The sequence below is a fragment of the Cibotium barometz genome, chromosome 61 (genome assembly GCF_041138505.1).
Source record: "Cibotium barometz isolate CiBa-2024 chromosome 61, ASM4113850v1, whole genome shotgun sequence".
In the NCBI taxonomy this organism is placed as follows: Eukaryota; Viridiplantae; Streptophyta; class Polypodiopsida; order Cyatheales; family Cibotiaceae; genus Cibotium; species Cibotium barometz.
The window spans coordinates 28,545,230-28,689,408 of NC_141106.1; the positions used below are offsets into that span (position 1 = coordinate 28,545,230).

Consider the following 144,179-nt stretch of genomic DNA (forward strand, 5'->3'; position numbering starts at 1 on the left):
TGTGGACTTGATACTTAATTTTGCACACATAATATGTTTGCAGAGCGACCATATTGCCAGATCTCCAGAAGCTTCTTCCCAAGCACTTCAAGGAGAGCTCCTTCACAGTTAAAATCCCTTATTTAATAAGTATGCAAAACATTCTATCTGGCATTTTTATTGCAACAAAATCTCTGAGATTTTGTCAAGCTTTTTTGCATCTCTCTCACATCAATCATGCTTGCATTTTGTCACTTCAAATGGACCTAAAAGGGTGTTTTTTATTTGGATTTCTAAGCGACTTGATGTCTATATGCTTTCTATGGACAGCTTTACAGTTGACAATATCTGAGCTGATAGCGGGAGTACCGGCAACAGGTTTTTGTGTGTGGCATGTGCTGAAAAAGCATTGGCTGGCGAACAACATTCTGGGGCTTGCCTTTTCTATAGAGGTATGTGCGTTGTGGATTGGATGCTTGTGCATATTTATGTGTCTATTCATGTACATATGTATGTGGGATACGTTAGTATGTACCTACATGCATAGATACATGCATGTACATATGTATGTGGGATACGTTAGTATGTACCTACATGCATAGATACATATATAATGTATGTATGTATGCAGGCACTTGTGCTCGCATGCCGAATTTCAAGAATCAGTAGGTCGATAATGTACCTAAGAAGTTGTTACTTCATGGGATTGTCTCATGTTGTCTGATGCGTATTATCCACTCTTTTTATGGTTCAGGGGATAGAGATGCTTTCATTGGGTTCCTTCAAAATTGGTGCTATACTTTTGGTAAGCTTTCAGCTCTAATTTTGATCTTTGGTATGTCTCTGTTTCTTTAAGTCTTGATGGTTAGCTCATATGATTGAGGCTATGGCTTTGAGATTAAGGGGCCTCTCAACACGAGGACGACAGCTCTCCTCTTACATACTCTGACAGAATTGTGAGGATGATCAGCCATCCGACACTAGGGCAGGGAGTTGAGGCTGTGATGGAACTTAGTAGGCTGCCCTTTTGTGAAGTGGTCCTAAAACTCTGTTTTAGAGATAGCGTCTTTAGTTATTCCTAGGGATTATTATGCTCTAATTCTAACCAGCATTTATGAGCTTTGCTAGGTATTGCACAACATATATTCTGCAAACGTATATAAATGATTTAATTCTATGTGAATCGTTATGTGTGTCCAGGTTGGGCTATTTTTCTATGACATTTTTTGGGTGTTTTTCACACCTGTTATGGTTAGTGTTGCAAAGTCCTTTGATGCGCCCATCAAGGTACGTTCTGTGAAGCATTTAATGTTTACCATTTTACATGTTCACCTTGTTTGCGAAAATGAATCTTGAGTAAGGCCAGCGACAGATATCCCTGTGCCTATCAGCGGAGGGGATCATGGATGGGCAATTTTACTTGTCCAACTCCTTGCTCATTGGGATGGGGGTGGGGGGGGGGGGGGGTGTTTGTAAGTTGCCTAAATGGACTTGATATCAAAGTGAAATGAATATACACAATTTTTTGAAAATGGAAAATGCTTATATTTACTTACAAGGATTACAAATGCTTTTGTTGCAGCTACTCTTTCCAACAGGAAATGCATCACACCCCTACTCCATGTTGGGACTCGGTGACATTGTCATACCAGGTCTTGTATTTTATGGTGTCCTTTTCAATCAATTTTAATGTGTTTTTTGGAATTGAATGTTGGATATTAATGCTTCACTCTCATATTGTTTTGTCTAGGCATCGGCTAGCTCATGTTTGTACGCCCCCAAGTATGAGGAGTAGCCATGGTCGGGCAGTCCGGGCCTCCCGACATCTTCGTATTCCCATGGGAAATGTTAGCTGTCCCAATGATTTGAGGAGGCTCCTAAGACACAAAAAGTTGGGTCCAACTCCTAGATGTAGGCGGGCCTAACACCTTTGCAAGGTGTCTTGGGAAGCCAAGCCACATTCGTGTAGTATGATGACTGGTTCTTTGCTATTTTGAGGACAGTAGGGGTCTACGAGTTGGCAGTTGACTTTACATGTTCCTAAGGGAGCTATAGGTATTGGCATTGTTGTGCCCTTCTCTTTTTAGAGGAGCAATATTACTTTGCCCATGGAGAGCTCTAGAGTCGCCCAATTGTCAGTTGAGTTAATCGTGTATTCAACTTTGCCAGATGGTTTAGAGACGGCTTGGATTAGATTTGGCATATTACCAAATGGACTACATGTTACACTAGACCGCTATTCCATACGGTCCACACATGTACACGATACTCTTAGATACCTTGTCTTGACATTGCGGGGCTCGAACCAGATGGCCGTGGGAGGCGTGAACCAAGTATATCTTTATGGGCCTAGTCTACATCGTCGGGCAGTGGCACAAAGTATGACCGTGGACCTATGCTTATGTCATGGCTGCCCCGCATATCGAGGCTTTATGGCTAGTCCCTTCTCTACATGGTGAGTTTACTCTAGCTTCTACTAGCAGACAACCTGACAACCTTTTGTAAGATGTAAGCATAACTTTCTTTCTTTCTTTTTTTCTCTAGCTTCTACTAGCATACAACCTTAGTCTTAGTAGTTCTGTATCAGCCCATCGAAGCTCCCTTCGCAAGAGCACATGGGGATGGGGCTTTGCCATCTATTGTATTACTTCAGTAATACAATATTTGTCACTATTTAGGCATTCTCTATGCTTTTGGACCTATGGATGGGTTCTATAGTGTGGACATGACACCTCATGGCAGGGGATTTATGTCTACGCCAAGGGCCATGTGGTCTGGTACCTCATGGTAGAGGACTTATGTCTACACCAAGGACAAGTAGGCTGGATATGAGAGGCTGGGTGGGGATTTTGATTTGCGTCCATGTCTAGGTTATGGTATTCAAGTTGGCTTGGAAACGTAATGTCTATGCTTGAAATGACCACCTGCAAGCTAAATGAAAGGGAGATTATTCAACACATTCTTATGCATTGCATACTTGCATGCCTGGAACTATTTTCGCGTGAAATGTTTTAGTGCATGTAAGGTATGTTTGTCTAGTTTACAGACAGGGGACACAATCTTGGGGGCGTGTGCGTGAACCTATATTACAACCTTGCTTGTGGGCTATAAATAGATGGTAGGTGTGACTCTAAACACTTTGTTTATATTTGTTAAGAGTATTTGCCCACTTTTTTGTTTTGCAAGTCCACACTTCATAAAGTATAGATGGATGACTTATAAGTGAGTTTGGGTATCGGACATCCACACTTCATTAAAGTGTGGGCGGACAAATTATAAGTGAGTTTGGATACTTATTCAATGGCCCACAAAACATGCACCCTTCTTATTAAGAGGGTGTGAATAGCTTAGTGGGCTCTCTCTCCACCTATGGGAGAGGTGTGGCTTCTGTTGAGGTGGCCCAATGGCCACCTTCTCTTAGTATTGAAAGGCTCTCTCTCTCTCTCTCAAAATTGGCGCATTTTTCATGAGGAGGTAGAAGGAGGCAATTTTCAGCATAACCAATCCACACACATAATTTTTGGTATGGTTTCTTGCTTCTGTTGGCAAGCGTTCATGGTGCCAAGAGTGGAGCATGTTTAAAGAGAGATGGAGGTTCAGGCCATGACGAGTTGGTGCGCTTAGGAGAGAGTAAGAGGGAGAGAGAGATTGCGGAACTGAAATGAAGCTCATTGTTAATAGAACTACTTAAGTGCATGCTTTTATAGGCATCAAGCCGTACTTTTGACCAAAACCAAATAAGGGCGGTTTACACCTAGAGGATGCTCACACCAACTAACTCTGAAATACCCAATAAACTCCCCTTCGGAGTGATGGAGGTGATGCTCGACAAACCTTCATTAGTCATAGTGATATGCAATCATTGATACTAAAGAACAAGTGATGCCAACACCCAAACTCTTATATTGAACTTTGATATAAAAGATTGGATGACAGCCTTCATCAGTCTATCAAGACAACCTCCCCTTGCTGTAAGCAGGGGTAAAAAGGGGATGATGGTGTGTTAGCAGTCATCTCCTGTTTGTACCATATTACTCAGTAGGAAGTGAGGGCCTTTGTTGTGGGTGTGCCCGCTCGAGTTAGGAGTAGTCTCCATTTTTTCCTCATTTTCCATGTTTTTTCCCAAGTTTTGTTAGTCATGGGGAATCCGGGCTGGCCGACTCGTTTTTTCTCTTGGCCGACTTTCTGTATTGCTGGCCAACCTGATATGGTCCTAGCCGACTTGTTTTGTGCTAGCCGACTTGAGGTTTTCCGAGTCGTGGACCTCTTTGCTGTTGTCGGCTGTTTTTGGGCTGGCTGGCTAGTAGCCCAGGATGGTATAAATACCACCCTTGCCCCCACACTTCATTTTTTACCGGATCTTGTGTATATAGTAGAGTTTATACAGCTTCTCTCTCTCTACACTTCTGCGTTTTCTTTCTCACAGCAGTTGTCTCATTTTCTGTTGTGCATTTTGACATGGTATCAGAGTCCCAGGTGGTTTGAAGCTTGTAGATAGTGGGAGCTTGAGGGTTTGCTGATTTTTGGTGCTTATTGGAGAATTCTTGGGCTATTCGGGACTTGGAGAACGGGTAGAAGGCGGCCATCAATGTTGGACAGACACCTTGCATAGTGTTTGCAACATCTTCATTTTTTTCCCACCCACCCTCCCTTCACAAGACCTTGTGAACCCTTGAGATGGCAGATTTGCTTGAGATGGCTGAGAAGCATGTGAAGATCCCCACCCTCCCCACATTCCCGGTGGATCGACAGTTGGACGGGACCAACTATGTCCTCGAGAAGGTAATGGAGTCTGTCTTGGAGTCTTATGACTTGGTTGATTTCATTGTGGTTGGTGTTCCAAGGCCAGAGTTGGAGGACGGGGAGCTTTTACCCTCTACTAGGAAAGAAAGAGAGGTTCAGGCATAGTTATGGGATCGTGTCAATGCCCATGTGTGTTCTTTCATCTTCCTTAATTGCACACCATAGGTGATTAATCATATCAAACACATGATGTTGGCCAGAGGGATTTGGCAGCACTTGGCTTCTCTGTATAACAGGGTATCACCCATGAAGCAGATTTCCTTGGAAGTACATATGCGAGTGATGAATCCTGTAAAGTCTTCGACGATGCGGGAGCACATCAACAAACTCTAGGCTCTTCAGAGCAGGAGGTTCTTCAGAGGAGGAGGTTCTTCAAGGTGGGAAGGAGATATCTTCAGAGGACATGGCCATCACTTTCTTGTCTCATCTGACCTCTTAGTATTGAGCTTTCTATTCCTCTTTGATTACTAGTGGGAGGCTCAGCACCATCACATGGGAGGAGCTTGTGCCTATGGTCTTGGACCAGGAAGGGCATTTTACGAACCCTCCATAGGGCGGAGGTTCTAAGGCCTTGACCAGCCAGCGGTTGAAAGGCCGCAACAAGGACAAAGGGAAGTCTCCGCAACAAGGACAAAGGGAAGTCTTCACAGGCGAAGTCTCAAGAGCAGGAGCCCGACTCGGATCGTGACGCCTTGAAGGCAGAGCGGACCTGTAACCATTGTGGTGAGAAAGGCCACTATTGGAGAAAATGTCCTTAGCGGAGCACCGAGAAAGGTGCAGATTCCTCAGTTGGAATCGTGAAGACTCGAGCTTTTATGCACTTCGAGATTATGGACACAGAGCTTTTGTGCACTTTTCCGCTGTGCATTCCGACAGATGGAGCATTATGAAAATTGAAACACACTAAAAATATTTAATTCAGATTTTGGGGGACTTTGGCTCACAAAAAATAGAAAAATCTTAATTTTGGAAGTTGAAAGATCCCCTCTTGAACGCATGTCAGTGAAGAGTAGTCTCTTTTGATTACGTTTCCATGCTAGTGCCGATGAGGATTTTGTTGCGAAAGGCAATGATGCCCTAATGCAGATGCTTGGACCTTCCATGGCACTTCAGAACCTCCAATTTGATGTAGGAGGCTTGATTGAAAAAAGCCTCAAATTTCTACGGATGCAGAGGCTTCAATTTGATGATTTACTCCATATTTCAGAAAACCCCGAAATTTTTGAAATGGAGTCTTCCCATAGAGATTTCCCCTTCCCTATTGTTGCAAATGAATGTAGGGAGTGACTTTAGGTGCTGCAAACCTGATCGTATACTGACCAAGATGCATAAAGAAGATAGTGTGGAGGGCTGATTTGTAGGCCAACCGGGTGTCTTTCTCCTGGTTGCTCTTGAGCTTTGGGTTTTTCTCCTACAGGCTAGGTTGATGTGCGTTTTTGCATAAACGCTACTGCGGGCTATTTCTTGACCTCCTAGGTGCTTGCATTTCGTAGATAGGAGCTGGTGCTAACCTGGAAGAGGATGACGCTATTGAGGCTCTCCGGATAAGCAGTAGTTGCAGTGGCACCGGATGCACGAGTTGCAACAAGTAGGTCCGGTCCAGTTATGGCTGCAGATCAATTAGGTACAGGTCCGGTGTAGTTATGGCAGCAGACCAATTAGGCATAGGTCGAGCTAAAAGGGGTAGAATGTGGTAAAAAAAGCATGGGCTAGCTTTTTCTTATGCCAAAAGTGGGAGGCTTTATATCAAGCCTTAACTTTTTTGGGAAAACACACAAAACTAAAGAGAGCTAGCTTTCTCACTCACTTCCCCTTATAAATTCAGCCTAGTATTTGTTATTGGCTCGTACCTGCAGGTTAAGCATGCTCGTTGTGTGCTATCTTCTCGCTCTTCGTGTCCAAAAGCTGCATAACCCTCTCATCCGTCCTAAAATCCTTTCTCTAATCTTTCACTTCTTTCCGGTCCATAACCCATTATCTTTTTGTCACTGCTTTCTCCAAGTGAGCACGCACGATTTCGTATGCATCAGAGCTGTATGAAGTCAATGGGCAATAATTTCGTGAAGTTATTCAACAGTAACAACGTGGCGGTGATGATGACTTTTAGCAAGTAAAGCCACTAGGATGGCTAGGATTTTACCTGCCGCCACTAGTAAGGCTGGAAGATAAATAGGAGCGCTTTATCCAGGATCCCTTGAGGGAGGATAGCGTCGGGACCAAGCTTGATGGGTGCTCCATGCCTTCGCCAACTGGAAGCTTTTCAGATGTGGTCAATTGTTTGAAGAGCGGGGGGATGCCACTATTTGGGCATTCTCTACGCTTTCGGACCTATGGACAGACTCCGTAGTGTGGACATGACACCTCATGGCAAGGGGATTTATGTCTATCTCAAGGGTCATTTGAGCCTGGACTAGCACATCATGGTAGGAGACTTATGTCTACACCAAGGGCTAGTAGGTTGGATATGAGAGGTTGGGGACCTTAGTCCGCGCCCATTACAATATTCCGGTTGGCCTGGGAATGTAATGTCTAGGTCCGAAATGACAGCATGCTATAAGCTGAATGAAAGGGAGATTTTCCAACGCATTCTAATGCATGGCATACTTGAGCCTTGCATGCCTTGAATGTTTTTGTTTCACACCTTGTAAAACCTGCTTGTCTAGTTTACTGGCAGGGCATGCTCTCTCGTGAACTGTGCATGTGAAAGTATATTCTGACCTTGCTTGCTGTGGATAGATGGTAGGTGTGACTCTAAACTCTTTGTTTATATTTGTTAAGAGTATTTGTCCACTTTTTTGTTTTGGATATTCTGCCTGATGTATGCCAAGGTCCCAAATGAATGAAGATAAATGGGGTGCCCTAGCCAATGCCAATTTACTGCTCCCAAGTGAAATAGATGTGGGCAATGAATGGACTATGGAGTAGAGGGACACTTTGGCAAAAGATGTGGCCACCATCAGGGAAAAGGTGTCCTTATCAAAAGGATCTGCAAAGGTGGGTACATAGGTCGATGATGAGGATAAGATCATTGAAGCCCATGGAGTGTCGATGGAGCCTAACCCTGGTTTCCAAATGAAGGTGCTCCAAATTGTAGCTGTCCACACTTCATTAAGTACGACCAAACAACTTATAAGTGACTTTGGGCATCCACACTTCATTAAAGTGTGGGTGTACATGTTATATAAGTGAGTTTGGGCACACATTGGATGGCATGTCAAGGCTCTCACAAAATAGGCACCCTTTTTATTAAAAGAGTGTGGATAGCTTAATGGGCACCATCTTTGCTTAGTGGCCTTTGTTGAGGTGGCACAGTGGCCACCTTCTGTTAGTATGAAAAGGTTGGCTCTCTCTTTGTCTTTGCGAATTGGCGCATTTTTCATGAAGAGGTAGAAGAAGGCAATTTTCAGCATAATCAGACCATACATATACTTTTTGGCATGGTTTCTTGCTTCTCCAACACTTGGATCAGCCGGCAAATGAGTACTTCACTACTGTGCAGCTCTTGGGAGTCCTTTTCAGTTGCTATCTCTTGGATATGCACTCGCTGAAAATGTTTTTGAGCATTTCTATCATCGATAATTTGACTTAAAGCTGATTCTACTTGCAATTTTCAGCAAATTCATAGGTAAGAGCTTCTCCAAGTTCTTTTAACCTACTCTATCTGCATGCTTGTCCATTAAGGTCTCCTATGACTCTGCTTGGTACACACATACTTGTATGGATGCCAGTGGAGCATAGCTGCTTCTTGTGGCAAGTTAGTGTGGATTGGGGAGTAAGGTTCTTTGTGACAAAAGCTGTAGAATCGACTCTGACTTCGACAAATCATGTTTTCAGAGCGTTTTCATTGCATGATTGTCACTGGAAATCTGGCATGTGATGTCCATGAAGCTTGTATCTTTAGGAATCCTTTGTAATACAATCATATTACAAGGGGAGTCCGCCCTTTCCACTCCTATTGCAGTGTCATTTAAATTTCAGCATTGCTATCTTGTTTGGTTTTGTGTTATTTCATCTTGTTTAATAGTATTAATAGTTGAAGTGTGTGTCAAGATTGGGATCTTAGGCCTAGAGAGAGAAAGTAAATATTAGGATTGTAGAGAGAAAATAGCATTAAGATGGGAAAAAAATATCTTAGCTTAATGAGGGTTTGTTAGGATTAAGGCAATTACAATATTCTTCTCTATCTCTGTTATTGTGCGATTCGAGTTTTAAAATTTTATGATCTTACTCTTTTTGTCAATCTTTTTGAGTCGTGAGTGTTCTCTTATCCTTGTACATGGTATTAGGACATTGGATCGGTAATTGTTGTCTACTTGCTGTCACTTAGGAGAAATGGCATCTTCCACAAGACCTCGCCCACCACCATTCAGTGCTGATGGAAAGCTTAACGGCATATCTTCTCTGGAAGTTCAAGCTCAAGGCTATTCTATCCTTCTAATAGTTATGGGACACCGTCATAAGTTTTGATGTTCACTTAGGGATGGAGATGACAACCCTTTACCATCTACTGCCGATCTTGTCCAAGTTTGGAGACAAAGGGATGGAGATGCTCATGATCCGGAATTGCTAAGATAGAAGCTAGGGAGTAAACTTGCATTGATGACTAGAGAATTGTGTACAGAAGGGGCTGGCCATGTATCCACGGTCATAATCGGTGCCACTGTCCGCAATGTAGACTCGGCCCATAAAGATGTACTTGATTTTCCACCCCCCACGGCCATCTAATAGGCTCATCTTGGGTCCCGTTTGGGCCTCAGAATGTCAAGACAGGGTGTCTAAGAGTAATGTCTACCTACTCCATGTGTGGACCATTATGGGATTACAATCCAGTGTGGCATGTAGCCTATTTGGCAGTGTGTCAAATCTAATCCAAGTCATCTGTCTTAAAAAACTGTGCTGTGAAAGATTCTACTTATGAGTATTCTCTTGTATATAGCACATGTTGTATCTTCTTAAAGTGAATGTTATTTGAGCATCAAAATAAGCGTAAGTTTTACCTTTTTTTTTAATGATTTGTTGAGTGCATGTGGACTGCCAATCTGTGAGTGCTGTTTGCGTCTGCACTCAAATGTGGAGTGTAATTTGCAGGAATTTTTGTGGCTTTGGCCCTTCGTTTTGATGCATCGCGAGGGAAAGGTCCACGCTACTTCAAAAGCGCCTTTGCAGGCTATGTAACCGGTTTGGGGGTGACCATTATTGTCATGAATTGGTTCCAAGCAGCTCAAGTCAGTGATGTCCTAATGTGAACATATTGCTATGAGTAGTTCTGAGTCTCTGTTTCTAATGCAATTTTCTGCCGTGTACCCAGCCTGCACTACTCTACATTGTTCCTGGCGTCATTGGGTTTTTGGGAGTCCATTGTGCTGCGAACGGGGAGATTAAGGAGGTGTCTCTCCCTGAAACTCTTTCCCCCTCCCTCTCCTCTCCTCTCCTCCTCCCCCCCCAAATCACCACCACCACCAAAAGAAAGAGCATAGCATCATTTCTTGCTGATTTTTGCATTGGAATCATTTATAAGTTAAGTCTTCTTGTCATTTTAGCTATATCTAATCACAGGTTTGTGTGGTTCAGCTCTTGGCGTATGATGAGTCGGCTTCTTCTGTAGAAAAAAAAGTAGAGGGTTCACAGGGGAACAAGCCAGCCACAGACGATGCAAAGATAGACAGCAAAATCGATTAAATCGAGTGTGTCAATGCGGCCTTTAAGGTAATACCCATTGGTGTTTTCTGCTTCGGGTTCTTTAATGGGCTTACCACTCATCTTTTGCTCTTTCGCCAGTGAGTGATCACCAGCATCTATCTGCAGATGCATGCCGTCCATCCATAATACATATATCTTAGTTAAATTCAGCTCTGCTCATAGCCTCACTTTGTTTCAAATTAATGCACCGTCAGATTTTGCTTTGTTTTCAAGCAATTTATGTGGTTTCAATGATTATTATTGACAGTTTGACAGCCATATGGTCACAGAGATGTTTATATGGGGTCCGTGTTTTTAAAATTTTGTGGTTACCTCTCGAGAACAGAATTATACCCCCCAAGCAGGGGTGCTACCTGTTCGCGGGATTAGAAGAGATTGATAAAGCGGCCATTTTTTGTCAATATATGGGAACGCTTAAAGTCAAATTGTATTTCTGCTAGTTTAAGACGTTTTATATCTTCTTTTTATTTTCAAAAAATTGGATTAATGGCTTGTCTTTATTAGATCAAAGAACCCTAGTATTTTAGGTCCAGTAAGATGCTTTTTTTGGCTTTAACAACCAGAAATGAAACTTTGAAGCCTCCTTTCTGCCTTTTAAAAAAGTAAATTCATGTATGTTGCGATTGTGCCAATAATCAGGGGACCCTTCCCGTTAAAGCCGTTCTCCCTTTTTACCGGCCTCCTTAGGACCATTTCTGAATGTGACTGACTGACAGCCATGATTCCCAGGTTGATGGTGACAGGCAATGAATGTCTTGTATGCCATGGACGGACTGGAACAGCAGGTCTGTTGTATTTGGCAGGTGATGATACGATCAATGATATCTCAAAGCTTTTGACTAGTTTTTTCAGTGGAGAATCTTGCATTTGGACCAGACATCTCCAGCATAAAGATTGTGCACTTCATGTATGTATGCGTCCGTTTGGTCAAAAAATTGTCATGATACTGCTTACCAAAAAGGGATGAAAAAATCAAAAAATTGTCATGATACTGCTTACCAAAAAGGGATGAAAAAAGATAATTTTATTACGATATGTAGGCTATGTAATATGAAGGAAATGATAGCCATATTTTAATCCACGTTGCTCTCAAAGATTTTGGTTATTAAGTGAAATCTCACTTGGATGGAAAATCTCACTGTAAATGACGGTGATAATTATAGATCTGATCTCTCTTTTTGAACATGTAGACCGACTCATGATTTGACATAACCAATACTTTAGGCACATGTATGGACCAAGGATTTGACATAATTATACTTTAGGCAAATGTATGGATCAGTGATTATTGTTATTAAACCTTCCCAAACCTGCCATGTAAGTTATCTTCAACTTTTATCAACTTATGTATTAGGTTTTTGATCTTTAGGAGGTTCTTCTATTTCTGATTCATAGGTTTGCACGGTTCATAGCTTTTAGTGGTGAAAATACTTAAGGAGCAGTTTTAACAAAATACAAACGTTTCTTGGGCAACTACTAGAACATTATGAGCATTAGTTCTCTCCCAAACTTGCCTAAAAAAAGCTTTATGCTTGCAATGAGCAATCTCTCAAGCTGTTTTGAATTGGAACAACTTGGTTGACCATGACGGAGCAATTGTGAGGTGCTGCAATGTCTAGAGAGTAGTCAATGTATTGGCATTTGTGGTTACGAATCAAAGACTTGAGGCACATCTTTCTTCTAGCATTTGAAGAAGAGAACAGTCATTTAGTGCAACCTTGCATAATCAAATAAACTGGGTAAGGCAAAGTTTGACTTGGCCTCTATGATATATGTTCGTGAGAGCTTAGGATGTCTAAATTATTCGAGATTTGTGGCTGTAAGTCTCATCTTGCTTTATCGGTCTTTAAAAATTTTAGAATACATTTCTTTGGGTGTTTTCTCCTTCATGGGGATTCAAATGCTTGTTGTTCTTCTCTCATTCTCTGCTAATCCAAGAAAGCTTCTTGTATCCTATACACAAAAGGATCGACCATTCTGTGGATTGCATTGACGTTGTTCGGACCATGTGAATTTCATCTTGAGTTATCATCCATCCAAAAATTATTTGCAAAGAAGCATTTGGTTCTTTGCATAAATCTTATTGTCCCTAGGCGTTTAAAGAGCTTTCCTTAGATGGATTTCATGATCTTGTTCCCTCTTAAGAATATACAAATATGTTATCTAAGAATACCACAATGAAATCACTCACATATTGGTATATATTATTCATAAGGCACAAATATGTTGTCTAAGAATACAATAATGAAATCATCTTGATACTTGTGGTTCGTAGTATTTATAAGATGTGTGTGAGTTTTCCAGGTGTTTGTCAAACCAAAAGGTACCACAAAAGGTAAGTCTAAATTCATAGTACTTAAATCTAGTTCAAAAAGCTATTCTTCATCCTTTAGCCAAAGCTAGGTAACAAGTTTGTTCTCCACAAAACATGTTTTGCTCAGGAAAGTGCAAGTACCCTTGTAGTGAAGTCATCTCCTCCGTAATCTTTGTCCCTTTCATAATCTTTGTTGCACTTCTCTTATTTGGATCAAAGATTAGTTTTAGAACACACTTTGGCATTGGACAACTAAACCCACAAGTCATCTATGTGTGGTAGGGGATAGTTGTTCTTGATGGTTTTCTTGTTTAACCCTTGGTAGTTTGCACATAGGTTCTCTTTTCTTTTGGACGAGGATGGGAGCAACACATGGTGAAAGGCTTGGTCTAGTGAACCCTTTTTCATATCTAGTTGTTAATTCAATTCAGAGTATTCTTGCACATTGGGGTTGGGTCCTTCCGTAGAATCTACCTTTATTTCCTCGAGACTTAGGTGGTTGATTGTTTCTTCTGAAATTCCCAGGTTGATTTCCTTGTCTTCCCCAACTCTTGTTCTTGTTGAATCTCTTAACTAACCCTTTGTCCTATTTTTGTTGTTGAGTTACATGCATTTTCTCAAAATTTATGCCTTCCTAACATCATCTATGATAGTACTCCTTGTCATAAAACAAAATGTTATCATTCAAATTCTCAACGAACTTGCTTTTTAGGACTCTATCATCAAGTTTCGAGATATTCCTCTACAATATTGCCCTCTTGTTTAAGATTTAGGAACTCTATTCTCTTTTGCATCTTGTACTATGAACAAAAGTAATTTCTTAAACTCATGCCATGTGACTAGACGTCTTAAATTCATACTAGTTAACATTCTTTTCCACAAAAGTTTAGGAGGTCCCGTAAATTGTAAGACTTTTAACTCTTCAATCTAAGCTTTATTCTCTTACCGAGTTTTCCTACTCTAAAAATCTTATCCTCTTGAATACTTTTTGGGCTGCATCATTGGGTCTTCTTTCTCATGAAATGTTCATACCCTTGAGGTTATTGGACAACTCTTCCAAAGCCGTGTCTAGCTTGATTTTACATCATGGTTTCATTAAGATCTATGCCTTACGTTCTACTTCCTTCACTCTCAAAGTTGAGATTTTTCCCTTCTTATTTGGAATTGGGATCTATCACTTGAATCTCCTCTCTCAAGGTTGGCTTGACAACCTCTTCTTGAATGTTCTCTAACCTTGGATTACCTCCTTGCTTGATAAAAGTTTTAGAAATGGTTCTCATAACTAGGTTTAGATTAAGTCGGCATCTCTCATTTTTATTTATTAAGATCCTAATTATAGAGTTTTGTTCATCTAGATGGCTAATAAGATCCTTAACATAGATTGCTTTCATCTTGCATAGAACTTAAAGTGAGTTTACTGTCACTCCTCCCTAAGTCTTAAGTCTTAACCCCACTTCCTAGATGGAAACATTGCTTTGATACCACTTGTGAGGCTTTGTTTCACTCAATTAAAGACATTGTGCATAACATCACAATAGAAAGATACTACTAGAACAATGGAAAATATAAATTTTTTACTTGAATTTTGTTAACCACTCCGTTAGGTTAACATGGTTTCGCCCGTCCGATCTACTATAAGAAACTTTGCCATCTTACCTGTGTGAATGGGCACTTAATTTTTGTAAGACAGCGGTGGAACATATAAAGCAACCTTAACATATGCTTAATGTCAAATAGGGAAAGTCTATGAATAGTGTACATAGTCGCTTAAGACTATATTGATAGAGTTCATATTATTTTTAAGTTTGGCCGGCCTAGTGTGAAAACTAGTCACATGTATATAAGTCATTTTTTAACAATAAGCAATACACAATCATTCCCTTGTGATAGTTTACTTGTGAGCTCTTTCTCTTCCCTCTTCTTGCTTACTTCTATGCTTTTGATGGCTTGCTTGATGGATGCATGCTAGATAGGTTTGATTGTAGGCTTTCTTCTTGCAATAGCTTCTTCTTCTTCCCTCGCCTTTGTGAGAGAGAACCATGTGTGTGAAGGACCATCTCTTCTTGCCTCCATCTAGGCATTGAGAGCATCCCTTCACCTCTTTGGAAAGAAGCATTCTCATGTGACAAACAGAGTGAGGGCGTGACGAATGAGCTAGTGCACCCACATTGGGAAGCTGCATTTGCAGAGCTCAAAGGCAAAACCCAATGACACATGCTTCGGCAAGGCTAAGATAAGCTCTCAACTTGAATATAAAAGTCATTTGAGATGGTATTTATTCAAGGATAAATGTCAGTACTTGAATTCAAAAATTATACTTTCCCTTTGAGTATTTATAATTCTTGAATTACTAATACCTTGGCATACTAGCAAGAATAAAAGTCTAAATGTTATAGTTTTACACGTGATCTTAAAAAAACTTTCATTACTTGTAGTATTTATTTGATATCTTTGGTACTATCAAAATAAAAAAGGAGTTAATATTGTTCTCTTCTATAAATATGTTACCTTTTGTTAGGATTATAACTTGGAAATACTAATTTGTCAACTAGAAACAATAGACTATACTCTTGATTATAATAAATTACTATTACTTCATTTATAATAACTCTAAGTAAACCTTGGACAATATATAGATGGTCGTAAGATGGTCTTAAATTTCTAGCAGTTCTTACAAACTTAAGACATTGTGACTAAATCTTGAACATGGAATACTTTACTAGGGTTAACTAGTTTTTATCGTGGCCTCACAATTCAACAATTTAATAATTTTTCTTGGACTACAATTTGATCTTGTCTTGGTAACTTACATGTAAACTTTGTTCTTGATGTGATGATATTGATTTTAACTTAACTTGATAGTTAACTAATTCTTTCCTATTGGGAATTAGTTCATGGCGGTGGTAGATAATGCTTTAATCTTCTTTTATCTCAGGCTGACTAAAGTTACTATTGAAAGACTCTTGTTCACTATGGCTTTCTATCTAAATCCTATAGGAATTAGAAAAGACTATACAATACAATACGACCAAAATACAATAGCAAATATGAAACTATTTACAAATGTGAATTTATACATACCTCCACCTTTAAATAGTGTGTTGGTTGCGTTATCCTCTTACTTGAGATGTTGTAAATAAAAAAGCAGTTTCATTGAAATAGAAACTTTGTTTTCAGAAATCCTGGTAAAATAGATTAATACTCCAAGAGCATAATTCACAAGCATGAATCTATTTACTATGTATAAAAATGGTATAGAAGCTTTATGTTAGAATCATTTTTTACTCTGATGTATATGTATTTATATAAAATTTGAGCTTACTATAATGCTCATTTAAACTTAGTAACTCTCCCTCCCTCCATTTTTATATGTGGGCAGCACTCTCTCTCTATTGTTATCTTAGTGTAGAGTTCTTTAACAGAAAATTTAAGGTAAGAACATATAGTTGAGCCTGAAGACCTAAGGCTATTAAGTTTAGAAAGGGTGATGTGACCCCTTTATAAAAAAAACTTATGGTTAAACATAAGTTGTTATATTACTAATATGTTATGATCCATGTTATTTGACGGATGATAGTCATGGTAATTTATTATTTGACGGGGAGCCCGAGTATTTTTACTAGTCAGTAATGGATGGATTTCCATGTGTGGGTGGACTCCCACGCGTATTTGGTGACATTTTGGTATTTGATTTATATTTTTTAATGATGCTTATTTCTCATGAACGCGTTAGGATTGATTGATACGATGTTAATTGATTGTTATTGATGTGGTTTATGTTTATGAGTTTAGGTGATGAGGTGTACAAGGGTTCCGACTTAGGTGTTGCATAGTGCGAGGGTACCGATTTAGGTGTCACACAGATGGTGGATTGAGCCGTGGCGTGTAGACACGTCTCATTATTATATTCACAATATTGTGTGGCCGTATGATGGCATTTGATATTATTTTGACATCATTGTGATGTGTGTGTGCGCACGCGTCAATTTATTATACAGTGTGCGTGCGAGCATTAGTTGATTTATCTTGTAATGTGTCAAGTGTGTTAACCTCGTTGGTGTCAAGTGTGTCCTTTGGTGCAATTTGGTTCTTCTTTTTAGTCGGGCAAGACTTAGCATAATGTCCCATCATCTTACACCTGAAACACTTGACAATAGAAACCTTGGATACGATGTCATTGGTCGGGCTATGCATGTCAGATATTTCCACAGTTTTAACTTTCTGTTTAATATATTTGTTCATTCTAGACAGACTTCGTTCAATCTTACTTTGAAAGTTGTCCCGATGCTCTCGTTCTTGATTCAAAATAATATGGAGAGAATCAAGCTGTTCCTGAATAATAGGACGGTGCGGATATTCACCCATTTCTTGACAATTAAAAAGAATAGAAAAAATTAAAACAAGAGAAAAGATAAGGTTTCTTATCTCATATGGAATGTCGAGTTTGTTAGATGTGAATCCTGCCAAGTTAGCTCAATACACAAATGCATAATTTTTCAAGAAATAATCCATGTATCCTTTAATAATTAAAGCTTCAATCACTTGTGCAAAATTAAAGCAACTTCACTAAATGGTGTGGAGAAACAATCAACGGATGGCAGATAGAGCAAGGGCCTTTATATGTATATATTTATAATAAAATAATTTTGCTTCTACTAGGGTGCGCTAGTAGAGAAGGGAAATGAATAATAATAATAATAATATGAAGCTTTTTTTAATTAAATTTTTTTAAATAAAGCTTTGTTAAAGCTTTATTCATCTACGCAGCGCTTTAATAAGATTTTTTTTTCACAAAGCTTTAATAAGCTTTGTAATAAGCCCTCTTCGGTTGGAGAAATTTGCACAGCCCCGCCCTCCTGTGGAAGGAAGAGAAATAATCACAGCTGCCGCCTTCTTCTCTGAATGTGTAGCGCCCGTGAGATGGAGGGAGATTTTTTTAAAAAAATTACAGCAACATATATATATATATATATATATATATATATATATATATATATATATATATATATATATATATATTATGATGGTTTTATAAAGCTTTATCAAGGCCTTTATAAGTTTAAGCTATCAAACCCCTCCTGAGTACTACCTGCGTCACAGCGCTTCGCGTAAGGAGAAGAGAAAAAATTCAGCGCCTCCTGGATTTCGTGCAGCCGACCAAGATTTGAGGGAGAAAGAGAAGGATTATATATATATATATACACATTACTTTAAGCTTGCCCATTTGTGCCCAGCGCATCAAGTGAAGGAAAAAGTAAATAAAAACCAAAAGTAATAAAACAACTCTTGAACAATTCTCATCCCTCTATTATAGAAACTGAGCAAAGGGAAGGTTTAGCAATTCTGATTATGGCTCTCAATGCTCCTTTTCTTGCTCTTTCAATTCGTACAGAGACAGATTAGGAAGAGGATTAGTGTGAAGGAAGGTGGTTTTGTGGTTTTGGAAAATCCATTAATGGGTTTTCACCAAGTTTTACCCTTTGGACAATAGATTAGATTGATGGAGATTGATTTACCAATGGTTAAAAATAAGCTTTATTTCATCCATACATAAACAAAAATCCCTAAATGTGTGTTCTTCTTTAATTTAAATTCAAGAAAATTACCAAAATCACCTGTGTTTTTGTCTATTTCACCTCTTTTGACCCCCTTCAAGAAAATTAAATTACACCAAAGCTCTGATACCACGGAGATTGCACCCAGCCTTGTGTTGATGGTGATGTTTTTCTTTCTCTTGCCTTATGTTTTGTTATGTGCTTTAATTTTCAATTTAATTAAAGTAGTTGGGAATCATTTTATACCACTCATGGTGGGTTTAGCAAGCTTTAGAAATATTTCATATATTTGTGAATTAAATCAAAATCAATAAAGGGCTTAAGGGTTGACATGTGCCTTGCTTCGTGCTAAACTCTTTTTTTTTTTTGAATTTGAGCCTTCCAAGATATTCCTCTTATACTTGGCCTAGGCTCTGATATCATTGTAATAGGATATTTTCTCCAAAAAATTATGTAAGCTTTATTACTCAAATAATAACATGAAAATTACACAATCAAACTTATTTCACCAAAGCTTAGCATAAAGAAGAAAAATACTCAACAACGCCAAGAACAAAACTTATTGGATGCAATCTCCCCCTTGACCTGTGCGGCCCTCCTCCCACACGTGGTATTTAAATGATATTCATATTTTAGTCCATAGAGCAATAAATAGCACCTATTCCACATTTGTGCTTTTTCTTTAATAACTTTGTCTAAGATAAGGTTTACATATGATAAAACCATGGCCCAACAACATTTACAAATGGACCAATGCTTAACAAATGCACTTGTGCTCACACGTGTTAAACGATCTTGTTCACCCATCCATGTAAACTCTAGCCATATAATAGGCTACAATATAATCAATGTAATAGTTAACACATGATCTTCATCTTCACACCACATGATCATAGTTAACACATGATCTTCATCTTCACATCACCACTTAATCCACCATCTGTACGGAAGCTTAATCGGTACCCTTGCTCATCTCACCACCTATACTCATAGACATGATCCACATTAGTTAAACAATCAATTGAAGTCACACCAATTAATCCCAAGCTGTCTTAAGAAATAGGCAAACCATAATATCAAACTAGATGTACCCCACTACATATGGGTATCCCCTTAAACTCCCAATAACACGAGTGATTTTCATAATAATTCCACTCTTAATCTCATTTGCTAAGCTATTTCTTGATTCAATGAAATGAAATCTAAGCCTTGTAGGCTTAACCATCATACAAATCACCAAAGAAACTAGGGTTTTCCCCTTTTCCAAGTATGAAAATAGAATGCCTACATGTAAACAAGCTTCAAAACATTAATTCCTGACTTTGTTGTCATACCCGAATGCTCCATTACTATGGGGGTGAAGGAAGAGCTCTCTTTGCCTAAATGGAGAAAAGAAGCTAATGAGAAGGAGAAGCCTATAACTAAACATATTCAAGCAAGAAAACCATCTAGCATATGTAAGAATCTAATAGAACACAAGCAAGCAAGAGTATAGAGGAGGGAGAGCTTGCAAATATTCTCTCTTTGCCTAAATGGAGAAAAGAAGCTAATGAGAAGGAGAAGCCTATAACTAAACATATTCAAGCAAGAAAACCATCTAGCATATGTAAGAATCTAATAAAACACAAGCAAGCAAGAGTATAGAGGAGGGAGAGCTTGCAAATATTCTCTTACAAGGGAATCATTGCGTATTAATTAGCTTTAAAATGGACTTATATACAAATGTAATCCTAAGCAATTATTTACACAAAGTTTATCACTTCCCCATTTGGCATTAAGCTCGAAGTATTGGCACTAGGTCTAATCCTAAGCAACTTTGTACATGAACTTTATCTTTTTCCCATTTGGCATTAAGCTCAAGGTAAGGACGCTTTATAAAGTCCAATAGTCTTACGAGAATTGTGCAACCATTACATGCAAATAAGATGGCAAAGTACCTTATCCTAGGTTGGATGGATGAAACGATGTTAACCTGTGAAGTGCAGAGTGCCATGCATAGACCAAGAAACTTGGATATAGTATGATTTCCTATGTCAAGCATAGACTAAGAAACTTGGATATAGTACGATTTCCTATAGTGCCATGCATAGACCAAGAAACTTGGATATAGTACGATTTCCTATGTCAAGCATGCTAACATACAAAAAACACATTATCACTCTTTCTAATCTTCAAGCCAACATTTTTCATTGAAGAATATATTATTTCTTTCAATTGCTTAGATGCTTACCAAAATATTGTGAAGAAAGATATAGTATGATTTCTTATACCAAGCAAACCTACAAAATATATATTTTCACTCTTTCTATCCTCAAAACCAACATTTTTCATTGAAGAATAAGTCTTGATTGCTTACATGCTTTTTAAAAATATTATGAAGAAAGTAACCTTTCACAAAAAGACTACTAGTGTCACATCTATGATGTATCAATTGATATGATCATTTATGAAAGCAACATAATGTGGAAGAACAAATTTTGTACTATAGAGAGATAATCAATAATGATGATAAAAATATCTTATGCACTAGTGCTTTACAAAAGAAGTGCATATGCTAGGGCATCTATAATCATTGTCTTATATGAAGTATTGAGCTCATTCTTTAAGCTCTTTCAAGCTTTTAGAGCATGTCAATGGATAAGATTAACTCTAGAGGCCAATGTAAGTTTACATATGTTCTTTCCTTAAAAGATGTTATCATATACTTGACATTTAGCAAAGCTATTGTTTTAAAAAACATTCAAGCGTTCGTATAAGAAGAAGGAACTTAAATAAAAACACATTATTGAAATCAATATGTGCAATAACAACTTGGATTAAGAAATACTCCTTATTCTCTTACTTCATCACCCTCATTAGGGAAATTTTGGACTCAACTTTGGGCCCTCTAAGAAGTGCCAACTAAGCTTAGAGAGAGATAATCCAAAAAGCCTAAAAAATAAGGTGAAATTGATTTTGGCGTATTTTCTATTGGCATTTTCTTGAGATATAAAAGATATATTTCTATTTTTAAATGTACATAAAAATGATAGAATATTGCCAGTTCTCGAAGTCTTCAATCTATTCATGTACTATATGTACTACGTGAACAATGAATTGGTCAAGTTTAATGGCTTATATCTCAAAATCTCTACGTACAAGCCGAAATAGAATATTTCTTGAAATTTGAGCCAAGGATCATCCAAAAAGAGTTCGAGCTCCTTCCCTGCAAGAAATTTCACCTCAAATTTTGAAGGTTTTCGACTTCCCGCCCTGCAAGAAACAATGTTATTAAATTAGAAAGAGATTTGTTTGAGAAGGAGAACATTCATTTGAAGAAAACCATGGAGCATTCTGTGCAGAAGTTATTAAGTAATAAGGAAACCATTTCAGGGCTTGAAAAATAGCATTGTTCATTGAAGAACAGTTTTGCACTGAAAGACATTTATTAAATTTTGATGTTCTGCACTGAAAAACATCGAAGATTCCCACAATACTATCTATAGGGTGCCAGTCAACCAAGTTTGAAGGATATATATCTATACAGAGAATACAACAGAAGCATAAGTATAGAAATGAAACACATTACACAAACATAATGTAAAAACATTTACTTACAGTTTGGTCTATGGAGTGGGATTCCATTAGGTAAACGTTGCAGACGCAGTTCTAAGTGCATGTAGGCATGTTGTATAAGAACTTCGTTAATGCTCCTACCTGTGTCAGAGAGTTTGAAGTCTTGAACTCTGCCTTTGTAAGTGTCGATGAACTCATTCTTTGTTTTTTTTCGCTTCCTAGTCTGCAACATAATCCAACTACCAATAGAGATTGTGGTAGGAATCCACTTTGATTATCCATATCAAAACTGTTGTATACTATAATAGCTCTAGTAGAGGAGCAGGGACATTCGCCTAGGACGTCTAGTTTCCATGGAAGCAAATAGAAAATAAAAGCAAATGTAAGAAGATGGAAGAAGATGAGATGGCAGAAGAGATAACCTCCAAAACGTGCGAAATTTCTAGAGGAAAATTCATTCATTAAATGACCTAGGAACTTCGAAGAGAACATTTCAAAATTTTAGAGGAAAAAAGCACTTTTATTAAATGAGTTGAACGAGGGAATTTTTTAGATTTAAAACCATTCATTAAATGAGCTGAGATTTATTAAATGAGCTGACACCACTCTAATTTTCATATATATTAAAGAAATGACATTATAAAGTGTGGTCAAATGCATTTCGTATTTCTTTAATAACAATATATTCATATAAAGAATATATGAAAAACGTCTAATTATCAAAAGTTCCGTTATTACGGTGGCTCTCTTCCTATTGGTCGAAAGCCTTTCTCTCTCTAGAGGAAAAAGGCCCAAAGTTGAGTCCAAAATTCGCCTAATGTCACATCATGTTTGCATACAATGTGTTGTGGAGATATTCTAAGCTCTACATTATGTTTGCATATTGTGTTGTGGAGGCATTTTAAGCTCTACTACATTGACAAATGTGGCGACTCCTTACATATTCACTAATCTCTCATGACGAAAGCATTGGTGTATTAAGCGAATTGTGGATTTAGGGCATGCTTTTTGAATCCTTATGTGTGTCTACTTTTTAAAGTTTGTAAGAGAACCTTTGTTGCATCGAAATACTCCAAGAATCTTTTAAAGGGGGGGTAGGGGAGTGCCCATGGGGAAGGGCCTTTAGATGTTTAAAGTGTAAAGGGTGGTTGGGTTGGGTTGGTGAGGAGTGGGGTAGGTGCCAAGGTTGGCTAAAGATGAGAAGTAGAATATTGTTCATGTGAGGGTAGGGAGTGAGGTGGGTGGGAATGATAGCTTGGAAAGAAACACCGATGCTACATTTGTCCTCTATATGGACAGAGAGAAAATGTGTGTGTGTATGTGTGTACACATGGCATGTTGAGATTTTTTGTTGAACATGTGGTGTCAACATGGAGGGTAAAGAGAGTCAACATGCTTTTGCTATCTGGTACTTGGAAGGAATGGCTACTTGAGATAATCTATGACAAATAAGCATAACAAACTTAATAGATCTTTGATAAACCTTTTCCTAGTGATGTAGGTGAACCATCAAGCGAAAAGGCTCTGGTAAGGCCTCAAGACAATTAATGGAAATAATTGAAAAGTAAAAATGTGTGAGGAAGTTAGACCAAAAGGCTGAAGTTTAGCGCCTTTATCATCTTTAGAGCATCGCCCTCCCTCATCATAATAGATGTAGAGTGGTAACACAGACTCGAGAATGCTGATGGAAGCAAACCGTAGACGGCCAAGATTGCTTGGAAAGGTACAATGGGCAAGGGAGATGCATTTACTAGAGAGGCATAGTCTATAAAGAGCCTTTTATAGTCTATAAAGCCCCTTATTTGGGGACTAAAAAGGAATAAAAAGGGAGTGTCTAAAAGGCCACTTAATGTAATGATGTTTCAGATGCAACTGATCTTAAGAAATTGGAGGTGGAAAAATGAGGAACCAGCTAACATGGATGTGATTGAATTATGTTTAAGGATTGGGGTCCCTGTTTTTATGTCGTCTTCCTCAATTTTGCCTTCACGATCATCATCACCGTCTCCTTCTCTTTTATGCGAGGAAGGTTTCATTGGTTCCTGCCTTCTTCTGGCTTCCCTCTAGCCATAGCCATCGCAGGTTCCTTCCTTTCTATTCGCGGCGTAATACAAGTGCAAAGAACAGAGGAGTCTCCGCTTTGCTACAGAGAGCTTGATGCGAGCCATAGCAGCCGATTGGAGCTCCCGCATGCAGATCATCGAACCATCTGTGCACTTTGATCAAGGTACATCAATGCTTTCAAAGCAGGAACGTGAAGATTAGATATTGTGTAGGTACATATAGGTATTCGGTATCGCGGGAGAAAGGCGATTCCTGTGATTCGTGCAAGAACATTGCCTGTGGAGAAGCCAATCAGTAATTATCGCCTGTTAATCCCCGGAGATTAGGCTTTATGTTATACAGCTTCTTGAATGCTTCTGTTTAAGGAAGGAAAACTGCAAAATTCTCTTGTATGTATGTCAAGAGTGAAGATAGACAGCGAAGAAACGATACTTAAACCTTGAATTATGCCCAAACGAGAAGGAAAACCTTGGAAACCTTGAATTGCATGCTCAAACGTTCCTGCGCAGGAAGGTAGATTAGTGAAGAGTAGGCTCAAACGTTCCTTTTCAGGAAAGTTTATCGATTCTTAATAAACGTTGCTATTCTGGGAAGTTAAATGATGCTAATCGCTTCTTAAATGTTTACGAACTTTGCTTTCCACCCTTTGAAGTTTCTGTGTAGGGAAGTATAACTGCTCTTCAAACTTTTAAGAGGACGCTTACATCTTCTTTGAATGGAAGCAAAAGGATGAATTCTGCTTCTCAATGTTTGAAGAGTAGGCTCAAACGTTTCTTCTGTTCAAGGAAAACAATGAAAATGGCTTTCTAGGCTGTGAGAAGAAGGCTTAAAGTTTTCTATGCAGGGAAGTAATGCAATGAATCCCTTCTATTGAGGTGTAGGTCAAAAGCTTCTAAGAGTTGTATGCATCCCAATAACATCTTGTTCTTCAATGGCCTTGCACTTTTAAGTGCGAATTGTTTTGTCTGCCATGGCAGTTTTGGCAGTTTTCTGTCAGCTTCTTGCATCAGTATTTTGATTGGTAATAGCCCAGGGCCCAGGGTGGGAAGTAAAACAATGAAATCTGCTTCTCAAACTTTGGAGTGTGGCTAACACTGAAAATAACCTTCTAGCTCAATCTTTTCTGTGCAGGATTAAAACATTCAATTTGTGTGAGAGTAGGATCAAATGTTTCTCAAGCTTTGACGAATTGCTGCACATATACATGCATCCTGTCTTGTTCCAGTTTTAGCAGTGTGATTAAACCTGTGCTCCACATACCTTGTTCTTAATTGTCCTCGCAATTTCAAGTGCCTAATTTTGCAGTGCATCTTTTTCTGCCGCGGCAGTTCTGGTGATATTCTGTTAGCTTCTTGCATCAGTATTTTGATTCGTAATAGTCCAGGGTGTTGAATTGTTCCCCTGCTGATTTAATTTTGCCAACAGTCCTTATTCACAAGCATGGCTGTCTGGTTGCTTAAGCTATTTTTGTGTGCCTTTGCTTGTTTGATTAAGCTAGCCATTTCTTTAATGGTTAACATAACAGTAGGCATTTGAAATCTGTGAGTGAGATGTTTTTTTTTTTTTTTGGTTTTCTTGAGTTCTTGCAAGAGTAATGGTTCCTCATACAAGCACACAAACCTTCTTCTGAATGTTTTTCTTGTATTTTTTTTTTCCCAGAGCTTAGATGATACTGACTGGAAGCATTATGATGGTTTTTGGTCACGGTAGATGGACGCTGCAGAAATATCAATTCATGACGTAGTTGAGAAGGTGCGTTCATGGATTCCCAATGGAATTCCATCTCATGCCATGTCCAGGGATAATTGGATGCAAGACAACAGCTGTTCTGTTTGTAATGAATGCGGTTCTCAGTTCAACCTGTTGAATCGTCGTCATCATTGTCGCATCTGTGGCTGCATCTTTTGTGGAAATTGCTTTCAGAATAAATTTCGTACCACGGATGGGTGTGCCAGGCTTCAAGAAGAAGGGGATCGTCTTCACATTTGCAGATTTTGCTTTAATAAAAGAGAAGAAGATTCTACCAGTTTTTACGGTGGACAAACATCACCAACTATTACTCCATCTTCATCAATTCAGAGTCTGTCAAGCATCGCCACAAGTGGCAGTGGCTCAACGGCATCATCTGGGTATCCACAGCTGGTGTCTCCTGGTTTCATTTCTCACACACATTTAGGAGGAGATGTTATGGATACAGAATCAGAGCAGAAACAACTCAGTAACCTGAGGCTAGGTAGGAGAAGCATTAGATTAGTATCTCCAAAGGGTAGGGAAGGATCTCCAAGTCCTTATGATTTCTGTAATGACAGCAGGTAAAATATACTTTGCTTTAGTTATAGATTATGTTCTGGCATGAATTATGTCTGGTGTGGTACTGATGTCATTCTGGTTTCCTAAATTTTGTAGGAGTGATGAAAAGGATGATGATTGCCATAGAGAAGCAGAAATTTACTATTCTAGATGTCAAAGGCAGTATAAGCAGGACGAGGAGGAAGATGGCCCTGTACATATTGGAACCCATGGTTCTCATGGTACTATTGCTCAAAATGATCAAGAACTTGCCATGAGAGCTGTGGCTGATGTTAACATCAAGGGCAACTGTGAAAAAAGCGAGGCAGGAATCCAATCCTTTTCCAAAAGAACTGGAATGTCTGAATACTATGAAGGGCCAGAGGAAAGTGTAGATGACAACAGCTTCTATGCAGCCTTATACAAAGAACCCTTGTCTTCACAGGAAGGGGACTTGCCGCTTGACGTTGAGAATAATGCCTCCTTATGGGTTGTTCCACCGCCAGAGGATGAAGAGGATCAGATGGGGATTACTGGAGGGGATGATGATGATGATTCCAATGGTGTTTGGAGTTTGTCTCATTCACTTAGTAGCTTGAGTAACAGCAAGTGTAGGAGCAAAGAGAAATCAGCAACTGAGGAGCAGCGGAAGGCCATGAGAGCTGTTGTAGATGGGCATTTCAGAGTGCTTGTTTCACAGCTTCTGAATGGGGAGGGCATTCAGGCAGATGAAGGTGGTCAGGAAAGCTGGTTAGAGATTGTGACAACGCTCTCTTTGCAAGCTGCAAGTGTTGTAAAGCCAGATACAAGCCTAGGTGGAGGGATGGATCCAGGAGGTTATGTAAAAGTTAAGTGTGTGGCCACTGGACGGCCGAGGGAAAGGTCAGTGATCAATTCTAGAATTCCTTTCTGAATTTCAGTTTTTTTATTGGTTCCTGTTTAATGTTCTGTGTAAATCTTGAAGCTAGTCAATTATTGGTGTACTCTTGTTTGTGGCAGTCACGTGGTGAAGGGGATCGTTTGTAAGAAAAATGTAGCCCACAAGCGAATGAAGACCCGTTTCAAAACTCCGAGGTTACTCCTTCTGGGAGGTGCTCTTGAGTTTCAAATGGTTTCAAATCACCTCTCCTCTCTGGAGACTCTTTTACAGCAGGTAAGATAATGTGTTGTAAATGTTCTTGTCCTACCTTTCCCCTTTGAAGCCGGTAAAGTTCAGTAATAAGAATTATACGCCTCTTTCTAATATAGGGTCGATCCTGTGGTCAATTTTCATTTTAGCATTCATATTGCTGTGATTCATTCAATTGTTTGGATGGGATATTAATGTATGTTTTGGCTGTCCTTGGCAATGGTGAATAAGTCAGTGTAGGAATTAAAAATTCATGATGCTTTCTTAGTAGGCCAACGTGCCGAAACCAACATGCTTTCAAAAATGGAATCATCATAGGAAAGGGTTAACCTTATGTCTTGCCAGCATGAGTGTGGGAGCACTGGAAAGGCCAGACAACAGACCCGGATACAGACCTCCCAAAGCACTTACAAGCAAGAGGCTCACGTATACCACGTGATACTGAATTGATCATATGTATTATGTAATTTTAAAGCTCAACGCCTTTTTTGAGTTTAGGGGGGGATGCTGGACAATATTAATGCTAGGACCTTAGATTAAGTAAACAATTTTCAGGTGTTAGATAAAGGTCAAGGGCTAAGATTGTGGTCTTCCTCGTACAGGATGACAGCACCAGTCATCGATCCCAAGAGACACCTAGTCCTGCCGACTCATCTAGGTGGCCCTGCCAACACCGCACAATGCCGCTTTGTGAAGCACCTCGACCCTCTGGAGTCACACTGGACCACACTTCCTTTCTCAAGTTGAACCATAGGGGAAGCTTTCCCAAGGTTCCCTTCATCCTTTTGAAAACTTTTGTCGCGAAGAAATGCGACAAACCGAAGATCTCTTCACTCCAAGGACTTCCATCGCGAAGACATCCGCTGTCATCGACTCTACTTGCAATTGGTAAGCTTTAATGCTTAAATATGGAAGCAAGTAGCAGGAGGGAGGAACCGAATTACAAGATCACATACCCTGTGTAGTGTTCTCGTCCTACGTGCTCTCTTGCAGATTGTTGCTACCATGTGTTGGTGGAACAATAGAGAGCAGATGGTAGGGAACATGGGCACTTGAGAGGGTAGTGTGGATTGCAAGTCTATATCGACAACCACTTGTTTGCAATACTGTATTCATATGCATTGGTATGGAAATCTGGTCAGAAATACCCATGACACTATGTACTTGATTCTCCCAAGATCAATATACTTTATTTGAGGGAGGGGTCAGCCGTTCCGGCTTATTGTGTGTCTCTTGTCAATTCAGCAATTTACTTCTTGTATTTGAGCAAGTGTCCATCAAATCGAGTGTATTTAAGTGTATTGATTAGCATTGTGTTCAACCAAGTTACATTGGTATCAGAGCGTACGGTTCTCTTTTACTTCTATCGTGAGAGACGATCACCGTGAACACTAGCTATCTTTACACTTAGAACATTATGGACAGCCATACAATGAATGTTGGAGATGCTAATACAAGAGGCAGGGACAATGAAATGTATGCCTCCAATGCTTTACAGGATGAGCAAACTCATGTGGTGCACAATAGGGAACATGAATATGTGGGACAACCGTCTCGTGGCAAAGAGAAGATGCAGGAAGAAGAGTCCTCAGTCTTGTGGACTGAACTTACTTGTATGCAGGCTCTTCTCCATGCAGAACAAGAAGAATTGAATCTCTATCGCTGCGAGGATCCATTGGTACATGACCGTTTGAAGGCCAAGAAAGCTGAATCTTATATGGATCATGCAATGGCAATAATTGTTCAAGAGTTGCACATGCAACCGAGGGATGCAGCACGTGCATACTTGGCTCGTACCGAGGATGCCTATGCAGAAAAGGCAAACATCCCACATGTCTTGGAATCCCCATAGGTGCCCGAACAAGAACTTATAGGATGAATCTCCATGCTATGGGGGAGAAACAATTAGTGACTTCACGCCATGCAGGAATAGTGTATGTAGCCCGTGAAGGATACAATGTTTATGGCAGTGATCAAAATGTATATCAAATGCCATTGCCGGCTGAAAATGTGCATGCACAACACATGCAACATGGGCTACAATTTTCTGTTGGTGCAGGTATTCCGCGTATGTCTCATGCCACTCATGCCTTCGAGTGTGCTAGTGAGGGAGAAGCTATGGCTGAAAATGTATCAATGCATGTTGAGGGGCCAGGCATGCCTCATGCTTACAGGGCACATGTATCTATGCCCTATGCATCACCTTTTGGTCCTAAAATGATGCCAGTCACATAGGGGCTGTCCCAATGGACAAACATGGGGGAAAACATGTTGAGATGGAGGCACATGCATCAAAGTCTCGTGACTTCAAAGTCGGAGACAAATCTGTGAAGTTTGACACATATCATGGGAAATATGATGCATCAAAGGCACTTGCTTTTATTGCCCAGTTTGATATTGCTTTTAGTGATGAGGATTTTTCTCATAAATCCATGATCCGGCATGTAAGCATGTTCATGAAAGGCACTGCTACCCATTGGTGGCTCACGGAGAAGCTCTCACCGAATCCTGTTAGATCATGGAAAGAGTTCCAAGGAGAGGTTCTATGCTCAATTCTTGCCTCCCAATGCATTGAATGAGATAACAATGAAGTGGGATTGGGTGAAGCAAAAAATGAGGGGGAATCGGTAAATGCATATGTACAAAAGTTTTGGAAAGTGCTTTCGGAGGTATCTCCATTTATGCATGTCACCGAGGCGGAAAGGAAGAGAAGGTTTTAATTGGGATTGCAACCCGTGTACAAAGCGGGACTACAAATGTATCCTGGTCGTATCTTACACCAACTAATCGCAACCGCCATCGCCACCGAGCAATTGGAACTCAAATTGAGTCGATCCAATAAGGCTAAATCCTCATTTCAAGGCAAAGAGAGGGTTGTCCAAAACCTGCAAAATAATGGACAGCCACCTAAAAAGGACCAAAACCAAGATAAAAATGGTCCAAAGCCTGAAAATAACACTACCAAGAAGCGTTCCTTCAAACTGAGAGACTATGGTCTCACTCCGGAGCAGAAAAAGCAATTATGAGCGAGGGGAAACGCTTTACTTGTGGTAGCACCAAGCATATTGCAAAGGCATGCCCAAACAAGAAGAAGCGTGATAATGCAAATACATCAAAGCCTAATGTGCATATGGTTCCAGATGTGCAGGGCAACACTTTACATGATAGCAAAGACAGGGTTGTATGTAAAGCTTGGGGACAGCTCAAGGATCAGCCCGCTTTGTTCATGTTTGATGATTGTGCATCTGAGAATTTCATATCCACACAGATGGCAGCTGCAAGGGGTATTGAAGTGGAGGACATGGATCCTCAAATTGAAGCAAGAGCTGCCTTTGTTGGTAGAGAAGTGTAGGTCATGCCTATTTTTGGTAAGTTGCGCATACACATTCAAGGCTATGTGGATCATGAGGATTTTCTTGTGGCGCCTTTGAATGGCTGTGATGTATTGCTTGGAAAGCCTTGGCATACACGTATTGATCCGTGCAAGGCTTACAAGACCAACAGGATCACCTTCATGCATAAAGGCCGAGAGCATGTAATTGATGCTGGCGAAGAGGGTGATACCATTTCCCTTGTATCTTATGTACAAATTAAGAAAGTAATGAAAAAGAGTATTTTTGCGTACTTGATTTTTGTACGAGATCATGTTGAGAAAATAATGTACATGTAAACACTCTTAGTAATGATAGGCTGAAATTTTTGCAAGAGCACAATGATTGTTTTGTTGACGAGTTACCAAATGAGATGCCACCTTTACGACCGGAAGATCATCGCATTGATCTCGTGCCGGGTAGCTCTCCACCTAATAGGCCAGCCTATCGTGTCAGTGCATCCCAAAAAGAGGAGATCATGAAGCAGGTGAATGAGCTTATTGAGAAGGGTTTGGTTCAGCCAAGCTCTTCCCCATATTGTTCACCCGTCCTCTTGGTTCAAAAGAAGGATGGATCCTTTCGTATGTGTGTGGATTATAGAGCTTTGAATAAGCTTACTTTTCGACTCCACGCATAGACGACATCCTTGACAAGTTGGATGGATCGGCATGCTTTAGCCGAATTGATCTCAAGAGTGGATATCAAGTGTGTGTAGTGCTTGAAGATGTACACAAAACTGCTTTCAGGACAACATTTGGGCTTTATGAGTATCTTGTTATGTCTTTTGGTCTTACAAATGCCCCGGCTATATTCAATAGAATGATGGATCGCATATTCCGTGGGTACAGGAAATTTACAGGTGTCTTCTTTGATGACATCCTAGTCTTCTAGAAGACCGAAGAAGAGCATAGAGCTTATTTGGCCATTGTTTTTGAAGAACTCCGTAAGCATAAACTCTTCATAAATGCAAAGAAGAGTGAGTTCTTTTTGTCAGAGATACATTATCTTGAGCATATTGTGTCCAAAGATGGAGTGCGGATGGATCTTGCAAAGATTGATGCAATTCGGAATTGGCTCGAATTGAGTTCGGTGCATGAGATCCATAGTTTTCTTGGATTATGATCTTACTACCGCAGGTTCATTCGGGACTTTGCATGGATTGCTTCTCCTTTGCATGATTTGACAAAGAAGAAGGCCGTGTTCAAATGGACTAATGTAGAGAGGGATGCATTCCTCAAATTGAAAGATGCAACTACTCATGGTCCAGTGTTGATTATTCCGGATTTGCAAAAGCCTTTGTGTGGAATGTGATGCATCTGGAAATTGCATAGGAGCTGTCCTTATTCAAGAGGGACATGCCATGACTTATGAGAGCCGTAGATTACATGATGCAGAGCTATCTCTTGGAATTTATGAGAAAGAGCTCTTGGTTGTAATTCATGCAATTACTATATGGAAACATTACCTTCTTGGGGCTAATTTCACTGTGAAGACAGATTACTAGAGTTTGAGGTATTTTCTTACCCAAACTAAGTTGTCAGAGAAGCATATGAGGATGGCCAATTTCCTCTCCATGTTTCATTTTCAGATCTTGCACATCTCGGGAAAGAAGAATGTAGTGGCCGATGCATTGTCACACGTGCCTGGCTACCCATCACTGGTTGCCCATCTGGTTGCCTGCTTGGCTGCCCTATACTGCCCGTCTGTAGTCCACAACCGGCGGTAGCAGCACACCTGGCGGCAGCAGCGGCACACTTCGCGGTAGTAGCATCAGCGCGGCAGCAATAGCACTTGGCGGCGGCGGCGGTACCTGGCGACGCCTGTACCCGGCAATAGCGGCGGTACCCGGCGGTGACGGCGATACCCGGCGGCGGCGGCGGCGGTACACGACGGCAGCACCTGTACCCGACGACACTGGCGGCGGCACCTGTACCGAGTGTATGTGTGGGCATCATTATGATCATGGAGAGCTTCTTCTTTGCCATCAACACGTTCGCCAACTTGCTTTTCAGATGTACGGTTAGCCCTAGACTTGTATGGGCATATGCATGGGCGATACGGATGCGTGTACGGACATGTACAGAACTGTATGGACATGTACGGGTAGAAATTTCAGAAACCGTAAAATTGCTCCAAAAACCCTAAAAACTACTTTTTGGAGGTTTTTATCGCCCAAGAACCATTAAAATAGGTTTTATATCAGTTTTCTTGCCAGAAAGAGCTTTTCCATGGTTTTCTTCATCGACAAGGTTGTAGGAGTTCTGGAGATTACTCATGGGATCTTGGACCACTTGAACTTGGGCATGGAATTTGGACATGAACATGGAACTTCGACATATAGCTTGGACATGGATCTAGACTTGGATTCAGCAGACTTGGATTTATTGGATTTGGTACTAGCCCGGTGAGATACTTCTGGGTCATTCTCGTGGTGTGCTTGGCATCAATGATCTCGTGCCCCGACATCGACATCGACTTGGATATCCTACATCGGCATATCTGTTTGTTTTGTATTCATTGACTGTATTGTTCTTGGCCAGTGTGCCCGTGGATTGTTCTTGAATAAATTTCTGAAAGGGGGCAGGGCATGTTCCCCGCTCAGTGTGGTGTATTGTGCAAGATCCCTATTCCCTTATCTCTCTCCCCTCTCTCTCTATATCTTTTCCTCTTGGACACATGGTTGAGTCTGTCATTGTGCACCCAGCTGGGCTTATAGTGGTATTAGAGCAGCATTTCTCTTGAAGAAACTTTCTTGGGGTGACAGAGCCATGTCGAGAGAAGAGAGAAACCAAGGGTCTAATGAAGGGAACGACTATCACACCGATCTAGGACTTCACGATAAGAATCAGGATCGTTGATTCATTACTCATGAGACCGCAACCATGTCATCAGAAGAGTACCATGACTTTCAGCAGTTCAGACAGTTTCTCCATGATGAAGAATTCCTAGCTTGGAGAGCTAGGAAGGAAAAGGACCAAAGAAGGGCTAAAATGTTTGAAGATTTCATGAAGGATCGAGCCACTGAAGCTAAAGGAGTTGAAGCTGCTAAAGCCTATCTTCGAGTCACCATTGCTGAAGGATCTAGAGCTACCTGTTCTATTTCTTATGGAGGAGACGGGGAAGCTACTCCTAGGCCTGTTCTCTCACATGTAGCTTCCTCGGAATAAGGGAAAGGAAGGCAAAGACGCCAAAGAGATCTGAAGATCATCATATTGACATCATGCCAAGAAGTTTGGCGAGTGGTTTGCAGTGGTGTTTAGCCCATTGCATATTTCAACAAATAAAGCCATGGAATCTTTGTGGACGAAAGCTGAAACAAAACCCTTTTGAAGCATTGAGACTTTATGCTAGCAAAGGATCAGTGTTAATTATATTAGATTTATCAAAGCCTTTTATGGTAGAGTGTGATGCCTCAGGAGATTGCATTGGAGCAGTCTTGAACCAAGCAGGCCATGTTGTGGCCTATGAATGTCAAAGACAACAAGGAAGCATATGCATTATCTCGGAGACTCCTGAGCTATGCGGTTTCTATGGGTTATCCTTTGGGTTTTACTTTGATGAAGGATCCTTATGCTACCAAAGAGGATTTCAAAGATGTTTTGGAATAGATTGTAGAATACAGATTTGGTGACTTTTTATGTCATCAAGAAGGGTTTTCTTATGATACAAATCCAGATCATGTGTAACACAAGGAATTGAGGCCAAGGTAATGGAAGCGTGCCATGCTCCTTTCTACATGGGGCATAGAGACACCTTGACTACACTTCAAGCTTTGGAGAGCTACTTTTATTGCCCTACTATGAAAAAGGACATTGAACTTTATGATTCAAGAATGTTTGGTTTGTCAGAAGGTCACGTTTGATCGACAAACACTAGCAGGACTATTGCACCCATTAAATGTTCTATGGGAGAGTAATGTTATGGATTGGATTGCCAAAGTCAGGGAATAATGGGATATAGATCTCTTTCACGATACCAAGAAGATCAACCATGTATGTCATTGGTTGGACCTTTCAGATCATTGGAAGATATATAATGCCTTCCATGACAGTTTATGGAAACCATGTACATGGTTATCCCTAGAGGAGCTTGTATTGAAGGATCCATCAGAGGAGCTTGTATTGAAGGATCCATCAGGGATGGAAAAGCCAGAACAGATTGTGTTTCATTCTGTGAGAAAAAGAGGAACGACAGAGGTCAAAAAGTTTATCTTGGACTTCGAGAATTATTTGCTATTGGATGTGAAATGGATGCTAGGGAAGTACTTCAAGGACTATCCAGATATACTTCAAGCTTATGAGAAAGTGGTTGGTCCAGATGTATTTGAAGTACAGATATAGACATCTTGCGCTCAAGATGGATTCAAGAGGGAGGGATTGTGCCTCTAGCTCTCTTCATTGTATATATATTGATCATTATTCTGCTTATAATGGTTTCTTGGACATGCTCTAGTTGGGTGGCAACGATGCCGGATAGCCCAAGGAGCAAGATTTGTATATGGCTGGCAATGATGCCGGATGACCCATTGGACGACAACGATGCCAGAACGAGATTTGTATATGGGAGGCAACGATGTCAGATGACCCATTGGACAACAACGTGTCAGAATATGCAGCGGAGATGATGACCAAATCTGGGAACACAAGAGCAAAAACGCAGGCAGAAAAAAACAGCACAAAAAAGAGAGATGTAGGCGTGTAACTCTGCTCTGATATACACAAGAAGATCCCGAATATGATACAAATAAGGCATGGGGGCTGAGGAGCTATATATACTCCCCTAGAGGGCAGTCGGCCAGCACTGGAAGAGGCCCACGACTGGACAAAACCCACGACTGCTGAAAAACAGCAGTCGGCCAGCATCTGGTGCCGCATGTCTGCACAGAACAAGTCGGCCAGCACTCAGACAGCCCACGACTGCTACAGATGCAGTCGGCCAGCTTCAGAGTGCTCCTGGCATCACCTGGCAGCCCTCCCAAGCCTCAGAAAAATGGGAAAAAATAGGGGAAAAATACGGAGAGTGGGGAAAAATGATAAAACACCTCATAAGGGCGGGCACACCCACAACAAAGGCCCTGGTGTATAAATCTAGACAGGAGATGACTTCTAACACCCCCTCTCAGCTCCTGGCTGTGTGACCAACCACTGGGAGCTGGGGTGCCGCCTGAGCAAATCCTGAGAGCGACTTCGTGAAGAGGTCCACCGTACTGTCCTCCGTCGAACAAAACTCCAGCAAGATGTCATCTGCAACAATCTGTTCACGAACAAAGTGCCTCTGGATGACCATGGGTTCCTCCAGTGGAAGCCCAAACCTGCAATGTAACCTCCTCCTGCTCCGTAAAACTGCTCCTGGTCCATAAGTAGATCCCCTCGTGTCCGAATCTCCTCCCCAAACTGAGTCACTCCAACCGCGGAGTCGGACTCCATCCAACAATCCCCCTCCTGTGTACAAGAGTCTATGATCCTTCGCATGCCGCAGAAACCACAGGAAACGCAATCCTGCCTCCCAAAGAGACATCTGCAACCAAGAGCTCAACTGCCTCATCAGGAAGCTCCCGTCCAATCCGGTGTCCATCAACCAGATCAATGAACCATACAGCTTCTGAGTCACAAAGACATCACACTGCTCACAAGGATCAACACCTGTTACGGTGCACAAGCAAGTCCTGGAAACTTGATGAAACCTGTCAACCACCCCCTCTGAATCCGGAACCACAAAGCCTGGAGAAACCACCTCCTTCTGCAAGTAATCACCTGTCACCTGCCTGGCTTTCCGAAAGGTCCCCGTGGAGAGAACATCCTCATCTACAGGAGGTTCTATGTCCCGAACACGACGAGACATCAGAGCATAAGTGACCTGTTCAGCTTCCTCTGACTCACGAACACAAGAACTACCAACCTCAGTACTGGAAAGTTCCTGCCAACTGCTGCCATCTACTGGTACGCTATCCACCATCTGGTCCCGGAAAGCCCGCACCTGCAGCGTATCCACACTTGAGTAGCTATTACCACACTGCCACTCATCACAATCTTGAGGACCTGGGAGAGAGAGTGCTGAAAGCCTGTAGACTCCATTCTCCACTCCACCTTCCCAAACCACTTGGCCTGTTGCTTTGTCCCGGAGAGCAACAAAATGCTCATCAAACTCCACCCGTACGCCAGTCTTGCAAACCTGATGCACTGACAACAGATGAAAACCAAGTGCCGGAACATACAACACCTGGGAGGAATGCTTCCCCCCTCTGCCATCGGGAACTATCTCCATCTTGCCCTCACTGTGAACTGGGATAGTGGACGTATCCCCAGTAAGAATATGACCAGAAAGCCTGCAGAGATCCTGTAAACCGGAACGGGAAGGAGTCATGTGCCTGGAAGCACCACTATCGAGAATCCACTCCCGAGTATCCGTTGCGGAGAGTCCTCCAATCTCCTCCCTGCCTGAAGAAAATGAAACATCTGTGTCCATCACCTCCAGATGCACAAAAGCCGGAGTCTTCGTGATTGCTGAGGAGTCTTCACCCTTCTTGGTCTTCCGCTTGGGACACTGCCTCCAGTAGTGGCCTTTCTCGCCACAATCATTACAGGTCCTCTCTGCCTTCAGTTTCTCGCGGTCAGCGTCGGACATCTTCTCAGAAGACTTCTCCGATGAAGCCTTCCCCTTGCCCGTGTTACGGCCTTTCGACCGTTGGCCAGTAAAGGCCTCCGAACCTCCACCCTGAGGAGGGTTCGTAAATCGTTCCTCCTGGTCTAGGACCATGGGCACAAGCTCCTCCCACGTGATGGTGCTGAGCCTGCCACTGGTAATCAAAGAGGAGTAAAATGCTGAGTACGAAGAGGGCAAGTGTGACAGCAACGTGATGGCCATGTCCTCTGACGATATCTCCTTCCCAGCTTGAAGAACTTCCTGCTGAAGAGCCTGCAGCTTGTTAATATGCTCCCGCATCGTCGACGACTTTGCAGGGCTCATAACCCGCATCTGTACTTCCAAGGAAATCCTCTTCATGGGTGATACCCTGTTATAAAGTGAGGCCAAATGCTGCCATATACCTCTGGCCAGCGTCATGTGCTTGACATGATTGATTACCTGCGGTGTGCAGTTGAGGAAAATAAACGAACGGACCCTGGCGTTGACGCGACCCCACATCTGCGTCTGGGCCTCCCGGTCCTTTCGGGTTGACGGTAACTCCCCTTCCTCTACTTCCGGCCGTGGAACACCAACAACGACGAAATCGGCGAGGTCGTAAGACTCCAAAACGGATTCCATCATCACCTTCCATATGCCGTAGTTGCTCCCGTCCAACTGACGGTCCACCGGAAACGTGGGGAGTGTCGGGATCTTCACATGTCTCTCGGCCATCTCAAACAGATCTGCCATAGCGGGGATGTACTCTGAAAAGGGTGGGTGGGTGGGAACAAAGAAGAACTGATACCTGCAAGTGGCTGTCCAGCAAATCAGCCCGCCTTCCTCTTGCTTCTCTTCCCGATCAGCCCAAAACAGTCCACCAATCAGCCACAAAACAGTCCCCCTCTTGCTCACACAAATCCCAAGACCTATCTAGAGCCTAGGCTCTGATACCATGTCAGAATATGCAGCGGAGATGATGACCAAATCTGGGAACACAAGAGCAAAAACGCAGGCAGAAAAAAACAGCACAAAAAAGAGAGATGTAGGCGTGTAACTCTGCTCTGATATACACAAGAAGATCCCGAATATGATACAAATAAGGCATGGGGGCTGAGGAGCTATATATACTCCCCTAGAGGGCAGTCGGCCAGCACTGGAAGAGGCCCACGACTGGACAAAACCCACGACTGCTGAAAAACAGCAGTCGGCCAGCATCTGGTGCCCCATGTCTGCACAGAACAAGTCGGCCAGCACTCAGACAGCCCACGACTGCTACAGATGCAGTCGGCCAGCTTCAGAGTGCTCCTGGCATCACCTGGCAGCCCTCCCAAGCCTCAGAAAAATGGGAAAAAATAGGGGAAAAATACGGAGAGTGGGGAAAAATGATAAAACACGTCATAAGGGCGGGCACACCCACAACAAAGGCCCTGGTGTATAAATCTAGACAGGAGATGACTTCTAACACAACGATGCCAGATATATTGGACTTCGCAGTCAGGGTGGTTATTGTGACCAGTTGGCCCAGATGACTGTATTGGATTTCGCGGTCGGGACTCGGCGGTCATTGTGACCAGATGGCCCAGATGACTATTGGATTTCACAGTCGGGCGGTCATTGCGACAGATGGCCTAGATGACTGTATTGGATCTCTTAGTCTGGTGGTCAATGCGACCGGATGGCCTAGATGACCATGGAAGAACTCTCGGGCGGTCCTAGTGACCAGATGGCCTTGAGGATAGTCTGAGCGGTTTCCTCGGGAACCAGATGGCTCAGCACGGTTTCGACGAAATTAGACACAGGACAATCCATGAATAGGAGGATCATTACTTGTGTACTGCAGATACTGATGTATGTTTGAATTTCTTTAACTTTGTGTTCTATTTTTGATGTATGGACAATGCTTGGATTTATGGCATGTGATAGTCCACTGGGCTTCAGACTACCTGGCTAGTACCTGGAATACCTAGTAGACGCGAATGATGCATACTTGTTTGTTGACTAGCTTGTGTCTAGTTTTTGCAGGAGGTAAGTATGCATTTATTTTATGGAACACATGTGACAGGCCATGAAGATGTACCATCAAGAACAAGGACATTGGTCAAAGAAAAGGCATTGAGATGTTGCCAGATGAGCACATGACACCATAGATATGGGGAAAGACCAGATGCACAAGCTCACCAGATGGGGCTAGTACCTTGAAACATATCGATGTACTCGATGTACCTTGAAACATAAGGATGTACTTGATGTACCTTGAAACATACGGATTGTACTTAATGTGTAAGAAAAATGAGGGAGAGACAAAGCTAAAACTGAAACTGAAATGAGAGCAAGACTAAAAAGGAAACACAAAGCTTAGACATACCTTGAGATGAGTGTAGACAAGACACAAGATAGATACTTTCATTGATGTGACACCCACAATATATAGGTGAGAAGTACAAGATAGAGTAGAGTGACTTATGGGACAATTATAGAGGTGCCACGTGGCATACACTGAGATGACCAAGACTAAAAGTACTCCTAGTGAGCACTTATTTCCAACATAATGTACTTTGAAACATATGGATGTACATGATGTACATGATGTACATGATGTACTTGGAACACACGGATATACATGGAACACATGGAGGTGCTTGGAACACTTGCAGTCCGCAGTTGAGAACAACTGCGATATAAGAGGGAGGGAATGTAACTATTTGGCCCTCCTAGCTCTATTTCACATGATGAAACCCATGCCCGGACACCAGACAGGTAGAAGAACACATATGGACAGAGTCCATAATGTTTGATTAAGAAAAAGCACCATTCTTGGTCAAAAAGCAAGAAAAAGCAAAAAGTCAAATAGGCTTGACTGCAAGCCAAGGGCACCATTGGAAAGAGGAGACTGAGCTGGACCAAAAAGCTAAAAGGCATTTTCTCAAAAAGCAGCTCTAGGGCCAAAAAGCACGGCCCTGAAGTTAGAAAAACAAAGTTTAAGAACTTTGACAAAAGTGAGTAATATTTTATAAAGTGGAAAGCAAAGGGAAAAAGGCAAAAGTAAAAGCTTGGTTAAGCTTTTGGCAAAAAGTAGAGTCCTCTTCAAGTATAAAGAGGCTTGAACCTCTCTTGTAGCATCATAAAGGAGATCGTGGAGTGTATGTGTGGGCGTCATTATGATCATGGAGAGCTTCTTCTTCACCATCAACACCTTCTCCAACTTGCTTTTCAGATATACGGTTAGCCCTAGACTTGTATGGGCATATGCATGGGCGATACGGACGCGTGTATGGAGCTATACGGACATGTACGGAACGGTACGGACAGAAATGTCAAAAACCCTGAAATTTGCTTATTGAAGGTTTTTATCGCCCAAAAACCATCAAAGCAAGTTTTATATTAGTTTTCTTGCCAGAAAAAGCTTTTCCATGGTTTTCTTCATCGACAAGGTTGTAGGAGTCTAGGAGATTACTCACGGGAACTTGGACCACTTGAACTTGGATTTGGACTTGGGCATGGAACTTGGACACGAACATGGAACTTAGACATATAGCTTGGACATGGATCTGGACTTGGACTTGGACTTGGACTTGGATTCATTGGATTCATTGGATTTGGATATTGGATTTGGTACTAGCCCAGTGAGCGTGGTGTGTTCGGCATCAAAGATCTCGTGCCTCGACATCGACATTGACTTGGATATCCTACATTGGCATATCTGTTTGTTTTGTATTCATTGATTGTATTGATCCTGGCTAGCGTGCCCATGGATTGTTCTTGAATAAATTCTTGAAAGGGGGTTGATGGAGAGAAAACAGAATTAGGGTTAGAGTTCATTCATGGGAGACATACACAGAGAAGCAAGGGAGAGAGCGAGAGAGTTGTGGGGATAAGTCAACTCATAAGGCATGAGTGTGTGACTCCCCTATCACACATGTATATTGCACTAGTACACACAGTGCACTTAGTACATTAAAAGTACTAAGTGTACTATGTACTATAACTTATGGGCTTGTACACACTATAAGGGTGGGCATAATGCCTTTACCCCAACAACCTCCCACTTAAAGGCAAAGTGCCCTTAAGTAAAGGAAAAGAAAAATCAGCATGTACATGATAATATACAAGGCCATATCAAGGCTGAAACTGGCCTCATCCAATGCCCATCAAGTGTCTGCAATGAGCAAACCGCTCCGGAGGCAAACTCTTCGTCAACAGATCAGCCGGGTTGTCATCCGTATGAATCTTAGCAAGCTGAATTTGCTTGTTTTCTATCACCTCTCTGATGAAGTGATACTTCACATCCACATGCTTCGTCTTTGCATGAAAAACAGGGTTCTTTGCCAACTGGATGGCACTCTGACTGTCACAATGCAACAATGGAATATCCCCTGTATAACCCAAATCAACCACTAACCGAGATAGCCATAATGCCTCCTTGCAAGCCTCTATGGCTGCAATATACTCGGCCTCTGTAGTAGACAAGGCAGTGCACTTCTGCATCCTGGATATCCATGACACAGCACCTCCTGTGAATGTAAATACATAACCGGTAGTAGACTTCCGGTTATCTGGATGACCTGCATAATCCGAATCCGTGTAACCATGCACTAATGCATCCTGTTTGCCAAAGCAAATGCACAAATCCTGTGTGCCCTTCAGGTATCTCATGATACCTTTCACTGCTTCCCAATGCTTCTTGCCAGGGTTGGCCATGTATCTAGAAACCACTCCCACTGCAAATGCAATGTCCGGCCTAGTAGCAACCATGGCATACATGAGACTGCCACAAGCTGAAGCATACGGAATCTTGGCCATATCAGCCCTGTCTCTATCTGACTGTGGGCTGTCCATAGCACTGAGTTTCACATATGGAGGCAAAGGAGTACTAGTCTTCTTCCCCCCGTCCATATTGAACCTCTGCAAGACTTTGCCAATGTATTCCTTCTGAGACAAATACAACACATGCTGATTTCTGTCCCGAAGTATTCGCATACCCAAGATGTGATTTGCATCACCCAAATCCTTCATATCAAAGGTTTCATGCAGCCTCTTCTTCAAGGCATCCATCTCTTTACGAGATTTCCCGGCAATCAACATATCATCAACATACAAGATGAGGATCAATAGACTGCCATCCAAAGCTTTCTTGGTGTACAAGTAGTGATCTATGTCACTTCTCCTGAATTTCTGAGATTTCATGAATGTATCAAATTTATGATACCATTCTCTTGGTGCCTGTTTGAGTCCATAAAGACTCTTTTTCAGCTTGCATACAAGCTTCTCCTTTCCACTCACTGCATAACCCTCTGGCTGCTGCATATATATCTCCTCATGGAGATCACCGTGAAGAAAAGCAGTCTTCACATCCATCTGAATCAAGTCCAGATCATCATGCGCAACCAAAGCCAACACAGCTCTAAGTGTGGTCATTTTGACCACTGGAGAGAAGATCTCATCAAAGTCCACACCATATTCCTGCTTGAAGCCCTTAGCCACTAACCTGGCTTTGTATCTTGGCTTTGCATCTGGTGCAACTTTGAGCCTGTAAACCCACTTGCATGGCAAAACCTTCTTGCCTGCAGGCAAATGCACCAACTTCCATGTTTCATTTTTATGCAGAGAATCCATCTCTGACTTCATGGCACGCTCCCATAGAGCTTTGTCTGCCCTCTGTAAAGCCTCCTTGTAACATGAGGGCTCCCCACAGTCAGTGAGCATCAAGTAGTCAACCCCTGGAACAAACCTATCAGGGGCTCTGGAGGGTCTAGTGGACCTCCGTACCCAATGACCATCATTTGCAGGTTGCTGTCCAGCCTGCATATCACCCATTGGTGGCTCCTGTTCCATGCCATAAGGCTGAAATATCATGCCCGGTATATCCTCTAACTGTGGTATATCCATAGGGATATCTTCTGCCATGTCTGGCTGTCCATTTGGACCATTTTCAGCACCATTTAAGGGCTGGTTTTCCTGCTGTAATGGCTGATTTACAGCCCTTTGTTGTTGTCCATGATGTCCATCATCATCAAAGATGACTCTGCCAGGCTCCTGTTGCCTTGCAGGCTCCTTATACATGCATGTTTCATCAAAAATGACATCATTGCTGCGTATGATCTTTCTATTCATGGGATCCCAAAGTCTATACCCCATTTCACCTCTGTCACCATATCCTAGGAATATGCATTTGTGAGACTTAGGATCAAGTTTGGTGCGCATTTCCCTGCGTATGTGCACGTACGCAACGCAACCAAACACTCTCAAGTGCTTGTATGACGGAGGCTTCCCTGTCCATACTTCTTTTGGCACTTTCCCACCAAGCCTCGTGTTAGGTGACCTGTTTATAAGGTGAACGGCTGTCATAACAGCTTCAGCCCAAAAACCATGAGGTAATGAAGCATGTGACAACATAGAACGGACCTTCTCCTGTATGGTCCTGTTCATCCTCTCTGCTGTCCCGTTTTGTGGAGGATCATAAGGAGTAGAGAGCTCCCTCTTGATGCCTTTCGCATCACAAAAGTCCTGAAACTGTTTGGACATATACTCTCCACCATTGTCGGAACGCAAAGCTTTCAGTGTTTTACCAGTTTGATTCTCAACATGAGCAACAAACTTCTGAAACACTGAGAATGTATCACTCTTCAAACGAAGAGGATAAACCCACACCTTGCGTGTGGCATCATCGATAAAAGACACAAAGTATTTTGCCCCTCCCAAAGAAAGCTGAGGCATCTCACATACATCTGTATGCACAAGCTCTAACTGAGCATCTTTCTGTCCAAGAGCTTTCTTGTGGGGGCACTGTAGTTGCCTACCATATATACAATGCTCACAAAACTGAAAACTTGAAAACTTTAGAGAAGGCAAGTAACCCAAACGAGACAATTGCTCCATTCCCTTGACACTCATGTGTCCCAACCGGCTATGCCACATAGAAATTTCCGGCAGCTCGGTTGCATTTACATTAGCATGGTGACAAACACCTGCATGCATAAAGTAAAGAGTGTCCACCTTAGAGCCTCTGGCAACAACCAGTGAGCCCTTACTAATCTTCCACTTTCCACTACCAAGTGTGGTAACATAATCAGCATCATCAAGCTGTCCAGTAGAAAGCAGATTCTTCTTGATCTCAGGCACATGCCTGACATCATGGAGCATAAGCTGTGAGCCATCTGAAAACACAAGCCTCACATCACCTCTACCAAGTATCTTGCATGCATGGTTATCACCCAAATAAACCACTCCTTCATTGCCAGCAGTATACCTGACAAACAAGTCTCTGCAACCTGTGACATGAAAGGAGGCACCTGAATCAATGATCCATGAGTGCATACCATGACCACCTGTAAGAAGTGAATGGGCATCAAGTGAAGACGTAAAGAGGACCTCATCCTCACTGCCACCTGCATGTGACACATTGATTTCTTCAATCTTGACTCCACTTTTGCCCTTTGGCTTTACATCTTTGGCTTCATCCTTCTCTTTGTCTTTGCCTTTTCCCTTTTCTTTTTGATCATTTTTCCATTTGTAGCATTGCTTTTTAATGTGTCCCTTTTTGCCACAATAATGGCATTCCAAATCCTTTTTCGAGCGAGACTTGCTCCTTCCCCTTTCTTGGCTTTTCCCCCTTTGCTGGGATCTCCCACGTGCATTCATTGCATTGGACTTTCCAACAGAGTTGTTTTTCCTGTTCATCTCTTCTTGAAGAAGAGCACCCTCAACATCTGCATATGACAGCATAGCATGCGAATTACTAGTGGCTGTCCTGAATGTGTCCCAACTCTCTGGCAAAGTGCATAACAAAAAAGTGGCTTTGAACTCATCGTCCATTGCCAACTTTTGATTGATGACCTGGCTGACAATACCATTAAACTCATTTAGATGGGCTGTCATAGATGCCTCTTCCTTCATCTGAAGACCTATGAGTTTCTTCAACCAATACACTTTGCTTGAGGCACTTTGTTGGGCATACAAGTCCTGCAATCTCTGCCACATTCCCCAAGCTGTCTTCTCTTCACGAATGCTGAAAAGTAATGAGTCTGACACAGACAACATGATAGTAGATCTTGCCAGCTCATCCATATCTTCCCACTCTTCAGCTGTAAGAGAAGCGGGCATCACACCCCTTTCTTTGATAGGCTTGTGCTGCTTTTTCTGGAGCAACACATTGTAGCACTGGGTTTGCCAAATATCATAGTTATGCGAGCCTTCAAGCTTCTTGATGTGAAGCAATGAAGAGCTCTCACCTGTGGTTGCCATAGCAAAATGCAACCTGTCAATGCCTGACTCCCTGCAAAATATGTGCAAACACTGCACCAAAAGCGCACAAAGTGCTCACAGTTGTTCTCCCAAGCTTTATCTCCCACTGCGGAAGCAAGAATGCAACTTTTCTCCCACTTTATGTGATGAAAACACCAAAATCTGGTTGCTGCAGATTTTGGACAGCACCTTAAATGTGCTCTTTTGCCCTTCCAAAGTACTGTACAACAGTACCAATTGCTCACAAATGATGTACCAAACTGTTGGGGTAAAGGCGTTATGCCCACCCTTATAGTGTGTACAAGCCCATAAGTTATAGTACATAGTACACTTAGTACTTTTAATGTACTAAGTGCACTATGTGTACTAGTGCAATATACATGTGTGATAGGGGAGTCACACACTTATGCCTCATGAGTTGACTTATCCCCACAACTCTCTCTCTCTCTCTCTCTCCCTTGCTTCTCTGTGTATGTCTCCCATGAATGAACTCTAAACCCTAATTCAGGTTTTCTCCCCATCAACTGGTATCAGAGCCATTCGGTGCAAGCAGATTCTTCAAGAATTGTTTGCCCTTTTGCTGGTCGCCTTTGTGCAACACTGGCTACTGGTCGACTGTGTGACCAGTCGCAGGCAGTACTAAGTGGAGAGAAGCAGCAGCGTGGGCAGGCTCATCCACGCTGCCCAGCAGGCGAAACCACACTCACTGGCGCTAGGCGAAACCACACCTTGGTGGTACTAGGCGAAGGCAGCATAGCGAGCGAAGGCAGCAGCCGTAGGCTGGTACACGCAGGCGGATAGGCGAAAGCGCACAGCGCTAACCGAATACATGGCAAAAGTGTAGCGCGTAAGTGCGCTAGGCGAGCGAAGCGCTACAAGGCGGGCGTTGCATCACAACGCAGGCGACAAGCGCATTTGATCGGCTGGTCCACAAAGCGGGCGAAGGCAGTCGGGCGTTGAGCGAACAAGCGCTGGGCGTAAGACGTCCAGGCGCTAAGCGAAGACGTCCATCAATAGAACCCGTCCAGCACGACCCTCCACCACCCGTCTTGTAGCTTGGCACTAGCCGAGTGAAGCGCACAGCAGCCCAGCGATTCCTTTGTGGAAGAAGGCCCTCCTCTCTCACATAGCAGCACACGAATTCTGCAGCACGCCTGAAGAGCCCTCCAATAGCATCAATCTTTCTGCAGCAGCACCAAATTCATCAACCCGCCTGCAAATCAGAGTAAATCAGAAATTTCAGAGGTATTTTTGCTTCAATTTTGCGAATTTCTTATCAATTCAAGCAATTGAGCAGGTACAGGTGCCCAATTGCTCAATTTTTGAGCAAAATTGGCAAAATTGGGTGACATTGGTCACAATCAGGATAAATTTGCAGGAAATTGGTCAAATCAGGATCAATTTGCAGGAAATTGGTCAAATCAGGATCAATTTGCAGGAAATTGGATGTCGAAATTTGGGGCTTTTGATGTAATTGTGCAATTAAGCACTCATACATGCTGTATGATGTGAGAAATCGCACATTTGGGCAAAATTGCAGCAAATTGCAGTGCAAATCAAGGGGCTTTTGTGCCGATTTGGTTGATTTGCATGCAGGCAATCGCATTTGATGCTGTGGATAATGTGCTGATGCCTTACAAGCACTCAATGTGCCTGTAAATCAAGGGGCTTTCATGTATTTGATGTATATGTGGCCAGGGGGAAGCATCGTGAACACTCTGGATGCCTTCATGTGCGTCAATGTACCATGTATGATCAGAAATTGATCTCAAATCAAGGGGCTTTTCAAGTTTGTATGCTTGTTGAGCTTGGCAAAGCAGCAGGCAAGACATTTATGCCTTGAATCCTCAAAAATCAGCTTGCAGTCAAGGGGCTTTTGCCCAATTTCTGTTCGGGACTGTTGTATGCAGTTTACAGGACTGTAAAAGTCTGATTTTTACTCATTTGGACAGCCAGGAGAGCATTTATTGCTATTGTACCTGCTGGTACAGATTTGGCACAGCTTTGTGCATGTTTTGGCATGGCTGTACACTGTTTTGAGTGACCAAAAGATTCAATTTCAGCTGCTGAAATTGCCGGTAAAGGTTTGGTACATCATTGGTGAGCGCTTAGTACTGCTGTACAGTACTTTGGAAGGGCAAAAGAGCACATTCAAGGTGTTTTCCAAAATCTGCAGCAACCAGATTTTGGTGTTTTCATCACAAAAAGTGGGAGAAAAGTTGCATTCTTGCTTCCGCAGTGGGAGATAAAGCTTGGGAGAACATTTGTGAGCACTTTGTGTACTCTGGGTGCAGTGTTTGCACATCTTTTGGTGCAGTGTTTGCACATTTGCAGGGAGTCAGGCATTGACAGGTTGCATTTTGCTATGGCAACCACAGGTGAGAGCTCTTCATTGCTTCACATCAAGAAGCTTGAAGGCTCGCAGAATTATGACATTTGGCAAACCCAGTGCTACAATGTGTTGCTCCAGAAAAAGCAGCACAAGCCTATCAAAGAAAGGGGTGTGATGCCCGCTTCTCTTACGGCTGAAGAGTGGGAAGATATGGATGAGCTGGCAAGATCTACTATCATGTTGTCTGTGTCAGACTCATTACTTTTCAGCATTCGTGAAGAGAAGACAGCTTGGGGAATGTGGCAGAGATTGCAGGACTTGTATGCCCAACAAAGTGCCTCAAGCAAAGTGTATTGGTTGAAGAAACTCATAGGTCTTCAGATGAAGGAAGGGGCGTCTATGACAGCCCATCTAAATGAGTTTAATGGTATTGTCAGCCAGGTCATTAATCAAAAGTTGGCAATGGACGATGAGTTCAAAGCCACTTTTTTGTTATGCACTTTGCCAGAGAGTTGGGACACATTCAGGACAGCCACTAGCAATTGGAATGCTATGCTGTCATATGCAGATGTTGAGGGTGCTCTTCTTCAAGAAGAGATGAACAAGAAAAACAACTCTGTTGGAAAGTCCAATGCAATGAATGCACGTGGGAGATCCCAGCAAAGGGGGAAAAGCCAAGAAAGGGGAAGGAGCAAGTCTCGCTCCAAAAAGGATTTGGAATGCCATTATTGTGGCAAGAAGGGACACATTAAAAAGCAATGCTACAAATGGAAAAATGATCAAAAAGAAAAGGGAAAAGGCAAAGACAAAGAGAAGGATGAAGCCAAAGATGTAAAGCCAAAGGGCAAAAGTGGAGTCAAGATTGAAGAAATCAATGTGTCACATGCAGGTGGCAGTGAGGATGAGGTCCTATTTACTTCTTCACTTGATGCCATTCACTTCTTACAGGTGGTCATGGTATGCACTCATGGATCATTGATTCAGGTGCCTCCTTTCATGTCACAGGTTGCAGAGACTTGTTTGTCAGGTACACTGCTGGCAATGAAGGAGTGGTTTATTTGGGTGATAACCATGCATGCAAGATTCTTGGCAGAGGTGATGTAAGGCTTGTATTTTCAGATGGCTCACAGCTTATGCTCCATGATGTCAGGCATGGTGCCTGAGATCAAGAAGAATCTGCTTTCTACTGGACAGCTTGATGATGCTGATTATGTTACCACATTTGGTAGTGGAAAGTGGAAGATTAGTAAGGGCTCACTGGTTGTTGCCAGAGGCTCTAAGGTGGACACTCTTTACTTTATGCATGCAGGTGTTTGTCACCATGCTAATGTAAATGCAACCGAGCTGCCGGAAATTTCTATGTGGCATAGCCGGTTGGGACACATGAGTGTCAAGGGAATGGAGCAATTGTCTCGTTTGGGTTACTTGCCTTCTCTAAAGTTTTCAAGTTTTCAATTTTGTGAGCATTGTATATATGGTAGGCAACTACAGTGCCCCCACAAGAAAGCTCTTGGGACAGAAAGATGCTCAGTTAGAGCTTGTGCATACAGATGTATGTGAGATGCCTCAGCTTTCTTTGGGAGGGGCAAAATATTTTGTGTCTTTTATTGATGATGCCACACGCAAGGTGTGGGTTTCTCCTCTTCGTTTGAAGAGTGATACATTCTCAGTGTTTCAGAAGTTTGTTGCTCATGTTGAGAATCAAACTGGCAAAACACTGAAGGCTCTGCGTTCCGACAATGGTGGAGAGTATATGTCCAAACAGTTTCAGGACTTTTGTGATGCTAAAGGCATCAAGAGGGAGCTCTCTACTCCTTATGATCCTCCACAAAACGGACAGCAGAGAGGATGAACAGGACCATACAGGAGAAGGTCCGTTCTATGTTGTCACATGCTGCATTACCTCATGGTTTTTGGGCTGAAGCTGTATGACAGCCGTTCACCTTATAAATAGGTCACCTAACACGAGGCTTGGTGGGAAAGTGCCAGAGGAAGTATGGACAGGGAAGCCTCCGTTATACAAGCACTTGAGAGTGTTTGGTTGCGTTGCGTACGTGCACATACGCAAGGAAATGCGCACCAAACTTGATCCTAAGTCTCACAAATGCATATTCCTAGGATATGGTGACAGAGGTGAAATGGGGTATAGACTTTGGGATCCCATGAATAGAAAGATCATACGCAGCAATGATGTCATTTTTTGATGAAACATGCATGTATAAGGAGCCTGCAAGGCAACAGGAGCCTGGCAGAGTCATCTTTGATGATGATGGACATCATGGACAACAACAAAGGGCTGTAAATCAGCCATTACAGCAGGAAAACCAGCCCTTAAATGGTGCTGAAAATGGTCCAAATGGACAGCCAGAGATGGCAGAAGATATCCCTATGGATATACCACAGTTGGAGATATACGGGGCATGATTTTTCAGCCTATGGCATGGAACAGAGCCACCAATGGGTGATATGCAGGCTGGACAGCAACCTGCAAATGATGGTCATTGGGTACGGAGGTCCACTAGACCCTCCAGAGTCCCTGACAGGTTTGTTCCAGGTTTTGACTACTTGATGCTCACTGACTGTGGGGAGCCCTCATGTTATAAGGAGGCTTTACAGAGGGCAGACAAGGCTCTTTGGGAGCGTGCCATGAAGTCAGAGATGGATTCTCTGCACAAAAATGGAACATGGAAGTTGGTGCCTTTGCCTGCAGGCAAGAAGGTTTTGCCATGCAAGTGGGTATACAGGCTCAAAGTTGCATCAGATGCAAAGCCAAGATACAAAGCCAGGTTAGTGGCTAAGGGCTTCAAGAAGGATATGGTGTGGACTTTGATGAGATCTTCTCTCCAGTGGTCAAAATGACCACACTTAGAGCTGTGTTGGCTTTGGTTGCGCATGATGATCTGGACTTGATTCAGATGGATGTGAAGACTGCTTTTCTTCACGGTGATCTCCATGAGGAGATATATATGCAGCAGCCAGAGGGTTATGCAGTGAGTGGAAAGGAGAAGCTTGTATGCAAGCTGAAAAAGAGTCTTTATGGGCTCAAACAGGCACCAAGGGAATGGTATCATAAATTTGATACATTCATGAAATCTCAGAAATTCAGGAGAAGTGACATAGATCACTGCTTGTACACCAAGAAAGCTTTGGATGGCAGTCTATTGATCCTCATCTTGTATGTTGATGATATGTTGATTGCCGGGAAATCTCGTAAAGAGATGGATGCCTTGAAGCAGAGGCTGCATCAAACCTTTGATATGAAGGATTTGGGTGATGCAAATCACATCTTGGGTATGCGGATACTTCAAGACAGAAATCAGCATGTGTTGTATTTGTCTCAGAAGGAATACATTGGCAAAGTTTTGCAGAGGTTCAACATGGACGGGGGAAGAAAGCTAGTACTCCTTTGCCTCCATATGTGAAACTCAGTGCTATGGACAGCCCACAGTCAGATAGAGACAAGGGCTGATATGGCCAAGATTCCGTATGCTTCAGCTTGTGGCAGTCTCATGTATGCCATGGTTGCTACTAGGCCGGACATTGCATTTGCAGTGGGAGTGGTTTCTAGATACATGGCCAACCCTGGCAAGAGCATTGGGAAGCAGTGAAAGGTGTCATGAGATACCTGAAGGGCACACAGGATATGTGCATTTGCTTTGGCAAACAGGATGCATTAGTGCATGGTTACACGGATTCGGATTATGCCGGTCATCCAGATAACCGGAAGTCTACTACCGGTTATGTGTTTACATTCACAGGAGGTGCTGTGTCATGGATATCCAGGATGCAGAAGTGCACAGCCTTATCTACTACAGAGGCCGAGTATATTGCAGCCACAGAGGCTTGCAAGGAGGCATTATGCTATCTCGGTTAGTGGTTGATTTGGTTATACAGGGGATATTCCATTGTTGCATTGTGACAGTCAGAGTGCCATCCAGTTGGCAAAGAACCCTGTTTTTCATGCAAAGACGAAGCATGTGGATGTGAAGTATCACTTCATCAGAGAGGTGATAGAAAACAAGCAAATTCAGCTTGCTAAGATTCATACGGATGACAACCCGGCTGATCTGTTGACGAAGAGTTTGCCTCCGGAGCGGTTTGCTCATTGCAGACACTTGATGGGCATTGGATGAGGCCAGTTTCAGCCTTGATATGGCCTTGTATATTATCATGTACATGCTGATTTTTCTTTTCCTTTACTTAAGGGCACTTTGCCTTTAAGTGGGAGGTTGTTGGGGTAAAGGCATTATGCCCACCCTTATAGTGTGTACAAGCCCATAAGTTATAGTACATAGTACACTTAGTACTTTTAATGTACTAAGTGCACTGTGTGTACTAGTGCAATATACATGTGTGATAGGGGAGTCACACACTCATGCCTTATGAGTTGACTTATCCCCACAACTCTCTCTCTCTCTCTCTCCTTGCTTCTCTGTGTATGTCTCCCATGAATGAACTCTAAACCCTAATTCAGGTTTTCTCCCATCAGAAACCTGTACCGGCAAGTACAGCAGCTGAAATTGAACCTTTTGGTCACTCAAAACAGTGTACAGCCATGCCAAAACATGCACAAAGCTGTGCCAAATCTGTACCAGCAGGTTACAATAGCAATAAATGCTCTCCTGGCTGCCCAAATGAGTGAAAATCAGACCCGAACACTGCATAAAACAGTCCGAACAGAAACTGGGCAAAAGCCCCTTGACTGCAAGCTGATTTTTGAGGATTCAAGGCATAAATGTCTTGCCTGCTGCTTTGCCAAGCTCAACAAGCATACAAACTTGAAAGGCCCCTTGATTTGAGATCAATTTCTGATCATACATGGTACATTGACTCACATGAAGGCATCCAGAGTGTTCACGATGCTTCCCCTGGCAACATACACATCAAATACATGAAAGCCCTTTGATTTACAGGCACATTGAGTGCTTGTAAGGCATCAGCACATTTATCCACAGCATCAAATGCGATTGCCTGCATGCAAATCAACCAAATCGGCACAAAAGCCCCTTGATTTGCACTGCAATTTGCTGCAATTTTGCCCAAATGTGCGATTTTTCACATCATACAGCATGTATGAGTGCTTAATTGCACAATTACATCAAAAGCCCCAAATTTTGACATCCAATTTCCTGTAAATTGATCCTGATTTGACCAATTTCCTGCAAATTTATCCTGATTGTGACCAATGTCACCAAATTTTGCCAATTTTGCTCAAAAAATTGAGCAATTGGGCACCTGTACCTGCTCAATGTTGATTGTACTTGCTCAATTGCAAATCCCAAAAAAAATTGAAGCAGAATTACCTTGTAATTTTCTGATTTTTTCCTGATTTGCAGGCAGGGGGGGGGCGCTTCTTGCTGATGTTGATGCTGACCGGCTACACTGCTACAGCTTGAGGATCCCTGCTCGAAGGTGTTGAATCTTCTCTCCTGCTGTGTATTGGGCTGGAAGTCGTAGGCGGGAAGGACATCAATGACGGCAGCTTGTCCAGTGCTGCTGCGTTGACTGGGTGGCTACGTCTGCCCACGCAATGAAGATGCTGCTGCACTGGAACTCCCGCTGGAACTCCACGCGCGTGTGCTGCTTGCTTTGCAGCCGCCTTCGCCTGCTGTGCGCTTCACTCGCCTAGCGCCAGTTTACATGACGGGCTCCGCCCAACGCGTTGTGAGCCGTAAACTAGTCGACAACTAATGCCCAGCGACCTTCGCTTATGTTTCGCCTAGCGCCACTCGCCTAGGTGTGCGCTTATGTTCGCTCCACGCTTGAGGCCACGGTAGACTGCTGTAGGCGCCTGGCCTGCTGTGATTCAGCATCAGAAGTGGCTTCCGCCACCTTCTCTTACGCCCACCTATCTACTACAGCTGCGTGCTGGTCGCTTCTTCTGGCCTCTTCACACACAGGCTGCGCCCAACCTGCTGGTCGCTTCTAGCTTGACTGGAGACTCTGAAGACAACAAAGGACCAGGGAAGAATCTGCTTGCACCGAATGGCTCTGATACCAGTTGATGGAGAGAAAACAGAATTAGGGTTAGAGTTCATTCATGGGAGACATACACAGAGAAGCAAGGGAGAGAGCGAGAGAGTTGTGGGGATAAGTCAACTCATAAGGCATGAGTGTGTGACTCCCCTATCACACATGTATATTGCACTAGTACACATAGTGCACTTAGTACATTAAAAGTACTAAGTGTACTATGTACTATAACTTATGGGCTTGTACACACTATAAGGGTGGGCATAATGCCTTTACCCCAACAGGGGTGGAGTCTATTCCCCGCTCAGTGTGGTGTATTGTGCAAGATCCCTATTCCCTTCTCTTCTCTTCCCTCTCTCTCTATATCTTTATCTCTTGGACACATGGTTGAGTCTGTCACTACGCTCCCCGCTGGGCTTACAAAAAAGCAAAGAGAATTCACATGGACCAAAGACACATGAAGATGCACAGTGAAGGCCTATGTTGGCATGTGTAGATCAGCCATGAACATTCGAGTGGGTTTGTCACAGATGCACTCAAATGGGATCTAGGAGATGCTTGGTGATCTCTATATGGTTCATTCGAGGCACTAAGGGCTAATAGTACATCTGCTAGTGGGACTTCTATGATATGTGTACTAGTCACATGGTTTATGGTATCTCTTGACTTGGGTATGGTTGGAAAAAAGATTGAGATGCTAATCTTTATTATATGGTGATGTACTTATATCGTCGTAAGTCACAGCAAAGCCTTCTTTATACCTGTGAGTTTATGAAATTCCACTTTACTTTGAGAGAGAAGAGAAGAGAAGACAGAGTCGACACAGTATTGGGTCCCAAGTACCCACTAAAGCCCGCCCCCCGCCCCCCTCCCCCCTTCCCCTTGCAAGCGGGAGTATTTTGCTTAAATTTCTTTGGAGAACTTTGTACCATGAGTATGAAAGATGACTGAGGACTGCCCAACGCAAGGATGAAGTAGACTGAGCGTAGGCTGAACCATAAGTTGTCAAAGCTCCTTTGAATAGCTCTTCGATGACCACCATGCAAACCCAGAATTGAGGGATGTGCATATGCTGGCTGAATGCTGAAGAAGCTCTTTGTGGAGGCCTTGGGGCTGTAGCACAATAAAGTGCTGATTTGCCTGAATGTATGCACAAGGTTAGGCACACATCACTGCTCTTGTGACTGCTTGTAAACTTAATTATGAGAATGATTTATGCTGTGGCTGATGCGTTTGCTTATATTTGATTTTATGCTACTTGTCAGTTTATTCAGGTGCTGTCACCTGTTTTATGGACTAAAAAATACTATTTTACAGCATTAAATGCTGCGCATGCCGTCCTTTGATGCTAGCCAACTGGACACTACCCGACTTACTGCTTTTTCAAGTTCTGATGCGGGCTGACTAATTCCTAGTATCTTATACGGAGGCCGACCACATGCTAGGGTACCCATGTGGCTGCCAATTGCTGTATGGAGTCTTTATATGGCTGTCGATGCTACCTATGATGCTTTTCTACATTCTTGCTAATGCAAAGACTAAAACTGAGGCTGACCTCTACATGAATCTATTTGATGAATTCTCCAAGTGGGTAAGAGGAATGACACATGCTGACTCTCCATGGCTATGGAGATTGACCTACGTAGCTCGTGCCTAACATGTCCTAGTCCGGGCTAACTGGACACTGTCCAAATCATGAGAGTGGACCAAAAGGTGACATTGCCCCCTAGAAATGTTTAGACTGGTGACATCCTCCCCAACTTCTTAAAAGTTGTCCTCAACTTTAAGCTTCAAGGCATATGAGACAATCTCAAAAAATAAAATCCAATATAAGTGAAACAATCCATGTCCCAAATAAATGGGCAAGACAAAACAGTCCCATAAGTCCAGATATCATAATCATGTCCCAAATAAATGGGCAAGACAAAACAGTTCCATAAGTCCAGTTATCATAATCATGTCTCTCTGTCCATACTCCAAGGAGCAGTTACTTGTTCCCCAATCCCAGTGTCACGTCAAACGCATGCTACTTTCCACTGGCTTCCATGCTTACACATGTGAAGACCAAACCGAGAAAATAGAAGACCGATTGACTGCGCACGCGGATGCAAAACGTTCATTGGATCTGAGCGGAGACATCAAGTCCCTAGCATACTAGATTCTAGTCTACTGACACTTGGTTTAGATATGGTCTCGTGCCAACAAGGTGTTAGTCCACATGACCCTTGGCGTAGACACACGTCCCTTGCCAACCAGGTGTCAATCCACATGACCCTTGGCGTAGACATAAGTCCCTTGCCAACCAGGCGTCATGTCCACTCTACCACTTGCACTCCGTGTTGGTACTACGACCACGCACCTTGGAGGAGAGGTGGGCTCATGTGTGTTACATAAAATAAGAATCACTCATCACAGGCATAGATATCGTGGTGCTCCATAAACATTTCTGCTACACGTAGTTTATAGGCATTTCGGCCATCGATAGTTTTACAGGCATTTCAGCTGCCAATAGAAATCCTCGATCCATGAGATAACCATGAGTTCCATAAGTCCAATGCATCCCAAATAAAGAGAGCCAAAAACATAATCCATCCCAATGAAGGGAGCCATAAACAATGTTCCCCTAAAACCATCTCACGGAAAACAATAACGCACTATTCTCCTTGTACAAGCATACAAGGGTTAGTGAACATCAAAAGCACTTCATAATAAGTAGGAAAAGCACCAACTTTGCAAACTCAAAGTATACTTAGATTTTCTTTTCCAAGTTCAATCTTGTGATGTATGAACCCACCATGGCAGCCATTCCTCCCCCCCAAATATCGGTGGCCTTTGAGCTTGATAATAAGATCCATAAATCAGACATAAATAGCCAATTCCATATAGAAGAGAATGACAATAAAGCCAATTTCACGATATTAAGAATCTATAAATAAGATCGTCTTTTGCACATGCCTTGATGCATGACTGCTCCGATAAGTGGATAGGCTGGGTGTATTTAACTACACTAATAGCCAGTGTTTATACCCCAACAAGATCGTCTTCACACAAGAGTGTGAAAAAGCCAATGCTCTGATACCAAACCGGGCTGCCCGGGGGGGGGACTAAGGTCTTCAACAATACCATTGCATGACCATCGATACTTAAAAATTTAAACACTAGCCACAACCATTAAGCATAATCACACATGCTGAAAAATAATATCATATGCATAGGACACACATTGGGACCGGAATGGCTGGCCCCCCTTCGACGGAATTCTTTGTTCCTTGGGAGTAAACTTTCAAAGAAAGGATGCGGACGCTTAGCACCGGAATTTTCCAAGTACATATGATTTCCAATCAAAGAGAGAAATTGAATTTGTGAGAACAGTGTCCCACAAACTCACAAAATTGTGCACTTGTAAGACGAGGCCAAAGTCTTCAAGATTTCTTGAAAATCAAGCAGCTTTTTGCGATGAAACTCTCCAAAATCGCTCTGAGAGAGACTATCTATGCTCGGGTCACCATGAAAACACCTCTGGAACCCAAGAGCAAACATAAAACACTTATCTATCACGAAGAAACAAGTTGTCCATTTCTGAAATTCTGTTTTCAGCCTGTAAACACTTCACAGAAGAGCTTGTGCCTATATGATATGAGTCAGAGAAGCTATGCTTATGCACATGATGGAGAGAGAGTATTGTAGGGCCTACTATGGGGCTATCCAGAACAGAAAACAACAAAACCATTGTATGTCACCGCAAGAGAGAGCTTGAAAAGCACATGCCCAAGCTAGCTCAAAATAACTTCATCTACCTTCTTTTGCAAGTCGACCAGCTCAAAATACCTGCCAGGCTCTTTTTAGCAACTCATGGAGCTAATTCTGGCTCCTAGGCGCCCCAAACTTGTGTTTTGTCGATAGTTTATTGAAATAGTCCACCTCTGGTGTGTATTCACTTATAATTATTAGTTATTGAGCGCCTAACTTCAGTGAGTGTGCACACATACACTTATAAACTTTATAAACCATATAAATGAATAAAATCCCTTGAAACTTATGTTTTGTGGTCGTCTTTCAGGCATATCCATGCTAGTTAAACCTCTATAAAAACTCCACATCAAATCCTAACCTCCATAGGTGTCCTCTTGTCACCAGCTTGGACATTTCCTAGTATGAAAGGGGTCTGGTGGACTCCATGATGTCTAAATACTTGGAAAGTACAAGCTTTGGGAATGGGGGATTATCCTAGAATACAAAGGACCACACTCCTAAAATTTAGGAGAGTTGCTATTTTTAGCCCGACTCCGATGGAAATTATGTTCGCGTCATTAGCAGATGCCAAGAGTTGGCAAAGTGCCTTTGACAGAATGTCTACCAGTTGGGATATTTTTAGAGATAAAGTTTATGGAAGGACCCATCTCTTAGATTGGGACATGTGGCAAGAAAGTGGACTAAAGTGAGACAAGTGGCCTGACACTTGTTAGAAAGTGAATCAAAGTGAGACAAGTGGCCTCATACTTGTCACTTCAGCTATTGTGTGGCTCTTCACTTGTCATTGTAGCCTTCTCTTGCCATTTTAGCTCATGGGAGGCCCAAATCTATAAATTGGAGCCCTCTCTCTTCATTAATAGAGGCTCTCTTGCTACACACTAGCCTCTACCAACATACAGGCTACCGTAATGATGGCTACTCTCTTTCTCTCTCTCTTGAAGGCTTCCCATGAAGAATACCGAGTGTTGGGGACTGTTTTGGAGGCTTCCATCGCGAAGAAATATTGAAGGCAAGGGTATTTAATCATTTATTATGATTTCTAGCCATTGTACTTGTTGTACCAGCCTTTGTACCTACTGTACCAACCATTGTATTGGCTGTACCAGTCCTTGTACTTGCTGTACCACCCATTGTACCGATTGTACTAGCTTCTGTACTTGCTGTACCAACCACTATACCTACTGTACTAGTCACTGTACATGCTGTACCAACGTTTGTACCTACTGTACCAGCCACCGTACCAGCTATACTAGCCACTATACGTGTTGTACCGGTCATTGTACCGCCTGTACCAGCCATTGTACCTACTGTACCGGTTGAATGGAGAGTTGTACTTACTGTACTAGCTCTATTGCATGAAGACCCGTGGTTTTTGGGGAAGAATCAGTACCCACACGGAGGTATATGGATTATGTTGTTGGCTCGGCATTTCTACAGCCTATGTTCCAGCTTGGTTGCCTCGTGTTGGGCTGTGTTATGGCATTTGTATATGGATAATCCGGCATCTCCCGTGGGGAGAGTAAGGCCCTCAAAGCTTGTACATGATATTATTCTCCTTGGGTAATAAAATACTCCAAGGGGGGGGGGGGGGGGGGTCGGCCCATTCCGGCCTCTATGTGGTGTCACACGGGCAAGCTCCATTTTCAGCATTTGTGGATGTTTTGTCCATCTTTATGTTTTATGCAAAGTGATGATGGATATGTGTTAAGGTTGTGGCCATGTTTAAATGTTTTAATATGCATTGATGGTATATCAACAAGTGTGTCAAAGGCCCTAGTCCCCCGAGCACCGCCGCGAGTTACACCTCTTCCTTGTGAAATGCCCATCTCTCATAAATATGAGCATGTACTTGTGCACACCATACCATGTATGTGTGAAATCACAATTCATAGAGTTCTAGATTGTCTAGCAACCCATAATACCCTGGAAAAATTCTCCGTTCACATCCTTTGTAAAATAAGTCCGGGCGAACCAGACACCCTCCAAATCATAAGGGTGGACCAAAAGGTGACATTCCCCCCAAGAAATGTCCAAACTGTTGACAACCTCCCCCTGATCTCATAGTATACCGGGCATCGGCATATATAGTGGGCCTCTGTCTCAGTCTATGTATGACAAAGCTAGCATATTCTGTCCTCTGGTGCAGTTGCCCTCGGCCCATATCTAGCTATCTCCACTGTCAACTGATGGGATGAGGTGTAGATCTATCCAATCGGACATCGCACCCCAAATGATAGATTTGTGTCCATGTAGCGCGGGCGTATGATGAAACCGTCCTCTGTCAAGCAAAGAAGAAGATCTCTATAGAAGGCCATCTTCGTCCCCAGGGGCTATACGGGTGAATGCCAGGTCCTCTGAGTATCCAGTCTCACAATGTCCTTCCGGATGACCATGTTCAGCTTTGTGCGTCTGAGAGCAAAGGAGGGGGTCTCTATGCTGTATTGAAATGAGGGGGGGTGTCCCCATCTGCATGCCATGTATATCGAACCAAGTGCTCACCTGTGCATACCAGCACTGCGTGTCTCCATCTAGTGCTAGGTGTCTCAAGGACTCTAGGGAGAGCTCTCACAATCTCATGTGGCACTGATGGCTTACTCCTAATCATGTGCGAGATCATCATAACTAGGGGCCTCTCCATCGGCTTCCACCCATCATATACTTCTTCCCTAGCCGTCTCAGTTGGCTCCCGTCTCTGTCTCCTCCTATGGTAGCTCCATACAATAGTGTAGGTGTGACTAGTGTGTCAAATAGCTAGAGCTTCGTCCTCGGCTCATGAAACTATATCTATGATGTCATGTGCATCCCGCACTTGGATGCCATGTAGACATATCTGTACAGAAGGTGCAAGACCTGGGATGTAAAACTGGTCCCATGTGAGCCCAATCCAGGACGAGTCAGCCAGGGTTCCATTCCAATCGTTCAAGCTCAGGTGTGCATTGTCCTGTACATGCGTTCAAGCTCAGGTGTGCATTGTCCTGTACATGCGTCCAAGGTCAGGTGTGCATTGTCCTGCACGTGAGACAGATGTGGGCATGGGGAAGGTGTAGAACCACCCCCATAGGGGCCAGGAAGGCCTTGGCTGTACCCACCAGCCATGGGATGGCCATGGAGGGGCTGTAGGACAGCCCTAGGGCTCTTGGAAAGGTAGCCGACTGGTTACACAGCCCCTAGTGGACTGTAGGCCAGGTGTGGGGCAGCCCACACAGGCTGCCCAGCAGCCAGGTTTGAGGCGCCTGAAGGCCAGTCCTTTTTTAAGTCATGCGCAGCTTTTTTCAGCATTTAATGCTGTATTTTCTAGTTGTGGAGAATTTTTAGGACAACCGACTGGCTATCATGAAGGGTATAAATACCAAAGCCTCAATTCAGTTCATTTATCTCATCATTCACCAAGTGCTGAAGCTGAACCAAGGGCTAGGACAGCCAAGAACAAGCTAACGCAGAAGGGGTGAAGGATTGAAGGTCAAGGGCAGAGATCCATCTCAGCCAAGAAGGTTGAGTTAGTCTTTTATTTCAGTTTTTTGCATCATTCTAATAAAAGCAAATACACCATTTGTGGTGGGGACCCTACAGAGGGTATTCGGGACGCAATACTGTGTCCGTTAATTTCGTCACGACAAGGGTACTATTTTTCTGAGCGTTGAAGTTACCGATCTCCCGCGAAGCTTCTGCATGTTACAGTGGTATCAGAGCCTACTTCAAGTGTAAAGATTCAACAAGAAACCATAAATTTTTTTATCGCTTGTGTGGTTGGTTTTTAGACTCCGGTGGACTACCCCTTTCGGAGTGACTCCTATCCCTCGAAGGATGGTTGGTTTTCAGCCTCCGGAAGCCTCTGGAAGCCTCCCGCAAGGAAGTGTGTTTTCCTACTATGGCGAGCTTCGACGACAAGAGAGACCAAGAACCTTGGGGACCAGAGTGCACCAGGCAGCCCAGCTAGGGCATCAGGCATGAGTGTTACAGAGATGTTCCAACAGATGATGCGAGCAGTCCTCGCAGACTAGACTACCAAGTTGGAAGAGCAAAAGGCGTAGATCCTGGCTCTGGAAGAGCGCACCTGTTCTCCAGCGCCGCGTTTTCCATCTCCTCCTCCCTCTCCGTCCGTATCCCAGATTCCAAATCCTCTATATAGGGACCCTCTCGCAGAGTCATGACCGCAGCCGAGTTCTATGCTTAAGTTGCAGATGTGTGCATTGGAGATCTCACAACGCGAGGACGAAGCCATGCGACATGTGGAACATGAGCGTTACCTTGTAGCTTTGGACGCCAGATTGACACCAGCGGCGCCCTCGAATCATTTTCTCGAGAAAATGAACTTCAGTAAGTATAATGGTAAACTCAACCCCACAACTCTTTATTCATGGTTGCATCAGTTTGAAGCTTACTTTGCCGCAGTTAGAAAGAACGATACTGACATAGTGATCTTAGCCGGTTGGTACTTGGAAGGTGAGGCCATTCCTTAGTGGACCCAGTGGGCTCATGCCCACACCAGATTAGGTATAGCAGCTTGTGTGTGGGAAGAGTTTGTCCGCGACCTTAAGCAACGGTTTTTACCGCCCCATTACCTTGAGCGACTCGAAGACAAGTTCAGGGGACCGCACTCGCAACGAGTCCTTCAGTTTGCGAATAGAATTTCAACTTTATGTTTACAATTAGGCTTATTTGATTCGGACAAGAAAGGGCAATTTTTGTATGGCCTTAACATGCAAATCCAATGGGAGGTGCGTATGTTTAGGCCAGCCACCTTTGAAGACGCACTCTCGCTTGCGCAGAGTGCTGAAATGAAGCATAATGGTGACAAGCCCAAGACTTCCCAGCCAGCTACTCCCAAGGTTACCGCCTCAGGGGGGGAAAAGGCTAGAACCACACGGGGTCTTCCCTAGGACAGAGCACGGGAGCCTCTGGCTCCAAGAACTCGAACAATGCGTCCAAGCTTACTCTAGACTAGAAAGCAGAGGCAGGCAAGACGGGTGGTAAGTTGAGTGGTGAGGAGATTTCTCAATACAAGAAGGGTAGGTGTTTCTTTTGTCATACAAAAGGTCACACTTCTCGGGAGTGTCCTAAGAAGACTACTGCTCCAAAGACCGCCGCCTCAGCCTCCACAGCTTCTGTGGTGAGCCCAACTCCCACACAGACCCCAGTGGGTGCCCCTAGTTCTTCAAATCCCAATGTTTCAATTGGAGCAATCATTAGTCGGAAGCTCGAAGATAAGCAGAAGGGCGCCCATGACTAGGAGTATGAGTGCAACGAATTGCTCAAGAGCTTTGACTACATAGGTGGCTCCAACTACATTCAATCGCATGATGATGCGTGTTTTCTGGGAATTAATTCGCACCATAAAGCTACTGTATTATTACGGGCCAGTAGGCACTCTGTTGGCAAAGAATGAACCGGAATGTGATTTGGGACACGATGGGCCTCTGCGTGCCCTGATCGGCAAATGATCACCGGAGTATAGCACAGGATCGCGTGTGTGTTCATATTTCTGGACGACAGCTATGGTATTTTCAGCTATGGTTGATGTGGAGAAAGTCCTTAAGTTGGTGGAAAGCAACGAGCTCTACGTCAATGAGAAGAAGTCATAATTTTATTTGTTCCAGGTTCATTACCTTGGATACATAATTAGTGCAGAAGGCATTCGACTTGATCCGGCTAAGGTGGCTGAGATTGTCAATTGGGAAGTCTCTCAGACAACTTATGACATCAAATCCTTTGTGGGTATATGCCAGGCATACTCCACCCACATAGACAAGTTTTCTGACACCTTGGCGGATCTCACCGATCTGCTAAAGGGTGTCAAGACAAGAAGGCAACGGATTCGAATGACTCCACGAGCGTTGAGGGTATTCAAGAACCTGAAGGTGGCTTTATCAGAAGTGCCTTGTTTAGCACTTGCCTCGTGGGACGAGCCATTTCAGGTGATCACCGATGCGAGTAACATCGCAATTGGCGGTGTTTTACAACAGAATGGTCATCCAGTAGCTTACATGTCTCGTAAGTTACTGCCCGTAGAGAAGAATTACTCAGTCTACGATCGTGAACTCCTTGCAGTTATACAGGCCTTGAAACATTGGAAACATTTTCTTTATGGCCGTGACTTAGGTTCGCATTGACCATCAGGCATTACGCTAGATTCAGACAATGCCAAGTGCACATTGGAGTGACCGACAACACCGCTGGAGCCAGATATTCCAGCAATTTGGTGGTGTAATTGAGTACCACTAGGAAAGGCCAATCCAGTGGCTGATGCTTTGAGCAGGAAGGGACAAGTGACTTCGATGCAGACCTCTAGACTCGACCTTCTTGGTACGAGACTAGACGACATGAAGCACATGTACATGGATATCGAGGAATTCGGTACACAGTGGGAATAGGCATTGGATGCCACAGGACCATTCCACTTTTTGATACGCAATGGTTGGCTTTTCTACAAAGGCCGACTATGTGTCATGAAGTCTTTCAGGGCAGCTCTTCTCCATGATGCCCATGATGCCATTACTGGTGGTCATAGGGGCATGAATTCGACTTTGGAGAAATTGGAACGGCAATATTATTGGCCAAAGATGAGACGAGATGTGTTTTCATATGTACAACACTGTGATATTTGTCAAAAGGTGAAAGCTCCTTGTGGAAAGAAGATAGGGTTGTTACAGCCCTTGCTAATTCTCGAGGGACCTTTCCAAGATATTTCGATGGACTTTGTCACGAATCTGTCTCCCAGTCCGAGTAAGCGTAATACTCAGTGCTTAACTATAGTTGATAGATTTAGCAAATTTGTTATGCTTATTCCATGCAAGGCCAATGCGACCGCCGAGGATGTTGCCTAATTGTTCATTCGGCATTGGTACCCGATTGGTGGGATTCCTAGGACCATAGTGTCAGATCGAGATGCCAAGTTTACCAATCATTTTTGGAGGGCATTGTTTGATAACTTTGGTACTAAATTGAATTTTTCCAGTGCATTTCACCCACAGACGGACGGCCAGACAGAGATCTACAACGAATTGGCCTTTGATGTGCTGAAGTGTTATGTCCACGATCAGCAAGGTAAGTGGGAATCATATTTGCCTTTAGTTCAAGCTGTTTTGAATGATTCTTTTTCTTTAGCTATTGGCAGGACTCCATATGAGGCAGCGTTTGGAAGACCATTCCAGTCGCTATTGACCAGGACCTCGTCTTCAGTACCTGAAGCGAACAGAGTGACGGAGTCTTACTAGGAGATTTTAGAGTCAGTAAAAGACAGGTTGGTTAAAGCGCAAGAGGCCTACACTCGACATGTCAATAAAGACCGAAGGGATATGAAGTTTTCGGAAGGTGATTGGGTTTATCTTCGGATTATGAAGCAAAGGTTGAAATAGGTAGCCAAGCGATGCCCACAGTTGTCTTTTAGGAGCTTCGGGCTTTTTCCCATCCAGAGAAAGATTAACGAGGTTTCAATGAAGTTGAAGCTACCTCCGAGTTGGACTATGCACGATGTGTTCCACGTCAGTTGGTTAAAGCCATATTCAGGTCCGATCCCTTCAGAAGTTACAGACGAGGCGGAACCAAATATTATTGATGAAGCTAAAGTTATGGTTCCAGAATAGATCCTTTTGCACCGTTTCAAGCATGGCTCAGGCCGAAGGCAAAGACAGTTCCTCACGAAGTTTCAAGACCAAGGGACCCACGAAGCAGTATGGCTTGACAAAGAGTTTTTCAACGACTATCCGACGTTATTGACGGATTATTTGGAGGCTATGCAGCTTTCGTCAAGTTAAGCAGAAGGGGATGTCACGTGCATTCCGTACTTGGATGGCACGTAGACATATCTGCACAGAAGGTGTAGGACTGGGATGGAAAACTGGTCCCATGTGAGCCCAGTCCGGGACAAGTCAGCCAGGGTTCCATTCCAGTCATCCGAGGTCAGGTGTGCATTGTCCTGCACATGCCTCCAAGGTTAGGTGTGCATTTTCCTGCACGTGAAACAGTGCCAGTCTGCGTTGTGAGTCTTTTTCTGGAATGATGTCAGTGGTTCTGTGTATTTGGTATTTTACTGGATTCCAAATCAGTGTGTAGATAGTTAGGGTTTGCATATAGGAAAGGGGCCAGCCCATAGGGCTACCCCAAGGACAGATGTGGGCATGGGGAAGGTGTAGAACCACCCAAATGGGGAAGGCCTTGGCTGTACCCACCAGCCATGGGATGGCCATGGAGGGGCTGTAGGACAGCCCTGGGGCTCTTGGAAGGGTAGCTGACTGGTTACACAGCCCCTAGTGGACTGTAGGCCAGGTGTGGGGCAGCCCACATAGGCTGCCTAGCAGCCAGGTTTGAGGCGCCTGATGGCCAGTCCTTTTTTAAGTCATGTGCAGCTTTTTTCAGCATTTAATGCTGTATTTTAGTCGTGGAGCATTTTCAGGACAGCTGACTGCTGTAGATCCAGCCGACTGGCTGTCCTGAAGGGTATAAATACCAAAGCCTCAATTCAGTTCATTTATCTCATCATTCACCAAGTGCTGAAGCTGAACCAAGGGCTAGGACAACCAAGAACAAGTTAACGCAGAAGGGGTGAAGGATTGAAGGTCAAGGGCAGAGATCCATCCCAGCCAAGAAGGTTTAGTCAGTCTTTTATTTCAGTTTTTTGGATCATTCTAATAAAAGCAAATACATCATTCGTGGTGGGGGCTCTACAAAGGGTATTCGGGACCCAATACTGTGTCCGCTTCTCTCCCTCTCTCTCTCTCTCTCTTTTTTTTTTTGCACATCTATATTCAGTTTTGTGCGTTAATTTCATCACGACAAGGGTACTGTTTTTCTGAGCATTGAAGTTACTGATCTCCCCCGAAGCTTCCGCATGTTACATATGAGCACTGCCTCTCGAACGAGCCCAAGGCTGCATAGCCACGCATCAATCTGGTTTCGGCCACCACTAAGATCTAACAAAAGTGATCCCAAGATATACATAAGAGTCCACAGGCTCCCCACTATATGTAAACTGCGGTGGGGAGGTATTAAAGATCATAACCTTGGTTTTGCCTAGGTACATAGTGAGGTCATAGTCCTCGCAAAAGGCCGGTAATGCATCCAAATGCCTCTGTATCCTCTCTGGTGAGTTAGAATTAAGACAATGTTGTCTGCATACAATAGGATAAGTAGCAAGACTCCTGCTAATCGTGCTCCTAGTCCTCCCTGTCTGTCTATTTAGTCAAATATCTCATCAATGCGTAGCCCAAATAGAGTAGAAGGTAGGGGGCAGCCCTGTTTCACTCCGATAGTGCTATGTATGACCTTTGAGTCACCCCTAGGGGCCCATACTCAACCAGTGACAGACTCGTAAAGTGTGAGGAACTCCCAAAGCATATCTATTGGAACGCCCATAACCTAAGTCTCCTCGTCAATCTAGCCCATGGGACAGTGTCAAAAGCCTTGCAGAAATCCACAATGCAACAGTATATCCGATGCCCGTGAGCTCTCCCCTCCTCGATGATCCTCCATAGCGTGAAGATGTGTTCCAGTGTGGAGTGTCCCCTACCCACTAGTACGAGATGCTTTGCCTTTGCCTTTGCTTGGTGAGCAAAGGCCTAATCCCCAATCCTCATGCCAGACTTGTTCACCCTAGATTGCTTCTCTCTCTTGCAGGAGTAAGGATACCAACTCATCAAAAGAGAATGCATTGGGATTGCCCTTCATCAATAACTTGAGTGTGGTGGCAAAACCCTGATACAAATTAGGTAATGCATTGAGAATGGAAGTGACGAGAGAACTATCGTGTTTGATCTCATCAATCTTAGCTAGCTGCTCACGAAGGTCTTAAACCTTCGTCAAGTCTCCCTCATCCAAATGCAACTTCTTCAAATAGGAATTTTCATGTTTGATCTCATCAATCTTAGCTAGCTGCTCACAAAGGTCTTAAACCTTCGTCAACTCTCCCTCATCCAAATGCAACTTCTTCAAATAGGCCATGCGTGCCTCATTTCGCACTTGATAAAGTGCTGCAAGTGCATCCCAAGCCAACTTAGATGTCTGACACACACGAATGTGCGGTATAATACTCCTTTTCATCAAAAGAAAAATCAACGCATGAGCTTGGGCATCTCGGGCATCCCACTTTTTTGGTCATGAGGAGGCCGTGTCTTGACTGCTTGCAGGAGCGGGCTGCTGTACCACTGGTGAAGCAGGGCGAGCCTCATCACCTGACACAAGGCTCCACAAGCCTTTCGCAACCAGCAAATGCCTCTGCATGTAAGCCCACAACGGGTAGTTAGTCTCGTCAAGCTTGTCCTCAGCCGTAAGCATACCAAATACATCATTGCCAGCCATTGTTCTTGCAAACAAGATATTTGACCCACACATTGCAAGTGTCCAAACACACTGCAAAGGCAATGTCCACTGGTGAATGCAACCTGGGGCTGTGAAGTGGCCCACTAGTGTGGCTGTAAACCTGCAAATGTATTAAAATTTCAAGTGTAGGGATAGAAAGTACTCATCAGATGTTGGAATCGTAGGCATCAGAGCTTGATTTTTCAAAAATCCCCCATTGATTGGTACCGGTGATGGTCCGATTGTTCGATTTTGTCCTGAAATCAGGAAAGCCCCAAAATCTGATGCCAATGTTTGAAGAAGCTAACCTGGCAGGAGGGCGGCAGAAGAGAAAAATTAGCGGGAGTTTCAGGCTCTGCAGAGGCGGCAATGGGCGGCAGAGGGCGTTGCTACGGTGGCGGCACGGCTGGATGCGCAGGCAGGAGGGGGCACAGGGAACTGAGGCGGGCTAGCTGTACGGGCTGCTGTTATGTGCTGGCTGGGCAGAGATGGCGGGCTGCTGGCTGGCTGTGGTGGGGCTGGCTTTTGTGATGGCTGGCTGCACTGTGTGTTGGGGCTTAGCTATGGGCTATGCTATGCTTGGCTAGCTTAGTTAAGTGAGGCTTTACAGGGCAGCTATGGTGGCTATATTACACACGTGCAGCAGCAATCGAAAAGCCAGCAAGAGGACCAGGCAGCAAGTCGACCAGCAGAGATCAATCAAACAGCAGCATAGATCCCTAGGTTGAGGTATGATTGCTCTGGTATCAATTGCTGTACCTGTTTAGGGTTAGGGTTGCAGCACAAGGGTACACACAGAAGCAAGCTAGTACATAGTACATAGTTGTGGAGAGAAGAAGCACACAACTCGATATGTATTGCATTGAAATGTGAGTGATGCAAGTACAATGTGATAAGTACACCCAATAATATGAAATAAGAGGGTGTTCACATGCTCCTACCGAGGGAGAAAAAGTGCCCCAGCTACTAAGTGTGTTCACCCACGTCACTGCCCATATGATACGTCTACAGAAACCAAAAAATCTAGATATGTACATTCACACCACACCAGTGGTCGAAGAATCCCCCCCCCCCACCTGTCAAATCCCCAGGGATACCCTCGTGATCGATCTTGGTTCGAAACTCGAATCCTGTAAACAAACGAACAAACAAACAAGCAAGGGGGTGCACGCCTGACTCACCTCCCAACCATGACAGCCGTGGGCAAGCCCACAGTCTTGGCTATCCCCACCGAGCCACGAGCTGAGCTAACTAGGATGACGTACCGACCAATCTCCTCCTCGCGACGTCCCATACCGCCATGTAGTTGCCCTCGCGGGCCTCGAGACTGCTGTCGGCCTCGGCTGCGTAAAGCAGGTGCACGTCTGCACTAGATCCAGGCTCCAAGACCATAGAGCTCTCACAAACTCGCGAGACTCTCTATAATACAATAACTAACCTTGGCCACCCTTTTATAGGCTCTTGGCCGGTCATCGGGCATCCACACTTGGGTGCCCGCCCGTCCATACTTGGGTGCCCGCCCGTTAGTATTTCCCTAACTCAGCTCGTCAATCAGCCTGCCTAGTTCCAAGCTTCCCCAAGCCTCGAAACTAGTCTTGCATGCGTATAGCACACGGTAGATACACACTGTGCACATGACATACTCCCCTTCCTCTAAGAGCTCACTCCTGACCTCACTAAAAAGCCAGGGTAATCTCTCTGAAGAGTAGTCAATGTCTCCTATGTAGCGTCCTCCTCAACACGATCCTTCCACTTGATCTTGTATTCCGTGATAAGCGTATTATGCAGTCTTTGTTCACGAAATCCAAGAATCTTTTCAGGTTCGTGTGGAACAAACGTCATGTCCTCGACATTTATAATTTCTTGAGGAGTAACTAACTGATCTGCTCCACCTAGTACTTCCTTAAGTCTACTGACATGAAATACAGAATGAACTTTCACATGAGAAGACAAATCCAATTCATATGCAACTGAACCAATCCGTCGTGTAATACGAAATAGTCCACAGTATCTAGGGGATAATTTCGGAGATCTACCTGTCCGTAAAGTCTCGGAATCTTTCGGAACTCGCAAATACACCATCGTTCCTTCAGAGAACTCTCTAGGTGAACGATGTCTATTAGAATAAAACCTGTCTCGGTCTTGACCACTTCTAATAGATTCCTTTGCAACTTGTAACATTTCCTGCATATCTTGCAAAAAATTACGTGCTGCATCATGCTGAAGTCCTGAGAATCCTACTGTAACAGGTGATCTAGGTTGAAAACCATACATAAGCATGAAAGGACTAAAACCTATACTCATATACTTAGTACTGATATATGCAAATTCTAATATAGGAAGATAATCCTCCCATGAACTCTGTCTTTTGGATACATATGCTCGAAGCATATCCTCCAAAATCTGATTCACTCTTTCAGTCTGGCCATCAGATTGAGGATGATCAGAGGAACTCAAATTCAAAGTTGTTTCCAACTTCTCAAAAACAAGTTTCCAAAAATCACTCGTAAACTTAGAGTCCCTATCACTGACTATGTCCTGCGGTAACCCGTACAGTCTAAACAATTGCTCGATAAACTGCAGAGCTAATTGCGTAGTTGTAATATTCTTCCGGGTCGGTAAAAATCTAGCCATTTTTGTCAAGCGATCTACCACAACCCAAATAGAATCGTGGCCTTGATGTGTTCTTGGCAATCCGGTAATAAAATCCATGGAAATACTTTCCCATTTATTACCTGGGATTTGCAAAGGATGCAACAACCCAGCCTGTCTAAAGCGTTCAGCTTTATTTGCCTTACAAATCTGACACTTGAGAACATAATCTTCTACATACCCTTTCATCTTCGGCCAATAAAAAGTGTGTTTCACTAGCGATAGCGTCCTATGTACCCCAGGGTGTCCAGCAGAAGGGGCGTCTTGACACTCCCTCAAAATCTTGGACCTAATGTCCGGGATCTATGGTACACAAATTTTGTCATTACGGAATAGCAAACCATTCCGAATCATCCACTGGCCTCCTGCAGCCTGAATGGTAGACTGCTCAGTCATCGAGTCTTGGTCAATCAATGAGCTCCCGTCCTGGATCTTCTGCCAAAATGGACCAAAATAACTATCAGTCCTGCAAAGCTCTCTCAATGACTGAAATAAGTCAGTAAAAATCTCGGTGAACGACAAAGTATTCACCTCTCTAATCTGACTAAGCGCATCTGCAATACTATTCATGGACCCTTTCCGATAACGGATCTCAAAATCAAAATCTTGCATTAACTTTGCCCAACGAGCTTTCCTTCCTCTCAAATCATCCGCATCACACACATACTTGATTGACTGATGATCAGTCAATACCACAAACTTAGAGCCATACAAATAATGTCTCCAAACCTTGAGAGCATGAATCACAGCATAAAGCTCCTTCTCAAGGGTTGGCCAACGAGATTGAGTGTCGTCTAGCTTTTTACTTTCAAAAGCAACCGGTCTACCATCTTGAAATAAAGCAGCCCCGATAACATAGTCACTGGCATCAGTTTCAAGAACAGAAGGCCGACTAGGATCAGGCAATGCTAAGATAGGTGCTTCCTTGACTTCATCTTTCAAAAGTCTGAAGGCCATATCCAAATCGTTATTCCAAGTGATAGGCTGATTTGACTTACGTCCAGGACCTTTCAATAAGTCGGTCATCGGTAGTGTGAGCTGAGAGTACTCTCGTACAGATTTTCGAAGAAAAACAATAAAACCGAGAAAAGAACGAAGTTATTTCACTGTTCGTGGTATAGGCCAGTCCAAAACCTTCTGAACTCGGTCATAGTGAATGCTCAATCCATCTCTAGTGATCTTGTGTCCCAAGTAAATGATGTCAGTCATAAAGAACTCACATTTACTTAACTTAGGATATAGTCGATTCTGTCTCAAAATAGATAAGACAATCGTGAGGTGTGTGACATGATCCTCAAGAGTACGACTATAAATCAAAATATCATCCAAGAACACCACCACAAATTTTCCCAAATGTTCACGAAAAAGATCGTTCATCATTTGCTAGAAAGTGGCTTGAGCATTGGTTAACCCAAAAGGTAATACGAGAAACTCGTAATGGCCATACCTACTCCGAAAGGCGGTTCTTTCGACATGCCTTTCATGAATACGTATCTGGTGATAGCTAGTACGTAAATCTATCTTCGTGAAATATTTCGCTCCTACTAACCGGTCAATCAGGTCATCTGATCTAGGGAGAGGATAACGGTTCTTAATGGTCAGCTTGTTCAATCTCTTGTAATCTATACACATTCTCTAAGTATTGTCCTTCTTTCTCCTAAGCAACACAGGTGCACCCCAAGGTGATTTACTTGGACGAATCTGGCCCATCCTCAAATAATCTTCGAGTTGTTTAGCCAACTCATCTTCCTCAGCTTGGCTCATCCTATAAGGTGGAATACTCATAGGATGAGCACCAGGGATCAAGTCAATACGATGATCTACTGCCCGTTTAGGTGGTAAACCCGATGGCAGTTCCTTAGGAAATACATCTTGAAATGAATCAAGTATCTTCTGTAATTCTTTGCTTTCAAACACACTTAATTCATTTACATCCATGGTAGGGATGAGAAAAGAAGAAAGTGGAATCAATACACAATGGAAAGCAGTATACAAAGAAGAATCCATTATATTTCCAAAGTCAATTGTATTTACAAGAGGTCCGTGAGAGGGATGGATACAATCACCTAAAATACTATACTTGGTGTCCCTATGCTGAAAAGAAAAAATATGACTAGACTAATCTATCTGGACGTCAAGAGTCTTAAACCATCTTTTATATTTCTGAAGAGGGATTTGACTAGAGGGGAGGATACTGGACATCCTGAGACGCTGGGGAGGAATCTTACATTCTACCCCACTTAAAAAACGCGAGATGTCCTCATCTCGCAGGTGGAGTATGATCTCTTTCATCTTCTTCTTCTTCTTCAATCACTTCTAGCGTTACTGCCTTCGAAGTGGACGGCCGATTTGGAAACAAGTCTCTTTGACTTCTCCTATTCTTAGGTGGAGGTCTTGCATTACTTTGGATTGAAACTGCAGGTTAGATCGAGGGTCTACCTCCCTCTGGGATTTCCCTGATTTTGGCAGATAGAGCCCTGATTACTATGGACGGAAGGGGCTGGAGTCTGGAATCTTGATCCCTAATTTTCCTGCCCTAAAAACCTTGATCCAAAAGGAGTTAGGCAATCCATGCTACAATGCCCAAACCCTTGACAGTTATAGCATTTCACTCTCTTGTTCAAGGGTGGAGCTTATGTCGAGCCCTAATAACAAGTCTACATTTTCCAGATGCATAACATAGCATTCCAGAGTATCTTTGTAGTCCTGAATCTGGATTGGAAGCATCTCCACCTTGCGATCCCAAACTTGCCTTCCCGCAGGTAGGCGTACCTCATAGGTATGGTCGCTGAGTGTCGTATCAAGACTCAATTTCTACACAAGTTTGTAGTTAACAAAGTTATGCGAACTGCCAGGGTCTAAAAGAATGTGAATTTTATGGCCATTCACTTCTCCATAAACTCGGAGAAGATCATGCAAGCCAAATACCTTAGAATTGAATAGACAATCAGAACAAGTACTAGGGCGAGAAAGTACAGTAATTGACGTACCTGTCAAAGACAACTGGTTAGCTGCCTTTGGCTTGGGTCCTGCGTTTGACTTGGTACCCTTTTGTTTCGGGCACTCATTACGCATGTGTCCTTTTTCTTCGCAGATAAAACAACGTCCTTCCTTCTTGAGCTTTAAAGCCCTAAGGAATCGTTTCTTCTTCGCTGGTGTCGAACTTGAATTCTTCGAGGTTGGTCCGAAGACTTGCCTTCAGTCGTGTTAGCCATAGATGCGGAGAACTTTCTTTTATGCTTGTTCCCCTGCTCGATAACGGGTTTCGATTTGGAAGAGACCATCGTATCATCACAGATACGAGCTGAATGAATGGCCTCGTCCAAAGTTTTACATTTGTTATTTTTAACCTGTAAATCGGTACGAGTCTAGTAAACCAGCTACGAAAAACCCCAAAAGAGTAGTGGGATCTATCTTTGTAGCTTTCATCTGCAAGTCACGAAACTTCTGGAGGTAGACCTCATAAGTGAGGTGCTGCGAGGTCATGGTCAAAGCTGAAAACCGGGCAACAACATCATAGTCATCCTCTTTCTTGGGGAATTCTTTCTTGAAGATATCTTCAAATCGTGCCCAAGTCGTCGGCTTAGGGTTGAGTTCCTTCCACCAAAGCAAAGCTTTGCCGGACAGAAAACCTGCTGCTAATTGGATCTTCTTTCCGTCATCATATGGATGAAACTGAAAGTGAACTTGCCACTTATGTAGCCAAGTGTCCACGATCTCCTTGGTTCGCTGCTTTTGCTCGCCCCCGAACGGTTCCGGAGTAATATTGGGACCTAAAGCTGAAGCCAAGGTATCCATACCCGAGAAAGTAGAGAGGGTAGTGGTCAATAGAGCGATGGAGTTCTGCAAAGCCTACATCTGGGCTGCGATTTGTGCGTGACGTTCCGTCGAAGAAGCTTCAAGAGCTACTTTGAACTCTTGGAAATCTGATTTTGACACAAAATCGTCAAAAAGATCGGCATCGGTACCTTCCGTAGCCGGCAAGCCTTCGCGTTCCACGAGGGGCTCCAACTCTGATTCTTGGGTCGACATCGTGAAGAGGGTACGTGGAGAGAAAATTCGATCTTTGCATAACAAAAGTGCGAGCGAACTTGAGAGCTTGAGAGCTTGAAAACTTGAGAACTTGAGAGATGTGTGGCAAGAAGCCCACGTCAGGGGGTTTATAAAGGTTTCCCAAAAGCCAAAAAATCTTCAAAAGCTAGGCTTAGCTTTTGCTTTAGCTTTTGTGAATATATATATATATATAACACCTTGGAAACCTTAGAGGAGGTGCTTTTAAAACTTAAAAATTTTAAACTCCAAAAAAAACCAAAAGCTAATAAAAACGTAAGCTTTCTTAGTTTTTTTGTTTCTTTTCCCCTGGATTCGCCCGACGGCTGGCTGGTTGCCATCGCTGACTGCTGACGTCTGTGCTTTCTTGCGCCAACCTACGCCTGCGCCTGCGAGACAGCCCATGCAAGCATGGCCTGGGCGCCTGCTGCTGTGCGTGGCCTGGTCTGGCCTGGCCGGTGCGCTAGGCTGCGTAGGCCTGGCTGCCTGGCTACGCAGGCCTGGCCGCCTGGCTACGCAAGCCTGGCTGGCCTGGGGTGGCTGTGCAAGCCGCCTAGCTTGGCAGGCTTGGCCGCCCGACTGCCTACAGGTCTAGTCCGCCTGGTGACGCACCCGCCCGCCTGCAACGTACCAGCCCGCCTGCCACGTCAACAAATCTCGGCCAGCAAACCCACTCGCCAGCGAATATGCTTCTCTTGCTCTCTCTCTCGCTTATGCGTTCATCAAAAGCAAACGAAAAGCAAACTTGCGTTTTTTTTGCTTTTTTCTGTTTTCTCTCATGCGACTGCACAAACACGACTCCTTTTCTTTGCAAAGCAATCAACCCTTACTACACTACCATCTCCCATCAACATGGGTGTCTTAGATGAAGAAAAAACACACACAAAATCTGAAAACTGCAGTATGCACAGAAAAAACAGCAAGCTTTTTTAACACATACCGTTCTTCGACCTCTTCTTCTCTACCTACCGACTTGCTCGTTCACGAGGTATGCTCTGATACCACTGTCAAATCCCCACGGATCCCCTCGTGATCGATCTTGGTTCGAACTCAAATCGTGCAAACAAACGAACAAACAAACAAGCAAGGGGGTGCAGGCCTGACTCACCTCCCAACCATGACAGCCGTGGGCGAGCCCACAGTCTTGGCTGTCCCCACCGAGCCACGAGCTGAGCTAACTAGGATGACGTACCGACCAATCTCCTCCTCGCGACGTCCCATACCGCCACGAAGTTGCCCTCGCGGGCCTCGAGACTGCTGTCGGCCTCGGCTGCGTAAGGCAGGTGCACGTCTGCACTAGATCCAGGCTCCAAGACCATAGAGCTCTCACAAACTCGCGAGACTCTCTATAATACAATAACTAACCTTGGCCACCCTTTTATAAGCTCTTGGCCGATCATCGAGCGTCCACACTTGGCCGCCCGCCCGTCCATACTTGGGTGCCCGCCCGTTAGTATTTCCCTAACTCAGCTCGTCAATCAGCTTGCCTAGTTCCAAGCTTCCCCAAGCCTCGAAACTAGTCTTGCATGCGTATAGCACACGGTAGATACACACTGTGCACATGACACCACCCAGAGTAATGTCCTTGTACAAGATGCAGGTGCTCGGGAGAGTCGTCAACCCGTGCACACCAGATTTTCCAAATACATCAAAAATAGCATGTACACAAAATAAGCCGAGGATTCCGATGACCACCATCTATGAATCCCTAGAGTACTCACGCGCTTGGGACAACCAGTCACAAGGTACTCATACTTCCATAGACATGACAAACAACCATGTCTCTGTCAAGGCTCCAAAGTCTTCATAGGCAATTAGCCTTACTTCAAAAAGGCTCCACATGCAGGACGGCCTTGCTTCGACCATGCTGGAACACCACAAGGTATCCTCCAGGCTTGCTCGATGCACCATCGAGCCTATTTTAATAAGCCCTAACTACTTGGGACAACTTTGACCATATTTTGACCCTGTTTTGAGCAGATTTCAGCTCCCTAAAACCTTAATCCAAGATAAACATGCCCACACGTCATAATCCAAGATTAACATGTACACATGTTTTCAATTAGGAGATTTGTGTGTTTGTGTGTGTGTGTGGGGGGGGGGAGAGAGAGAGAGAGAGAGAGAGAGAGAGAGAGAGCTGTATTAACGTCTACTAGAGGCCAAACTCGACCTATGAGACAAATCAATGTACAACTGTCTATGTCTTCTAGATGTCCAGAAAAAAAAAGGACAAAATGAACATGAAATAAACTATAAAAGTACTGAGCTAGTGGGGGGGGTGTGATGGATGGAGCACTACTGCTAGGCTCAGTATGCAACCTATATGCGGAGGATATACAAGAATGCAATGCAGATCTGTCTAGCTCCAACCAGTACCATAATGGGGGTGTAATATGTGATACATAGGCGATGGCGAGGCAAAAATACCTCGGAGCATGATCTCCGGGTGTGAGTGTAAGTGAGCTAGCCGCTCCTAGATATGGTGCTGATGTTGAGCCCGTATCTCTGTGATCTCCCTCTAATGTAGTCTGGGAGTCTAGTAGCCTAGTGCTCTCGGCCTCCGTCTGGCTCGGAGGTCCGCAATACGCTAAAGTGTAACCCCCTCCTGTGTCAGGGTAGGCACTGGGATAGATCGCTGGAAGAAATCAGTGAGCTGGAGCTGTCGCCCACCTCTCCGTGTGGTATGATTCCGTAGCAATGTCTCTGTGGCGCTGTGTCTCTAGCAAGAATTGGCCAAATCTGCGCTCCCACTGATAGCCCTCTACTTTGGGTAGCCCCCTCTCTGGGCTCTGGTGCGTCTCTGTACGTAGTATGATGTCCCGTCCCTCCATGACCTCCTCCATCCTCCCAGGATGTGTCCAAAGTGCTCCATTGCAGTTCCAAACTGCTATGTTTATTTGTGAATCTGGATCCTCCATAGCCGATGTCCCATAGGCCGCCTGGCGCTAATCGGTGGCCTTGCCATCGATGATGACACGGCCATCCCAATAGAATGCTCTCTTGCCCTCTTTCCGGGCTTGTAGGACTCTCGGCATGCATGTTTTCCTGTGTTCTATCTGCATCCTTGTAAGGTCGTCATCCAAATAGATGGGATCTCCCTGTAATCCTCGTAGAATCACCCTCTTCCTCATGAAGGTGACCCTCTCCGTCTCTCTTGCAAACTGTAGGATGAGGGCTCGCTTGCGTGTTGAGTCTTTCCCGGCTCTCCATGCTTTGGTGAAGGGGAGAGGGTCCTCTTCCCTGTAGCCGAGTTTCATGCATAGAAGCTGTCCATCTTTCTCGGGAGTGGAGTCGGGTGTCTCGGCTATACTTGTGACTCGAATGTTGAGGCGGCGGGCATGCCTCATCTTCTCCTTCTCAATGGTGGTGTGAATGATTTGGTGTTCTTCCCTTTGAGTCTCCTCCCTCACTTCTTTACGGATGTTCTTCTTCACCACTTCAACCCATCCTGACTGCTTGGCTTCGAGTTTTCCCTCCATGTCCTTTGCGATCTCCTTGGAGATCTCTTCTTTGATGGCCGTGAGAGTGATCTCCCCTTCTTCCTTCTCGGAGTTCTTGATGGCTACCAGTTCCACTTTCAATGCACTCACCTCCTCCTTGAGTGCCATGCTCTCTTGTTCAAGGTTCGTGACCCGTGCTTCGAGGGCCATGATGTGCCGGTGTAGTTTGTTCTCCACCTCATTGAGGTTGGAATCGGATGTCTTCTTGTTCTCCTTGATTAGTGCCTTCATTGCCGTCTCGAGGGCCTCGAGCTTCTCTTGGAGACTCGGAGCCATTCCTCAAGATTACTCTGCAGCGCTTCCCACAGAGGCAGGGAGGAGAGAGAGAGAGAGAAAGAAAGATTCTTCCAAAAGACCGAACTCGGCCTATTAGACAAATCAGTGTACCTGTGTGGGGTATCCTCTGTCATCCCAACAAAATGAAAAAGTACTGAACTAAAAAGCTGAATCTGGGTGTGCAATAAGTACAATGAGTGGGGGAGGGGATGCTGTCTTGGGGGCCTGAGGAAGGGTGGGTGGGAAAAGGACGGTGGTGGGACTAGCGGGCGGGTGGACAGGGAGACTGGCCAGCATAGCGCGAGCAGGGCAGCGAGGTAAACAGAATGGTGGGTGAGAAGCAAACGGAGGCAGAGGGACTAGCGAGCGGGCGGACAGGGAGACGGGCCAGCATAGCGCAAGCAGGGCAGCGAGGCGAACAGAATAGCGGGTGAGAAGCAAACGGCAGAGAGAGAGAGAGAGAGAGAGAGAGAGAGAGAGAGAGAGAGAGAGAGAGAGAGAGAGAGAGAGAGAGAGAGAGAGAGAGAGAGAGAGAGAGAGAGAGAGAGAGAGAGAGAGATTTTATTAACGTCTTCCAAAAGACCGAACTCGGCCTATGAGACAAATCGGAGTACCTATATGGGGTATCCTCTGTCATCCCAACAAAATGAAAAAGTACTGAATAAAAAAGCTGAATCTGGGTGTGCAGGGGATGGAGCTCTACTACTAGGAGAATGCAAAGCTATATGCATGGAGTATACAATCATGATATGCAACCTAGCTAGCTCCATCGTGTACCATACTGGGGGTATAAAATGGTATACATCAGTGAAGGGGGTGTCCACAGCTCCCTGAAGAACATGCCTGGGTGTGCTCTGAAGCGAGCCAGTCGCTCCGCACCCTCTCTGTGAAACTGAGCTCTGATCTCTGTCATCTCTCTCTGGTATAGGCGTGGTGTCCGAAAGCCACGTGTCCTCTGTCTCCTGCGGGCTCTAAGTGTCTCTGCTCTCTGGAGAGTAATTCCCTGCCGTGTAGGGGCTGGGAGGGGGATGGATCTCTGAAAAAATGTAGTAATCTGTGTCTGTCGCCCCCCCTTTGGAGCTCCATGTCTCTCGTGTATAGAGCTGCCATAGATCCTGTCTCAATACTCTGTTCCTCTCACTATGAGAGAGACGGATATGTGGTGCATCCCTGTCATACTGGAATGGTGGTAGATGATCCATGTCTAGGCCATGCTATGAGAACCAATGTGTGACGTGTGCATACCATGATCCTCTGTCTCCTGCCTCAGCCAACTGTCTAGATGCCTCAAAAGCTCTGTATGATAATCTGTCCTGTCTAGCAAGCATATAGTCTGAAATATGGCCTCTACCATCATAGGAGGCGCAGCAAACTCTGCTCGGATAATGTCATGAGGTACTGACGGTTTGCTGCGTATCATGCGTGCCATCATGAGGGCCTGTGGTCTCTCTATCTGTGTCCACCAATGGGTAGCAAGGCTTGGCGCCCATACTGCTGCTCCATACATCAATGCCGGTGTGACTAATGTGTCAAATAGCCACCCCTTCGTCCGGGGCTCCTGAAAATGCGCCTGGTGGCACTGTCTCTCTAGCATAGCCAATGCTGCATATCCCCGTGTCAATCTAGCTCTGGCTGTTGAACCCATGGTGAAGCGTGTGGCTGCTGCAGAGAAGGTAACCCCTAGGTACACGTATGATGTCACCACCTCCACCTGGCATCCTGCGAGAGTGAATGTCAGCTGACTCCTGCCCTGTCTCGATGTATGAAAGACCATAACCTTGGTTTTCCCAAGGTTCACAGTAAGACCCCTCTGTGTGCAGAAATCATCGAGTGCATGTAGATGCTGCTGTAGACCACCTGGGGACTCAGACACTAATACAATATCATCAGCATAGAGCATAATATGTACTGAGGTACCTGCTAAATCAACTCCATCTCCGCCTCCCCGTGTAATGAAGTCAGCCACCTCATCAATGTATAACCCAAATAGCGTGGGGAAAAGTGGGCATCCTTGCTTCACACCAATGGTGCTAGCAATAGTCTCGGACATACCTCCTGGACATCTGGCTCGCCCAAAAACCTGCTCATATAATGCATAGATGTCCCATGTCATATCTGCTGGTATGCCAAGAGACTGCAGGCGCTGAAAGAGCCTCTCTCGTGATACTGTGTCAAATGCCTTGCGGAAATCCACAAAGCAACAATAGAGCTTTCTCTTCCTCACTCTGGCCTGATCAATCATACATCTCAAAGTGAATACATGGTCAGTGGTAGAGACCCAATGGGCCTATGAGGCCAAAGCGATACAATAATGTCCATGGCATGTCTCATCATGGAATGGAAAATAAAACAGAACAAAACATAAACATATCTCTCTCACTAGGGTGATAACAAAACTGTCCATGGAAGCTCATCATGGAGAGAGAGAGAGAGAGAGAGAGAGAGAGAGAGAGCTGTATTTGAAACCGATCCCGTCAAGTGGGAAAGACTCCGTTGGACATCCACACGCTTAATAGCACAACTTTAAAACCACAAATTTGAAATGGACAACTTAAAACAACTTGAAATTTAAATGAACAGAAATGGAAAGATGGACACCAGCACTGGGGCCGGAACGGGCCGACCCCCCCCTCAATATATGATATATTTATTGGGAGTATTTAATGAATACAATGCTCCATGGGTTCTGAGAACCAGATAATGTCCATGTACATATGAAAACAGTACCAAACAAATAGGCTCGGATTTCGATGAAGAAAACTCGAAGCAGAACGACCACTAGTGTGGTCCAATCACTACGGTCCTGTGCTTTCACTGGACTCCGCGGAGAGCGCCTCACTGGTGTTCCGAGACCACGCACAAACAGGCGCTCTCGTACTAACGCCTGGCTCTCCCGATCTCAGCACCTTTGGACCGAGGTTCGCCAAAATAGCTTGGACAACCCGGCACCGAACGGGTGTTGGCCGAGCGGGATGAATCTTTTATCAGATTAAACATATAATACTTTACTCAAATCTGAAAATCACTTACTTGTAGATGGTTGATAGAGGACCAAAACTTGTGGTATGCTGAAGCCACCCTTGTTGCCGAAACAATTGCCTTGTGGTAAACCACCAAGACAAGAGTCACCGCAAAAGACCACCACCGCCTGCTGTGAGAGAAGGAGCACAACTTACTGGTGGTGGACAATGTCCTAGAAGCAAGAGACCACTTGTTGATGATGCACACGCAGCCTGTAAGTGCTGGACACACAGCCAGTTGCTTTGAGGGGCTGCGTAGGAAGGAGGGGATGTAGTCGCCTTGTGAAGGTGGCCCACGTCTAAGAGCAGCCACAGCAGTACCTTGTGAAGGGGGCAGCGCAGCCTGTTGGAGCAGCCGCCTGGGAGCAGAGGGAACACACAGCTACCAGCAGAGTTTAGTGTTTTGGCGACTGCATGGAGGAGAGTTGGGAAGGGGCAGCGCTGCCTGTTGGAGCACAGAGGCAGGTAGCCTTCAGGTGGTGGCAGCCGGCTGCAACCAGTAGCCGCCTAAGCACAGCAAATTCAGCAGCCGCCTTGGGGAAAACATGCGCCAGAGTACAGGAGGAGAGTCGCCGGTGAAATCAACGCCAAAGAGAAGCGATGGGTTTTTTTACGCTTGATGGAGAAAAGCATGCGCCTGGTTGCTGTAGGAGCAGAAGCGTAGGTGACGCTTTCTTGGTCTTCACGTGGAAGGAGAATCGGGGTGATGAACAAATCGCCAGATAGAAGCGATTCATTCTACGCTTGAAGGGAGAGATTTCTTTTAATAAAATTAAGGTGGAGTTGCAACTAGAGATCTCCACGTTTGCATGAAGGGGGACTAGTGGGGGTTGGTGACCATGCCCACCCCCACACTCACTTAAAAGTGAGGCTCCCCACCTTGGCCCCTAAGTGGGTGCCCAAAGGGGGTGCCCACTTTTAAATAAGTGTGAACCCCTAACCTTATAAAACAAAGGGGTTAGAATATAAAACATTAAAACAACATGTACCATATACTTACCACCTGTTCACATGCACTGAAACTTGTCAGAATACAGAGCAGACTTCACGACTCACTGGCAGGCGTCCCCGCTCAGTAAGTAACACGTCAGGCAGGCAAACACACAAATACATGTCATGCGAAAACAGTTTCAAACATGCAAAATATGTGTGCATGTGCAAATAGTAACATGGACATATCTCCCGTTCATGGAACAAGTACAAAATATCTGTCGGCACAAAACTGGCACGACATAAAAACATAAAAACCTGGTCTTCCTATGGAGTGACAGTCCCATAGGTAAGACACAGTTCCAGGCACGAGTTTCCCTAAGGTGTGACAGTCCCATAGGTAAAACACGGCACGAATACTGGCTCTTCCATGGCGTGACAGTCCCATGGATCGAACACAGTCCAGGTCATACACGGGTGGCACTGGTCTGGCTCCCGTCCATACGACACCATCCTGCTAACACACGGGTGGCACCAGTCTGGCTCCCGTCCATGTCAGCAAAATACTGGCCTCTTCACATGAGACACCGGCCTGGCCTCAAGTGAACGAGACGCAAAAACTAGGAATGGACCAAATGGTCGGCCAATTGGTGACATCCCCCCGGGCTTCTAAATAGTTGACCTCAACTTAAAAGCCTCAAGATATGCCTGCAACAATTGCGGATAATCTGCAAAATAATCTTCATTTACCCATTTGGCATCAATAGGCAAATAATTCTTAAACTTCACAAGGTATCTCCTGGAAAGCTTTCCTGCAGGTAGCTTTCTCTCCTTGTGAAAAACAATCTGTTCTGGCTGGAGGATCTCCTCAAGCTCTTCAATTTCTGGCGGATCTTCTGTGACAGGCTCATCAGGATCTGGCCCCACATATTTCCGAAATAGACTCACATGAAAAGCATTGTGAATCTTCCAATGACTAGGTAAAGCAAGCCTGTAGGACACTTCATTGATCTTCTGAATCACCTTGAAGGGTCCATAATAACGAGGAGAAAGCTTAGGATATGATCCTTCTCGTCCTGGCCTCTTCCGAAGCCTAGCCTTCTCAAATTTCAGCAATACCCAATCACCTTCTTTGACTTCCATGTCCCTTCTATGCTTGTCAGCAGCCATTTTATGCTTATCCTGAGATCTTGCAATGGCTGTCCGCACCTGACCAAAGGCAACATCCAAGTCACGAACATATTCATCAGCTGCAAAAATCTCATCCTTAGTATGAAGGATGGGTGGCAAGACCACTCTGCCATAAATAATCTCAAACGGATCCTTTCCTGTGGAAGCATGGATCGTATTATTGTAGGCAAACTCAACAAGTGGAAGATACTTCTCCCATGCACTCTTTTGATCTGCCACATAACACTTCAACAAATCCAACACAGCTGAATTTGCAGCTTCACTTTGGCCATCCGTTTGGGGATGATAAGCTGATGAAAACTCAAGCTTAGTACCCATATTATCAAACAAAGCCCTCCAAAATAGGCTTGTAGTCCTGGGATCTCTATCCCCAACAATGGATTTAGGCATACCATGATGCTTGAAAATGTTAGCAAGAAAAAGCTTTACCATATGATCAGCTTTAATGGTTTTCTTGACGGGCAAGAAATGAGCTTGCTTGCTAAACCTGTCCACAATAGTCCAAATAGCATCATTCCCATGTTGGGATCTAGGCAAATCCATAATAAAATCCATCGTGATACTTTCCCAAGGTTGCGAGGGAATAGGCAATGGCTGAAGCAAACCTGGAGGCTTTTGCCTGTCAAATTTCACCTTTTGGCAAGAAATACATGCACGCACATAAGCCTCAATGTCTTTACGCATGTTTGGCCAAAAGAAGTACCTCTGAATCATGCGAGTAGTAGGCATAATACCTCGATGACCAGCATATGGTGGAGCGTGACATTCGTCCATAACCTTTGGACGCAAATCCTTCACCACACATAGGCAATTATCCTTCATGAGATAACCCTCGTTGATAACATAAGAGGCATGTGAATGACCAGCCATCAAATCAGTCCATATATGGCAAAAATCAACATCCAAATGATACAAATCTCTCATAGCAGATAGATCTCCATGAGAGGCCACTGAGACTGCAGCAACATAAGGCCTCCTAGATAGAGCATCGGCCACTACATTTTTCTTTCCTGGAGTATGCACAATCTGAAAATGAAACATGGAAAGAAAATTTGCCATTCTCATTTGCTTCTCTGAAAGCTTGGTTTGAGATAGAAAGTATCTCAAGCTTTGATGATCTGTCTTGACTACAAATTCAGCCCCAAGAAGATAATGTTTCCAAATCTTTAAGGCGTGAATTACAGCCAAGAGCTCTTTCTCATAAATATCCATATGAAGCTCAGCATCATGCAAACGACGGCTCTCGTATGCAACTGCATGCCCTTCTTGATTTAGGACAGCTCCTATGCAATCACCACAAGCATCACATTCAACCACGAATGACTTGTGCAAGTCAGGAACAATCAATACTAGACCACATATGATCGCATGCTTGAGCTGCAAGAAAGCATCCTGTTCCTTTGAAGTCCATTTGAAAGCAGTTTTCTTCTTCGTGAGATCATGTAGAGGAGTGGCAATCATAGCAAAATGCCTTATGAAACGCCTGTAGTATGAACATAATCCCAGAAAACTACGTGCTTGATGTACGTTTTGCAATTCGGGCCAATTCCGAATAGTCTCGATCTTTGCAGGATCCATTGTAACTCCATCCTTGGATACAATATGTCCCAGATAATGAATCTCTGAAAGGAAAAACTCACTTTTCTTGGCATTGACGAAAAGTTTATGCTTTCGCAACTCTTCGAACACTGTGACCAAATGAGTTCTGTGTTCCTGCTCATTCTTGGAGAAAACCAAGATATCATCAAAGAAGACTCTTGTAAACTTGCGATGGGGTCGGAATATCCTATCCATCATACGATTAAAGGTAGCAGGAGCATTGGTGAGACCAAAAGGCATTACCAAGAATTCATATAATCCGAAAGCTGTCCTGAATGCAGTCTTATGGACATCTTGTGGCACCACTCGGATCTGGTGATAACCACTCTTCAAATCAAGTCTGCTAAAGCAAGCTGAGCCATCAAGCTTATCCAAGATATCATCAATACGTGGAATAGGAAATCTGTTCTTGATGGTAAGCTTGTTCAAAGCTCTATAGTCTACACACATACGGAATGATCCGTCCTTCTTTTGAACAAGAAGCACAGGAGAGCAGTAAGGTGAGGAACTGGGCTGAACCAAACCTTTCTCTAAAAGCTCGTTGACCTGCTTCATAATTTCTTCTTGTTGTGCAGCACTCACTCGGTATGCGGGTTTGTTAGGTGGAGAACTACCTGGCACAAGATCTATACGATGATCTTCGGGCCTTTGGGGAGGTAATTCACCTGGCAACGAGTCAGCAAAACAGTCGTTGAATGCATTAAGAAAATTCAGCCTATCATTAGACATAGCATCCACATTTTGATGATTTGGCACAAGACTATCACGCACAAAAACCAAGTACGCTGAAAGACTCTTTTTCATTGCTTTATTAATTTGGATGTGTGATACAACTGGGATGGAATCCCCTTCTTTGCCAGCATCAATAAAATGCATGCGGCCTTTATGCATAAAAGAAATCATATTAGACTTGTAGTCTTTGCGGGGCTCAAGCCTATGGTGCCACGGCTTGCCCAACAATACATCACATCCATTCAGTGGAGCAAATAAGAAATGCTCATTATCAAGATAGCCCTGTATATGGATACGCAACTTCCCAATCAAAGGGGTAACCTGCACCTCTTTACCTATAAATGCAGCTTCGGCTTCAATCTGAGGTCCCATGTTTTCAACCTCAATACCCAATGCAGCTGCCATTTGCATAGAGATGAAATTGTCAGTTGCACAGTCATCAAACATAAAGAGTGCGGACTGATCCTTGATTTGCCCCCAAGCCTTGCAAACCATACGCTCTTTTGCATCATGACTTGTATTACCTTGCACATCAGGAACTGCATGAACATTTGCTTTGGTGTGCTTGTCCTCGTGCTTTGGTTTGCGATCTGGGCATTGTCGGAACATGTGGTCTTTGCTACCACAAGAAAAGCATTTTCCATCCTTAGCATATTGCTCTCTTTGCTCCGGAGTTAATCCAAATTTGTTCTTCCTTGGGCCCTGTTCTTTAGATGTGTAATTTTCAGCTTTACCACCCTTGTAAGGCTCCCGGAAGTTCTTTTTAGGTGGCTGTCCACCCTTTTGCTGATTTGGGGCAGCCTTGTCCTTCGCCTTGGAACCTCCTTGATCCTGCTTGATCTTGAGCACCAATTGCTCTGTAGCAAGGGCAGGAGCTGTGAGTTGTTGCAACGTATGTTTTGGGTGCAATTCAATACCCGATCTATAAGCAGGTTGCAATCCAGAACAAAACTTCCTCTTTCTTTCATCCTCTGTGATTAGCATAAAGGGAGTCACTTCCAGCAACACTTTCCAAAATTTGTTAACATACTGTTGCACACTCTCATTATCTTTTTGTTCCAGCCTGTCCCACTTTTGAGTGAGAGTTTGCTCCGCGTTGGGTGGCAAGAACTGAGCATAAAATCTATCTTTGAATTCCTTCCAAGTAGAGATGGGATCCTTGGTGATCTTTTCGGTGATCCACCAATGGGCAGCAGTCCCTTTCAGAAACATGCTAGCATGGCGCACCTTCGACTTTTCTGTAAAGTCCTCATCGCTAAAAGCAATGTCGAACTGTGCCACAAACGCTAACACCTTAGAAGCATCATGTTCACCATGAAAGACATCAAATTTGACAGATTTATCACCTGCTTTGAACTCCTTGAGCTTCCTGGCATGAGGCTCATGGTCCTCTCTTTTTCTTTTCCCCTTATCCAACGGGGTAGCCCTGTCTGCATGGGCTCCATGGGCCATCATAGAAGCTTCATGGGGCACGGTGGCATGTGCTCCACGAACTCGAAGCTCAGATGCATGTGACTTACCTGCATATGGCAGTGTCTCTCCATGAGACAACTCGGAAGGCAAAATTTTTCTGGAAGTAGACCTGTCACCATGAGATACATATCTTGCATGCATGTGACTTTCGTGCCCTCCATGAGCACTGGCATACATATATCTATCAGGCTTAGTGCCTTGGGGAGAGGATGCATGTCGAGAGGTGACTGTCACCTCTTCCTTTTGCATAAAAGATTTCAGCCTTTGGGATGCAGGATCTCCATGCTTCAAACGAGGTGGATTTTTGAATTTTAGCTCTCCGTCATCCCCCTCTTTGATATCACCTTTGCGAAGGAGATAGGCAAGTGCCAACTCCCTTGGTTTCTTGCCCACTTCACGAGCCATTGATTCAAAGGTTACATCAACCATAGCATCAGCCTTCCTGGCTTCAATAGCACTTTGCAGATGTGGATCTTCATGTAAAAACTTTAATTCTTGCTCTTGAGCCTGCAAAAGTTTTCTCATATGTTCCATTTCAGCCCTCATAGCATCAGGCTCTTGTTCAAGCATAACTGTCTTTCCTGGAGACAGTTGACCCTTGGATTCACTATCCATAACCCTTTCAAGGGGCTTGTGCCTACCACGCAGGGCATCAGACCCACGAGAAGCACTAGATGGACCCCTCGAATTTGGTACTTCCAAAGGGTTGCCTTGGCTGTCCATTGTGTTCAAAGTTTGCTAAAAGCGGGATGTCCAGTACACAGGTTCGTTTCCCCACTAGGAAGAGGGAAACAACCGTGCTCTGATACCAATGAAACCAATCCCGTCAAGTGGGAAAGACTCCGTTGGACATCCACACGCTTAATAGCACAACTTTAAAACCACAAATTTGAAATGGACAACTTAAAACAACTTGAAATTTAAATGAACAGAAATGGAAAGATGGACACCAGCACTGGGGCCGGAACGGGCCGACCCCCCCCTCAATATATGATATATTTATTGGGAGTATTTAATGAATACAATGCTCCATGGGTTCTGAGAACCAGATAATGTCCATGTACATATGAAAACAGTACAAACAAATAGGCTCGGATTTCGATGAAGAAAACTCGAAGCAGAACGACCACTAGTGTGGTCCAATCACTACGGTCCTGTGCTTTCACTGGACTCCGCGGAGAGCGCCTCACTGGTGTTCCGAGACCACGCACAAACAGGCGCTCTCGTACTAACGCCTGGCTCTCCCGATCTCAGCACCTTTGGACCGAGGTTCGCCAAAATAGCTTGGACAACCCGGCACCGAACGGGTGTTGGCCGAGCGGGATGAATCTTTTATCAGATTAAACATATAATACTTTACTCAAATCTGAAAATCACTTACTTGTAGATGGTTGATAGAGGACCAAAACTTGTGGTATGCTGAAGCCACCCTTGTTGCCGAAACAATTGCCTTGTGGTAAACCACCAAGACAAGAGTCACCGCAAAAGACCACCACCGCCTGCTGTGAGAGAAGGAGCACAACTTACTGGTGGTGGACAATGTCCTAGAAGCAAGAGACCACTTGTTGATGATGCACACGCAGCCTGTAAGTGCTGGACACACAGCCAGTTGCTTTGAGGGGCTGCGTAGGAAGGAGGGGATGTAGTCGCCTTGTGAAGGTGGCCCACGTCTAAGAGCAGCCACAGCAGTACCTTGTGAAGGGGGCAGCGCAGCCTGTTGGAGCAGCCGCCTGGGAGCAGAGGGAACACACAGCTACCAGCAGAGTTTAGTGTTTTGGCGACTGCATGGAGGAGAGTTGGGAAAGGGGCAGCACTGCCTGTTGGAGCACAGAGGCAGGTAGCCTTCAGGTGGTGGCAGCCGGCTGCAACCAGTAGCCGCCTAAGCACAGCAAATTCAGCAGCCGCCTTGGGGAAAACATGCGCCAGAGTACAGGAGGAGAGTCGCCGGTGAAATCAACGCCAAAGAGAAGCGATGGGTTTTTTTACGCTTGATGGAGAAAAGCATGCGCCTGGTTGCTGTAGGAGCAGAAGCGTAGGTGACGGTTTCTTGGTCTTCACGTGGAAGGAGAATCGGGGTGATGAACAAATCGCCAGATAGAAGCGATTCATTCTACGCTTGAAGGGAGAGATTTCTTTTAATAAAATTAAGGTGGAGTTGCAACTAGAGATCTCCACGTTTGCATGAAGGGGGACTAGTGGGGGTTGGTGACCATGCCCACCCCCACTCACTTAAAAGTGAGGCTCCCCACCTTGGCCCCTAAGTGGGTGCCCAAAGGGGGTGTCCACTTTTAAATAAGTGTGAACCCCTAACCTTATAAAACAAAGGGGTTAGAATATAAAACATTAAAACAACATGTACCATATACTTACCACCTGTTCACATGCACTGAAACTTGTCAGAATACAGAGCAAACTTCACGACTCACTGGCAGGCGTCCCCGCTCAGTAAGTAACACGTCAGGCAGGCAAACACACAAATACATGTCATGCGAAAACAGTTTCGAACATGCAAAATATGTGTGCATGTGCAAATAGTAACATGGACATATCTCCCGTTCATGGAACAAGTACAAAATATCTGTCGGCACAAAACTGGCACGACATAAAAACATAAAAACCTGGTCTTCCTATGGAGTGACAGTCCCATAGGTAAGACACAGTTCCAGGCACGAGTTTCCCTAAGGTGTGACAGTCCCATAGGTAAAACACGGCACGAATACTGGCTCTTCCATGGCGTGACAGTCCCATGGATCGAACACAGTCCAGGTCATACACGGGTGGCACTGGTCTGGCTCCCGTCCATACGACACCATCCTGCTAACACACGGGTGGCACCAGTCTGGCTCCCGTCCATGTCAGCAAAATACTGGCCTCTTCACATGAGACACCGGCCTGGCCTCAAGTGAACGAGACGCAAAAACTAGGAATGGACCAAATGGTCGACCAATTGGTGACAGTATTAACGTCTACTAGAGGCCAAACTCAACCTATGAGACAAATCAATGTACAGCTGTCAATGTCTTCTGGATGTCCAGAAAAAAAAGGACAAAATGAACATGAAATAAACTATGAAAGTACTGAGCTAGTGGGGGGGTGTGATGGATGGAGCACTAGTGCTAGAGGCTCAGTATGCAACCTATATGCGCAGGGTATACAAGAATGCAATGCACATCTGTCTAGCTCCAACCAGTACCATAATGGGGGTGTAATATGTGATACATAGGCGATGGCGAGGCAAAAATACCTCGGAGCATGATCTCCGGGTGCGAGTATAAGAGAGAGAGAGAGAAATGAAATGATATATTAACGTCTCTAAGAGGCCGTGATGGCCTATGAGACCAAAACTGAGAGTACATCTGAAGTTGGTGTCTCATCAAAGAGAACAACTAAATGAAACTGAAAAGTACAATAAATTGACTATCTTACAGTTATAAGAACTGTAAGTAAGACTCCTAGATGATACTGAGTAGAAAATACTAGAAAATGCATAAGACTCCTAGATGATACTGAGTAGAAAATACTAGAAAATGCATATCAAGTAGCTCCATGTATGCTGATCAGTTGAAGTGCTTCCCTCTCTCAAATCAAATATCTCTGCCATGGGGCTGGCTAGAATGGAGAGGTCGTCGAAGTGAGGTAGGCACCTCCGATATCAAGCAATAATGGCTCTGATCTGGCGATGGTGAGGATGCCGTGGTCGGGATCCTGGTGGGCGTGGCCGACGAGCACGACATAAGACGACTGCTCTATCAATGGTGACTCCCTGGGTGCGTGGTTGGTGTCCTGATGGCCCGATGGAGGAGGTATTAGGAGGTGTGTGGGCTGGGTTGCCGGTGCTGAAGAAATCTGTCAGGATTCTCTGTCTAGGTGCATCATGACTCGGTATCCTGTGTGCCAAGAGGTTCTCTTTGTGTCTCCTAAGCTCAAGTAGGAACAATCCCATGCATCTCTGATCCTCAAACTCCATGACCCTACGTAACAGCCCAAAACCCTCTCGGAAGAGGCAGTGATATCTCCCTCGGATCTCATAACAAACTGTACATCGGCAAATGTAGTGCTCCTCTGTCTCTGCCTCCTGGTAGCATAGCTGACAAATGCGGTCATCCGAGATCTAAGGCACATATCGCCCTGTCTCAATTTGCAGCTGGTGTGATGAAGTCCAGATCTGTCCAATGGCACAACGTATCCCATGTGATAGGTGTACATCCATGTACGCCGGGCGGGTGATAAAACCATTTGGTGAGAGGTGCAGAAAATGGCTCTTGTAATGAGCCATTTTTGTGCCTAAGGGCTCAAGGGGACTAGTCCTCCTCTCTGTGTCCACTCTGACGATATCTATCCTAATCACGCAGTTCTACTCTAAGCGGGTGAGATCCAAAAATGGACAATCCAAGCTGTACTGAAAGGGTGGGAGTGCCTCTATCCGCAAACCATGTAGGTCAAACCATGATCTCATATGAGCATACCAGCAATGAGTATCTCCATCGTCTGCCAATTGTATGGATGAGGTCAATGCCAATCGGGAGTACCTTTGCTGAGGGAGCTGTCGCTGTAAAAAGGTAACTGCCTGGAATAGGGCCTCGGTCAATATTGGTGCTACACCCAACTAAGCCCGAACAATCTCATGTGGTACCGATGATTTGCTTCGAATCATGCGGGCAATCATCATAATCAATGGTCTCTCCATATGCCTCCATCCCTCATCTGTCCCTCTCTGAGATCTGTGATGTATGTTGGGCCCGCAAATTGGAGCTCCGTACAAGAGGGTCGGTGTGACAAGTTTATCAAATAGCCACAATTTGGTGCGTGGCTTCTGAAACTGTATGTGTGCACACTGCCTCTCAAGTATCCCCAAGGCTGCGGCCTCCTTTAGGGAGAAACACGGTCTTGTGAAAGTAACTCCCAAATAGACATATGACTTGACGTACTCAACCGGCTCCCCTCGGAAAGTGAACTGATACTCTAATCTTGTCACCCATGCCTATGTGGTGTTAAACACCATAACCTTGGTTTTCCCAAGGTTCACTGTCAGATCTCTATCTGCACAGAATGATTGTAATGCATCCAAATGTCTCTGTAATCCCTCCAAAGAGTCTGAGATTAGAACAATATCATCTGCATATAAGAAGATGGGTATCAACACTCGTGCCAAGCATGCCCCTGGGACTCCCAATCTGTCTACATAATCGGAGACCACATCCATGTACAGTCCAAAGAGGGCGGGTGAGAGAGAGAGAGAGAGAGAATGTTGTTTTAATGTCGTAGGAACAATCCCAAGAGACCTAAGAAGATCTATCCGACAGGAGTGAGATTCGAACACAAGACGTGTTGAATAACAACTCCATGAGCTAACCGATCTACCACACATTGGGTGAGAGAGAGAGAGAGAGAGGTTGAGAGAGGGCAGATGGACAGATGTATGCTTTGTGTAAATTCTACAGTCAGCCTGCACAGTGTTTGAGGAAAGTCGCATAACTGTATGTAGAACTGCTGTTTCTAACATTTTAAATGAATAAGTCTGGTGAGGTCTATCAAGAAAATACAATTACTCTGTTAATGGACCTCTCTAACTCCTTAGATGAAGTGATGGTTGGAAAATAGTTTTCAGGTCTGTATTGGGAATCCTTGTGTGCTGTAGTGGATTTATTTGTAGGAAGGCAAACCCCCATTGTGGTTGGTAGAGGTAGGTCAAATGACGAGTTATATGGTTTTCTTCCTTGTTTTAATCCATATGGGGTTAATTGATTGAAATTGTTTTCATTCCAAGAAGAAATGGTGCAGTGATGTTAGAAATATAGTATCAAGTGGGAGTTTATGTTTCAAGTGCTCGAAATTTGTTAGCTTAGCACCAACTATGATCTTATGTTTCACATTTCTTTTTTAGCCTGATTTTATCTGGCATGTTGTGACATTTACAGTAGTAACAAATGTTATGTTTGCTGCATGTTTTCCTGCAGGAAACAGATCATATAAGCATGGCTTTATCAAGAATAGAGGCACATCATCCGAATGTGTTACTGGTTGAAAAAGCTGTTTCACGTCAAGCACAGGAACGCCTTTTAGCAAAGGAAATTTCTCTGGTCTTGAATGTTAAGAGGCCTTTGTTGGAGCGAATAGCCAGATGTACGGGTGCAACTATTATTTCCGATGTTGAGCATTCGACCTTTTCAAAGTCTGCCAAAGTTGGGCATTGTGAGCTCTTTCATGTAGAAAAATATGTTGAGGAGCATGGAAGTGCAGGTCAAGGTGGCAAAAAGTTAACGAAGACACTCATGTTCTTTGAGGATTGCCCCAAACCCTTGGGCTGCTCGGTCAGTATATTCTTACTTGTTGCCATCAGTGTGTAAAGAAATCATTAAACCCGAGCATGCTTCAAAGGGGTAGTTTTTCCCACTAAATTCTGTCCCCTTGTACAAGCAATCATGCAGCTTTTTTAATTGATTGGCTTGAACCACAACATATGTCTATCTGTAATTCTGCTAAGGTGCTTCGAATGTCAAGTATTCATTGTATATGTTTAGGTGTTTCCACTTTAATGTTTGTCATACTTCCTAGTTCATTCAATTGTCAGATGTTTTGAGTCTTTGTGCTAGTTAGAACTCAAAATAATACTTTTGTAGGCAAGGTTAGTACCAAAACACAATAGTAGAACAAGGTGGTTGTCACCATTTGGTCCCTTCACCAGTCTTGACCAGTGCTTAACACATTGAGTAGAGCCAAGGTGTGGACGGGGATTTTCCATAGAAGAAAGCTGAAGCATCTATCGGCAAAGTTTGGCCTGAAAGATGGCCCCACAGCATGAGTAGCATAGGATTTTATTCATCAAAGTGACTTATAATGTTTATAAGTTGGTGTTTTCACATATCATTAAAGACAGGCTGGACATATTATTATTTTGGGCGTCTACAAGTGGACAAAAGGAGGCGCCTACTTGAAACTTGGCCAATTCATGTGCTGGCTGTACAACAGGCAGTTGTTATATCTCTCTTCTGAGTCCCGGCCATACATAGCAGCTATCTTATGGAGTTTCTTCACGGTACACTAGCTGTATAGCACATTGGGGTTGATTGTTTCTCTCAGTTGGTCAGTTTAGACAATGAGAAAGAGTAAAGATCAGAAGTGGGGACTACACTGACCAACAGTTATGCTATTGGGCTTGTGGAAGCAATCATGAGCATGAGCAGTAGACAGCTTGGTTGAAGGATTTATGGATTCATAGATTTTATCCTCGGAGTATGGAGTCAGTTTTATGTGTCCGTGTTCAACACTTTTTCCATATGGATTATTGTGGATTATAAATCAAGCCTGCAGAAACTTATATGGAGCCATATCTTAAGATACCTTATGAGTATGTTTAACGAGATATTTCTTTTGACTTCATGATGAACCTGCCAAAGAAAAGCTAAGAAAGCTATTTTTCTGAAAGGTGTTTTCTTTGAAAACCATTCTGATTCTGGAAAAGGCTTCTCTATGGTTTTGATGAATAGTTTATGGTTTTGGTCTTGTGTACTGGAGGCTCATGGGATGCTAGAATTGTCGCCTACACAAGGATCTCATTTGGGGAGTATTCTAGTGGTATGGGACGCTAGAATATGTCGCATGTGCGGTTACAAAGCTATGAATTATTTATCAGTAACATGGACTAGCTGATTCTAGACTATGAGTATAGTATATACTATGGTTACAATGGATTTATTGGATATCTTATGGATCGAGGATTTCTCTATGGATTTCTTTTGGCCGCCGAAATGCCTGTAAAGCTATCTATCGCAAACATATTTATGGAGAACCAAGATCTCTATGCCTGTGATTTATTGTTATCTTATGTTATACTGCACTCATGGAAGAGTTGGTGACTCTAGTGAGTGAGTATTTGAACTCATGAAAGAGTTGGTGACTCTGTCCAATGAGAGGAGTTGGTGACTCCATCTAGTGAGAGCAATTGGTGATCTGAACTCATGGGATCATGGAAGAGTGGTAACTCTGTCCAAGTGAGTATTTCATGAACTCATGGAAGGTTTTGTGACCCTAGTGAGTGACCCTGTGAACTCATGCAAGAGTTGGTGACTCTAGTGAGTTAATATCTGGACTCATGGAAGGGTTGGTGATCCTGGTGAGTGAAGTCTCGTGGAAGGAGAAACCTTGGCGAGCATGTATGGTTTCATGGAAGGGTTGTTGCCCTGGTGAACCATATGGACACGTGAAGCATGTTTGGCTTGGGCATGCGTATGGATCATAGGGGTGGTGCCCTTATGCAGTCCAATGGCATGGCAAGTTGTTTTGTGGCTATGTATTTTCCTTACTTTTCTTTTGTTGGTACTTAAAAGCTATTTATGGATTTATGGATATTTGGGACTTAATTGGCTCTTGTGCCTGTGTCTAGTTATTATCCGGCTTATGGATTTATGAATATTTGGGACAAAGTTGACTCTTGTGCTTGTTTTTGGTTATTATCAGAGTTGTTGATTGAGGATATAGATGCAGTTTTTTTCTTGATACAGTTGCTCTTGTGCTCGTATCTGACTTTGGATCGTGGATCTGGACTTGTCGCTTTAAATGCTTGGATTATGAAATATTATGGATTGGCAGTGTATCTTCTATTCTTGAAGGATATTTTAGCAATATTAGGCTTATACAATTGCGGACAACTGCTTTATAAGACGGACGGGATGTCTCACCATTTGGTCCCTTCACCAGTCCTGACCAATGTTTCACACACTGAGCAAAGTCAAGGTGTGAACGGGGATTTTCCACAGAACGAAGCTGAAGCATCTATCGGCAAAGTTTGGCTTGAACGATGGCCTTACAGCATGAGTAGCATGGGATTTTATTCATCTTATAATGTTTATAAGTCGGTGTATTTACATATCATTAAAAACGGGCTAGACATATTATTATTTTGGGCATCTACTTGAAACTTGGCCAGCAAGCTTGGGAAAAGCACAAAAGTTGATATTTTGGGCTAAAACTTGGAGTACAAGCCAAGAAAAGCATAAAGTTGATATTTTTGGGCAAGTTCAACTATTTAGGGCCAAAAGGGAAAGCACATCTATTATTGAGCTAGTTGACTCAATTAAAGCAGGGCTTGGGACTGTTTTGATGATGCGCATTCCTCCTTAGCCTATTTGGAGTTCTCTCTCTCTCCGCGCTGGCCAACTGTAGTTTTTCTCTCTTCTCTCTTGCGCTGGCCATACAGCAACTTTTGGTATTGTTTTCATGCGCTAGCCGTACAATAGTCCTTGTGGTGGTATTTCATGCACTGGCCATACGGCAGTCCTTGTGGTGGTATTTCATTATGTTTGGCTTTTCCCTTGCCTTTGTCTTGGGCAACAAACGCCCCATCACTACCACACATGCTGGAAGATTTGTTCTTCCAATTATGCTCCCCCTCTAGTAACAAGCCAACCAACTGTTCAAACAAGATTGGTTCCGGGTTTCCCCGCATAGATAGAGTGAGCGATGTGTGGAAGTTCAAGTAGGTTTCTGGCAAAGATGATAGTGTCTTAGAAACCAGCTCCTTTTCAGAAATAATCTCATCAATATTGAGTAGCTGCTCCTGAAGATCCTAGATCTTCGTAAGATGATCAGCCATACTATTGGGTTTGATGTTTTGGACATGCAATGCAACTTCCGCTGTTGTGGGCAATCAGATGAATGTATCTGACGATGCTAGCCATGTCATAAAACACATGATTGATGGTTATGTCATGAGGAACATGTATACAGCTATATATGAATTGATGTTTGAGTCTAACTGAACGACGAGTTTGGCACCACGTTGGATGGAAAACAGGTTTTAAGGCTGCGTGGACAACATGTCGTTACTGTGAGGCTTGAGCATTGTTGAAATGGTCAAAAGCATGTGATGCCTAATGCATGAACATAGCATGTACAACATGCATGTTTGGACGCATGTACACTATGGTACATTGGTATCAAAAGTGAATAAGTGGACATATTAGTACACATGGAAGGAAACAAGGCCGTGATGCATTCACGAGTGCTTGTCTACTTCTTGAATATGGACAAACAGGCATCTCGGGATGGCGGACAGCAGCCATGTAAATATCCCAAGGTGAACATGTCATGTTGCATCTCCTCCGAGAGAGAGATTGATTGGATATGGAGGGGTTTGCCACGTGTTTCTTGTGAAACCTACAATGCAGAGTAAGCTTCGCAAAAGCAATCAAGGAGTTGGTTTATGACACTAGCTAGCCATGTACTACAAGGAAAATAGCCATTTAGAAAATTATGACATGACTTTATGGCTGGCAGTGATAGAGTAGTGGATGGCATCTGCCATTGGAAACTTTTGACCAAGGGTCATGATATATTAAGTGCTTAATCAAGTTTACTACGTAAGTGCTCCAAGCAACGCTTGTCCTGGTTACAGAATCTGATGCAGGGTCAGCCAAGGGCAGGGGCAACAAGGGGCTAGCTGGTGGGGGCAAGGTGGCAACAGAGAAGGGGGAGCACAAAGGGGGGTGTACCGTGTACTGAAGGATCTGGGAGGGGTTTGTGAGCAGGGGAGGTGCATGCAGAGAAGGAAGGTGGGGGGGGTTGTGCACAAAACAAGGAAGTAGAAGCTATTTAACCAAGACATGATTTTAAAAACTGTCTTTTGGGCATTCTTTGAAGCCATCTTATTCTTATGAGGACCAAAGATGCTGTAGCATAAGCCTAATGATCTACATATGTGCGCATTAATACTTTTGTAAGGAATCTTGTTTCATAAGGAAGCTATGTAGCTCTGAAATGTCTCTTCTGAACTGAAAAAAATGAAATTAAAAAATTGTACATACATACATACATATATACATATATATCTGTATGTATGAAGTGCCTGTGAAAAGCTGGTAAAGAACCTTCTCCTCCTATTATCATCAATTAACCCTGTTTTCTCTTTGGTTTGTTGAAGTATGTCATACGTTCTGGTTGTCAAAATTACTTTGGTATTGGTTTTCAGATCTTGCTTAAGGGATCGAACAGTGATGAATTGAAGAAGGTGAAGCGTGCAGTTCAGTTTGCAGTTTTTGCAGCTTATCACTTGGCATTAGAAACCTCGTTTCTTGCTGATGAGGGTGTTGATTTGCCTGAACTTCGTCTTAAATCCCCTTTGAGCATAGCTCTGCCAGACAAGAAATCAAAGTCAGACATGTCTATTTCCACAGTATCTGGTTTCTTAGCTCCTACATCATTGCAAGCTGGGAATCAAGCACAAGTTCGTGCTGGAAGTACATCGGCTTCAGCCTTTTCAACACCTGGAGCATCCGTTCCAATGTCTGTGAACTCTTCATTGGTGTCCTCAAGAGCTAGTTCTCCTCTAAGCAGTCCTTTCAGGGGACGTGAAGGTTCAAATGATGCAGATAGTGTGAAGCCTTCAACCAGGAGCACAAGTTCGGGGCTTCGAGAAGTGATTGGGGCAACCTTAGGGAAGCTCTCACCGGCCATGACGCTTGAGGATTTTGGACAAGGTGTACTGGGATTTACTGCTTCGGTGAGGAGAGGTTACCTGGAGGCTTCATCTGCAGCAAAGGCATCATCTGAGTCACCACCAGCAACCAAGTTGTCTGCTTACGATGAACCTGTCTTGCCGGGGGAAAGTACTGGTTTATCTCCATTTGAAGACGTGTCAAAGAGTCCTGCACAAGTGCCATCTAGCTCAGTAGAAAACCAGACAGTGGACTCACCATTGGAAAGGACGGACTCAAATTGTACTGCTCTAGAACTTCATCATATATCACAAACTAGCAACCAGGATGATAGCGGCCAAGATTTGAGCCAAGAAGATTTTCCACCCTCCCCTTCTAATCATCAAAGTATCCTGGTTTCATTTTCCAGCAGTTGTTTAAGGAAAGGGACCATTTGTGAGAGAGGCCATCTTTTCAGAATCAAATACTACGGCACTTTTGACAAACCTCTAGGAAGATTCTTACGAGAGACTATATTTGATACGGTATGCATGTCGTCCTCTTTTTATCTGCAAGCTTTTTATGAAGGTTGTATGGGGCTCAGATTTAGGAGATAGAACTTGTGATCTTGGTTCTATGTAGGCATTTTGATGTAATAAGGTAGATAACTTTATCAATTACCTTTTTAAATGGTATGACAGACTCACAAATGTCCAGCTTGTGGAGAGCTAAAGGATGCCCATGTTGATTGCTACACTCATCGGCAGGGCAGTCTGACTATTTCTATTCACAAGCAGAATGAGGCTTTACCTGGTGAGAGTGAAGGGAAAATTTGGATGTGGCACCGTTGCTTGAAATGTGCCCGAGTCAATGGTATCCCTCCAGCAACTCCTCGGCTAGTTATGTCAGATGCTGCTTGGGGCTTATCATTTGGGAAGTTCCTGGAGCTAAGCTTTTCAAATCATGCAGCTGCAAGTAGAGTAGCTTCTTGTGGGCATTCTTTGCACCGTGATTGTCTCCGATTTTATGGGTAAGTGTTTGTTTATGATATTCTTAGCCTTATGATAATCTTGGAAGCCAATTTGTTTATGCTGTTCCAAGATGGTGGAGATAAGACATCTGCAAATGTAGTGGTAATATAGAGATGGTGAGGGAACTTGAGTTTGTTGCAGGTTTGGAAATATGGTGGCTTGTCTGCGGTATTCTCCTGTCAATGTATATTCTGTCTATCTACCTCCATCCAAGTTGGAGTTTCATTACTCTGAGCATCAGGATTGGCTGCAGCAGGAAATCAAAGAGGTAGATATTCAACTTTGAGTCTGTTCGCTTCCATTCTTGGGGGTAGACCTGTTACCTAAGGAAGAGTAGCCTGTAATCATTAACTCGTGAGAACATTCTTGGGAAAATCATGAAAATTCGTGTCCTTTTAACTCCAAGAGTAGTCTCCTTTTATCCTTCTTAAATACGAAAGTAGTCTCCTTTTATCACTAACTAGTCTGATTCCTGTAATGAGAACGAGCTTGATACTGTATCCCCTTTTTTTAACACATTTTTAAAAAAATGGAGAGATGATACTAGAAAAAATACTTAACCAGTCAGCAGAAGTTGAGACTCAACATGGTACATACCTTTCGACGAAAAAGCCTTACGTGTTCATTTGATGTCTTGGGCGGTTGTAAACTTTCATTTTTCAAATGCATACCAATTTCTTATGCCATGTCTACTTGTTTCTGGTAATGTATCCCTTTCAGTATTGTTGATTTTCTTGCAGTCTTGTGGAAGCCTTTCTTTATTCATAAGATGCCTTTGCAGATTGCAGAAAAAGGAGACCTATTTTTCAAAGATGTCTTCATTCGTCTTCAGCAAGTTCAGGAGAAAATAAATTGCACCAGTGGGAAAATTCCAGAGGTTAAGAATCACATTTCTGAGTTGGAAGATATTTTATCGAAGCAGAAAGACGGTTTCCAAGTAAAGCCTTAGTCTCCATGAACATATGAAGAAGCCAATCACATCTTTGATCTTTGTGTTATTTTTCACCACGTTAATCTCAGCAGAAAGCAGGTCCTAAGGAGTACACTTGTACACTATTTGAGAAGTACCTTGTCTTAACACTTTGTTATTTGTGTTTTCAGACAGCTCTACATAATGCGGCATCATGTTGTGGAACTGATCAGCCACATGTTGATATTTTGCAACTCAACTACATTAGAAGAAGTCTTTCCAACTGCTCTTCCTTATGGGAGAATCGCATACAAAGCCTGTTATCCTCTTTAAAGTCACCAAAGTCTTCTACTGGATTTGATTCAGTATTGATTGGAGATTCTCTTCTGTCCTTTTTGAAGGATATCAGCTTTGGCAGTGGCAGAAATCGTAAAACTGATATTGGTAAAGATGCTTCTGTAGCAGTAAGTCCAAATTTGGATGGTTCAAAACTGGAGCTTATGGAAGGCACTGGCGCCCCTGCATGCATTGGTACCATAAGTCTAAGTAATAGTGCCCTGTCAGAAAACATTAAGCCTTTCACTGAAGGAACAATGTCAGTCATTGATGTGGAGGTTACACCCAAAGGCTGGGAGTCTGTCGCTGCCAATAGGTCGGCAGATTCATGTATTACAGGAGTGCACTCGATGAAAGGATCGATCAAAGCAAATTCCTCTGCAGAGGGACCCTTGGCACTGTCAGAAACAACAAGGATTGAAGCCTTTAGTGATCCTGAGAGGGTCTCCTTCTTAGATGCAGGATTGGAAGATAAGCCATATTCGAGCAGTAGTCCATCAGGAAATAGTTTTTGGCCAACAAAAGTGGCGAGTGTAGTCAATGGTGGTAAATTTTTGGAGGGAGATATCGGGGTGCACAGGTCATTATCAGAGGGCCATTTTTCTGCCTTTAGAGATGTTTCAGCTACGTTTGACGCTGCATGGACAGGTAAAGGCCAGAGCCTGGATGCTCTTGGGTTGGATTTACCTTTAAATGAACATGAAGTCACCACATTTAAAACTAATGCAGAATCAGGGGCTGTTATCAATGATGGAAGTAAACGGTCAGGTTCTGAGACCTCTGATGAATGTTCATTAGAACATTTTACACAGAAGCTTAGCCCTAGTGCGGATTCCCAATTGGCAAGCACTCTTACTTCACCTGCCAAAGCAGGAGAACCTTCTAATATTGAAGGTTGGGTAGGAGCGCCTTATTCAAGCTTCTCTAGGCCTTACAGTGGGAGTGCTAGTAGCACATTGTCAGGTTCGCCTCCAATTGCAGATGCACAAATTCTATCTACCTCGCCTTTTGTAGTTTCCCATGCAGAGCAAGCAGCAGTACATGAAGGGGTTCCTCCAGGGATCAATGTGACAATGGTTTCTGTGTATGATGATGAACCAACCAGCATTATTGCCTATGCAATCACTTCGCAAGAACATCAGGGTCATTTGTTTGATAAAACTGACAAGCAGAAAGACAAGGACAAGGAATACAGAGACAAAGACCAGGAGAGGACAGTGCCAGATTGTAATGGGGGTGGCACTTCTCACCCGCTTCAACTGGTGGAGGGTAGTTTAGAGCAAGGGAATGGTAAAGATGGCATTCTGTTAAGCTCTGATGAATTGTCACCTGATGATCCAATGCTATATTCCAAAGCCATGCATGTGAAGGTCAACTTTGTTGATGATACCCCACAAGGAAGGATAAAATACGCAGTCACATGCTACTATGCAAAACAGTTTGATGGTTTAAGAAAGAGATGCTGTCCAAAGGAAATGGACTTTATTAGATCTCTTTGCCGTTGCAAGAAATGGGGGGCACAAGGTGGAAAGAGTAACGTGTTTTTTGCTAAAACTGCGGACGACAGGTTTGTTGTCAAACAAGTTACTAAAACTGAGCTTGATTCGTTCATCACATTTGCTCCTGCATATTTCAAGTACATATCTGATGCGCTTATAACGGGAAGTCCAACTTGCCTTGCAAAAATCCTTGGCATTTACCAGGTTAGTGCTTATTCTGTATACAGGTTTCATCAATTCAAACATCATTAGTTCTGTGTCTGGGAAAATCACCTTCCTTTATGTGGTCTTTGCTTTGTACTTTTTCTCTGAGGCGCAAATGATTTCGAAATCTGTTTTTTGCTTGTCTCCTCTTTAGGCTTATCAAAGCATGCAACACCGGTTTGTAACTGGGATATGCTTGACAGGTAATGGTAAAACATGTTAAAGGTGGCAAGGAGTTACGCATGGACCTAATGATAATGGAGAATCTGCTGTATGGACGACAAGTTACTCGAGTCTATGACTTAAAAGGTTCTTTAAGGTCGCGCTACAATGCAGATGCAACTGGGAAAAATGCTGTTCTTCTGGATCAAAATCTGCTAGAGTCAATACAAACCAACCCTATTTTTATCAGCAATAAAGCCAAGCGACTGTTAGAGAGAGCTGTATGGAACGATACAGCTTTTCTAGCGGTCAGTTGTCAATAGCTATTTGTCTGCTGGTTTTACATCGTAAATTTTTAAGTTCATGCCTGTGACTTTGAATGCTTGTGGGCTTGCAGTCGGTTGATGTTATGGACTACTCCTTACTTGTTGGAGTAGATGAAGAAAGGCGAGATTTGGTTCTTGGCATTATTGACTTTATGAGGCAGTATACATGGGATAAGCACCTTGAAACATGGGTGAAGGCTTCTGGTATACTTGGTGGTCCAAAGAATGCCACACCGACTGTGATATCTCCAAAGCAGTACAAAAAGCGGTTTCGGAAGGCTATGAGCACATACTTTTTGATGGTTCCAGATCAATGGTCACCGCTTACTGTTGTTTCAGGTCCACCACATTTTGAGTTTGTTGATGAAAGCTCCTCAGTTGCTGTGAAAGATGGACCTCTAGATGATTCTGATGTATTAAATTGAACTGCCATTTTGGGGATGGGAGGTCTTGCAAGGCCAGTAAATGACCATCTCCCTTGTACACCAGCAATTTCCCCTCCAAGGATAGGAAGCTTATCACAAGGCCTTTCTTGTTTTAGAGGAAATTCCTTCTTGTGTATTCTTCAACACCATTTTGTAGTCTGCAATGTCATATGATCCTTTTGGTCACTGTACATGATAACTAGTTACTGGCAAATGTTTTGTGCTTACTCTCCAGCAGTCTCTGGTATGATGCCTTACCCTTCGTAGTCTTATTGTTGTGTAAGGATGATTTGAGAATGTTGCATCTTTCCAGTAACCCAACTTTCCTTTCTATAACTAGGGTAGTGTACTTATTTCTATGCTTCAAATAGGATGGTTTTGCCGCCTCAAATTTTTGGGCAGGTTTCTATGCTTCAAATAGGATGGTTTTGCCGCCTCAAATTTTTGGGCAGGTATGACCTTTTACATGTTCTCGTTGGTTCAAACTCTTTTTTCTGGTCCTTTTTTAGTGAGATCTCTAATTGGGTTTCTGATGACACAGAATTCTAGCAGCATTTGTACCGAAAGAGCAATAGACGAACTCTTGGACACATTACCCGTATCCTTCTGTAAGATGTTTTTTTAACCACCATTTTGAGTCTTTTGATCTTGGTGAGCTTTGCAGTGAGGGAGTTGTTTAGCTGAAAGGAAGCTTTACAGGTAAGTACACAGCCTATGCATTGGGAATGGCAAGTGCAAAGTGTCACTGATAGATTTGGCTGCAGTTGATTGTTTCAAGGCTGGGCAGGTTTGTTCACCTGAAAGCGCAAGGTCATGCAGTTGGAGCATGTCTTCTGTACTGTGGTACAATGTTTGCTGTGCTGCTGCACAATCAAGCTATATGTCATTTTGCAATGGCAGTGCTGATGCTGGATTTAGAAGTTTTGGTGAAAATCTTTGTAGGTAGTTTTCCGCTGACTTTTGCAATTGTCTTGTGCCTTACGGTTAAAAAAAGATATAAACGTACGCCAGTTTCACTTATGCTTGTAGTGTTTGAATTTACGTTTTATTTTTTGTAAAATTGGAATACTTCAGCATTACTGTGTATGTGGCCCTTTGTTAAGACTTGCTTAGTGCTGCATGTCTGTATCATGGTGTAGTCATGGTCACCATGAAACGCATTTCATCAGCCCTGAAACGTGAAATGTCTCAAAGTTTCACTGAAACGTGCAGTTGAAACAGCTAATTATTTTGGGTTTTTTTTTTTCCCTAGTACTTGATCATCTCTTGATTATATATATATAGGTGTTTCAGTCCGGCCTTTCGGTCCGTACTTGTCTCGGGGTGAAACGCTTCGAGTTGAAACTCTGCGGTTCAAGGTGAAACATTTGGGGGCTGAAACGTTTCGTGGCAATGCCGGTGCGAGTGCAACATCTTGTAGAGCGGTGTGTTTGTCACTAGATGGACAGCCACACCCCTCTCCTTGAAGGACAGGTTATGAACAGGGACTGATCTGTCAGATGTGGTTATGGCTATCGTAGTGAATTTTTTCTAGTCACCTATTGTTGCAAAGGAAGGCCTCATTAGCAAGCAGGGGATCAGCAAAGGTGCCATATTGCCAATTAGTGACTGAGGGTGTCCACGGGAGTTAAGTGTATGTACTAGCCTTTATATCTGGTGCATAGGGTGTGAGGATTTTTGTCTGAGTTGTGTTTAGATCCATAAATTCTGGTCATGATGATGTCGTCCATATTTGGGATCATTTCTTGATTTCATCCTAACTGTATGTATTCTGCAAACTGTAGACCAGGCACCACCACAGATGTAATTTGTGTGGCTTCCGTTACTAATAAATGCATGGAGCAAGTTTAGTCAGCTGCCATGTTCAGCTAGTTACAGATAGGTTTTTTGTTTTCAATGCTTTACAGGTTCCATGAGTACATATATAGAGGAGCCTCCATCATTCAATATTGACCATCATTCAACAACCTCCAAGGAATTTAATCATGCATGCTTTTTTTGGGGAAATTAGCCGGCATTCAACACCCATATTGACATATGGTCTCTTAACACTAATTTGGTCGCATAAGATGACCAAAAAATGTATCTTTAAGGGTTATGGAAAGATTTTTTGTAGTATCTTTCTACAATGTGAATTTCCTTCAAGCTGTGTAATATGCATAACTAAAAGGACAATCAAAAAAATGCATGCACTAAAGAAATAAAAATACATGCATCCTTTTTCCTCTTAACAAATGAAGGGGTACTTTGTTGCTCGCGTTCACTTTGATAATCCAATATCAAGCTTTCAAAAAAGTAGTCTGTCTTCCAAACCTATTTTTCAAGTTGGTGAGACTTGGAGGTACTAAAATAAGTAGTCTCAAGAAAAGTTAAAAACCGTGTACAGGATGTTGACATGTGTAATAAGTTTAGTGAAAGATATAGAACTTCTATGTCCACTTTTTTTAACAGGGGTTTTTAAAGTTGGTGATGTTTTTCATGAATACACATTCAAATTTCATGCTGAGAGTTTGAAAGATCTTATAACAAGGTAAAAATGTAACTAGTGACTAACAAAAAGACTCATAATGAATCCAGTGGATAATGGGTTTAAGCTCATATGACATTTGAATAGAAAATAGAGTCTCTACACATGAAAATAAGTATTATTAAAAGAAATAAGAGACATGAAAAAGGCATTATTGCCCTTGAGATTGTCAAGAGCCATTCATGTCTAGATAAAGGATAATGCAATAGAGGTAGAGCAAACAACCTTGTTCAGCTCGACAAACCCATACCTTGTCACACCAAGAAAGGCCATCTATACATTTCTCTTTCTATAAGCCAAACAGATTCACTAAAGTGGAATAGGGGTGCTTCTCAAGCTATGTAGGGCCTACAAAGAGCAAGATGTTGAGGCAACTATCCAATACTTAGGTGGAGGTTTGATGCTCACAAGGATCATCTATTCAAGATTGGAAGCATTCCAACAACTGCGTACACCAATGGGAAGACCCGTGGAAGTAAAACTTCTACACATACCCCACAAAACAAAAAAGAAATAGAATCCGTGACTCCCCCACCTACAAAGAAGCCTTAGTAGAAGAGGAGGCACAAACCACTACTGAGAAGTGTATAGAAGGCTAAAGGCCATAGCTAAAGATGAGAGGCAATGAATTAGTGAATGACCTCCAAGTTAGACACAGACATGGAAAGAACACCATCTCCACAACCACAACCACATGCAAAGGGGAAGAGCAAGGAGATTGAAAGCCAATTTGTCAGCATGAACCCACAAACCACCACCACATGCAAAGTAGATTATTGAGTGGAAGGCAAGGGAGGTAAGTGCTAGCAAGGCTACTTCAAAGAGCCAAAGCCTAAGTGCCATTGGACAATCGGATACATTCAAGCTGGATGTATCAAGTTGATCCAACACTTTGCCCTGCAAAACTCTCCCATTATAGCTCAGGCACAAGGAGCTACCAAGAATGCTCAACAAATCCCTATCTTGCAAGAACAAATCAAATTGAGAGAAGCACAAATACATGAAACTTTGAAGACCAAGGATGTATTGCTAAAAACCATTGGCCAACCAGTCTTTCCTTTTCGAAAAAGACAAGGCAGTTGGCTTTAGGCTTTATAAGAGCACCAAGCTATAGTCAGTCACCTTGTGGCCAATCGTTGGGACACCAATTCACTGCATGCAATAGAAATCAAAAAGAGGGATGCCATTATTAGAAACCTGCAGGAGCAACAGAGCAGGAACTTACCAAAGAGAGTTCCCAAGAGCCCGCAAGCTCAGACTCTACCGAGCTGGTCGAGACAAAGGACCCAACCAGTGGCAGTACACTGGTTGAATTTGGTGGCCCCGCCCAATACCTCCACTTAGCCCTCTTGGCATTATCTCTAATGTTTATCTATCAAGGATATGCCTTGGATCAGTCCCTTAACCTTCACATGTTCATAGATTTATGTTGAAAGGTGCCAGTATAATATATGAACTTGGTGAACATGCTTATTTTTAAAGGAGACATCTGCTTGGAGCAATCAGCAGATATATATCATCAAAGAGTACATCCAATTGTTTTTAACTACCATGCATGATGTTTCATATTGAAAAACCCATGTGTAGAGGCCGATGCCAAGCCTATCATACTGAATGCAGATCGATTTGCAAAACATGTTGCCATGGTAGATAAAATAATGGATCATGTAGAAACTTGGATACATGAGGAAGGTCTTGTTGACAAGAGAGCAACATACAAAGCACTTCAAGCGAGTCCATTGGCTACAACAGACAACCCAATCGACATGGTAATTCTTTACTACCGTATTGTGGCCCAAATCAAAGAGCAAAAAGCAACCAATGCTCTCTTTTTTACTACAATGCAAGTATCCAACTTTTGACGGAATGGAGGGGGATGAAGCCTTGGACTACATTGATAAGCTAGAAAGTCAAGACTAATTGGACAAGCACAGTAAGTCAAGAGAACCAAGCCCTGGAGGATCTACCAAGGATATGATGAAGCAATACATAAGTTAGCAAAGAATTTCCCTTGCAAAGAGCCTATTCATGGCATTCATAGACTTAAGGTCCTACTGATCTGGGTATACCTTGAGCAACCTTTCAATCAGTGCTGTGTAGAACACCTCTATCGAAGAGCAGAGTGGATATAGGAGGCCATCGATATTTAATTGTGTAGAGATGAAGAACCAACCCAAGTGGCAGCTCCGCTACCTTCACAATCCAAATTGATGGGCATCCACAATCCAGCAATGCATCAATCCAATGTATATGCCACAGCACAGGCGCATGAGATGGAAGGTATAAGAGCTCAAGAAGGAGATGAACCCTCCCCTCCTCAACTTTCCAGAGTTTCAATCTCTACCATTCGGCATTCCAACAGAAGAATGGATGTGCGGTCTGATTGGACAGTTTTTTATTACTTTATACCAAGAAGCCCCAGCCCCCAACAAGTTCTTGGATACCATTTGGATCTACTTACACGACTTCAAGGAATAGAAGGGCCCCATGCAGTGGCACAAATATGCTGGATCACATGTACAAGACCTTGCGCCCACACTTTAATAAATTTATGGGCTATCCGTGAGCATGTAGTTTTTGGAAGCTTTTCGGATGCAAGCCTTTGAAGAGATGTCCTCATTCTTTTTTGCAAGTTATAACTTTGTGTTCACCCACAATAATGGCAAGCCACTCCAATGCTTAAAGGTGGTGCAACACTTTCACATAATAAGATCGTCTCATGGAGATAAATTAAAGATCCTCTCATTGACAAAGCCCATCGCTCACACTTCCAAGGATAGAAGCCGGTCTAGACAAAGGGGATTGTTAACTATTTTTGTACATGTTAACTCTTTTTGTATATCTGAAATCCCCGATTCTAGCCTAGGATTAGTTCACATTGTGTATGGCCATTGGCCCAATGATGTATCAAAAGCAAGCCATAAGCCTTGCATATATAGGTAGAGATAGAAAATGGGTACCCACTTAAGTTGAGTGGCCGAGCAAAGCCCATTTGTATGTATATATGTCATGAGAATATATTTTAAGTCCTCTAGAAAAATATTATTTATCCCCTCTTGAGTAATTAACGCCTAGATTACTCTTGCGTCATGCCGGCTAGGTTAATATCGTGGGTGATACCACTATAAATATTAATACGTGCGGTATATGATGTATGTTTGAGGCCACCTATGATTATTGTTAACCCATGACGGACATTGAGATGTACTATGTTTTACGTCATTAATTTAAATATTCTGAGTCATGGGCCGGGCTTGTCGGCACCATATGTTAAGGATAAAGGGATTGGGTGATCGCCGATGAGAGGCGCACCTTGAATGTCAGTAGGATAAGGGTTAGGATCGGCCGGCCATGTATGGGCGCCCAAGTGTGAACGGCCAAGTCACCTATAAGAGTCAAATGTAACCCTAAAATCCTCATTCTCATGTGTTGTGAATACAAGAGTGCTCTTGCCTTATCTCTTTGGTTTCCTTCTCCTGCGTGTGTGAGAGAGAGAGAGAGAGTGAGAGAGCGATCGAGCACTGTGTAGCGGCACGGCGGCGGAGAGGCGGTAGAGCGACGACGGCGGCTCCTCCTTCACGGCTGCGACGCGGGAATCCTTCAAGGCGGCGGTTGAGCGGTGAGTGACACACCCTTTGACATTCTGTTTGAGCTTCCTTCCCTGGTTGTATGCTTGCAGCCATTCGTGGCTCGCATACGGTGTCCGGCAAGTCCCCAGCTACGACCTGTGCGGCAAAAGCGCACATTTTTGGCGCCGCTGCTGGGGAGTTGCCCTGCACCAAGCTCCAGTTTGCAGCTCGGCTGCTGCGTGAAGTTTAATCAACACTGTAGGAAAGCGACTGTGTGTTTGTTGTTAAGGTGTTTCTGTGTTGCATTTCTGTTTCTTTTGTTATATTTTCGCTCCGCGTGTGGGCGTGCGTTCTGTTATCTGGTTTCTGCGTGTGAGAGGGATTTCTGAATCCCCAGATCTGTGCTGTGTGTACGAACTGCGCCGCGGCCAAGGCTGAACCCTAAGGAAACCCTAGAAAACTTATCTCACAAAAAAAAACAGAAAATAAAAAATATAAAAATAAAAAAAAATAAAAAAGAAAAAATTAAATTTTATTTTCAAAGAAAGAACCAAACGTGTGGAGAGGAAAGATTTTCTAATTGGAGAAAAAAAATTTGAAAAGAAAGATCCCCAAACGACCTCGGCCCCGGCCTCGGTCTCGGTCTTTTGATATATATATATAGGAGAGTGAGCCTCCATAGCTTTCTTTCAAGTGAGAGCTTATGGGAAGTTGTGCCCTATATGTAGCCCACTCCCCAAGGAGTAAAGTGAGTATGTGGGATAAAGCCCTCACCCTTTCCTCCACAAGCAAATAGGCTTTTGCCCCTTCCCCCCAAGGAAAACGGACTGTTTTGAGGACTACAGGAGCTCTAGATAGGCGAACACGGTGCTGTAAAGCACACTAGGATCCTTTGAACGATACGCTCGTTTCGAGCTATCACACGTCCTAGTCCAAGTTCGACCGTAAGTAAGGGGGTCAAAAACGGGTTAAAAACAACACAAAAACAAGTAAAAACGGGGTGCAAAACACCTAAGAAACCACTTGTGTGAGTTTCAAGGATAGTTACCAACGCACGTAGGGTACCCACATCACATGCATCTACGCTCTGGTCGGGTGCTGGAGTCTGAGCCACTAGAAAGCGTTTCAGTCTACACAGGCTCACACCGTCCCTCCACATTAACATCTTGGCCTTCGGCTGGAACCCAAGGGAGTGCGACCCAAGATCCACGAATAGTGGATAGTGACTCATCTTCTGACTCAGAAGCCATGGAAGGACACCCTACCAAGAACCCTGAGGAGACAAGCCAAAACATGCCAGTGTGGGCCCCACAACCTGGATCTAGCATGTTTAGCTGTCTAATAGAGACTTTTAGTAGAGCTACACGCTCTGAACATGCGACAAGCGAAGTAAATGAAGAAGGAGGGGTAGTGGATTCGCCATTCACATCTTATGTAGACCCTACCCTCCCAAAGAGTGTCCATGTGGATATTCTACCCACTTCGTTCAATGAGGACCCTACTGAGCTACCACATTCCGATGCTCTTCCTAAAGTAGAGGTCCCTAGAAGCCAATCCATAAGAAGTGACATTGCGTCCACTTCAAGAGAACCGTTTGGCACACCAAGTCTAGATGGGATATTTCTCAATGAAAATTGGGAATATGATCTACACACAGAGACTCTAACGGACCTATACACGGGTTACACATACCATGTGGGTTGGTTAGAAGTCCTACGATCTACATCTAGCGCCACTAATCTAGAGGAGCAACAACACATGATATGTGAGGTGATTCATAGAATTATCCAATTTGAGAGGCAAAATAGTGGAGTGGACCTAGTTTCCACTAGCCCTATGAGGTTTTTGGATACGGGCAAGGCCAAACAACCAACCCTATCACAATTGGAGACTCCCTCGGTGAGTCCCATAGACCCTTCATATGTTGTTTCGCCTGGAGTCTCAATGCAGGTTGAGCCCACGAGTAGTAACTTTAGCTTTCCAACCTTGGCTCAACTTTCCATTAGGGAATCCGCAATGCCTAGCCCAATGATGAGCATAGCTGAAAATGCACCTGTTACCGCTGTAGTTAGTACGACACCGCTACCTAGTGGAACAGTACCTACAACAGTGCGTGGCAGTGCCTATCGGCCTTATGTACCTATTGCTACTCATGCTCATGTAGCTCCTACGCCTCCTAGTATGCCAATGGCGTATGCTCCAAGACCGCCTTATCACAACCCTTATCCAAGAGGAGCTAGGCCTAGCTACATATCATATCCTACATCATTTGCCAACCTACTTAGACCAACGCCAACTCCTATCAACCAGGCTATCCCGGAAGTGCCTCCACCAGCTATGCCTGCTCACCTAGGTGATCTCGCAGCGTTTGCTCAGACGATCGGACGATCTATTGCGGAAAACATGCGGGGTATGCCTGAGAGAGAACCTAGAAGCAAGGCAGTACAAGTGGCTAAGCTCACTCAAAACTTCAGTGGTAACGAGGATGTTAGGAAGCACATTGAAGTCTTTGAACACGTGTGTGATTCCTTGGAAGAGCACAATGAGCTGCATAAGTGTAAAGCCTTAGGCTTAACCTTGAGTGGGAAGACCGGAGATTGGTATCGAACCTTAAGGGTTGAAGAGCGCACTCACTACCCCACTCTCAAGAGATTGTTCTTGAAAGAATACATACGTGAGGGTGTGCTTTGGGGAGTAGCATCTCAACTCCAAAAAGCTGAACGCGAGGAAGGGGAGTCAGTGAGAGACTTTATAAGTCGATTGAAGCATCTAAATTCTCGTTGCACTCCCGATGAACGCTTCAATAATAACCAACTCCTCGATAGATTCATCCGAGGATTGCGCCACGAGGACATTTACAATGGCTTAGTCATTAGAGGTCTTACAACGTGGGAAGCAGTCACTGCCAATGCAATCCAGTTAGAAGACAACTTGATCATTGCAGGTAAAAAGGTGTCTTCAGAAACAAAATCCGTTAGTTCGCAAGTATCTGGGCACGAGCCAATGATGGTAAAACCTATTGCCAAGGAGCCCAAGATATCTAAAATGTCTGTGACCGGCCTTACTAAGGCTCTCCAAGAATACTTTAGGGGTAATCGAGCTCCTCAGAATAGCCATATGTACCCAAGGAGAGAGCAACAATGGTGTTCGGTGTGCTTAGGACCACATAGCACGAGTGAATGTCCCACATTCAGAGTCAAATTCAATGGGAATTGCAATGCATGTGGTAAGTACGGCCATTAATCTAAGGATTGCCTAGTACTTAAGCGAATGTTGGCAAACCAGGCACCACTAGCTTGGTCAAACACACCTCAAGTACCCGCGCTAATGCCTGCACAACCTATCGAGCAACCGTCACAGCACATAGTTCCAAGGAATCCGAATGTAGTCCAGTCTGTGCCGTTACCACCGCAAGTGCTAGGACCACAACCTCCACATCCAAGGATTACCCCAATAAACCAGATGGGTTGTGAGTCACATAGTGCATGTGGGGATTATGAAGAGGAGATAGACCCTACTGCTCCATACGGGATTGATACGTTTGAAATGATTCCCCAGTACTACATGGAGGATCATTTCGGGCAAGTCAAGCCTGTATATCAAGCGGCTGCTCTTGCCACAAGAGGGCAAAACCTTAATACCATGGCAAGGAGACCACCTCTTCAATGCTATGATTGTGGTGGACCACATCGTGTAGCGGAGTGCCCTAATAGGCTACAGAAGATCGCTACTCATATGCAACCAAATCAAGGGAGCACATCGGGAATGCCGGTACTTACATGTAATCGTTGTGGCATAGATCATTTGATTGCTCAATGTCCACATAATCCTAATGCACCCAAGATTACGCCATTGAATTTGGTTGAGGTCACCAACCAAGCATGAGGAACCACACCTGTTGTACCCGCAAATGTAGTTACACGGTCAATGCTTCAAAATCAAAACTACATTCTTGAAGAGAGGGATACTGCATCAATCGCTCAGGCAAAGAAAAAGAAAACACGGCGAAAGAGATCGCTTAATGCCACGAGCTCCAAGCCCAGTTCAAAGACTAACATAGGGACAGGAGACGACCTCGTGTATATGAATAATCCTGAAGACGATTCTGATTCAATAGAAACCATGGGGACCAAAGCCACTACCTTAAAGGAGGAACCCACTCGGGAGCTCAATGAAGGAGAATCAAGCGAGTACATAAATAAGGGAAAACAGAAGGAAACTTCCTCGGTCCCACAACCAAGTCAGTTAATGCCCTCTCGACCACCCAAACTGACTGAGACTCCCCAAGACAAGCCACGTGGGCCAAAAACCCTCAAGAAAAAGATTGGTACTTACCCAAACCCAGTTGAGGAGATTGAACAAGTGCAACACTTAAGGGGTTTGGTGGAAGAAACACAAGGAGAACTGGAGCCAAACCCGAGAAAAATCAAAATTCCAGACACAGTGTTTCCTACGCAAGTTCAGCCTCACCGGAACCATAAACCTTTAGCTATACCTAGTATCATTCGGGAAGAAAGTGAGGATAGGACATCCGGAAGTGGGCAAACACCCTTCTTGCTGGAAAGAATGTTTAGTGAGGGAATGCCTGACCCCATCGAAGAGGAAGTGATTCCATCTTCACCAGTCCCTAGTCAAGGGGCGATGTCTCGAAAAGTACCGTTGAATGTGTCCAAGCTAATGGATTTCATGTCCTCCGAGATCAGAACCACGATCATATCCAAATTATACGGAGATCCTGAGCTATTCTTAGCTCTTCGGGCATTTCTCAATGGAGAACTAAAGGCGGGGCTACCACAATTTGCAAATATGGATAGACCTGACACGCTTCAAGATGAAGGGGAACATTGGGATCTACAACCCAACTTTGATGAAGATTCGGTCGTGGAAATACCTGTGAACAAGTTGGGACAGTACTTTGAAGGTGACGAATCTAATGCCACCCTCCCCATTACTACCAAGGGATTAACTCTAAAGGGAATCCTTGATGGTGGTGCTGGCGTGAGCATTGTGACTAAAAACTGTTGGGAATCTATGGGAAGACCTCACCTTGAAGTCACAAACATAGTGGTTAAGATGGCATACGGAACCATAGCTAAACCTATTGGAATGTTAAGGGACCTTAAGATCAAGGTCCTGGGATACAAGGTAAAACATACCTTCATTGTTATGGATTTCTCCAAGCATCCTATGTCATATCAAATGATCTTAGGACGTCCTTTCATGAGGGAAGCACAAATGGTGCATGACTGGTCGAAAAACCATGTCTATCTACAATTCCAAGACTCTGTCATTCGAGTTGATCTTGATAATGGTCATGCACATCCTTTAGGAAGCAAGGTTATCATTGATAATCGATCGGATACCACTGTTCACTCCGCCCCATTAAGGTATTGCTATACATGCAAAAAAGAGACTGATGATGGGAAAGATTCTCCTTACATGGATGTCCTACCGGGTATGACTGAGTCGGATAACGTGGATTGGGTACACCTAGCGGCAACCATAGACACATGGGGAAATAGAGGTACAAGTTGGGTAACACCTGAGAGGGGCAAGATATGCCACCGTTAGTGCCAATAAACATGATAGGTGTTATGCACTTGACTCCTGATGGCAAGGAAATGGCAAACTCCCTTGACAATGACAGTAGCGAAGACTCTAACAAATGTAACTCTGAGTCATCTGAATCTCAAGAAGAAACTGACCCTGAGCCTGATGGGAGGGATGAATCAAATATTCACCCAAATGTGGAAGCAAGATGCTCAAGGCCTAGGACAGTGACCTCCTGCAGCATCCGAAAGTGAGGGGGACACAAGTGAAAATCGACCAAGTGAGTTCGAATCTGATAGAAAAAAAATCAAAAACTTGGTAAGAAGAAAACGAAACATAAGCGCCAACGCTATCGAGCTAATGTACGCACTGCAATAAACAAGGAAAGATCCACTGCAGAATGGCTTAGTTATGTAGGAGCCATTGATGCTCATCGGAAGATAGCGGATAATTGGGGACAATACCTCCAAAGTGTCATGTGGTGTATTCCGCAACCTCATGACGTCGCCCAATTAGAAATCGAAGAGAAGCCGAAACTAAGTCGTACTGCAAGAAGGCGGCAAAACCAAGAGTTGGCTCAACAACAAAAGGAAGCGGAATTGAAAGAAAAAAGCCTGGCACAACAAGAACCAGTAGACTTACACCCCGCACTCGAGCATTTCAAATCATTCACCACAGGGGAACGTAAAGTAGTCTACACAAAAGCCCAACGAACGCCTACCAATGGGAGTAGCGGTGTCTACGATGGCCCTGCGGTAGTTAAGGAGATAGACTTAGCAGATCCGGGTGAGGAGTCTAAACCAGTTTTTATTGCTCAAGACCTCACCAAGGCGGAAGAAGCTGCACTTACGAAGCTTCTTAAAGAATTCAAGGACATATTTGCTTGGACATATCATGATATGAAGGGTGTTCCACCCTCGGTGGTGCAACACACGATTCCAATGATTAGCACTGCTAAACCAGTCCAGCAACGTCCCTACCCAATGAATCCTAAGTATGCAAAGATTGTACAAGAGGAAATTGAAAAGCTGGTAAAATGTGGATTCATATACCCAATTGAGCACTCAGAATGGGTTTCTCCGATAGTCATCGTGCCAAAGAAGAATGGGAAACTCAGAGTGTGCGTTGATCTCAAAAAGGTTAATGCAGCCACCAGAAGGGATCATTACCCCTTGCCATATTCTGAACACGTGCTTGAAAGAGTGGCAGGCAAGGAGGCATATAGCTTTTTAGATGGGTACTCGGGTTACAATCAGATCACAATTGCAGTCGAGGACCAAGCTAAAACAGCATTTATCACGGAGTTTGGAGTGTTTGCCTTTCGCGTCATGGCCTTTGGCTTGACCAATGCACCTGCAACATTCCAACAATTGATAAACACGGCCTTTAAGGAATATCTAAGGGACTTTTGTGAAGCTTTCTTAGATGATCTTTGTGTTCATTCCTCCTGGGACGAGCACCTAATGTGTTTACGAAAAATATTTGAAAGGTGTAGATTATATCGCATCTCCTTGAATCCTTTCAAATGCCAATTCTGGGTTAAACACGGAGTTATCTTAGGGCATATAGTGTCCAAAAATGGGATTTCCACTGACGAGAGTAAAATCAAGGTCATTCTGGAATTACCCCCACCCACCAACTACAAGGGAGTCCAACGCTTTATGGGCCACGTTGGTTATTATCGAAGGTTTATTCTATTCTTCGCCGAGATAGATCGAGCATTGTATAAGCTTCTTATCGAGTTTATTTGGACCGAAGAATGTGATCGTGCCTATGAGCTATTAAAGAGGGCCTTGGTGAGTGCTCCAATACTGAGAATGCCTAACTGGGATTTACTCTTCCATGTGCATATTGATGCATCAAACTTTGCTATTGGGTGTGTGTTGACTCAACCTGGAGAACACAAGCTAGACTACCCCATTAGCTTTGCCAGTCGCCAGTTGAACGATGCTGAGATGAACTACACCACTACGGAGCGAGAAGGGTTGGCAATGATATATGCAGTAAGGAAATTTCGTTATTACCTCCTTGCCACCAAGTTTGTTTTCTATGTAGATCATCAAGCATTGTTGTATCTGGTAAACAAACCATGCTCCACAGGAAGAATCACACGATGGCTATTGATTCTTCTTGAGTTTGATTTCACTGTTGTTGTGAGACCTGGCAAAAAACATGTCATGGCTGATCATTTGTCTCGCATACCTAATGGTGAAGCTCCTACGGGGGTTGATGATGACTTACCGGACACTTCCCTGTTCATGGTGGAGACAATGCCTGAATGGAGTGAGAAGATTGTTAACTTTTTGGTTAATGGCTTTCCACCCAAGGAGCTTCGTAAAGATCTAGCTCGAAAGCTAATCAAAGAATGCGAACCCTATTGCCTGATAGCTGGAACTCTTTATAAAAGAGGAAAGGATGACGTTCTTAGGCGTTGTGTCCGAGAGGATGAGTATCTATACATTTTGCAAGAGGCACATATGGGCGTAGCCGGTGGTCACTTCTCAGGAGACTTAACTGCGCGAAAGATCTTACAATCAGGGTATTGGTGGCCCACTATGTTCCAAGATGCATCACTCTTTGTGAAGGGTTGCGATGAATGCCAACGATATAAGAAACCCCAGAGGAAAGATCAGATGCCCCTACATCCGATCAAAGTAAACCAACCATTTGAAAAGTGGGGTTTAGACTTTGTAGGTCCAATTAGTCCAGCGACCCGAAACACACAATCTCGCTATATTATTGTGGCCACTGACTATATGACCAAATGGGCTGAAGCGAAAGCGACACGTAAGGCAGATGCGAGGACAACAGCCAAGTTCCTCTTTGAAAATATAATCACACGATTCGGTTGTCCTTTTGAACTTGTGAGCGACAATGGTACGCATTTTATAAATGAAGTGATTAAGGAGCTCACAACAAATTTCATGATATCTCATCATAAATCTACTCCTTACTATCCGCAAGCGAATGGCCAAGCTGAGAGTACCAACAAGACTTTAATCTCTATTTTGACAAAGACAGTTGAAGCTCATCGCACGGATTGGGATCTAAAGCTTACGACAGCTTTATGGGCCTATCGTACTGCGTACAAAGTGGCTATTAATTGCACACCATTCAAAATGGTATATGGCCAAGAAGCAGTCATGCCGTGGGAATTTGTCATTTCTAGTCTTCGTGTTGCTACTCAAGAGGGTTGGGATGGTAATCCCTTAGTAGAGCGTCTATATATCCTTGAGCGGCTAAACGAAGAAAGACAATTGGCTGTATACAATGCCCTTGTGGAGAAGGATAGAAGGAAAAAATGGTTTGATCGCCATCTAAAGGACAAGGACATCAAGGTTGGGGATAAAGTCCTGATGTATGGAGTACGAAACGAAAAGAAGAAGCTCAAATATGCTGGTAAGGGACCGTATAGAGTATGTGAAATTACACCGCAAGGTACCATCAGAGTGGAGACTCTCGACGGAGTTGAAACCATTGGATTCCTTAATGGGAGTAAATTCAAAAGATACTATGACCCCCTGAGCCAGGAGGAGTTACACGCAATCCATCAAAAAAAGGCAGCTAAAGAACAGGCTGAGCTTAAAAAGATACAAGCAAGAGTCGAAGCCAAAGAACGTCAACAGCGTGCTAGGAGACAACGAGAAGCCAACTTGGGAATTACGCAAGTATTTTTCGAGGAAGCAGAGGAAGATGCACTGGAATCTGACCCACCTCTAAGATACCCAATTGAGTTACAGAGTCCTTACGGGGAGGTGCTGTATAATGCATTATTGGATACAGGAGCTCAACACAATTTGCTATCATATGGCGTGTGGTGTCAACTGGGAAAACCACCTTTATCCAAGAGCTCTATCCAAGTTCAAGGAATCAACAAGAAGAAAACCCCTGTCTCAAGAATTCTGCACACTCCGGTTGCTTATGACAAGGGAACCATAATTCAAAGCTTTTTGGTTATGCCTGCTGGTACCATGGAAGGGACTATAAACTTAGGACGCAAATGGATGATGGCCACCAAATGCAATATCGATTGGGCAACCAGACGAGTCACGACACAAGAACCAACACTAGGTCTGACCGCTCAAAATCTCGCTCCTAAGCCATCGACTCTGGACAAAATGATGGATAACAAAAAATCACCAAGTCCAGTGGCAAAACCATCTTTGATTGTTTGCCACCCCTCTAACGCTTCAACGCCAAGACTGGAAACATGCAAGGTGGTCCCTAAAGCTTCGCTTACTATGCCAAAGAGTACATACAAATGGGTCCCCAAAGCTTCGTTAACAGCTACTTCCCCTGCTCAATCTCGTTCAGCCACCAAGAAGCCTCGTAAAAGGAAAGCAGCTACCCACCCGAGAAAGGGGAATGTAACATCGCGATGGATCCCTAAAAAATTATTAGTAGCCCAAGGGTACTACGAGGGAAATGACCAGATTTGGGTCCCCAAACATAAGCTGAATCCCTCTACATCACCTGTAAAACCTTGCAAACCAATTGTTGCCACCCCAACGATAATTCAAGATCGTGGTAAGGGAAAGGTAACAGAGTGCTCCACACCACTTCTTCCAGAGTTAGTTTGGATTCCCAAACGATATCGATCATTACCACCTAGCTCAGGAAGGGAGGAGCCACATGAAGCTTCTAGCTCCTCATGCCAAGCACACGCTGATATAGAAGTTTCTACATGCTCTACACCTACTCTTGCCAACACCTAACAAAAAACCGATGAGTCTACGTCTCCCCTTGTAATAGTATCATCGGAAACCATTTCCTCCATTCGTTAATGGGAGCGTACACTACCATCTCTGCAATTGGAATATTCCTAGGCAGCATGACGTCTTTAGTTAACCTTGGAATACGATTGTCTTAGGTCTAGGGTCAAACCATCTTAATGTTTGACACCTGGCCATGTGTGTGTTGACCTCTAGGACATAGCTATTACCCCTTTGTCGAAAGGATGCAAGACAAATTATAGTTCAGGAGCGAAGATCAAAAGAAATAGATTTTTAAAAAAAAGCCTACAATAAATGGCAATACAAGTCTATGATGTGCTTTAATGTTGGCCTATCGCCTTATTGATACTTGGTAGGCGAGGAGTATTCTACTCCAAACTGATACCTTGGTTGGTAGGGGGTAGCCTTGCCTAAAGTGAGCTAATAGATTCCTGGATAATGCCTTGTGTTAAACATGGTACCAGGATCGATGTTAGTTTTGCCTTAGGAAGGTCACCATTGTGTGTAAAAATTGTCACGTGCATTTAATTTTAAAAAAAAGGCAAAAAGCTCCTGTAACTCTGATGTTTCTTGTGTCCCTAGGCTTGTGGTATTAACTTATTCTTAGAGTAGACACAGTGTGGTCATCTGTTTATTTATTAAGCTTGGTTATTTTCCTTGACTTAGGCCAGTTATAAACCTTGATTAACCTTTGACACCTTGCTTACTCTTGATTTACTTTCAATAATTTTAAACTCCTGTTAATTTGCTACACTAGCTCATTCATGTAACCCTTAAACTAAGTTCTCATAATAACATTCATTGTGGTCTAACATGCTTGAATTTATACACTTTATATCTTTTGAATTCCAGCATACTTTCACTCTACTTCCCTATTTTGCAGACGGTCAACAACAACAACCCTCTCGAGCTTACCATACCATAGCTTCCGAGGACGGAATCTACATCAGGAAGGGGGGCATGTTAACCCATGACGGACATTGAGATGTATTATGTTTTACGTCATTAATTTAAATATTCTGAGTCATGGGCCGGGCTTGTCGGCACCATATGTTAAGGATAAAGGGATTGGGTGATCGCCGATGAGAGGCGCACCTTGAATGTCAGTAGGATAAGGGTTAGGATCGGTCGGCCATGTATGGGCGCCCAAGTGTGAACGGCCAAGTCACCTATAAGAGTCAAATGTAACCCTAAAATCCTCATTCTCATGTGTTGTGAATACAAGAGTGCTCTTGCCTTATCTCTTTGGTTTCCTTCTCCTGCGTGTGTGAGAGAGAGAGAGAGAGTGAGAGAGCGATCGAGCACTGTGTAGCGGCACGGCGGCGGAGAGGCGGTAGAGCGGCGACGGCGGCTCCTCCTTCACGGCTGCGACACGGGAATCCTTCAAGGCGGCGGTTGAGCGGTGAGTGACACACCCTTTGGCATTCTGTTTGAGCTTCCTTCCCTGGTTATATGCTTGCAGCCATTCGTGGCTCGCATACGGTGTCCGGCAAGTCCCCAGCTACGACCTGTGCGGTAAAAGCGCACAATTATTTCAGTTAGGTTTGTATGGCAGGGTGATTCCTGGGGTACTTACGCCTGGTAGTCATGAGTTGGTGATGATTTGTGCCTGTTTAATATTTGTGGGATTAATTTAATAATTAATTGGGCTTATATTTTCAGGTGATGAAGACTATGGGAATTGAAGAGTTTACTTTGGAAGAAATGTCTTGGATCATCACATTTCATTTTTGGCAAGCATAGTAGCTTGTAACTTTATCAAATGATTTTTCCATTTTGAACTTTAGGAAGGATACATTTATTTTTGTGGAATTTATTAAAGCCTATGGCTTTACCCTAGTCCCAATTTGACACTCTATTTTTGTTAAAGAAGAGTGCCGTGCTCTCTAAAAAGCACATCTTGTATTTTGGGAGCTATGGCCTAATTTTGGTGAAAAAGAAAGCTAATAAAGAAATACTCTTGTGTGGGGAGTCTTGTGTGGGGAAATACTCTTGTGTGGGGAGAGGCCACGCACAAGAGGGGGGAAGATTGCACCCAATATGGTCTTTTTGGAGCTAAGTATTTTTGTTTAAGTGTTTAATTTTTTAATTGATTTGATTTAGTTGAAGCTTACAAGCAATGGTTTTTATGATTGAATTAATTCTCTACTTTTCCACAATCAATTCCTAGAATAAGATTCCGGTTGTAGTGGTATCAGAGCTTGGGCTAGGAGATTTGTGGAGAAGGTAGGAAAGGGCTTCAACTTCTCAAAAATCAAGAAAGTGCAGGAATTTATCCAGTGGACAGAAGCAGGTCTTTACCCAAAGGTCAAAGATTCAAAACTAGATCTACTCTCAAACCCACTCACCACCCTGCAAAACCATCCCTCTCTATCAAAAAGCGGTTTTTTCAAATACTCAGTGAAATCAAAATTTGACCGTATGGATGAAATCCTCATAGCCAAAAACCTCACGGGTAACTCTCAGAAATCAGAAAGCTTCAAGGATGAGTGAATCTATAATGGACGAAGCAAATTAATCAGTGTAAAAGCTAGCAAATAAATCTCAAGAAACTTTTGGACAAGGAGGCGCACGGCGGCAGCCTGCCGGCGCAAAAACGCGTGGGGAGGAGAATTTAAAAAAAAGAGCTTAAGCCCATAAGCTCTAATCTCCATAAGCTTAATCTCTCTCTTAATCCTAATTTCACTTTTCCCAATCCCCATGCAAGTCACATCACTTTTTGAACCTCTACTTTTCCCTATTTTCAAATTTGAAGAGAAATTCAAAGGTTTCCAATTCTGAAAATTTCTGGGTGCAGAAAAGTGATTTACAGGTTTTAAAAAGCTTGAAAATTGCCTAGAAAAGACCAGAAAATTCTGAAATCGCTTCTAAAAAATTCTAAAAATTTCAAAAAAATATTACAAAGATTGGGCAAGGTTTACAGGACTGTTTCAGCAGGTTTCAAAGTGCAGAAAAATTATTTCATCAACAATTCGACTAGCCCAAGACTCTTGAATCACGCGGAATCATTCGCGATTTGTTTGAGGCGATGAGAATTCAATTCAGCCATTGAACAATGTCTTGTTCAGCTTCAACCAAGATCAAATTGCGGGAGAAAAACAAGATAAGTACTCATTTTTGCTTTATTTATTTACATCAAATAAAGTAAAATTTTATTTATCTACATCATTTGCACAAGCACTATGGCAGATTTGCCTATCTCGCCATCAATTCAAGAGCAACTCCTTTCTTTACAACATCAAATTGTAGAAGAAAGAGAGAAGCGTATTGAATTGGAGAGACAGCTCTCGAATTGTAGACGCAAGCGTGACTCTTCGCTATCTTTTGATGACGAAGATGACACTATTCAAAGGGCTGTAAATGCTACATTGCAAGCACAAAGGTCACAAAAAGAATCCAAGATTAGTCGAAAAGCTTTCACATTTCAAAATTATGATGGAAAGAAGGATGCTAGGGTCATTTTAGCTTGGCTTAGTCAACTAGATGACTATTTTTCTGGAGAAAAATTTTCAGAGAATGATAAGATTAAATGTGCAGTCAATCATATGGTAGACAGTGCAGCTTTATGGTGGAGTGTAATAAAGCAAGGTCGTGACAAGCCAAATTCTTGGAAAAGATTTCAACGGTTGGTTAAAAAGCACTTTTTACCCTCACAATTCAAGTCCAAAGTTAGGCACCAATGGGACACTTTGCATCAATTGGAAAAGGAAACTATGTCACAGTATGTAGAAAAGTTCTAGAATACTTTATTATAGGTGCAGGTTGTGGATAGAGTTAGTGAGAAGGATCAAAAAAGGAAGTTCATATCGGGCCTTAGATCTACCATTAGGGCCGATGTGAATATGTTTCGACCTCATTCACTATCTTCTGCAATATCTTTGGCAACTAATTCAGAACGTAAAAATGGTTTTCCTAAAGAGATTAAAGCACATGAGGGTACTTCTTCTAAAGCATTTACTAAATCTTTTTATGCTTCAAAGAAGATGTATAAACCAGGTTATGACAAAGGCAAGGACGAGGCTAAAGGCAACATGAGTACCAATAAGAAAGTCAATGGTGGCAAACTGAAGACATCTCCTATCAAATGTTTCAAGTGCCACAAAGAAGGTCACATAGCACCGAATTGTCCGGAGCGTACCAAGAATTCAACACCAGCAGCAGCAGCTCGAGTCAACATGATTGAAGAAGACGACAATGAAGAAGAATCATTCAAGCAAGAGGGTAATTCCGATCCAGATTACTCAGAACAAGAAGGTAAACCTCATGTTCATTCTTTGCTTAAAATAAAAGGAACGATAAATGGACATGAAGTTCTTATTTTGCATGATGATGGTAGTACACATGATTTCATTTCTGAAAAGGTACTAAGAGCATTAAATCTTCATTCTTCACCTACGCACTTTAAAGTCAAAGCAGCATTTACTGGAACAAAGTATAATTGCATGCAAGAGGTGAAAGATTTGGATTTATGCATCAAACCTTTAACAGAAAAGAGGGATTTCTTAGTTGCACCTTTACAAGGGGTAGATATAATTTTGGGTATGCCTTGGAGACACAAATACAATCCTATTATAGACTATGACACTCATAGTATTTCTCTAAGGAAGGACAATGAAAATATTATCCTCCAGTGTCAAGTCAAAGGAGAAATGAGTCCTTTGTTGAGTCACACTCAAGCAAAGAGAGCTCTAAGAAAAAGAGACAAGACTTATATGGTATGGGTTAACCAGCTTGATGCTGAGTTTGACACATCCAAAAGACCAAAGTTTGATTCTTTTATCTCCAAATTTAGTGACTGTTTCATGGAAGATCTGCCTCCAGGATTACCTAAGCCTAGGCCTGAGGATCATAGTATTGACTTATTGCCTGGAAATTCCCCGCCTTGTAAAGCTCCCTATAGAGTCAACAATTTAGAGCAAAGAGAAATCCAAAGCCAAATAGAAGACTTGCTAGAGAGAGGCCTTATTCGACCTAGTAGTTCACCTTTTTGAGCTCCAGTACTTCTTGTTAAGAAGAAGAACGGAACTTACCGAATGTGTGTAGACTATCGTGCATTGAATAAGATTACTGTCAAGAACAGATATCCTATTCCTAGGGTAGATGATCTTCTTGATAAGCTTAGAGGATCAAAGGTCTTTAGCAATATTGACCTAAAGTCTGGGTATCATCAAGTCCGTATGACTCAATCTGACATTTTCAAGACAGCTTTTAGAACCCAAACTGGTCACTATGAGTTTTTGGTTATGCCATTTGGTTTGACCAATGCTCCAGCTACTTTCAGCCGTATGATGAATCGTATATTCCTTAAGTTTCAAAGTTTTGTTATAGTGTTCTTTGATGACATTCTTGTTTTCAGCAAGGATCGACAAGAGCATGAACAACACTTGGAACAAGTGTTCAATCTTTTGAGAGAAAATGAATTGTATGTCAATCCTGAAAAGAGTTCTTTCTTTCAAGAGGAGATTGAATACTTAGGTCATATAGTGTCGGCTGAAGGGATTCGTGTAGATCCTAAGAAAATTGAATGTATTGCTTCTTGGCCTACGCCTAGAAACATACATGATCTTAGATCTTTTCTTGGCTTATGTAGTTATTATAGGAAGTTCGTCAAGAATTTTGCTTGTATTGCTCATCCTTTGACTGAACTCCTTAAGAAAGCTACAAATTTCAATTGGACTGAAAAGCAAGATAAATCTTTTGCAACACTCAAGAATGCTTTAACATAAGCACCAGTTCTTACACTACCTGATTTTCAAAGACCATTCTTTATAGTAGTGACTGATGCTAGTGGCAAAGGATTTGGAGCTGTTCTTATGCAAGACAACCATCCTATTGCATATCAAAGTAGAAAGCTTAAGCCTGCAGAGCAAAATTATAGCACTTATGATAAGGAATTAGCAGCAGTAGTGCATGCTTTGAAAATCTGGAAGCATTACCTAATGGGCTCTGAATTTCTTATCAAGACAGACCAACAAAGCATTAGGCATTTGCTTACGCAACCTCTTATTTCAGATAGGCATATCAAATGGGCAGCTTTCATTCAAAGTTTCCAACCTATGATTCAATATCAACCTGGAAAAGAAAATGTTGTTGCCGATGCTTTGAGTCGAAGACCAAATATCAACAACATTTCTATAATTGAAAGTGAACCATTTGTCCTCATGAAAGAAACTTATGAAGTTGATCCAGATTTTTCTCAAATATGGATCAAATTGCGTGAAAACAATTGGACACCTCACGGAAGTTATTCTCATAATGATGGCTATCTTTTCTTTGAGAAAAGATTGTGTGTTACTCAACCTTATAGACCACTTGTCTTGGAAGAGATGCACCAACCACCATTTGTGGGACATAGAGGAGTTTCCGCAACACTTCAAGTAGTTTCTCGAGAATTCTATTGGCCCCATTTGAAGAATGATGTAGCTAAATTTGTAGCTGAATGTAACATTTGCCAAACAATTAAAAGCTACAAAGGCAAAGCTTTAGGATTGCTTATGCCTCTACCTATTCCTGATAGACCATGGGAACAAGTGTCTATGGACTTCATTACTGGCTTTCCTACTACTTCCAGTCACAATGACATGATTTGGACAATAGTGGACAGATTTAGTAAGCAAGCCTATTTCATTCCATGTAAAAAGACACTAACTTCTCAGCAAGCCGCGAACATATTTGTTAAGCAAATTTTTGTTCATCATGGTCTACCCAAAGTGATAGTTTCTGATAGAGATTCTAAATTTTGTAGTCACTTTTGGGTTGCTCTTTTCTCAAACTTGGGCACTAAGTTAGATTTTTCCACGGCTTTCCATCCGGAATCGAATGGACAAACCAAAGTTACAAATAGCACTATCTTAGATATGCTTAGAGCCTATGTTTCCCAGCAACCTAGTGCATGGGATAAGTACATACACCTACTCCAATTTGCTTATAATAATACTCCTCATACTGCTACTGGTCGAGCACCATTTGAGATTATCTATGGAAGAGCATTGCCTATTCCGGCTACTAGACTCTCTCATAAGATTGAAGCAGCCGACCAATATGTTAGAGACTTTGATCGCATTCTATCTGAAGTGCGTGATTGTATTGTAAGAGCTCAAGAGAAATATACATCTCAAGCAAATAGGAAGCGCAAAGATTTTTCATTTCAAGAAGGTGATTATGTACTTTTGAGAATTGAAAAACGTCGATTAAAGAGTGTGGAAAAATTCCCTGCAGTGAAGCTAGCGCCTAGATATTATGGGCCATTTAAAATCCTTCAAAAGATTAATGATGTGGCCTATAGACTAGAGCTTCCATCTAATTGGAATATCCACAATTCTTTTCATATCCATCTCTTGAAACCTTTTCGAGGAACACTTCCTACTCACCCAACATATGAGGAACCACCTCTTATTGAAGGAGAGGAAAAAGTCTTAGTTCCTGATGCTATCATTGACCAAGAGATAACAACAACAAGAACAGGTAATCAATACTTCAAGTATCTTTTGACTTTTAAGAATCATCCACAAGAAGATGCTAAATGGATGCCTGAGAAATTTTTTCGAGTTTACCCTGAAATTCTTCATTCTTTTCAAACCCAGCAAATCCGCAATTGAGGACAATTGCAAACTCAAGCAAGAGGGATGTCATGAGAATATATTTTAAGTCCTCTAGAAAAATATTATTTATCCCCTCTTGAGTAATTTGGGGACGCCTAGATTACTCTTGCGTCATGCCGGCTAGGTTAATATCGTGGGTGATACCACTATAAATATTAATACGTGCGGTATATGACGTATGTTTGAGACCACCTATGATTATTTCAGTTAGGTTTGTATGGCAGGGTGATTCCTGAGGTACTTACGCCTGGTAGTCATGAGTTGGTGATGATTTGTGCCTGTTTAATATTTGTGAAATTAATTTAATAATTAATTGAACTTATATTTTCAGGTGATGAAGACTATGGGAATTGAAGAGTTTACTTTGGAAGAAATGTCTTGGATCATCACATTTCATTTTTGGCAAGCATAGTAGCTTGTAACTTTATCAAATGATTTTTCCATTTTGAACTTTAGGAAAGATACATTTATTTTTGTGGAATTTATTAAAGCCTATGGCTTTACCCTAGTCCCAATTTGACACTCTATTTTTGTTAAAGAAGAGTGCCGTGCTCTCTAAAAAGCACATCTTGTATTTTGGGAGCTATGGCCTAATTTTGGTGAAAAAGAAAGCTAATAAAGAAATACTCTTGTGTGGGAAGAGGCCACGCACAAGAGGGGGGAAGATTGCACCCAATATGGTCTTTTTGGAGCTAAGTATTTTTGTTTAAGTGTTTAATTTTTCAATTGATTTGATTTAGTTGAAGCTTACAAGCAATGGTTTTTATGATTGAATTAATTCTCTACTTTTCCACAATCAATTCCTAGAATAAGATTCCGGTTGCAGTATAACTTTTGATAATGTGTATAAAGAATTCAATCATTTCTCAAAAACAAAGCTTTCTTCTTGCCTTGAGCTCTTATCTTCTTGCTTGCTTAGTTGTAGGATGCATGCTTGTGTGTGTGATTGGAATGTGTTAAGTGTGTATGTTTTTTAGCTTGAGTGAGAGGGTAATTGAGCAAGAGTGGAAAAGAGAGTGGTTCAAGCTTTCTAACTTACATTTATTTTTGGAAGGATTACTTAGGAGATTGAGAGTGGAGAAAAGACTCAAACAAGAGGGATTGTTGATCTTTTGGACTCTCCAATAGGGACTTCCATGATCCAAGAGAAGAGGTGTAAACGCAATACAATCTTAGTAGGACTCTTAAGCGGCATAAAAAGGGTAGAGCTCGTAAGTACAAGATTTACTACAAGGCTCTGAGCATCAGCATTCTATGCAGTGAAAGTCGTGACTCAAAGGCTTGCAGGCAAGAAAAGTGGCTTTTTACGAACGGTCATCACAGAGGCGGCTATCAAAGTTGATCATCAAAGCTTCCCTGAGACTGCTCAGAGAATACCAGAAAGTAGCGCTCACATAGGGAGGGAAGCCCATGACCAACCAACGAGATCTTCCTATGCATCACTTGGAAAAATAGCGTTTTCCCCACCACCTTTCGTCCTCTCTGTGGACTTTGAAAGCCCTAGTGGATGGCCGCTTGCAGTGTGCTCCAGCTTTGGAGGAGCGAGCTTTCAACGCTCGATCATGCTGAAACCAATCTATATGGTGTGTCTTGGAAGAAGATACATGTTGTTGGATGCCTTGGTGCCTTATATTGGGAAGGCAGGAATTGGTTTTTTATGCCCAAGGGAAGGACACATCCTGTAGGAAGAAAATTTTGAAGGAAAGTTATGTGTGCGTAATGGTAGAGGCAAACGTGTTATGCTAAAGAGAGTGGCAAGAGCTTATACAAAAGCTCGTTCCTGTTCTTGAAATGAGAAAGAAAACCATCAGTTAAAGGAAAGAGGAGGTGTAGATTTGTGCTTGTAAGAAACGCCTTGGTAAAAGATATAAGGAGACACAAAGTAAACATTGGTACTTCCTAAACCAATGAGAATAAGCTACAAGTCACAAACCCTATGAAGTAGAACCACAGCCCTTAGAGCAGCAACCACCTCACTAAGACACAAGAAGACTAGCAGACCCGGGAAGCTTAAGAGCAACTGTTGATGACAGTGGAAATTACATGAATATGTGGCATGGGATCAAGCACCCACATTGACCAAGGAACAGATTCGCCTCTTCAACCTCTCAACGCATTAAAGGAAAGTGGGCATGAAGATTGATTGGGTGATCAATGAGGATGGTGAGATAAAGAATCACTCAAGGGTTTGACATTATCTATGATGAGAATGATAAATGTGATGGTAGTAATGTAGCTACATCATTTGTTGATGGTCTAGATAATGACCATATCATTGGCACTAATTTGATGTAGGATGATGTATATGATAATGGTTTGCATGGTCAAATGCAAATACGATTAGAGCATAAGCTAGTGTTAAAGCTCATTGATTAGATTCCATACAAGTAAGTATACTCACACATGGACACCCCAATAGTAGTTCATGGTGTAGAGATATATATCAAGTATGGATAAAGACCCATGAGAGAGGCAGTACCCTCAAGATTTGATTCTTCACCAACACATGGATCGACTTCGACATTGGCTACATTGACATCGCCATCTACATCAACATTGGCTACATCCTACCCCCACATGATTCATGTATCTTTGTAATTTCGCTTGATTCTCTATAAAGAGTAATGGTTCATATGTACCGCAGCATTTCCACATTGTGTGAGTTTGAGAGATCAAGAATAGGTTAAAGGAGTGTGGTAAATAGAAAAACCAGGAGGGTGGGTGAAACTAGTGATGATATTGTGCATCCTATCATGCATGTTGGTAAGGTTAAAAATATGCTGCATGCCCAAGTTGTTGATACAAGTCTATCAAAGTTTAAAGTAGATGGAATGCACAAAGTATGTGAAGCATACTAATTGGAAAACTAGTCTAACATTTCCACATGATAGGAATATGAGTTAAAGACCATTGGATGTGGTGAATTCTAATGGGGATTTAAAAAAAATGTTATCAATCAAAGGATGTCACTATTATACATCTTTCATTGATGATGCTACACTAGGAAGGTGTGGGTATACTTCATAAAAGAGAAAAGTAAAATATTTATACACTTTCAAAGCTTCAAGGCTACGGTGTGGATATACTTCATGAAAGAGAAAAGTAAAGTGTTTATGCACTTTCAAAGCTTCAAGGATATGATTGAGAAAGATCAAGGCATGCACATAAAATGCCTAAGATCAAATGGTGAGGGATAATATTTTTCCAGTGAATTCAGTGATTATTTAAGAGAGTATAGGATAAAGAGGCAATTTACATGCAAGTACACCCCACAACAAAATGGACTTGCAAAAAGGAACAACATGCACATTACAAAAGTTTCATGTGTGTTGATGTGAATGAGAAAGGAATGCCTCATTATTTTTGGGCTAAAGATAGTAGTTGTAGTTTACATTATACTTTACATTATGAGAAGTAGTAGAGCAACTTTAGTTTTGTGTGTTGATGAACAAGAAAGAAATGCCTAATTATTTTTGGGTTGAAGCACTAGCCAACTATAGTTTACATTATGAATCAGTAGCAACTGTAGTTTACATTATAATTTACATTATGAAGCAGTAGCAATTGCAATTTTGTGCATTAATGAACAAGAAAGAAATGCCTCATTATTTTTAGGCTAAAGCACTAGCAACTGCAATTTACATCATGAATAGAACCCCCAACATATCAATTCATGGCATGATGCTTGAATAGAAACTTACTGATAGAAAACTACATTTGGCACACTTCAAAGTGTATAGGTACATTGCATATGTACATGTACTAGATGAGGTGAGAAGCAAATTGGATCCCAAGGCAGAAAAATATATCTTTATGTTTCCTTAATAAGAAAGTTTATAGATGTTATAAACCTACTACGCATTAGTAGATGCGAATGAGTAGGGATGTTTTTTTTAATGAGATGAGTAGTTGGTAGACACCAGTGAAGGATTCCATAGAGGCTAATGTAAATAACAATGCTGCTAACAAACAGAGAGCAACAATCACATGTGCTTAGTGGACCAAAAGAGTCCTCCAAGTCCACTACTCTAGAGAGTCCTCCGGAAAGCATTGGGTCTATTGTTACACCTTGGCCAAGAAGGTTGAGGCAGAATGCCATGAATTTTGACACATCATTTGGTGGTACTGCAGATGCTGAAAATTTAGCAAATTCACACGTATCACATAAGGTTATAATGATCATGTTGATAGAATGATGTAGTTAAGAATAAATGCAAAGTTTGAGATTTTAAGGTTGTGAAAAACCAAGCTCATTTTTTACGTGTGAATTTCAGGAGAAATTAATGGCCTAGAAATGTCAGTTTCATGATAAGCAATGGTGCTACGAAGAGTGTTAAAGGTGTTAGAAGTTTGTCTAGTTAGTTTTTGGATGGGGTCAATTGGCATGAAAAATCAGTCTAGTTTTTCACGGGTGTGAAAATCATCTTTGATATTCACATCAAAAATTGGGGAATGAAAACACCATATTTATGCTCTAGGGGGTGCTAATGGGTTGATTTGGGTCACTTGTTGTCTTTCTTGGGATGGTCATTTTGGCATGAAAATCCAATATGGTTTTTCAATGGGCATGAAAATCGAGACTAGTTCTTCATGATCAAGATGTTTTTTCATAGAGATGCTCTTGGGTAGTTTTAGGATGCACAGAGTATACATCTAGAGTGCTAGAATGACAAATATAGTTTTTTTGGGAGGTACAACAGAGCAGGGGCGACTATTTTCTAGGGTTTTCTTCCTTTGAGTTAGTAAAACAAAATATGGTGCCACACTATTTGGGCAAGATGATGGAAGCAAGATGTAAGGGAGCATAGATAAATTTAGAGTAAAACGCAAGGGCGCATGGCTAAAGGAGATTATAGAGCCTAGTTGTGTGTGTGAAAGGCAGGGGAACACTGAACACATGGCAGAAAACATGGCAATCATTGCAAATATAATATCAAGTGAACCCTACCTTAGTGTGGACAAGGAGCTTTGGTGTAGGTGTCAGGCGATAAAGATGCAATGCAAAGCAATCAATGATGAAGAAGGGCAAGGAGAGAAAAAGAAAATATGGAAAAGGATTGGTAAAAAGGGAGGACAAGTAGGTTTAAATACAAGCCATGAGCACTAAGTATGGGCACCTAAAGAAGATTTGAAAAAGGATAGCTAAAAAGGGGGAAAAATTAGGCTTAAATATAAGCAATGAGCACCAAGTATGGGCACCTAAGTCAAAAATAGGGGTGGGCAACACATGTCATCTTATTGTGGTCATAATTTTTCACGCATGACAAACATTTTTCCCTAGATAAAACTAGTTGTTGGATCTATGATGGAGACAATGGCAATTCCCTCCTCAACTTTGCACTTGCCCCCTTGTCTCACTAATGTTACTCCCCTTTGGTAGTTCTAGTTCAACCAATTTCTTTTGGTTCTCCTTTGACATTTTCATCAATGAGATAAGGTTGTTCTTGTAGTTTTTATTTCCAAACTATTACTTGTTTGCTTTTAGTGGTGGCCTCTCTTCCTTTATTGGTATTGACCTGTATTCCGTTTTTATTGCTTGATCTTTGATGTTTTAGTAATTGGCATCTAAAACCTTTGTACCCTTTTTGGTATCCAATGTTTGGCACCTTGGTAGTATCCTTGTACTGTTAACATTGCACTTAGTACCCAATAGCTTCGGCTTAGTTTAGCTTACCTATGTTCTCTCTGTAGCCATCAGTGGCATTGCTCTTTTTAGTTCTACATGGTAAAGGCTTCTCTACCTTCTGCTTTGGCATCCAAACCTCTTTATTTCCTTCATAGTAACCTTGTGCCTTCAGAACGTTAATTGGTACCCATAGCATCCATGGTTACTGATGTGAAAATTTGTTGCTTTTGGACACCTTTGGGCTACCACCTTAACTATCCTACTAATCTCTTGGTTTATTAGATCATCCTTTACGCTTGGACTCCCTTGAATCATTGTTGAAGATAAGCCTTTATCTAGACTCAAGGGCCAAAAGGGTATCTTTGTTCAGTCGTCTTTAGTTTGCACTTGGAGAGTGTGTTCCCTCCATTGTATGGAATAATCTAACGCAATAATCGACAGTCTTCCTAGCAATATCTATTATTTCATCACACCTACAGGCATGACATATATCTTTTTGGCCATAGGGTTATTGCTAACAAGAATTTGCACATTTAGACATCCTTCAACCTTAGATATGCTACCATGGAAACTTCGGGTCTTAGAATTGGTTTGTATTAATCTAGTTTTCCTAAGGATTCCCATGTTTCATATGAATCAGGTTGTGATTGGATCCTATGTCAAGTTTACCCAAGGATTACCATGTTTGTTTACCATCAGGTTGTGATTGGATCCTATGTCAAGTAGAGCTATGCTTGTGTTAGTTTTTCTAACCATAGACACTTGAATACTAACCCTTACAGGCTCAATCTCTAAGTTACCATCTTCCACGGATGATAGTGTAGCCATGTTTATTGATAATGTTTTACCCATTCTTTGTTTTTCTTTATTGATCCTAGCTACGGCCTCCTCTTGGGTGTCTTTTCACATTGTCATGTTCTTTCTTTTCCTCTCTCTTTTTATGGATTTGGGTTAGCATGTCCTATGTTATAGGGATCATGTTATGTCTCTGCAGACACTGCCATAGCCGAGGAGAGCTCCGAGCTCGTGGTCAATCACCCAACCATAGAGGAATGTGGATAAGTGTCCACACTGCCGAGCTTATATAGTGACGTGTCGGCCCACACTAGCCTAGCTACCCATGGTCCTCCAACCTGGGCACCTCATCCCTGAACCCCAGACACTCGCCACACGCGCTTTGGCATGTGGACTTCATGTCTGATCAAGCTCTACCATTGCTACATGTGACTCATGGATGCCATTACAAGCTACGTGACATTACCCCCCCTTCTAAAGAGTTTTTGTCCATGAAAAAAAATTGGGAAAAGTTGCGGTAAGCATGTTTAGTTGTTCTCACTTGAGACCTTTTCTAGTTTTTCCTTTCACTTAACAAGTGTTTATCAATACACAGTAAACCTTGTGTCCAATCTCTCAACCAGAACTTCAAGGAAAACTACGTGCCCCGGTTTTTGCATGCCACTATCTTAAAAGTTAGATGTACTTGAGATCTCTCCGAGAAGTCAAGTTTGTAGACTATGCTACCAACCATTTGTAGACTATGCTACTAAATATTTGTAGACTATGCTACCACATTATGCTACCAACTTGTTGACTCTTCTCCTTGCATAGCTCTACTCTAGAGACTAGAATCTATAAAACAATGCAAATGGAGTAATTCTAGTCATGAACAAAAAAAAATAGATTCCAAAGGTGAGAGGTACTCCTCCTCTCAACTAGATTATTCATCATGGGGATTGTGTGCTACACAACCACAACCAAGTACTCCCTTCATATCATGGTTATTCCATGCAAATCAATCCTTATATTCCTTAAGGAGGTCAATGAGTTTAGCTTCCTTCACTAAGAGTGAGATCTTTTGCAATAAAGACTAACTTAGGGTCTACTTTCTTTACTTTAGTTGGACCATCATAGAGTCCTTCTACCTCACTTGTTGTTGGTTTTATGTGGCATTATTAAAAACTAACTTGCGGTCCCCAATTGTAAAAGATTTACGGTGCTCTAGAGAGCAGGGCATAAATTAGGTGTTGACTCTTGATTGTTTTCGGTTGCTTTAACTGTTGTAACTTCCACTTCTTTCTCTTTTTGAGTGTAGATTCAAGTTCACTATAACCAATCCCTTCAACATCGAAATGAAAAGAACAAATCATTCATAATGGCACAATCATTCGTAATGGCACAATCTTGGGGATCTCTTCACCATCGTGTGTAACATATGTAAATCCTCTAGTTTCCCAACTATCAATTGTAGCTATCATATGTATCCAGTTTAGATCATCTTTAGGCTCAATAGCTTATTTTTAGCATCCTTGTAGGGTGGGTTCTTCCCTACATTGGTCTATTCTCTGTATAGCAGCATTATAAAATGGGTCTGAATGAGTGTTGGTGTCCTAACAATAAATTCCTCCACTACCCACCATAGGATGTATACAGCTAGTCTTACAAGATTAATCCTGATGTGATGGAATCATCCAATTGGAGATAGACATGGTTTTTAGACCAATCATGTACGATATTTGCCTCTCTCATGAAGGGGAATCCTAAAATCATCTCATATGATTCGGGTTGTTTGGAAAAGTCTATAATAATGAAATTATATTTAACCCGATGTTTAAGAACCTTGATCTTTAAATCTCGTAACATACCGATAAGTTTGGCGACATTCCCCATCAGCCATCTTGAAGACAATGATATCTGAGATTTCTAGATGTGGCGTGGCCATCTTTTCCTAGCATTTCTTAGTGATTATGCTCACTCTTGTACCACCAGCTAGGACTCCCATTACTATGATGCCCTTGGCAATTGACTGGTCATATTGCATTAAACTCATCACCTTCAAAGTATTATCCCATTTTAGTAAGTGGAATTTTAACCATAGATTTGGCATTTTCTTCTTCCACTAGGATTGTTGATTCGGGCATGACTCAAGGTATCTCCATTGTATAGTGGAAACGTGCCTTATGTATGTTAGTAAATGGTGGTAATCCTACATTGAGTTCTCCATTAAGGAGATCTCTCATTGCTTCAAACAATTCAGGATCTCCACTCAATCAGGTGGTTATCGTTGTACTTGTTTGTGTGAGGCCATAAAATCCAATAATTTGGAGATGTTCATGGCAAACTCATGACCTCCTTTCCATAGAAAGCTATCGGTTAGGCTAAAAAATCACAACAACACTTTGAGAATGATCTCTGCTACGTTTATATGGTTTAGTACCAAGTTTGGCAAAAACATATTAGGGCAAGTTTTGCTTGTAAATTGGACCAAGAAATCCAAATTCAATAAAGTGGATACTCTCAAGCCATGTAATTCAAATGCACTTGCAAATCCTATTTCGATACAATGGACTCTCTCAAGTTATGTGATTCAAATTCACTTATAATAAAAGTATTACCACTTGCAGTGCTTCCACATTTTCATCATAGGAACAAAGTACACCATTTTTTTTAAATAGCTTATTGTTAGCAAGATAGCATTATGACCTCTCTAGTCCTTAACAATCCCTGAAGCCACCAATGGCCCCATGGTTATCAAAATTCTAATATCCTCTTGGCAACACCACTACATACATCCTTTTGGCCATACCACCACTGTTGTTGGTATCCACCCCAAGGACACCACCCTTATAGGCACATGCATATAAACAATGACTATAGATACTCTTGACCAGTCGTACCAACTAGAGCTATTGAGAATGGCCTCAAAAAGTTTACCACACAGAATGGTGGTACTCTTATTATATAAGATACCCATCACTCAGATGATTCAAAAGTTTATAACCCCTTATGTATAAATGGGTCAAACCTAGAACTTCATATGGATTGTTACCATTGTTCATTCTCTTGAACTTGTTGATAGTTAGTCACTATTAGAGCTTTTGTCGTTATCCTCAATGGTACTTATAATGTTGTGAGCTAGTTGTAATAGTCTTCATTAAGGAATGATTTTAGATGATCCCAATGTATTCATGTGTAGTTACAAGAGTTTTTTACATGTACAATGTCCTCATTATTGTGTGTAGAGACTAGTCAAGAGGGAGAGATAGAGTAGTCATCTCCTTAGTCCATGTGTGACAACTCCCAAAAGTATACTACTCAAGAGATAACCCTTCTCTTGTAATCAGTGTGTGATGACTCCCAAAAGTATACTACTCAAGAGATAACCCTTCTCTTGTAATCAGTGTGTGATGACTCGCAAAGGTATACTACTCAAGAGATAACCCTTCTCTTGTAATCAGTGTGTGATGACTCGCAAAGGTATACTACCTAAGAGAACCCTTCTCTTGTAATCAGTGTGTGATGACTCGCAAATGTATACTACCTAAGAGAACCCTTTTCTTGTAAATCAGTGTGTGTGACGACTCCTAAAGGTATACTACCCAAGAGACAAGATAACTGTAATCAATTGTAATCAGTGTGTGTGACGACTCCTAAGGTATACTACCCAAGAGACAAGATAACTGTAATCAATTGTAATCAGTGTGTGTGACGACTCCTAAAGGTATACTACCCGAGACAACTCTTCTCTTGTAACCATTTGTAATCAGTGTGTGTGACGACTCCTAAAGGTATACTACCCAAGAGACGATATTACCCTTCTCTTGTAATGACTCCTAAAGGTATGCTGCCCAAGAGACATCCCTTCTCTTGTAATCAGGTTGTGATGACTTCTAAAGGCATACTGCCCAAGAGACAACCCTTCCCTTGTAGTCAGATTGTGATGACTCCTAAAGGCAAGAGACAACCCTTCCCTTGCAATCAACTCTCCTAAAGTTATAATGCCCAAGAAACAACCCTTCTCTTGTAACCATTTTTAATATGCGTGTGACGACTCCTAAAGTATAATGCCTAAGAGGCAACTCTTATGTGTGTGATGACTCCTAAAGTATAGTTCCCAAGAGACAACCCTTTCATGTGTGATGATTCCTAAAGTATACTACCCAAGAGACAACCCTTCTGTGTGATGACTCCTAAAGTACACTTCCCCAGAGACAACCCTTATTTTGTAATTAGTGTGTGTGACAACTCCTAAAAGTATACTGCCCAAGATACAATCCTTCTCTTGTAATTAGTATTGTAATAAGTGTGTGTGACAAGTCCTAAAGGTATACTGTCCAAGAGACAATCCTTCTCTCATAATTAGTATTGTAATCAGTGTGTGTGTGACAACTCCTAAAGGTATAATGCCCAAGAGACAATCCTTCTCTTTGTAATCAGTATTGTACTCAATGTGTGACAACTCCTAAAGTTATACCACCCAAGAGACAATCCTTATCTTGTAGTCAATTATAATGAGTGTGTTACGACTGTTAAAAGTATATTGACCAAGAGACAACCCTTTTCTTCTAATCAGCGTGCGATGACTCCTAAAGGTATAGTGCCCAAGAAAAATCCTTTATTTTGTGTAATTAGAGTGACCATTTAGTACGCTTGGGCTATCAGTTTGGTGATCATGATGAGACACTCGCGTGAGTATTAAGAGCCTTGAGTACTATATATGTCAATCCATTGAGCTAATCTAGAAGGTTGAAGATGCTTGGAAGACCCTTGAGTACTTATCAGTCAAGATAGTAGTTCTTGTATTTCTCACTTGTTCTCGTGGTACTCCACCTAATTGTACATATGTAATGCAGCACTTCCTATTAATTGTACATACACATATACTAAGGAAAAATAAAGAAATACCAAACCCCAAAAAAAACTTAAAAAAAAAACACACATGGACCTACAAGCATATAGCACACACACACACACACCCACCCACACATACATGCATGTACACTCAAACTCCCTCCCCATCCCCCCTCTTAAAAACTACACCTCCTTAGGCCTTTTTAATTTTTATCCCCCTTAGACCCTAATTTTTTAAAATACCCCCTAAAATTTCCCCACACACACACTTGAGATCACATACACATATATATATATATATATATATATTGTAAGATCCCTCTCTTTCCTTATCCTAATGCATATGTGATATTAATTTGTGGGTATATATTTATAGTGAGAGATTGTGCAATTCTAAATATATGAGCATTTTAATGAGAAAATAAGAAAATTAGAGAATAAAATTATTAGTCAAGTTGCCATGTGTACATGTGCATATGCATGTGCACCCCCTACACATTGGGGTTGATAAAATTTAATAGCCAAGTTGCAATGTGCATATGTGTATAGAGAAAGAATTAGAGTTAAGTTTGGGTGCTCAAGTATGAATAAGGGCTAATTGTATATAAGCAAATTTAATGGAAAAACATAATCCCCCTCCTTGGTACCAATTGAGTTGTGCTTGTCTACTTATTTGTATCTTGTTGAGAGAGAGAGAGAGAGAGAGAGAGAGAGAGAGAGAGAGAGAGAGAGTCGAGAGTAGAGTGTATGACTCTTGGTACGTGTGCCTCTTGCTCATTGCGTCAGAGAGTGAGATAGAGAGGTGAGTCCTTACAGGGAAGTGGAGTATCTTCTTGGTGGTTGACAACAAGAAGAAAAGCATAGGAGCTTGGAGCTAGCAACGATCACCGATGGAGCTTAGAGGTTATGCATCCCGAGCCGGAATAAAGGTAAGTCCGTTTATGATGGTTATTGTTCATTCCACATTTGCTAGAATGGTAGAGTTACGATGAGGCTTGGAAAGAGACATAACATGTTTAGCATTATTGCTGCCATGGAGAGTTATCTACTTGCTACATTGAGAAGTTTACTGAAGGAGAAGTTGCTTGAAGCATTTATCACACGCAGATCAAAAATCTATGAAATTGAGGTGGAATCAAATGTCTATTATGGAGATTATAAAGGCCGGTGAGGAACTAGCCCAGAGGTGTATCTAAATTCTTCCATAAAAGTATAATGGCTTGGTTATGGCACTAAACACTCAGGTTTAGAGTACCACCTCTATCATTTGAAGAATTTAGTACTATGTTGCTTAAGAAAGAGATGCAGCTGAAGACCCGTGATGGTGGTGATGCTGCATTTTTGGCCAATGCTAAAGGTAAAAGTGCAGCATCTTCTGATGATAAGAAGAAGAAGCCTAACAAGAAGAAGTTTCAAGGGAGCTACTACTGTGACAAGAAGGGTTACGCTGTCAAAGATTGCAGAAACAAGCAGGGTGAGAAGAGAAGAATGGCACCTTGAAGTCTTCATTGGAAGGGAAAGGAGTCAGTTACAATGGCGAGACTAAGCTTGAAATTTGGACCACCATTAAAGAGGTATGGTCATTTGCTCAGGCTCCAGTTGTTGATGATTCATGGATTTTGGATAGTGGAGCATCTTGCGTGACAAATGACCAGTAAAGGGCTAGTATAGTTCTTGTAAGCCTCTACAAGAACACATTGGTGTTATTGTTGGGAATAACGCTAAATGTCTAATTGAAGGGTCTATAACCATCTCTTTTGTGGCAGCTATGGTGAAGAGAAGAAGTTGTCAGACATGCTCTATGTACATCAAATTAGGAGGAATCTACTACCAATTGCTTTGTAAATGATAAATCATGGGCTTGAAGTATGCTAACTAAAGCAGAAATTCTAGATGCTGCTAGTAAGTTAATCGGCAAAGGAGTAAGGTGTAATAATTTATATGAGCCGAGTGCCCTTAGTAAGACTGCAAACAAGAGCATGAGTAGGCTTTGGCACGAGTGATTTGGTCACATTAAAATTTACATTACTCAAGAAGATTCACAAAAAGGGAAGCTAATTTGCTTGCATTTTTAGAATTACATGAACCATGTGAGGCTTGTATGATGGGCAAGAAATAGTGCAAGGCTTTTCCACACAGGAGAGCAACAATAGGGCAAAGACTCCTCTAGAGCTAATACATGCTAATCTCTATGGTAAGATATCTACTACTACTACTACTACTACATTAGGGGGATCTTCTTACTTTATGCTATTAGTCAATGATTATAGTAAGAAGATGTGGTTTATTTCCTTCAAGACAAGACGGAAGCTTTTGGCAAGTTTAAATAGTGGCACAAGCTTTAGGAGAAAGAGATAGGAAAGAAGGTGAAAATTTTTCATACAGAATCGAGGAGAAGAATTCCTTTTAACGGAATTGGCTACTGCAACAAGGAGAATGGCATCAACCAAGCACCACTGCTCACATCACTGTTGCCATCTTGGCAACTGGGCTGAAAGTTTCCTCATAATCAATGCCATATGTCTGCGCATATCCTTTGGCTACCAATCTAGCCTTGTATCTGCTTATGCTTCCATCACTGTTATGTTTTACTTTGTGCACCCACTTGCATCCAATGGCTTTCTTGCCTTCAGGCATTCAGGCAATTGCACTAAATCCCAAGTCTCATTTCCATATAGTGCATCCATCTCCTCATCCATAGCTTTCTCCCAACACACATTTCTAACAGCCTCATCAATGCATGTGGGCTCTAAAACCTTTACAACTTTTGCCATGTATGCATAGTGATGTGCCACATAACCATCATAGGTAAACCTCTGCACAGGATTCTTCACTCTCCCAGATCTTCGTAGCTTTGCATTCATGGCTTCCATAGCCTTCTTTACAACTGGTGTTCTTATAGCTGGTATCCCAAGATCCTCATCAAGGCTCATCTCTAAGCCACTAGACTCTCCATCAACATGAGAATGCCCTACAGAAATGTCAGGCATACTAAGGGGCTCAACCACTTTCTCTTTGCCTTTATGTGATGTACTAATCACATTTGCACGACTGGTATTATGATGCAGCCTGCCACTCCATGGTCTATCAACTGAACCACTAAACTCTCTTGGTCCACTGAAAGACTGTGATTGCTGACTTGCATTCTGTGCAACCACATTTCCACTCACATCAGCCCCAACAGCTTCTTTTTTCAGCAGCATACCAGCTGATCATCTCATCAAAAACAACATCCCTGCTTACCCTCAACTCACGTGTAGCAGGGTTATAACACCTGTATCCCTTTTGCTCAAGGGAATACCCAATAAACACACATTTTTCAGCTTTTGGATCTAGCTTAGTTCTCAGCTCATCTGGCACATGCATGTATACAATGCATCCAAAGACTTTCAGATGAGACAAATCAGGTTTTCTGCCCCAATAAACCTCTCCTCTAGAGTTACATCATGTATGGCTGCAGTTGGAGTCTTGTTCATGATGTAAACTGCTGTAGAAACAGCCTCAGCCTAATAGCTATGCAGCATATTCTTCTCTCCCATCAATGCTCGCGCAATCTCAGCAATAGGCCTATTTTTCTGCTCAGCACCCAAGCTCTTCTCTTCTATAATCAACATAGATACCAAATCTGTGAAATTGGGAATGTTTTCCAGAGTCTGAATAGACGTCTTGAATGTACCATGTAGACAGACTTCCACCTTATCATCATCATCTACTGAAACGCCAATAGATGCAAGGGATTCCACAGTACCCTTGATCTTCAATGCATAGTCATTCACATACATACTCTTTTTCTCCATAGTATGAAGTTCATTCTTCAACTGTATCTTTCATGCCTTGGTATTCATTTCATAGAGTTTTACCAAGGTGTCCCACGCCTCCTTGGGGGACTTGGCATCCTGTATGTGCCCAATCATGGTGTCATGTATACTGATAGAGAGAGCCAATACATTACTTTTTTGGCTCCTTGGTTCCAATCCTTGAACTCTTTCACATCTGCAGCAGCAGTCGGATTGATCTCCGGTATCTCCGGTGCCTCTTCATGCTCACCTTCTATGTAGTCCCAATAACCCTTTCCAATCAGGAAATTTGTCAACCTGAACCTCCAAGCATGAAAGTTGTTTTTGTCAAGATTCTTAGCAACATTCTGGTTTATGCCATCATTTGACATCTTGCCAGACACACAAATTTACCCAGAAACAGCACTCTGGTTTGTCCTGCACAAATTGTTGTATTTTCTGTAGCGGTACTGTACTACACTCAAATGTCACAACTAGTGGTCTCAATGTGCATACATACACCTAATGGCAAGTGTTTGACCTCCTTGCAACACACACAATGTCTGCACAACCAATCTGTCTTCTTGCAGTTCTTAAAACAGAGGTCTTCTGCATAGAATCGATGACTTACCCGCAATGCTCGAAATTGCCTGCTTTTCGAAAAACGGAGATCCTAACGCACCCGAAACGCGTTTTCGGTCCGAAAAATTTTATCCGATAGGACTTTGTAGTTGCCCTATAGCTTTATTTCCACGAAGAAAGCTCCTCAATCAGAGATCGTTTGTTGCCGGTGCCTCCCGTAGAGCTCCCGACAAGGGTGTAGTCGCCAACACAAATAGGAAAGAGTAGATAAAGCTCTAACCCTCGTACCGCTTCCTGTGCTTCTCTTGCTTGCAGCTCAGCCCTTAGCATGAACCAGGCTCTGATACCATGAAAAGATACAGGGGAGAAGAGAGCTTGAGCTCTTGCAAGCACACACACACTCGCAAAATCCTAAAAGAGAACACACAAGGTGAGAGGCTGAAAATCTTCTTCTTCTTCTTCACACAAGGTGAGAGGCTGAAAATCTTCTTCTTCTTCTTCTTCACACAACACTCAACACACCATATACAAAGATAAGAGTACACACAATATGAAAAGGTACTCAACCAAATACATACTAGGGTTCTCTATAGTGTGAACCCAACTAAATGAGCTGGCGCTATAACTATGCCAGTCTCTAGAATGATTGTCACATAGCCTGTCATCCCACTGGCCACATATCACCCATGATCTCACCAACCATGCCAGTGGTGTAAGTGTGGGGCCTATCCCCCAGGCAGGTCATCAGTGTCCACCGCCTCACTAGATGAGCTCGATATCTCAACAGGGTCCAGTTTCCTTGGTGTGCAATGGTGGTGGAGTGGAGCTCTTACTTTAACATGGTGACAACGCTACTTATGAGTGGAGCTCTTGAGTAAGAGGAGG

General features: G+C 42.9%; 3 protein-coding genes across 14 annotated transcripts in view; all 3 read left to right on the plus strand.

Annotated features, from left to right (window-relative positions):
- The window catches only part of LOC147604724 (signal peptide peptidase 2-like), a 13,848-nt gene extending 2,285 nt beyond the window's left edge, over window positions 1–11,563 (plus strand). The window contains exons 4-12 of one of the 2 annotated variants that reach the window (XM_086795052.1): window positions 44–129; window positions 310–431; window positions 734–784; window positions 1,180–1,266; window positions 1,562–1,631; window positions 9,871–10,007; window positions 10,091–10,168; window positions 10,354–10,488; window positions 11,212–11,563. In XM_086795052.1, coding sequence (XP_086651178.1) covers window positions 44–129; window positions 310–431; window positions 734–784; window positions 1,180–1,266; window positions 1,562–1,631; window positions 9,871–10,007; window positions 10,091–10,168; window positions 10,354–10,461 — 739 coding nt within the window. In that variant the 3' untranslated portion in view covers window positions 10,462–10,488; window positions 11,212–11,563. Of the gene's footprint in view, window positions 1–43; window positions 130–309; window positions 432–733; window positions 785–1,179; window positions 1,267–1,561; window positions 1,632–9,870; window positions 10,008–10,090; window positions 10,169–10,353; window positions 10,489–10,729; window positions 10,961–11,211 lie in introns of those variants that run through there. The other variant, XM_086795051.1, reaches the window with a different exon arrangement.
- A 12,164-nt stretch (window positions 11,564–23,727) lies between these two features.
- On the plus strand, window positions 23,728–103,934 carry LOC147604725 (1-phosphatidylinositol-3-phosphate 5-kinase FAB1B-like). 5 transcript variants are annotated; one of them, XM_086794628.1, is made up of 13 exons: window positions 23,743–24,133; window positions 25,630–25,722; window positions 25,894–26,282; window positions 26,377–27,141; window positions 27,259–27,412; window positions 93,356–93,709; window positions 98,365–99,354; window positions 99,511–99,839; window positions 99,982–100,108; window positions 100,622–100,777; window positions 100,942–102,789; window positions 102,993–103,259; window positions 103,349–103,934. In XM_086794628.1, the coding sequence occupies exons 2-13, from the start codon at window positions 25,681–25,683 to the stop codon at window positions 103,700–103,702; spliced, it is 5,775 nt and encodes a 1,924-aa protein (XP_086650754.1). In that variant the 5' UTR covers window positions 23,743–24,133; window positions 25,630–25,680; the 3' UTR covers window positions 103,703–103,934. The 5 variants fall into 5 exon arrangements, 4 of the variants coding, with proteins under 4 accessions (XP_086650752.1, XP_086650753.1, XP_086650754.1 ...); XM_086794629.1 differs by having other exon boundaries at window positions 23,745–24,133; window positions 25,926–26,282; XR_015265302.1 differs by having other exon boundaries at window positions 23,728–24,133; window positions 25,630–26,282; window positions 102,944–103,259.
- On the plus strand, window positions 103,814–105,942 carry LOC147604726 (uncharacterized). Of its 7 annotated transcripts, none has more exons than XM_086794634.1 (5): window positions 103,814–103,946; window positions 104,105–104,154; window positions 104,244–104,310; window positions 104,467–104,644; window positions 105,610–105,942. In XM_086794634.1, the coding sequence occupies exons 1-5, from the start codon at window positions 103,895–103,897 to the stop codon at window positions 105,653–105,655; spliced, it is 393 nt and encodes a 130-aa protein (XP_086650760.1). In that variant the 5' UTR covers window positions 103,814–103,894; the 3' UTR covers window positions 105,656–105,942. The 7 variants fall into 7 exon arrangements, with proteins under 7 accessions (XP_086650760.1, XP_086650759.1, XP_086650761.1 ...); XM_086794633.1 differs by having other exon boundaries at window positions 104,467–104,640; XM_086794635.1 differs by lacking the exon at window positions 105,610–105,942 and adding an exon at window positions 104,987–105,556.
- Window positions 105,943–144,179: the final 38,237 nt, after the last annotated feature.

Excerpts from the sequence above, each read along its gene's own strand:
- LOC147604725 (XM_086794626.1), top strand. The coding sequence starts at position 25,681 with ATGGACGCTGCAGAAATATCAATTCATGACGTAGTTGAGAAGGTGCGT. Across the intron at positions 93,710-98,364 it reads CCAAACCCTTGGGCTGCTCG|ATCTTGCTTAAGGGATCGAA; the intron begins GTCAGTATATTC and ends ATTGGTTTTCAG. Across the intron at positions 103,260-103,348 it reads ACGATACAGCTTTTCTAGCG|TCGGTTGATGTTATGGACTA; the intron begins GTCAGTTGTCAA and ends GTGGGCTTGCAG.
- LOC147604726 (XM_086794630.1), top strand. The coding sequence starts at position 103,895 with ATGATAACTAGTTACTGGCAAATGTTTTGTGCTTACTCTCCAGCAGTC. Across the intron at positions 104,311-104,466 it reads CACATTACCCGTATCCTTCT|TTGATTGTTTCAAGGCTGGG; the intron begins GTAAGATGTTTT and ends ATTTGGCTGCAG. Across the intron at positions 104,641-104,986 it reads AAGTTTTGGTGAAAATCTTT|GTGTTTCAGTCCGGCCTTTC; the intron begins GTAGGTAGTTTT and ends ATATATATATAG.